The sequence below is a fragment of the Myotis daubentonii genome, chromosome 12, assembly GCF_963259705.1.
Source record: "Myotis daubentonii chromosome 12, mMyoDau2.1, whole genome shotgun sequence".
NCBI lineage: Eukaryota > Metazoa > Chordata > Mammalia > Chiroptera > Vespertilionidae > Myotis > Myotis daubentonii.
The window spans coordinates 69,769,461-69,912,084 of NC_081851.1; the positions used below are offsets into that span (position 1 = coordinate 69,769,461).

A 142,624-nucleotide genomic window follows, 5' to 3' on the forward strand; every position below is an offset into this window, starting at 1 on the left:
ACTATAGATGTTTAGTTTGATTTCATTTCATTGCTGCTACAAACAACATTGTATGCATATTCTGGAACAGCATTAGGTATAACTGTGGGAGAACTTCCTCAGGATAATTCCCAGGAGACGCTGGGTTAAAAGGTAAAGGCTTTGGTACAGACAAAAGTCCATCCTCCTCCCTGGCTTCTCCTGGGTCTGTGGCCGCACCCCCCCCTCCTCCTTCACCCCTGCTGTGGCAGAGGGAGGCCCTCCACTGCTGGTATCCGGTTCTCCCCTGGATCCCATCTGGTCCTACTCATGGCTGGGATGATTCGGTTCTCCCTGCTCTCATCTGCAGCATCAGTTTTCTCCCCCTGACTGACTGTTCCCATCAGCATGCAGCCATGCTCTAGGACCTTCCGCTGTCTTTATCCCTGGCCCTATATTACCCTCCATCACTGCCCCACATTCACCACTGGACTTCTAGAAAGAGTTGTTTTTATACCAGGCCCAAAGGAAGAACTAGATAAATCCACAAGAATAATGGGGAGATTAGAAAACATACTTCAATCCGTAACCAATAGACTAGAGAAAAGATCTAGACTATTTGAGCAACCACAGGATACATATTCCTTTGAAGTGCACATGAAGCCTTAATCAGAACGGACCACCTGTTCACCCAGGAAGCAGCCCCCTGACCCCGGGTTTCAAAGGACTGAAACCCACCAGAGCATGCTCTCTGGCCCCAGGAGACGCAGGCTAAACATTAGCTTCAAAGCACAACTAGAAACCCCCAGCGTTTGGAAGTTAAACAACACATCTCAGTAACCCACAGGGCGGTCAAGACATCTCAAGGAAAATAAGAAGGTATTTTAAACTCAATGGTAATAAAAGTATGACCTATCAAAATCAGTGGATGCAACTAAAGCCGTAATTAGAAAAGTATAGCCATAAATACGTGTGTGTGTGTGTGTGGGGGGGCAGTGCAACTCACTTTCACAGCCCAGGAAGGCAGCCTGTCCTGGACCTCAGGTGAGGGACCCCGGACCTCCTCTGTTCCCGCACCCCCACCCCCACCTGGAACAGGGAGAGTGTGATTTTGTGATTCCGGTGACATCTTCAAATCCGTTTCCAAATGCTGGGGAAAGCGGAGGCAGTCCTGACGTCCGCTCTTTGCGGTGATATTTACCTGCAAATGCGACAGAGGCAGATGCCAGTCTAAGCGCACACAACCAGCAACTTCACCCGCTTCTCCACGGCCTCAGCGGCGCCCCCGGCGCACCCACACCGGGGTGCTAAGCCGCCTGCCGGTCCCACCTGGAGACCCAACACCGTCCTTAATTAAGTTCTTTTCCGACGGACGCCAGGTGCGTCCTTCCGCGGGACCGTGTTAATCCCAGCCTCCGGGGCGGAGATCCAGCCCCCTTTCCGGACACGCCTGCCCTCGCGCTCAGCTCCTACCTGGAAACGCCCCTCCCGCGTCCCCCGGCCCCCCTTCCCAGGGCCGGGGGAGTTGCTTGTTACGCTGCCCTGCCGGGAAATTCACCTCCAGCGCCCACTCTATAAACCCCTATAAAAGGACCAGGAGAGCGACTGGGACCAGGCGGGGAGGAGGAGAAAGGAAGGGAGAGAAGCGACCCCTCCGGAGAGCATCCTCGCTCGGGCGCAGCCTCCCCGCGACAGGTAAGGGCGCGGCGGCGCGGAGCCTCACTCTTCCCCCGGGACTCAGACCCCGGCAACTCGGGATGCTCTCGCCCGCGGTCCCGGTCCCGAGTTCTTCGAAAAGTTTCTGTACTGGGTGCGGCGCGGGAAGCCTCGGGCAGCGAGCAGCCTCGGAGCGGCGAGGACCGGCCTCCGGGCTGTGGGCGAACCGTGCGCCGCTGAGCCGTGCCTCGGCGGAGCTGGCGGCCGCCGCGTCTCTCCCCCACCCCCTCCCGGGGAGTGGGGCTGCCAGGACCCCCGAGACTCCTACCGCCTTCTGGGGAGATCTCGGGAGAGCCAGTGTTAGGGCACCTCTTCCTCCTGAGTTTCTGGGTAGATGTCACTTCAAAGATACCATATATTCCGGCGCAAATTAACGTTGCAAAAAAGGGCTGGAGAGCAAAGGCTAAAAGTCGCCAAAACTCCCTGTATCTCAGTCTTTTTTGGATGCGGACCCCTGAACGCTCGTCTTTCTGCCCATCTTAGCGCACCCGACGGGGCTCGGTCTCCTCTGCAAGACCCGGCAGCTGGGTTTAAAGAGGTGGCCCCGGAGCTGTCCGAGGTGCTGAACAACCCTGTCTGCGAGCGCAATGGGACCGCAGAGTGGAGGACCTCTGTCCCCCAGACCCTAGACTGCAGGGCCGAAGCGGCCGTTTGAGCTGGGCCAAGGCTCAGGCAAGGGCGACTTCCAGCGAAGGAGGGAGAGTCTACAGGGCACCTGGATCCCCCATGTTCTTGGTGTCTAAACGGGGAGGCAGTGATGCTCACAGACTGGCTGGAAAGAGCCAAGGAAGGTAAAAGTGTGTATTTATCAATGGTTGAGATATGTGCAGATTAAGGCTTATTTAGTGACAATAATCCATTGACACTTCTGTTTTAGGACTTGTCGCATATGTATCTTGGTGCAAGGACAAAACTCTGCACCTCTAACGTTTACAGAAAGGCATGGCCAACGTGCAGCTTTACAGGAACACGGCGTCTTGTTTAGCTCACAGAGAACTCGCCTGCACATGTGAGCTTCTAACAGGTGTAACTCTATTATAAAGCTAATGTTAAGATGAACAAAACACAGACTTCTATTTATTTTTTCCCAAGGCTTTCAAAAATCTCTCCCTACTTACAGAAAGCACAATACTTGACACCTCCCCATTACTATATTGATTTTTAAAAAATGGCATAAGGCAATATTGATTCACTGTAGAAAAATTAAGACTACATACAAGCAAAAAGAAAAAAATCTAGCGTTTTAGCAGCGGAATGGAGCTTGGAGAGGGTGGGAAGTGACCATGTGTGCAACGCCGCGGGTGGGGCAGAAGGTAAGAAAATGCTCTCAGAAGCCTGCAATCATGAGGCAGGTTTTTAGAAAATGGAAATCGCTCTAGAATGGCCAGTTTTGAGGAGAATTACAATAAAGTTGAGGGACCTGTCAGACCTATCTGATTTTACTTCTTTCTCTACGCATATGATATTTTACACTCGACACAGTGATTATATGATTATCATTTTTCTGCTTTTCTTGTAAATCTGAGCATTTACAAGTGTGTTGTGTGGTCTCAGAGCTTTAGTGTAAATTGTCTTGTCCGCCAAGTTTAGACTTCATACTTGAACTAGAGCATCAGAAGGCTGTAACAGGAGCAGCCTGTCCCTGCTCACCAGTGGACATCAAGGTTGACCAATGCTCTCCCAGTTGCCTGGGATGCTGACGGGCCAGCTCGCTGACTGCCAGCGCCATCTAATGGCTGCTCTGAGAACGTTCAGGCAGTACCTGGCCACCCTGAGCTGGCTCTGCTTTTGGGAAAATAAGTAGGGGTGGGGCAGGGAGAAGGCAGTGGCTTTCTGAAGTAGACAATGAGAGCCAGGGAGAACTTTCACTTCCAAAGCCTTCCCTGTAAAAAGATCTGGCCCAGGCCTCCACAAATGAGAGTTTCCTTTCAGGCAAACGTTTTAAAATGCACATGTCCATTAGGGGAGACAAACAATTAGTCATCCTTGCCTTAATGTAAATTACGTTTCTCATCTAATTAGGTTTCTTCCTAACAGCTGGGTGAGAAGATCTTCTGAAATACAAAATGATTGTGGGGTTGGTGGTGAGCTGATGACAGAACTTAGGGCCACTTCAAGGGGCCAACCTGGGTGAGGAGGGACTTGGCAGCTTGAGACCTACAGGGTCGGGGAAAGCATTGGGCACAAGGGGCCAAAGGCAGCATCAGGCAGCATCCTATACCCTGACCTCTTGACCTCAGCATCTGCAGAGAGATACTTGGAAGTATCTTTTGTAGGTTCTCACAATGGCAGGCCATTCCCTTCGCTCTGTGTGTCCGTCTCGTTCCCTTCTACACCTACAGCATGTTCAACTCCAGCTATTTCAGATGACATCTGAGGGAATCGGAGGTCAAGAGGTCTGACTTGTAATGTGTTCAGAAGATGACTCACTTTTAAAAGAATGGGGGTTGCTTTAAAAATCTCTCCAAAGGTTGCAGGGAGCTGGGAAACAGTGATGACGTGTGTGATTTGTGTACAGGGCAACAAACTGGGTTGGCTGAGGTTTTGGCTAAATTGGCCAGCGGTTTTATTTGCCTTTATGCAAACCTACTATTCACAGAAAATAGAGTTCCTGGGGAATGGTAGGATGTTGGTGGGCGAGAGGGGGAAGAGACCGCCTTGAGCAGGAGTTTCTGAGCCCTTGTCTTTCCCAAGTTACTCCTTGGATCTGGAGTGTTAGAACAGTAGCTGCATGAAGGTGGTGGCATAGGAAGGCTCTGTGCTATAAACAGAACGTAGCCTTACCTTGTCATGCAAACCCAAGTTATTGTCTCCCCGGGCTTCACATAAGAGGCTAAGTATATGAGATTATTTTAAAAGGAATAAGCTGGGAGCTAAAAGATTGAAAATGTAGGCTCAGTTGAGGAGCAATTGTTATTACTATTATTAGTATTATTCTAGTGGCGATATCTCTAAATAGCTTAAATGGAGTGAGCTTCCATACAAGAAGACAGGAAGTAAAAATAATCCTCCAAGGAGGGGAGGGAGCACTTCCGGGAAATGGATCTGGTCCACAATTTCTGCTTGCTTATCTTTGCTTCCTGTCTTCTTGTATGGAGACCTCACTCCATGTAAGCTATTTAGAGATACTGCCATTAAAATAATACTCAAATAAGAGGCTAAACCAAATGACCCCTAAAATAGCTTCCAGTGCTAACCTTCTTTGGGGTCTGATTTTTCAAATAAGAGATAAAGGGGAAATTGCACATGTTTTTCCGAGGTCCTATTCCCCTCATCTCTAACACAACTCATACCACCTCCCCGCACGCACACCAACCTTCTCCTTGAACTGCTCCTGTCCTTAAAAAGCCTTGAGGTTCACAAGTGATTGTGTTAATGTTGGCTCCAGGTCCTTCCTGGTGAGCGGCCAACATTGTTCTGCTCCTTGCAGGGTCCCGCGGATCTTGTTTGCCGCTGCAGAGCCTCCGCCTGCCGGGAAAATGCCTAGATCATGCTGCAGCCGCTCGGGGGCCCTACTGCTTGCCCTGCTGCTTCAGGCCTTCATGGAAGTGCGTGGCTGGTGTCTGGAGAGCAGCCAGTGTCAGGACCTCACCTCGGAAAGTAACCTGCTGGTACGTGGTCCACAGCTGTCATCTTGGTTTGGGCATCAGATGGTGGAACTGGGGCCGGGGCGGGGGCTGGGACAGCACAAAAGAAAGCGCGATGGGCAAGGGGAACTTCATTCCCAGAGGTAACTGGGTACCTCAGCCCCGGCCAGGGGCAGACCCCAGGGCGACGTCAGCACTGGACCAAGAAGGGGAGGAAGCGCTTCAGGGAGATGGGTCTGGTCCACCATTTCTGTTCAGTTACCTCCGCTTCTTGTATGGGGACCTCACTCGATGTAAGCTATTTAGAGGTACTGCCATTAAAATAATATGAATACTAATAATAGTGATTACAATAATCGCTCCTCGATTGAGCCTGTATTTTCAATCTTTTAGCTCCCAAGTTATTCCTTTTAAAATAACCTCCTCATATACTTTGCCATTCCATTCCATTCCATTCCATTCCATTCCATTTTTCTTCCCTTTCTATCTACTACCAGTTACAAAGCCAGCTAGGCAGTTCCTCAAATCATCTCTAGAGGGAGGAAAACCCAGGTGCCATTTTCCTCTAACGGGTGCCAGTGTCTCATACTTCTTCTGGGAGACACAGGCTTTCCAGAAGCATGAAAAGGTCCTTTGTGCCAGGTTGGAATTCCCTCCAGGTCAACACTGTGTGTGTGTGTGTGTGTGTGTGTGTGTGTGTGCGCGCGCGCACGCGCGCGCCTGTGCACACTTGCGTGTTTTGGGAAGCACAAGTGAGAAATGATAGCAAGTCAAAGACTAAAAGACACACTGCTGGTGTCAGTGACTGAGTTCCGTCCTGCTGCAGCACCTGCCGGGTGAAGGCGGAATGCATATCACTACATTCAGGGTGTTTTGCCAATGGAAACACTAAGTTAAGATAAGAGAGAGACTTTCTCAAAAGCACAAACGAAGCTGCATGTGGCACATAAAATAGAAAAAAGAGCCCAGGGAAGTCTGAGAGTTCCAGTTCAGAGGGACCCAAGAGACTCGGGGTTGGAGATACCCACTGCACAGCCTCTCCCATTGACAGCTCATGAGGGAAGGGGCACTGGTCATGGTCAGACCCATGGGTTCTAGTCCCAGTTCTGTCACCAGTGAGCTGTGGAACCTTGCCAAGGACTTTCCACCTCTCTGAGCCTCCTGTTTCATGTGTCCAGAGGAGTATGCGGTCATTTTTACTTTCCCATTAATATTCTGCTGTGTTATTCTAAACCATGGAGCATAAAATTCCCAACTCAACAGAGTGGGTGGGAGCCCTCTGTTTCCTCCTTTGCAGTTCTGAGTAACTGAAAGCTCAAGGCCGCACGCTATAGGCCATTGCCCTAAGTAAACGTGTACCACAGTCCACTTGTCTAGTTTCAAAGAGCAGAGACAGGGGCTCCATGGCCCCTGCAACAGAAATGATCCCGGCTTCCCCCCTCCGCCCCCACCAGTCAGAATGAGGTGGCAGGGAAATGAAGCACCCCTTCCAAAGCTCGCCGATTGGAGAAAGCACAGGGTCAGCCCAGGAGACTTGAAGGAACCAGAGAAAGTGCCAGATGGGCGAGGGTAGGAGGAGATGGCTGGGGGAGGTAGGGCATGAGGTAGGTGTGCAGATCACTGGGGTAAGGTTGTGGCATTGCTGAAAACACAGGCCCTGGAAGTCAGATTTCTACTTTTGACACCTGGGGAGATTCTCCTTCTCATTTCAGCCCAATGCCCCATCCAGATTCATACTGAGCCATATTTATTTATTCAATGTTTATTAAGTGCCAACAACTACCACCTGCCTGCCATTGATTGATTAATGCCTATATATGAGGCATATAACAGTAAGACCCTGCTCATGGGGTGTGCGTTGTAGTTACGGGGCAGAAATACTAAGGTGTCCGGGGGACAAAAGAGACGATGCCCAGCTGTGTCTTAGATGCCCGTGGATGCCCAGAGGACGGGATGGGCAGGTGCCCTGGGCAGGGAGACCATCCCGCAGGGCGGCGGCCACGTGGGGAGGGCGCGGGCGCAGCACTGGAAGCCGAGGGCGCAGGCGCAGTGCAGGGCGGGCCATCGGGCGCTCAGTGACTCACGCGCTCGCTCTCCCGCAGGCCTGCATTCGGGCCTGCAGGTCCGACCTCTCGGCGGAGACGCCCGTGTTTCCCGGGAACGGCGAGGAACAGCTGCTGGCCGAGAACCCCCGGAAGTACGTCATGGGCCACTTCCGCTGGGACCGCTTCGGCCGCAGCGGCAACGACAGCAGCGGGGCCGGCGCGGGCCCCGAACGCACGGAGGAGGCGGCGGCCGCGGGCGACGGCGGCCTCGGGCCCCGCGGCGATGGCGCCGGGCCGGGCCCGCGCGAGGGCAAGCGCTCCTACTCCATGGAGCACTTCCGCTGGGGCAAGCCGGTGGGCAAGAAGCGGCGCCCGGTGAAGGTGTACCCCAACGGCGCCGAGGACGAGTCGGCCGAGGCCTTCCCCGTCGAGTTCAAGCGGGAGCGGCCCGAGCCGGCGCTCCGCCCCGAGGGCGCGGCCCAGGGCGAGGCGGCCTCCGCCGACCTGGAGTACAGCCTGGGGGCGGCGGCCGAGGCCCCGCCGGCGCTGAAGAAGGACGAGGGGCCCTACAAGATGGAGCACTTCCGCTGGGGCAGCCCGCCCAAGGACAAGCGCTACGGCGGCTTCATGACCTCGGAGAAGAGCCAGACGCCCCTGGTGACGCTGTTCAAAAACGCCATCATCAAGAACGCCCACCGGAAGGGCCAGTGAGGGCGCCGGGGGCCGGGCCTCTCCCCGGAAGGTGGCCCCCCGAGCCCCCTCTCGGGCCTCCCAGCCTGGCCGGGCTCCCGGCTACCGGCTCCCGGCTCCGGCGGTGGGCGCGGCACCCGGCCTGTTAGAGATGCCTGTAGTTAGGAAATAAAGCCTTGCAAGTTGCACGTCTGCCTCTGCCTGTGAATGGTGACCCAGTGAATGAAATAACACATCCAGCCCTGGCGGGTGCCCACTGAAGGGCCCAGGGTTCGATTCCCGTCGGGGGCACATGCCCGGGTTTGCGGGCTCCGTCCCCGTAGGGGACGCGCAGGAGGCAGCTGATCAGTGATTCTCTCTCATCATTGATGTTTCTCTCTCTCTCTTCCTCTCTGAAATCAATAAAAATGTTTAAGATTATATATATAATCACATATCCATCAAGTAAAGAGGAGCACACAGTGGAGGAGAGGCGGGATGGTTTCCATGTAACCCAGCGGCAGTGTACTCACAGGCAGAGCTGCGATGGAAATGTACTTTCCTGTCCCCTCAGTAAATGCGTCCACAAGGGACCAGGTAGTTGGACGGCTCAGGGTGGCTACATTTGCCACCCTTCGTTGGGTGGGAAAACTGCTCAGCTAGAAGGTGCACCCAAAGGCAGGATTCCGACAGAAGTGCCCTACAGGAGTAACGCTGGCACCTGTCCAAGGGCCAGGCGGACACTGAACCTCAAGGCCAGGGGAAGGGCGCTCTGGGCTGTCAGGTGGGAGGGAGGCTGTGGTAATGTCCCCTGGATCCAGCTACCTGTGCGACCGTAGGCAAGTCTCCGAACGCCAAGATTGAGTTCCTCTTCCCCTCCCTCCCTAGTGTGAGGGCTATTGTGCAGATTAAGAAATGAATGTGATTATCTTTTTATCACTGAGAAGCTAAGTGTGAGTGCTGATGGCTGGTATCAGTTAAAATGTGCACACGGAGATACAAACATTCTCACACACATGGTCTCACCCACCCCGGCACGCACCCACGGAGACACATCTGTATAAATACAAGGCAATATACACGGATACTTATTCCAGGCCCACGGGCTCAAGCCTTGGGATCTCTCTTTTCCCCAGCTATGTCCACATTCTCTCCCCATGATGTTGCCCAACCCAAACCCTTCTCACCACTCTGTGCTCCGGCCTACACTACTGTAACAGCTTCCAACCAACTTCTTGTCTCCTGTTGCTCTCCTCCCAACCCATCAGATACAAATTCTTCATAGCAATGTATACAAAACCCTCATTCATTGGCTCAAGAGCTAAAAAGAAAGTTGTCCCACCCCAATTTTCCATCAATTCCAAACTACAGGGCATGGCATGCTGGGCCCTTGTCAATGAAATTCACACTCCTTACTGAACCCTACTTCCCATGTTCCCACCTACTGATCTCTCTCTCCTCCCATCCTCCTTCAGCCTCTACTTGAAATTCCCCATCTTCTCCCACCACTTTGAGTGTTACCCCGTTTTCAACATGAACCCAGGCTCAAGTCCACTTCCACTAGGAAAGCTGTGATCTCTTCCAGCCACACCTGCTTATTTTCAGTGTTTCTGCATTCAGCCCTCTTCAGTGGAGGGCATGCAGTCTGGCTTGGATGGCAATTTTCTTGCTGTAGGTATGTCTTGTGCTCTCCTCAGGGAAACCCAACCTCCACTAGCGCAGAGGTCATGGGCTGGGTTTCTTTTCTATGTCCCCATGCTGTCTGCACAATGCTGGGGCCAAACACATTTCCAATTCCCAAGAGACTCACAGATACTGACACACACACACACACACACACACACACACACACACGTATGCATACATGTCAACTGCATTAGACATACCAATGGGTGGTATAGATCAAAGTGGCTGGGAAACATTTGTGTATGGCACTTACACATATTATGTTGATGATCTAGGCGTTCACAATGAAAGCAAACCGGAATGCCCTGATGTAAGAGGAATCAGAAAGCCAGATTGCCAAGATAAAGTCTCGCCCACTGTAATGAAGAAATGGCTCACACCTTCCCATCAGGGGATGCTCCCATGCTGGGAATCCTCATGTTTACATCTTGGTAGCATCCTTCTCCCCTCCGCTCTTTCCTTTTCAAGCAAGGGAAGTAATGGCAGGTGGTGGTGGCTAAATGTTAGTGGTTAATGTTGGTATTTTCAGATCCTGTTTGCATTTCAAAAAACCATTTACTTTAAAGAAATCAAAGAGACGACCATGTGGTGACAACATTAACATTTATTTGAAAAGGGCATCATAAGGCTCATTGGGAAATCACAACTAAGAGTCCTAAAGAAGGATCTTGCTAAGAGTCCTTCTTCCTACACTCCCCGCCCCCCCCCCCCTCTTTTCCCTTCCTTAAAACTAATTTGACTCAATGAGTTTAAAATACAGAAAACTGCCACTGGCACTAATTCTGCACTTCCATATAAATACATCAGCTATTATATACATATATCGTCTACTAGGAACTACATTACACACACATGCACACAGACAGGCACACACACTTTCAGCTGGGTCATGAAGTTCTAAATGGACACAGACATGTTATAATGTGTGGGCTGCAGCATTTGTGGAGTTACAGCTCTGTACCCCACAGGCCAGAATCAACAGTCATGGAGGAAGAGCTCAAAAGGGGAAGATGATGAGGCCCTAAGGTCTCCAGGAGGGGAGTGCTGGTCAACCTGGCTGGTGCTAAAAGAGAGCCTGGAAATCTGCCTTCTGACCCCAACAGCCCCCAGGGGCCCAGTCACTGCCCCTGTGTCTTTTCCCCACTTCCCCAGCTGGCCAGGCCCATATTGACCATCCTCTCCAGTCTTCAGATGTGGTTAGCTTTCTAAGTGAATAGGACGAAGAAGCCACACACTGCCCCAGACGTGAGGATGGTGTTTTGTTTCAGCACAACCTGCTGCCAGGCCTATGGGTGAGCGAAGTGGGCGTGGCCTGCCCAAATGAGCTGATCTCCTTGTCTACCTTCAATCTTTTTTAAAAAATTATATATATATATATATATATATATATATATATATATATATATATATATATATTGACTTCAGAGAGGAAGGGAGAGGGAGTTAGAAACATCAATGATGAGAGAGAATCATTGATCGGCTGCCTCCTGCAAGCCTGCTACTGGGGATAGAGCCTGCAACCTGGACATGTGTCCTTGACCAGAATCAAACCTGGGACCCTTCAGTCCACAGTCCCATGCTCTATCTACTGAGCCGAACCGGCTAGGGCTACCTTCAATCTTAATATTCAGGTAACAGCTCAGGTCTTGTCCTTCCCCACAGGCGCTCAGCCAGTGTAATGCCATGTCATGGTTATGAAGATGAATTGAGGAAACAGCCTCACTTCTCAATGACACGCCCTGTGCCCAGGTCGGAAGGACTGGGGACAATGAAATAGCAACTGGAAGGTATCATGATCCAGAGGCCCCCAGGGAAGCCCAGCGGTCTGGCCTTTGAGCCACTTAAAGGTACCCCAAGGCTGTTCTAGTTCTTAAGCCAGTTGAAACATGTTCTCTGGGACCCAGAACATCGAGGGCAAAGGGCAGCGCATATGTGACGTCACGCTTCTTCAAGCACTTTAGTCGGTCCCCGCCCCACCTTTTCTCTGCTCGTCTGTTTATACTTGTGTCTGAGATGGAGGGCTGCAGAGAGGAGTATCTGGGGACGTTCCTAATGCTGCTTCTTCCCTCCTTGGGTTCCTTCTCGGGAGAGGAGGCATTTAGGAGTCAAGAAACCACTTATTTCTTCTTTCTGGGGGAGGAAGATGAAGACAGGCACTGGGGACCCCACTGCAAGGAAGACAGGAGGAGCCTCCAGGATCACATGGGTGCTTCCTGCTGACCTGCTGCTTATGCCTGGACATGACTCAACTAAACGAACAGAACTTTCAAATGTCAAATATGTTCCCGCCCATTCAGTTATGTCTGCAGGGTGCTAACCAAACCGACCCCTTGCCCAGGAGGCAAGAGTCCTCAGTGGCTTTGGGGAGCAGCTGGCTCAAAATCACAATAGACAAGGGTGGCAGAAAGGGTTGGTCACCAGACACAGTGCTGCCAGACGCTATGGGGCTCGGAAGGCAGGAAGCAGTGATGGCTGCTAGGCCCAGGGCCTGGGCGCCCACCAAACTGCTTGGCATCCATTCCCAGGGTTTGTGGAGGGGCACATGGGTAGGGGTGAAGGAGGACTGCTTAATTTATCGTTGCATGGTCTGTCTGAGTCAACACTCACCTTAAACTTTCTGATTCCGAGGCATACCAGTACTTGGCCAGAACCCAGGTTCTACCTCCTGGCAGCAGGCAGCCTAATATCCTACTGGGTGTAAGTTGAAATTGAATCTGGGAAGATAGCACTCAAAAACATGGCAGTTCTCTAAAAGAATCACGCCTTTGCTATGCAGCTGTGATGGAAAGAAAAGGCTGCTTCGGACAGAGAAGAGGAAGGAGCAGCTGAGTGTGTGAAGAATGGGAACCTTGCACCTTCTTCTGCACCCTGTTCCCGGGGAGGGCTGGAGAGGGACAGGGCGACGTCTGAGGGGACCTGCAGGTCTCTGGTCCTAGTGCTAGCTCTAGAAAGAGGCTCCAGGGCCCTGCCTCCCACATCCCAGAACCAGGGACCAAGGGCAGTGCTCAGGGTGCAGTTGCTCTGGGGGTGGACCCTAAAGTCAAGGAGGCACAAGAAAGAAAGAGAGTTCCTCATCAAAGCCGAGCAGGGGATACAGATGGGAAGACAGGTTTGTGGCTCCAGATTTAGATTTCCCGCCCGGCCGATGCGGCTCAGCGGTGGAGCATCAACCCAGGAGGTCACGCGTTTGATTCCCAGTCAGGGCACATGCTGGGTGGCAGGCTCAACCCTCTAGTGGGGTGTATGCAGGAGGCAGCTGACCAATGATTCTCCCTCATCACTGATGTTTCTATCTCTCCCTCCCTCTTCCTTCTTCTCTGAAATCAATAAAAATATATACTGAAAACAAAGATTTGGATTTCCTGTGAAGTTTCTCCCCAAAGTTATTTGCCTTCAGGTTTGGTTCAAGTTACTTGAAACGTGGTTTCTTAATCAGGAGATATTAGAGTGAGGAGGAATCTCAGTTCATGCTTGTAAAGTTGGGTTGAGCATTTGCCAGAAGCCACGTGGCCAGAAGTGGCTGGCTGGGGCCCTGTAATCATGCAGGCCACCTGGAAGCTGCAGGCCCAAGGGGGAAACGACAAGAACAGGGTCAGAAAGCCCCCTCCCAGAGAGAGCTGCACACGGAATGGGCAGTGCATTTGTTACGTTTCTCCCGATTTGAGGAAATACACCCGTCTGGGCTGGTCATCAGGCTCTCACTGCACAGGGTCATGCAGAGGTGTGACCCCAGGGTGTCTGCCTCCGCCCCCGCCCCCCACTGCCTAAAATTGTACCCTGAAAGGGATCCCTTTGGGTAGAGGAATCTATTTACGCTCTCTCTCTAAAAGAAAAAAAAAATTCTCAGGGAAGAATCATTGGGCCATTCACACCTTACTGTGAGTTACATCAGCTCAGAACAGTTATGGGACGTTCCACTGGAAGAGAAGAACTATCTGGGGCCCTAGGGCGCTGGCACGGGGAGACCCAGGCGGAGGCCCAGGGGAGGGCCTGCCAGAGGCTTGGGTGGGGGTGCGGGATGAGAAAGGGGAAGGGAATGCACAGCAAACAGACTCCTCCTCTGCACAGACAGGCTGACAGGACTCAGGGGAAATGCAGAACCCAAAGGGGTCTCCACCGCTCTCCCCAAGCCTCAAGCTTGGCCAGGTGGAACTGAGGTCCAGACTTTGTCCAAAGAGTGAAAAAAGTCGTTCCAGTATCAGGTGCCGGATCCTTCTTTCCTCCAACGAAACATCCACAACGTTCGTTGACTTCTGACATCTTTGAGTCCCAAAGTGCTCCCCCCACTGACCATCCCTTCCCAGTGTCGGCCCCCCCACCTCCACCCCGCCCCCCAGCCCAGCCAGGCCAGGCCAGGAACCTCTTCCCCAGGAGGTGCTGTGGGCAGGCCTGGCCCTGCAGTTGCTCCTCTCTCAAGTCACCTAGAACCAGATTATCTGGTCCTGCCCTCCCTCAACCCAGAAGCTGTAGAAACACACGGGGCTCCACAGGAAGAAAGGTGTTAAGAGAGAGAGCTCAACTTGGAGAAACATCCAGAAGGGAGAGAACCATGGGAGGGCCAAGCAAGCTCCCTCTGAACCAAGGAGGTGAGAATAGGGACGTGCCCACTTCTGCCTGCTGCGCCTGGGCGGGGCTGAGGGAGGGGGGGGCGGGAAGGCAGGCCCAGCCTGGGGAGAGCTGCCCCTCCACCAGCAGCCACCTGCCTTCATGTCATCCTTTGCTGCCCCCCTCCCATGTGTCTCTACCCAGCTCCTGTTAGAAGGGCTCAGCGTCCATTAATAATAGAAAGAATCACTAAGAGAAGCTGGCAGGTGAGAGGGGGAGTGGAAGAGACACAGGAGACCCGAGGGCCTCGGGACGGAGCGGGGGTGCTCTGAGGAGAACGGTCCCCCAGTGTCCAGCTCTCCCCTGGCTTTCTCTAGATTGCTGTCCACAGCGTCCTTGGACCAACCGGTGTCTCCATCCAGTCCCCGCCTCAGGGGACGGCAGCTGTGCCCCCTCCCACCCCCACCATAGAAGCCTTTCACCTGCTGCACCACCACACCACGGGGAGCTGCGGGAGCTGAGACCCCCGATTCTTGGCCCCTCGCTGACACAAAGGAGACTAAAGGGAACAGCTGAGAGGCTTATTGGTCCTAGCGGGGCAGGTAGCCAATCCCTCAGGGGAGACACAGGGGAAGCGGGAGGGTCTGGGGCTCTGCCTTGTTTAGGCGGGAGGGCGACCTTTTCTGAGATCCCTGTTAGACTTGCACGCAGTAGGGGTGGGGTGTGAGGGTGAGCCCCTCCCTCAGGCCCACCCCTCCAAGCAGCTCCACCTCTTGGAATTCAGTATACACACAGGTCTGGAAACTTCATCTCGTAGACGGGGATGGAGTGGTTCTGAGGCTGGCCGTAGGCTGCGGTGATGGTTCCTGATGGGCTGGGCGGGGGCCTGGGCAGGGGCACATGGAGGAGGAAGGGATGAGGAGCGGGTCCCACCCCATGCAGCCAAATAGAGCAGCTGATTTGTGTTTCTCTTTGAACAGGGACCAGAGCCTTTGTCACTCTGTGGGTTCCCAGGTTTCAAGTTGTTCTAGAATCTACAGCTCCATGGCAGGCTCTACAGTGACAATGTTGCTTCAGAAAGTCAAGTCTCAGCCTGGGAAACAAGGACCCTGACTCTTTTCCAGGGTTCACTGAGCCATCTCTTGTCCTCTCTAGTCTCAACTTCCTTTTTGGGGAGAGTTGGTGGCTGACTCCAGCCCTGGAGACAGAGCCTGGGGAGAGGAGGACTGAAGACAGTGAGAGGAAGCCTGGGGAGGAGGGCGCCCGCTGGGCCACGGAGGCAGGGGTCTCCGGGCCAGGACTGCCACTTACCGGATGGTGATCTCAAAGATCTGATTGAGTTTGCTCTGCAGCAGTGATGCCTAGACACAAACAGAGGGGGAGTCAGCTGGGGTTCCCGCACCGCTGCGGGTGGTCATGAGCCCACCTGTCCAGAGCGCGCACTGGAGGTCTGGACAGTGCAGCCTCAGGAAGGGAATGGTGGGAGCTCGATCCCAGCACTTGTCTGTGGACCCTGGCTGTGGGTTCAGGTCAGGCAGAGCCGTCCGGCCATGGCCTGCTGGGGCAGCACAGAGACCAGGAGCACCAGGAGGACTTCAGCAGGCGGTTCTTGAAGGACCCTTAGCTCCTCCAAGTGGGACGGTAGCACCTTCTGGGCATGAGTCAGGAGGCTGAGAGCTGGTGCCAGCTCTGAACTCCAAAGAAGCAGTTGTGCAAAACTGGTGGTTTAGGGAAGATGCGCCCTCTGGTCCCTTCTGGCTCCGATTGCGTGAGGGAGCTGTGCACGTGTTCTGTACCTGGGCCTCAACTCCGAGCTCATGAAATGAGCAGCATCTACCTCTTGAGATGGGACAAGAGGTCAGGATAATATAGGCCCCCCCAATCGACATTATACTTACATGTATTTATATGTTCTTATATATAGCTATCATAATTGGAAATATATATGTATATTAGGAATATATATTGTATTATAAAAAGACGTGTTTTTATTGAGAGGAAAAAGTACAATTAAGTAAGAGTTATTTGTAACTTTTGGATGTTTACAAGTATATTTCTTTGTGACTAAGAGGAACATGTGACTAGCAAATCCTGGCATAGAAAATCAATCTCAAGAAATGTTTGTGCCCCTCCCTTAAGTATAGACACGAGCCCCTCTTTCCCCTTGTCCAGGGCCCCCTCTCTCAGATCTTTCCCAGGCCCGCTGTTCACCCCCTGCCTGCAGGTCCTGCTGCAAACACTGGCCATCTTTCCTTCCCCATGGGCTCCTTCCCCATCACTCCGGAATGTGACTGGCACCAACCACGCAAAGTAGTCATGGGAACGAAATAAACAGATGTAAGGTGTCTGGCGCACCTCACAGGTAAAGCGCTAGGCACACACTTGCCATGATAATAATTATTATAGTCTGTCTGTCTGATGCAGGATCTCCTGAGGTCAGGACTTCTTTCTTACATGAAAAGTGTGAGGCCTGGAGGCCTGGGTGGCCAGTAGCCAAGTCTTTGGTTCATGGGGAAACGACGTAGGGCCAGGGTGCTGCTGGCATCTCAACCCTAATCTCTGGGTGACTAAAGTGCCAAGATATAGCAACCCCGTCCGGCCCCGGACCCTCTGCCCCCGAGGGCTCGCCCTGTGTGCCTCACTCACCCGGGCCCCGCAGTGAGCTGCGATCTCCTCGAAGGGCGCCTTCTGGAACTTCTCCACCACCTGCCGCCGCCGTTCGCGCTCCTGCTCCTCCACCGCCACACTGTCCACTGCAGCACAGAGTGCGGTCAGCCCGCAGGGCCTGCCCACTGACATGGAGCTGAGTGGACTCCTCCCGGAGCTCTGTCTGTGACCGCAGCTCCGGCTCCCCCTGCTGATGGGCCAGGTGTGGTGGCCTGGAGGGTGTGGTGCCATCACGTGGCCCCAGCAGGTCTAGAGCTTTCCTGAGGGCCCAGCGACCTTCCTTGTGTAAGGGTTTGAGAACCAGTTGAGCAGACCCTGAAGCTGGGCTTTTAAAGCCCATGTAACTGCGCTGCCACTAGGACTCTTACTGGAAGTTCCTGGAATAGGAAGTACTCTAGGGGGATTTGAAAAGCGACATCAACAATGGAAAGGCCAGACAGACCACAAAAGCCAGCCCAGAACCCCTATGGCAGAGCGGTATGAAGCTGTGTACATATCCCTCTTGGTATCCAAAATGAGTTAGAGAAAAAAGGGGAGGGGTCTCAAATATGTCCATCATTCGCTGTTTAAGAAGGCCGAGTGTGTACGTTCAGGAGTACCATCAATGACAACAAAAATAAAAAAGGTCTGGCATGTGAAGACAAAATTTGTCATCAGTATTCAGAAAAATTCTCTCATTTGAAGTACTTCAGACAGAAGACATAATACTACATTTTAAAATCTATTGCCGCCCGCTGGTGTCGCTCAGTGGCTGAGTGTGGACCCATGAACTAGGAAGTCACAGTTCGATTCCCGGTCAGGGCACATGCCCGGGTTGCAGGCTCGATCCCCAGTAGGGGGCATGCAAGAGGCAGCCAATCAATTATTCTCTCTCATAACTGATGTTTCTCTTTCTCTCTCTCTCTCTTCCTCTCCTTTCCTCTCTGAAATCAATAAAAATATTTTAGAAATCTGTTGCCATTATTAAATAAATATTAATATGGTTTGTTCTTAATATATTTCATTGGTCAACTTGTTCTTCTGTATCACATTCTAACAAAAAACAGTCAAAGTCTTTATACACAACTGCTTTTTACCTGACTGGCTGTAACCCTCAGTGGATTACCTTAAAGGCAGCAGTCAGTAGAAAAAGGGTTGTCTGACCTAAGAGACACAGGGCAACACTGATCCCTCACGAGAGCAGGACTTCCCACTGCAGCTTTGGGAGTTGGGATGAGTTCAGAGGAAGCCACAATGTCTGCCCTCAAGTCTGTGCTGAATCATCCTCGGGAAGACAGCAGATGGGGCTGCACACACCCACTCGCTTGCAACCAAGACCCAGCTCTGCCCTCCCCTCCAACCAACTCCCTGGGGGCCTCCCACTTACCGATGGCCTTCTTTAGCGTCTCATAGGTGATCTCCTCTGCTGGTACTCGCTGAGGGAGAGGGGACAAGTGTGACAAAGGTGGAGCGGGGGAGGAATCAGAGGACGCAGCCTTGGCTTCCTTAGTTACCTGGCAGCCCCTTCACTTCTCCAAGAATGTCCCAATGGGCAGAAACTCCCCCAGGACACCCACCTTCTCACCAGGGTCTCCGGAAGCTCTCCAAGAGTCATGACATGGGGGTGGGGAGGCTAATCCCTCATTAAAGCCTCAACTAATAGAACCCACTATCCCCTCCCCCTGGGCTGTCCCATTAAGCCCAGTGGGAGGAAAACACTGTGTAATTAAAAAAATAAAATCTTCAGATACCTAACAGAAAATATTGGAAGCAAGAAGAGATTATATTTGCAGATGGCCATATAATCTCAAATGTCAATTTCAAGAACTGAATAACATTCTTGAGGACTTAAGGGATGTGGGTGCGGGAGGAGCATCCAACTCGTGCTGCGGTTCTAACATTTTTGAGATCCCCAGTCTTGTAGAGCTGGAAGGGCCTGGTTCAACCTCATGTCACTTCTCCAATTAGCCTCCTTCCTTCCATGGGAAGGTTCCAGATAAGCTCTGAAAAGCCCAGGACTGGAGGTCTCCCCCAGTAAGTGAAGGTTGAGGGCATGGCGACAGGGAGGCTTGATCTCGAGCCCAATGGGTTCTCCTCGCTCCTTGGGGAAAGACTAGGTCTCCGTGGCCACCCCAGCCCTAGTGGGTAGAAACTGTCCCTGCTCCAAACTCCACACGTCTTCTTGTCCAAGTCCTCACTTCTTTCTCCCTCCTCCAAGTCCCCTCCCCATTTCTTTCCCACTTGAGAAGTACATTTGGAGTTGCCACTGCGATTCCTTATTCTCCTTTCTCGTGGGTGCACCTGCTTTATTTTCTGAGGGAGAAGAAGTAATGGCAGGGGAGCTAGCACATACTCAGTTGTACAGAGACGAGATAGTCACAGCCCTCAAGAACAGATGGGAGAGAGATGTGTGAGCTGCAGCCTTCTCTTTAAAAGAGCACCTTTATGGGTGTGCCTCGCCCTCATCTCTCCTATTAACCTCCCGATTTCCAATATGGAGCATGCTTGTCCCCACCGTGAATGGAGAATGGCAACCAACAAGTCTTTCAAGAGCGATTTTTGTGACATTCTCATGGGAGTACAGTAGGGAGGAAGGTGGATACAGATCACTTCTTCCAGATGGAAATGTCTGTGGTCTACGGGATGACAGTAGGAAAACTGGACTTCCCTGAGAAATTTACTTTCTGTGCAACCTTACCTGTGTTGTGCAGTTAGGGGGGCCTGGAACATGGGGTGTTTGACTGCCTACAAGGCAGGAGCAGGTGCCCTCCCCCGGGGATGCTGGGCTTCACCAGGGCAGTGTCTGGGGGAGACACTCACCTCCTCCCTCTCAGGGCTGTTCCTAGATTCCACCTCCACCTGCAGGGAAATGGTTTCTCCAATGCTCTTCCTCTTGGACAAGCGATCCTCATCTGGGAAAGGAGAAGCCAGAAGCGAGATTCCTAGCTGTCAGGGAGCGAGCCAGGATCTTGCCCCTGGCACCATCTCCCATGCCCTCTGCCTTTGCCTGGTCCAGTGGTCGGCAAACTCATTAGTCAACAGAGCCAAATATCAACAGTACTTCTTCAAAATGGACTCGCCCAGGCCGAAAACCGACTTTTGCGCATGGGCCACGAAGTTTCAATCGCACTGTACGTGCGCCCGCACGTGGTATTTTGTGGAAGAGCCACACTCAAGGGGCCAAAAGGCCGCATGTGGCTTGCGAGCCACAGTTTGCTGACCAAGGGCCTGGTCCACGTCCTCTGAGGGCTCAGGGCACGTGAAGTCTACAGCTGGATTTTTAAAAATATATATTTCATTGATTTTTTACAGGGAGGAAGGGAGAGAGATAGAGAGTTAGAAACATTGATGAGAGAGAAACATCGATCAGCTGCATCCTGCACATCCCCTACTGGGGATGTGCCCGCAACCAAGATACATGCTTTATCCACTGAGCCAAACCAGTTAGGGCTACAGCTGGATTTTATGGCTGGGCCTTCTCTGCCCATTTTAGGATGGTGGGTTCTGCTCTTTAGGGCTAAGATTTTGAAATCCTTGATGAGCACAAAGAAGCTGCTTATGGCCAGAAAGCCTATCTCAACTTGTGCAAGCGTCATCTTGCTCAGAGCACTAATGACTGTCATTTGTGTAGCATTTACTACACGCATTTGCCTTCATTATTTTATGTACTTTTCTCAGAGGTGCCGGAAGACATCTTGGGAGTCAGTGACAGAGAACTGGGTCTCTGTAGCCCATGTGTGGCACAGCGGGGCCTCTCCCATCCACAAGCCAGGCTATCTTGTGGGCCAGTTACTTCTAAGGACCCTGCACTGAGGAGGAGAGGTGGGGAAATCCAGAGGATCTCACCATAGATCTCCACTGTGCCTTTCAGCTCTTGTGTGACATCCAAGGGGCCATGGAAGGTGGCTGAGGCCCCTTCCACTCAGGCCCTGACCTGGCCATGACAAGCCAGAGGCAGGCCTGGGAGTCCTTGAGCAGGTCTCATACCTGTCAGCTGAGGGATGTAGGGCAGGGAGAGCCTGTCTGAATTGTAGCCACTGCCCCCCAGGACTTCACTGATCTTGCTCTGGCGGAAGAGGAACTCAATCACCACTCCATCAAGATCCTGAGACAGCCTGGACGACAAGGGAGTGAAGAGGCAAGCGAGAGCCGTGGGTAACGAGGATGATTTCCTAATAACTTATTATAAAGGCAACATTCATTATACCAAATGACGGAGATGCAAATGGGGGAAAAATCACCCATTGTCCCATTTCCAGAGATAACCTTCAGTGAGCAGAATCCTTCAGTCACATACATTTATACACACACAACCACCGCCCCTTTCCTGTTCTAAGATCTATTTCATGTACCTCTTCTATAGTGAATATATCACATTAATATCACATTAACTATTCTTTGAAACCATTGTAAACGGGCTAGCAGTCGACTGCTGTGTGGATGGCCATAATTGATAAAGCCATCCCCTGGTGGTGGACATTTCCCCCAGAATATCTTTCCCTCGCGTTCCTGTGATGCTGAAGTGACATCAGTCTGGCAATGCCCCTTGGGTTGATGGCAGTGTCCTGTCTGGAACAACTGCTCCAGGATTGCTCCCCATGGGCTTGGTCACAGCGCCCAGAGGGAGCGTCACATAACCTATATGGTACAACACATCCAGATGGCTCAAGGTGTGGCTACAGTCACGATGCCTGTTGAACTTGACCCAGGACCTATGGGCCACGGGCAGGTTCCACTTTCAGCCCTAGAGGCCTTAGAAGCCTAAGCCCCTGCCTCCGACCGCCCACCTTCTTACTCGGCTGCCTCTGATTTCCCGGGCCATGTGCCAGGCGCGCCCCTCACCTGGGCTTCTCCACAAACACGTCCTCAGGGAGCATGTACGGGGCCTCTTTCTTCCTGGTCTCTATCACCTGGAGTTTGGGAGGAATCGCAAGGTAAGAGCTGGGTGCAGCAGAGAGAGGGAGCTCCGAACAAGCGGATGAAAGAGCTCCCGCCCACTCAGTGTTTCCTCCCTCCTGCAAATCGGCGGCAGAGCGCCCTCCCCCTGGCTTCTGAGGGGGAAACTCAGACCACAGTGACCCTCAGAGCAGCCGGACGGTCTGCTCAAGCATATGGGCCACTGACACATATGCACTAAGTGTCCTCCGAGTGCAGGGGACTTAGCTCCCAAGAGGCTGTTCTTTCTTGCTTCTGTGACCTGTTCCTGGTTTCTCTTTGAACCTGGAAAATGGAGCATAGGTCACGCCGTTCCCAAGCCCTGGTGCGTTGCAAACACACCCGGATGGACAGTGACATGCTGAGTTTCCCTCGGTATCCTTCGCAAATTTTTGACAAGGAAGGTGAAAGCTATTAAGATGGCGAGAAGTGGGAGGATAGCTGGCAGGCAAGTGTACGGGGGAGGCGAGAAAGCAACGATGCTACTATTTTTAATGAAGAGGATGACTAAGCACAGGGCTTGTGCAATTAAGGAAAAGTTCTGGGGAAACCCCAAGTGAGGGCTTCCTGCGTTCGCACAGTCCTAAGGACATCTCAGGGTCACGAGGACACCAACCTCATGGATGTGCTGGCAGAAGGCCGGCACTGTCGTGAGCTGGCTGATGAGGTTCAGGTAGGCCGCGCCCAGCGCGTAGAGGGCACAGCGGTTGTATACAGGCAAGTTCTCTTCATTGACCTGGGCCAAGTCCTGTGGCAACACAGAGGGGCGTTTGCAGTTTTTAATTGACCAACTATACTGGTGTCCCACCTTCTGCCTAACCCCCCCACAACCGTAGGGAGATGGCCCACTGCTCTAGATTAAGCTTCATCAGCATTTGCCTCATCATTTCCTGGAAGTCAGAAGCCATCCTTATTAAAGCTGAAGTGAATGGTCCCTAGAACAATCCATGAGAGGCGATGACCTCAACCCCCACTTTGCAGTTCCAGCTTTAGTGACTTTGACTATCCAAACCCTCATCATGAAACCCACCGCTGGGATGCTGTTTCCTTCGCTACAGACCTTGCATGGTGCTTGGAGGACAGGATTGGCTTGCTACCTTGGGTTCACATGTTAGGTTGAGAAAGTTGTGGGAGTTATTAGGGTAAGCATGTCAAACTCAAAAGCTAACACGGGCCAAATAAATGAGGCATGTGGCCCGCAGGCCGAGAGTTTGACATGCTTTTACTAGGGGGTTGGGATAAAAGGAATCTCAAATTCCAGAATGAAGACCATCAGGCAATCATAGCATCTAGGTTGGCCGTGCAGGATTTAGCACCATCAAGCAGGTGGCCTAAGACTGGCCACCACTGAATTTCCAGGCTTGCCACAATCCAGGATGCAATGCCCGCCTAGCTTCAGGCCCCTGGAGACCCTTATCTTTGAGATCGGAAGGCCATACCCCAGTGCCTAGAGCAGCCGTGGGCAAACTACGGCCCGCGGGCCGGATCCGGCCCGTTTGAAATGAATAAAACTAAAAAAAAAAAGACCATACCCTTTTATGTAATGATGTTTACTTTGAATTTATATTAGTTCACACAAACACTCCATCCATGCTTTTGTTCCGGCCCTCCGGTCCAGTTTAAGAACCCATTGTGGCCCTCGAGTCAAAAAGTTTGTCCACCCCTGGCCTAGAGTGTACTTCCGCCCAGGCAGACCTTGGAAGTCTAAAGCCTTACGTAGTGTCACACTGCCTGCCCAAGAGTCACAAGGGAGGCCTGTTGAATCTACTGGCCCCCAGGCTCAGGACAGAACTGGAAACACGTTATTTTTAATAAATGCTTGAGGCGATTCAGAAGCAAATTTGGGAACCAGATGATTTGCTTTGGAATCACTCCAGGCTTATAAGTGCCCTCTTGGCAATTCTTGAAGTCCCATTCAGACTCTTCAAGAGGCTTGAACTACTGAGGTCTAACGACCCTGTTCCCTGGGTCTCCTTTAGCCTGAGACTGGGCCGAAGCCATGGGGTACGCATTCTTCATGGTTCACCTACAGGGCTACGGCTGGTGGTCTTCACGGAGGAATGGCCAACCAAGGGCACAGTATTCCCAGCTCCAAAACAATTGTTAAGCAGTTGCTACCCAGCACTCCAATTAGTGTTCGGTCACAACAGGACCTCCCCCCCCCACCCCCGATCCCAACCCCCATGTCCCACCTGAATAGCCAGCACCAGGCGGATGAGGTCTACCACCACCTCCTCGTTGGCCAGCTCGATGCTGATGAGCGCCAGCAAGCCGTAGAGGGCCTCGTAGTGCTTCTGTGTGTTCGTTTCCTCCTTACAGCACAGGTAGATGTGTCTGTAGAGCTGCTGGGAGTGCTGGAGATGGGGATAGGGGTGTGGGCAAGGCCACCGTGGCAGGGTGGGGACAGGAGGAGCAAGAATAGAAAAACTAATCTGAAGAAAGTGGGAAAACTGTGTATACCCCACTTCCACCCCCAGGGAGAGGATGCCCAGTGGGCGTGAACACGTGCAGGAGCGCATATGTAGAGAAGGCTGGGTCCAGTCAAACCAGCAGCAAAAGCCGCTGCCCAAATTGTTGCAGGAGCAGAACACAGTCACTGGCCCTGGTCCTCATTCTGGCCTTGGTGATGAGTATGACCCTGGGGGCTTGACCCCAGAGGGCTGGCTACTCATCCTGCCTACACAAAGAGGGAGGAGGCCGGCTCCGGGGGCAGTGGTCAGCAGTGACTGGCGGGCTGGAAGGTCAGGGTCCCAGGGCCTGGCCTGCTGGGGAGTCACTGTATCTTGAAGTAACATTTGCTAACCTTCTTCATGAAGACGGTGTCCTGTCGGGAGCACTTGTCCACTTTCAGCTTCAGGACAGAGATGTCACTGAGGGTACTGGAAGGGGACATGAGGGGCCACCTTAGCCCATGTGTGAGGCCAGTCAGAGCTCATGTGGTGTCACTGGGCTTCATCCCGATGTCACTGGTTGTACCAAGGCCTCCCAGTGCTCCTCCAGCCCTGGTTCCTAACCCACTCTCCACTTTCTCCCAAGCTCTCTAGTTCCTGTCCCCTTTTCTTAAATATTGATCTAGATTATTCTTTTCCTCCCCATCTGAAAACTCCCTTTAGTAGGTGCTATTTATCTCCCAAATCTCCAACCCACTCCCTATCTCCCCCAAGTCAGGTGCTCTTTCAGTCGCTCTTCCCCTCATGGGGCCCCAGGGTCAATGTCTGTGATCAGTTCTCTGGTGGGTCTCACTGAGTCTCTGAGCTGTCTTCCCATCTGCATGTGTGGCCCTATCGGAGTCTCCTCCCATCACATATCAACAGGGGAGGAGGCCCCAAGTTCACCTGATGGAAGAGAACTTGTGGCGGTTGCCATGACGATCAATGAAACTGATGAGAATCTCTAGAACGAAGAGACGGATCTCTGGGTCATCCATGAGGGCGGTGGACAGAAGGCGGTCCAGGAAGTTGCTGGGCAGGGCTGACATCATATTGCTGCACTGGAAACCTAGGGACACCTGCAAGGGAGCCCAGGATGGCCATGCTTAGGAACGCTGGCCCTCTCAGGTGCAGTGAGGAGATGGAGGAGCAGCCAGCAGAGGTCGGGTCTGAAGCATTCACCCTCTCTGGGCACCTCCCAGTCCAGATCCCCCAGTCCAGACCCACCCTGGACCCTGGATGCCTGAGGCCACTTTTTTGAACACACCAACATCCGAGACAACCTCCTCAGCTCAGCTCAGTAGACATGTGGTTGGATGGGGACCGTGTGCAGGAACTTTAAATGGTTAAAAGCAAGCAAGGAATGAGCACTGAGGGGAGCAGGAGACAGGGAGCCTCTGAACTTATGTTCTAGGCCATCGGCACAACTGATGAAGACTCACCATGAATACAAGGCTTACTAGGCGGGTGGACAGACAGCAGAAGAACCTACAGCTGGGCTGCGGAATCAGAACCTACGCGCATCGCAACCAAAAGCACACACAGCGATTGGTTGTGGCCACGAAAGGGGTCTTCTGATCAAAGCCAATTGGCATAGACACATCCCACGTGATGTCAGAGCAGTCAAAAGCAGAGAAACATATTTACTGTTAAGTCCCTATGTTCTAAAACAATGCCTTGGACGATTCAGCAGGCCCTGGAGGAGCTAGCAAAACCTGGCGCCATCAAAGGCAAACACCAGTGTTCCCTGAAAGGGGATGTACCCAAGCGCGTCCCAAAATGTCACCTTACTAAGATGCCAGGTACAAATCAGTGAGGGATGTGAAGAAATGGCAGGAGTCCATACAGGAGGAGGGAACCAGATGTGGGCAGCATTAGCATGCAAAGCCTCTATACACATAGAGTGGCATGAAAGGCGTGGGCTGGGGGAGGGGAGGGAAGGCCTGAGTGGGAGTGAGGGCTGTGCAGGCTGCCATGGCTGGAACAGAGAAGGCTGAGGGATGCGATGGGGAGTCGAGGGAGGGAAAGGGCATTGGAGACCTTCCACCTTCAGTCTGAGGACAGGCATGCCCCTTGTGCTTCGCAGATATTGCATTGTTTGGCAAACTGAAGGTAAGACCCTCCACCAGCACAAAGGCTCTGACGCTGAAGCCTCTGATGATGATTAGCACTTTTAGCAATAAATTACTTTAAAAATAAGATATGTACATTAGTTTTAGACATAGTGCTACTGCACACTTAAAAGACTACAGTATGCACGGTGTAAACATAACTTTTATGTGCACTAGGAGACCAAAAAGTCCGTGTGTCTTGCTTTATTGCCGTGGTCTGGAACCAAACCTGCAATATCTCCAAGGTATGCGTGTATGAAATCTAGATGTACCTCAACTGGAAACTGAGACCTACACTTTAACAAGAGGCAACATGTGGGGAACAGCATTTCCAGAAAATTCTTGTGGTTGTATTTATGGTAGGTGAGGAGAGATGGAGATAAAAGCAACTGGGAGAATCGTGTAGCTGTGAGACGTCCGGAGTTTAGGCCAAGGCTGTGCACAAGGATAACTGGGGAGCCTGTTACAGACACAGAGTCAGGACCCCACGCAGTCTGATGGCTCAGAATCTCTAGGGAATCTCTACAGCTCAACAAGTTGGTCATGGGAATGACCTTTGAGAACAATGAATCTCTAGACGTGATGGCTGAAAGATGCAAAAAGAGGAATATGAAACACTGACGAAGGGAAAGCTTGTGGCTGGGAGACTGAGGTGAAACCAGGAGGGAACAGTGGGGAAGGATCTGCGCAGGTCATTGGAGGGGGAAGGGGCGGGAACCAGCAGATTCCATCTCAGTACAGAGAGGATGTCGAGTGACAATGCTATCAGTAGCTGATAAGGATCCTGTGTGTGCCCGGCCAGGCAAGTGAGAGGGACACAGGCTTGTGTCAGTCCCACCTCGGCCCTTTGCACAGACATATCTGTGCACGTGCAAGCTGCAAGCTGTTTCTGGAGCCGACCCTGGACCTGGGAAGGAGCTTCCTCCCGCAGAGGCAGAGCGGGAAGGGGCGGGGGCTCACCTGAAGGAGGGATTTCAGCAGCATAATCTGGGTCAGCCGGTTCCTGTTCTCCCTGCGGACCAGAGATACACACTCTCACCAGGATGTGACTTGGGTGGAGACCCCACACTTGCCTGCGTAGTTCTCCCTCGTGACTAGATTCCCCACGAGGCTTATGTGTTGAGTTACCCAGGACGGTGACCTCAGAGCCAGGAATTAATGGCTCCCCGCAAGGCGGGAGGTGGTTATTGGGGAGGGAGGGTGGCAGCCTGAGGAACTGCTGTGGGATCCAAGGGCCCCCCAAAGGCTCGGGAGGGGTTTGAGAGCAGAATGAGAGAAGTGAGGGCAGAACCGGGAAGGAGAGCGGGAGGAAGGCGTGGCGCACCTACCCGGTCCTCCCCGTCTCCACGGGGTGATGCAGAGAGGGCAGTGGGACCTTGCTCATGATGAAGAGGATCACCTCCGAGCGCTGATACGTGGGCAACGTGCTGGCAAAGGAGCCTGCGGGAGAAAGATGGTGGAGAGGGTCGGCCCCCTGAGGCCATCGGCCCTGTGAGGCCAACGGCTGCCGGAGTCGCTCAGCTCAGGCTTTCTGCTGCTTCTCTGGGGAGACGATTAAGACCCAGAGGAGGAACCTAGATAATTCCAGACGACTCACTCGCCCAGGCTCCAGTTCCTCCGCTTAGCCCAGAGCCGGAGGCTAAGGTCTCTGGGATGGAGACCTGGACCCTGGGCCAGGCAGCAGCCCCCGGTGCCCACCGAGGCTCTGCCACCAGCTGCTCTGCTGGGTGCCGCGGGACACCGGCTCTGACACCTCCGGGAGGTGCCTGGCCCTTTCTGGAAGGGAGGCAGCCCCGCAATCTCAGCGGCTCGCTGTGAGCTGGGGTGATTCCTGCCCTGCCTGCTTCTCAGAGCTGGGGGACGCTCCAATGGCTCCGGGCAGGAAGGCTCCGGAAGTGATGAGCCTGACACGTGAGGTGGCTGTACAGTTCCTCCCTCGCCCCAGCGCATGCACATGTGCTCCACGGCTCGCTCCCGTTCCTCTTCCTTCCTTTCCTTTCCCTCCCTCCCCATCGCCTCTCCGACCCCTCACACTTGGGAGCAGCAGGCAGGCCTAGGGGGACTGGGCGCGGGAAGAGTTTGCCTCTTTAGCCTGTGGCCTCAAATCCAGGCGCCCTCTCAGCCTGACTGGGACAGTCTGTGCGCTGCATGCACCATGGACGGACTCCACTTCCCTCCCGTGTTGGTGAGCAGCATGCACAGAGGACAATCCTGCAATGCCCCGACCTAAGTCCCCGGGGGTGCCACGCCCCCCTGGACCACGCCCCTCCGGGGCCACGCCCACCCACGGACCACGCCCCTCGCGGGGACCCGCACCTATGGTCTTGATGACGGCCTCCTGGAACATGCGCTCTTCGTGCTCCTTGATGATCTTGGTGCCCAGGCTGACGCCCGTCCCGTCGTAGCTCCCGTCGTAGCTCCCGGTCAGGGCGTAGTCGATGCTGAGCCGCAGCTGCCGCAGCAGCGTGTTGAACATCTCCAGCACCGTGGGCCCTGCGCGGCGGGGTGGGGACCCAGCATTCAGGGCTGGCGCCCTCCATTCTTCCCTGCCCTGCACCCCACCAGGGCGTCCTCTCCCCAGGTTCCCTGCCCTGACCCCTCCCTAAGGCGCCTCGCCCTTTTCTGGAAGGGAGGGTGCGGGGGGGGGGGGGGGAGCCTCCAGCCAAGGGCAGTTCTTCATCCTCGAGGGGTCCCAGCCCCCACGCCTCCCAGGGCCGCCTTACCCACAGAACCGGTGGCGGCGATGACAGCGGCCTCCGACAGCACCTCCACGATGCCCGCGCGCACGGTGGCCGCACTGCGGCTGTTGGCATCCAGGTGGCCCAGGAGCTGCTGGATAACCAGGTGGGAGTGCTGCGGCTGGGGGGAGGAAGACGTGCTGGTCCCCAATAGCACCCCCATGTGGCCTCTGAGCCGGGCAGCCCCGGCCTGGGACCCAAAGGCGGGGTGGACGACGGGTCCTTTCCCTGAGCCCCTCCCCCTCGGTCCAACAAGGAACAAAGCCCAACGAGTGAAGACCTGGATGTCCCTGCTTTCCCTGGGCCCTCTCACCCCAAATGGTCCACTTTAGACTATGGTCTTCCTTTCCGTCCCCATGTCTCATTGGTAAGGGCCGCAGGAGGCCACGGCTTAGCCTAGTGCTGCTCAAAGCGTGGCCGAGGCCTGGCGACAGTTCCAGGTCTGCCTGGTGCCCGTTTATTCTGAGTAAGTACAGAACTGGAGCGTCGGCGTTTCATAGGCCACTTGACAATGCGTGGCAGCCAAGCATGGCCCATGGGCTTGAACTTTTCACGAAGTTTTCACTTACACTCTCCATGGATTTTTAAAAACTGTACTTTGTGAAGTATTGGTCTGTGATGGGTTAGAAATAAAGCCAAACTGGCCACGCTCCACAGTGAGGTCCAGCAGAACCGGTTTGGGAGCGGCTTTGTCTACAAGCGCACTTCCTGCCCCAGAAGCCCCCGGCCGGGGACAAGCCGTACCTGAATTGAATACATGATGATTTTAAAGCAACGGACGGCGAACACCTTGGGTTCCCACAGAGAATGGTTATCCAGGTGGCTGTGAGGAAGAGAAATAGGGGGGACAGCTATGACATGCAGAGTAATGTTAAGGAGGAGAGAGACGCTGGGGGGAGTGAGCACCGCCCAGAGACCCAGGCCTCACAGAGCCCCAGGTGAGAGAAGGGAAGACCCAGGGCAGTCCCAGCCCCAGGGCTAGAAGGAGGTCAAGGAAGCCGTGGCTTTAGGAGTTAACCGGGCACCTTCCTTCAGCTTCGGGCCCCTCCTACTAACTCCTCTCCCCAAAGCTGCACTTGGCCGCTGTGTGGTAGCTTTCGTTGTCCCAGTGCAGCAAACACAGGCACAGAGAAGGGACTGACCTTATCACCTCCTTAGATGCCAGGACCCGAAACTCCGAAACTGTTCGCTTGGGGACGGGGGGGTTTGGGGGTGAAAGGGGTGGTGTAGGACTCACATGAGAACAGGCTTGATAGCGTTTTTGATGTTGCCAAAGGCAGCCCGGCCCAGCAGTTCCCGAAGGCACCTCTCAGCCAGCTCTGCCGGGTTCTCCTTCTCCTTCTCCGGCGCTTGGAGGGGCGAGGGGGACCGGCTGTGGGGACACACAGCCGCGTGGGTGAAGGGTGGGAGGCCAAGCCGGGACCCGGCTCTGTGTGTGCCCGGGCGGCTGTGCTGCACCCAGGAAAGTGGTGACAGTAGAGGAGATGTCACGGCTCAGAAACTATATGGGGTAGACTCCCAGAGTGGAGGAAGATGGTGGGAGAAGGGAGAGGCTTTTTCCTGGAGATCCTTAGGGATAGGCCTGATGTGCCTCTGTCAGGAGGACAGGGACCCTGAGCACCAGGGGCAGGGGAGGCACGGCCACGAGTATCTCCATGCCCCTGAGGCTTCAGAAGGCAAAGAAGATGTGTGATATGAAGACAGGTGGGCAGAAGAGCGGAAAGCAAAGCAAAGTGGGAGAGAGGAGAAGGGAGAGGAAAAGGGGAAGGGAGAAAGGCACAGTGGTTGGCTCAGGTTACTGAGCCACAGAGGGTGGGCCCAACCTGGACAGAAGGATCCCCAGGACTCGGGGCCCTGAGACCCCAGGCCAATCTTGTCAATGGAGGTGCAATTCCAGACACAGCCACCAGAGGGCACACTTCCTCTGCCTGCCTGACTAGCAGCACAGGCTCAACTGACAGAAAGCGAGGGACCCATACCCTCAGCCAGCCCCATGCACAGCCAAGGTGGACAGGGACCTGAACCTTCCCCTGCACCCCACTTCACAGAGAGGAAGCGCAAGGGGTGGGACAGGATGAGTGCCAGGTCTGGGGGCTGTCTGGTCAAGCAGGCCTGTTTTCAGGGCCTGAAATACCATTAGGATGTGAGGGAGGAAGGAAGGTCAGGGAGGAAAAGTCCTCAGGAAGTGGAGCCACGCAAGGCCTTTTAAAACCTCCTTGGCCTGCTGCTTCCAGAGAGAAGAGGTCCCTGAGTCTTGGTTCTTACCAAACAATGAGCCCGGCATCCCAGGGAGCCCAGCACCATTACCATCCTGCCTCCATGAACGCAGACCTGAGGGGCACAACAGGCTGCAGAAAGCTGGCCCTGGACTCACTGCGGAACAGGCCACAAAGCCAAGATCCCCGGCCTCAGAGCTCGGTTTTAGCAAAGCCCACGCCCTGCGGTTCCCCGGCAGGCAGCTGGGACGGGCAGCCTGCGAGGGCTCATGGCCTGCTGTCCGACCTCCTGCCTCGCCTGCTTACCTCTCGGCCTCTTCGACGTGCTGCAAGTTGAAGAGCAGCGATGGGACAATCTTGTCCATGTGCTGTGGGTCCCAGATATTGGCCTGCAGCTCATCATTCACCGTCTTCCTCACCACCCCTTGCAGCCCTTTGATGCCCGACATTCGGATCCTGGAAGGAAAAGGGTGAGACGGGGCCATGAAGCCCTCGAACCTGAGAAGTCCAGCTCCTGTGGCAAGTGCGGGGTGAGGGGTACATGCATCCATCAAAAGGCAGGTGGGGCCTTCGACGCCTCCTGGGACTCGGGCTCCTGGCTGGCGACCAGCCCAGGAGGCCATGCCCTCGGGCTGCCTTTGCCCGGGTACCACCCAGCTTCATCCCTGAGGTGGCAGTGGCTTCCGGTGCCCTCTCTTTCGTTCTCAGCGGGGTTTGCTCCAGCTTGAGCCCAAGATAGAGGAGCTGACAGTGCTGCCAAGAACTACGAGGCCAAATGCAGGGCTCTGAGCAACTTAGGAGTGAGGAGGGGGGACCAGAGGGAGACGCACCCGGCTACCAGGCTCTCTTGGCTTACCTGCTAGCGGGGGAGACAGACAATGAATAGGGAACATAGTGAGTAAATTAAGAAACATGTCCGAAGAGGATGAGGACCATGGGAGAATAAAACAGAGCAGGGTGAGGGAGAAGGGGAAGGGGTGGGGGGAAGGTGTCATTGACAAGGGCACGTTTGAGCCCAGGCTTGAACGTGGTGGAGGGAGCTGTGCGGACCCACAGGGGAAGCATTCGGGACAGGGACAGACTGTGCCAAGCCCCGGGCCAGCGGGAGGCCTCCTGGCCGGAGGGGAGTGAGTGGGGGAGGGTGAGGAAGTCAGGGGGCAGGGCATCGGTCAGTGGGAGGACTTGGCCTTGGCTTGGTGGGTGGATATTTGGATGGATAATGGTGAGGGGATGTTCCTGGGTGTATAAACGGAGGTACAAGAGCGCATGGGGGTGTGCATGTGTGTGCATGTCTGTCACTGGCTCCCAAACTGGCCTCCCAGGCCCATTATCTCACATCCACCCAGCTTCCTGCCCTAGAGGCTGTTCCTTTAGAAAGCGCGCGGGGAGCCCGGCACTGCCTGCTTGCCCACCCATGTCCACCAGGTGCTCGCTCCTCCCCGCAACGTCTGAGAGAGGCAACCCCCAGAGCAGTGGTTCTCAACCTGTGGGTCGCGACCCCTTTGGGGTCGAATGACCCTTTCACAGGGGCCGCCTAAAGCCATCGGAAAACACATAGATAATTACATGTTGTCTTTGTGATTAATCACCATGCTTTCATTATGTTCCGTTTGTAACATGTTGGGGGCCACCACACCATGAGGAACTGCATTAGAGGGTCGCGGCGTTAGGAAGGTTGAGAACCACTGCCCCAGAGGCATCAGACACACCCGGGCTGGGATCCCTGTAAGACCCCTCCACGCTTCCATCATCAACTGCGCACGCCCCCCGCCCTCGCTGCTCACTTGGTCTTGATTTCCAGGTCGTCGTGGCTGGAGTGGCACATTTCACTGAAGCGAGACACAAAGAAGTCGTAGCTGCGATGGTAGGACGGGGTGTCCTCCTCGATGTTGGCGAACTTCACAAACTGCCGGGAGGAGAGCATGCACGGGAGGGGTGACCACTGGGCTCCCCGCCTTTGAGCTCTGGGACTTGGTGGCCCCAGGGCCCTGCTGTATGCAAGCCAGGGGACATCCACACCCCGGGAACCACGCATCCCAGACCCGGCTCGGGTCCCCTCCCACAGCACACCGAGTTCCAAATCCTGCTCACAGCTCCTGACTACACAGCAGGCCTGGGTGAGCGGGGATGGGAGCGAAGACAAAGTGAAGGGGACCCTGGCTTCCTGTGACCCCCAGAACTGCACTGGGCGCACCCACAGGCTGAGAGGCTGCGAGGGCCAACACTGACACTGGGAAGCCCTCATCGGAGCACGTAGCTCTCCCTAGAACGCACCCCGGAAACAAGAACATCTGAAACTTGATTAAAAAGTGTAATCGCATTTGATTGTTGAAAACCGGAGAACATCTTTAAGCTCTGCATCCTCCGCTGCCAGGTGCCTTCTGCCGTCACCAAGCTGCACATTTGCAAGTCTAAACAGGGACTTGATTTCCACTGAGTCCCATAGAGAAGCCAGAATCACCGACTAAGTGGAGTTAAATTATTAAAAAATTAAATATAAGTCTCATAGGTTATTTTATGTGTTGCTATCAATTCAGTAGTGCAAACTACTCTAAAAAGCTTAGATGAAATATACCCTCCATTATTCTGACCTGCATTATTTAATTGCTACCATGTTTTTGTGGGTTCAGAAAGGATAAACAATTGAGATCATTCTAGTACCAGCTCCAGTGTGGGGGGTGTGTGTGGTTTCCACGGCGCTGACAAGCCTTGCTCCAGAACCAGCTGGTGTCTTAGGCTTCAGCTCAGTTCTGACACGACTGACCCAGAGAGCGCATCAGACCCCACGGCTGAGGGTTCAGTCCTATAAGACTGCCCCCCTCGGACCCAGGGCAGGTCCAGGCTCTCACCTGTGCTTCTGACTGACCAGCTAGAGATGGGAGATTCCCTCAACCCCCCTCGGGTTTGATTCACTTGCTATAGTGGCCCAGTGCTCAGGGAAGCATTGTATTAGATTACCAATCCTATATAATAAAAGAGAAAAATGGTAATTGGCGTACAAGCTACCCTTTTCATTGGCTAATCAGGGCTATATGCAAATTAACTGCCAACTAAGATTGGCAGTTAACTGCCAACAAGATGGCGGTTAATTTGCATATGTAGGCACAATGCAGGGAGGTGAAAGGGAAAGCAGGAAGAAGCCCCCTGCCACTGACAGTGACCGGAAAACCAGGGGGGAGCTAAGAGCTGGGGGGCAGGGCCCTGCCCCCCAGCCATGATCGGAGAATCAGGTGCCTTTTCCGCCCTGGCCAGTGATAGCAGGAAGTAGGGGTGGAGCCAGCGATGGGAGCTGGGCACGGTCGAAGCTGGCAGTCCCAGGAGCTAGGCGTCCCTTGCCTGGGCCTAAAGCGAAGCCCACGATTGCGGGGCCACTGCAGCTGCGGGTCCCCGCTGCCCGGGCCGGACGCCTCAGCCAGGCCTGGGCAAGGGGCCGATCCTGCGATTGGAGGGTGAAGGGGGTCAACGCCTGAGGGCTCCCAGTATGTGAGAGGGGGCAGGCTGGGCTGAGGGACACTCCCCCCGACACACACACACCCAGTGCACGAATTTTGTGCACTGGGCCCCTAGTTTAGTATAAAAAGATATAACTCAAGAACAGCCAGATGGAAGAGACGGGGGCGGGAGGTGGGGGGGAGAGCAGGTGTGTGGGAAGGGGCGGAGCTTCCCTACTGATATCTCTACATTCCCCATGAGTTCAACCCAGAGCTTCTCCAAACCCTGACCTCTGGGGTTTACGGAGGCTTCATTATGTAACACAACTGATTAAATCATTGGCTACTGGTGACTGAGCTCAATCTTCAGCCCCTTTTCTCCCTGGGGGTTGTGGGGTGGGGGTGGGGGGGACTGAAATTTCCAACCCTCTAATCACTATTATCCTAGACTTAACTTGCTGCTGTGCTCTCACAATATTCAGTATTGTCCATCTATTTTCCTATTTAACTACTTAAAAGTTGTTAAGTGTTTTCTGGATGAAATTAGCAATTGCCACAAACATTAACTATTGTAGTTTTTGTTCTTGCAATAATAAATATACATTTATTTTCTGCTGACATTCAATCGCAACATGCAAAGCTGCTAAGGTGATCTTTTCTTCCAAGTTACATCTAAAATATAGACATATATTTGCAAGCAACTATACTGATATTAGCAGTCAATCTGAAAGGCACGGCTTGCATGGTGTGTGGCTATGGGGAAGAGGCGTGGTGGTCGTCCGTGTGATCACAAGACCACTGATTAGACACGAGTTCAGGAGTTCGAGAAACAGCAATACAGCCAGCCCTGGCTCCCTGACCTTCAGAAGCCCCCTAAGGCTAGAGCACAGACTCAGGCTGATACAGAGGCTGAGGCTAAGTTTGTCTGAAGCTAAATTTGGGTGCGTCGCTGCTCTTAACCATGAACAGGATGTTCCCAGGCCGCTCTCCCACCGCCTAAGCCTGGCTTGGGCAGCGGGTCTGCCCACTCGCAGGGGACGAGCCGCTGTAGGGTTCCAGCTGCAGATCTCTGCTCCCAGGCGGGGGCCTGTGGATGGGACTTTGGCCCCCCCCACCCCCGTGTGAGATGAGCAGCCCACTCTTCATTCACTGAGGTCCTGACTGTTTTCACTTGTATTTCCTTCTCACATGACGAGGCAGCTTAAAATAAGACCGACTACTAGTGTGTACGCAAAAGTGCACGCACTTGAGAATAATTAAAAGGAGGCTGAAACAGAGGAGGCCACTAATCACGAGGGAGAAACAGTCCAACCAAGACTTTGTCCCTAACGTGTAGTGACAGCGTGGACTCAGATGCAGTCAGGGGACTGAATGACCAAGCTTCACGGGCCAATAGCAATGAAAGCTTAGAAGCGTATACAGAGCAGGTACTGCCCTAAGCCTTTTACGTACACCATCTCTTTTATTTCTTAAAATGACTCTAAATGAGAGCTAGGATTATTATGCTCATTTTACAAAGGGATCGAGACCCGCAAACATGAAGTAACCTGCTCAGGGCCTCTGAGGAGTCACCCAGGCCTCAGCCCCCTGCAGCCTCCGTGCAGCTCGGCCCTGCAAACCTGGCTTTGGTTCCCTCTCTGCTTCCGCTAGTGCCTCAGGCCTGACCGTGGGGGTGGGGGGGGGAGGGGTGGGGGGGGAAGGGTGGGGGTGGGGGGGTTCTGTCAGGGAAGAACAAGCAGCAGATGAAGAAGAGGCTGGGGATGACCTTAGTTTGGTCCAAAGGGGTGAGGGTGTTCGTTTCCAAACCCTACGGTACAACAGTGTGTGTGTGTGTGTGGGGGGGGGGGGGGTGCTTGGTAAGCACCCACATTCTAGCCACCAGACACGCTGTCAGTCTTGGACAAGGCCCGGGGGGTTACCTTTTCGCAAAGTCCCAGGAAACCGGTGGACGGTCTGATGGTCCGAGGCCCACATTTGAGACACGGCAGGGTCACCCGCAGGCAACCCGGCCTCCTCTTCCCCTCCAGCCCCCTCCCTGCCGCTTCTCTGGATCCGTCCCTGTCTCTATGGAATGTGCCATCAAGTCCCGCTTCCCTGCCAACACTGACTGTCCTCCTCCCCAAAGTGCCGTGAGGAGCGTGGCCCATCGGGCGGCGGGTTCCTGCTGGTGTCTGTTCTGATGCGCTGTCATCTGTGCCGTCCAGGCTGCTCAATATTTTGACTATGACCCCCCTGGCTGCAAGGTTAGAATTGAGATTACAGCCCATGTTTAAAAATGGAAAATTCAGCGACAGCCACGAAGTTCACGAGGGTGGAAAACCCGCAGGGGGTGCCTTCTCCAAGTCATTGGGGGCCTTTTTCTAGACGGGGCCACCCACAGCTGCTCGCCTCCCTGGAAAAGACCCTCATCCTTCTCTTCTCTGACCCTCTGCGTCCCTGGGTCTGCACTCTCCTGTGCTCTTTCCCCCGGAACCTTCATTCTGAGCCTTCTTCTCACATTTTGGTTTTGATGGAACCGTTCTTCTACTTAAACAGTTGTGCTCCCGCTCCGGCTGCTGGGCCTGTGACCAGACACCACTCTGCATCTTGTCATCTGTGCGACCGTGGGCACGCTGTGTACCTTCTGAGCCTCTGTTCCCTCATCTGTAACATGGGGACGCTAGGACTGATGCCAGGGTGGATGCCAGGGTGGATGCCAGGGTTAAACAAGGGGTTAAAAGGCCAGCACTGGCACTGCCTGGCACGGCGGATGCCCAGGGACTGTGCTGCGGTGGACAGGGGGACAGTGGTTGTTTGTGGCCGCTCCAGCAGCTCCGGGCAGCGTGACCTTTGTCCTTTCCATGCCACCAACACAGACCCAGACAGGCCGTCACAGGGGAGGAGCCCAGGTGGGCAGTGTGGACCATGCGGGCAGCACACTCAGAGAGAAGGAGTCCCAGCCACCCCTCAATGGACTGGCTCCGGAGAGTGGGAGCGGGGAGGTGAGGCCATGCCCCTGACGTACCATTCGGGGACTGAGGGTCACTTGGTGAACAGGGTGGGGCAGCACCCTTCCTCGTTACAGTCTAGTGCTGAGACTGCACTTGATGCTATAAGAGGGTGCGTGCCCCATTTATTGTGCTATGGGGGCACCAGGGCCAGCTAATACAATAGGCACCGTGTTGGTACCAGGATCTCCGAGCATCCTTAGAAACCCTTGGTGTGATAGGCTGACAGGAGGAGCATCCCTTCTCCGAGCCTGAGGCACCAGCAGGACAGACACACCAGCCCAGGTGACCTGCGGTGTCCCCGTGGGGGCCGCTGCTAAAGGGCCCACCCCACGCTGTTCCCGAGTCTCCCACGCCGACAGCAGGCGGCCACATAGAAACTTTGGTGCTCGTGGTTCAGAGGGTGAAATCGGGGTGCTTCATGGGGGCTCTGGTCACGGGACCCCACTGTGGAAGTCCACTTGGGCAATGTGCCCAGACCTGGCTGCCAGGGGGCTGAGTCTCTAAGGTTCCGCAGTGAGGAGGGCCTTCGTCCCTCTCATAACAGGCAGTGTAGTGCCAGGGTGTGAGAAGGCCTCTGGAGCCAAACTTCATTTCTGGACCCCAACTCCTCCACTGACTAGGAAGCCGATCTGGGCCAAGCTCCCTGCGCCTCAGTCCCCGATCTGTGAAACGGGGTTAACAAGAGCAGCTGCCTCACAGGCTTGGTACGACCAGCCCATCACAGTAACCGGTCCAGCCTCCTCCCTTCCCCCACCCCAGCGCATTTTTGGCTTGCTGTCAACACCCGTGAGTTTTCACTGGGCCCACTCACCTAGGCCACTGGTCACTATTTTCTTTACAAGCAGGAATTTTCTGCCTGTTTCCCCTTACTATTATTTTTTAAATCTATGTTTATTGATTTCAGAGAAGAAGGGAGAGGGAAAGAGAGACAGAAACATCAATGATAAGAGAGAATCATTGATTGGCTGCCTCCTGCACGCCCCCCTACTGGGGATCGAGCCCGCAACCCAGGCACGTGCCCCTGACCGAGCAATCCTGGTCGGGCTCACCCTTACCATTGTTAATTCATACCTTACAAATGGCTTTTGTGGAAATGCCACTTACCTAATGCATGAGATTGTGAAATAATAACTGGTTTCTTTTTTTTTTTTAATATTACAATGATGAGAAAGGTCTCCATAGCAACGAACTGAAAATCCTGAACATGTGACACTTCAAAGGCCATGGGTACTGCTGGGGCCACCCTTTCAAGATCAAAGTGTCAGCTCTCTATACACTCCCAAGGGCGCCAAGCTTGCTGGGACACATCTCCAACGCTCTGGGACAGACAGGAAGGAGCCGCAACTGTGTGAAAGCTGAGTGTTACGAAGGGCCTGGGTCAATAAAGAAAGAGAATCTCCAAATATTGACATTGCAAAACCAGCTCTCCCCTGGTCTGGAAAACAGCAGCTGAGCTGGCTGGCCTCCCTTCGGCGCTCGCCCAGCCTCTCCAGGCGGAAGTTAGCCTTCCCTTCTACTGATGGCGCTCTGAGAACCCCAGCTCTCCCCTGATCCAGGGTCGCAGGCCTTTCTGCTGGTTGCCTACCTAAGGAGAATCGGGCACTGCCTCTTTGCTTCCCGAAGGGGATCCCAGCGGAGAAGCAGAGCTTGTAAACCACGTGGTTTTGACCTTAACACCCGGGCCCAGTCCTCCCAACCGCTGTAACAACAGCGACTCCCGGAAACAGGAGAAACAGCCCAGGCTGATGTGATCTCCTCCAGCAAATCCCCTGGCTACCAGGAAGGGCATTTTGAGACTGAAGACATCCTCCCCTTCTACCCCTACCACGTCTTCCCTCTTTCAAGATTTCTTTGCATAACTGGTTTTAAGCTCTGGGAAAGCCCAGTCCTTGCTGCCCGAGAAGGCGAACCCCCTGGCCCCGCGCAGCCCCAGGGGCGGGCCCCCAAGGCCCCAGCCCGGGAGGCACAGAGCTGGGGAGGCCCCGGCTGTCTCTGCTCTATGACTCTGCCATTTGCTGGGGCCGCCCGGTGACCTGCTGTTTCAGTTCTATCCGCCCTGCCCCGGAGAAACCCACTCCAGCCCGCTGCTCGCCCGCCCGCAGGGTTGATTTCCGCACTGGCTGGAGACGGCAGCTTTCTAGACGACAGTTTAAAACATGAGAAATGATGAAATTGCCGAGGGGTGGCACAGAGAGTGAGAGGAGGATGGAGGGCCAGCCCTGGAGGCCACAGACATTTCAGGGGCACATGGAGGAAGAGAATCATTGAGAAAAACCGTGTTGTTTCCTATTGCTGCTATAATACATCCCCACAACTTAGTGGCCTCAAACAATGCAAATTGGTCCTCTGACAGTTCCGGAGGCCACACACATCCTTTAGCTCATGGTCGCCTTCCCCCACCTTCAAGGCCAGCAGAGTAGCATCTTCCATCTCTTTCTCTCTATCCCTCCGCTTCCGTCATCACGCCACCATCTGTCTGACCCCGATCCTCTGGCCTCCCTCTTATAACGACCCTGTGATCACTTCGGCCCGCCTGGAGAATCCAGGGTAATCTCCCATCGCAAGGTCCTGAACTTGATCATCTCGGCAAAATCCCTTTTATGATATAAGGTAATTTTCACAGGTTCCAGGGATGAGAACACGTACATCCTTGGGGGACCATTCCTCAGCCCAGCTCGGAAACGAAGAAGGATGTGCCAGGCGGGGAGAGCCAGAGTGACAAGCAGGAAGTCAGGGGAGTAGGAAGAAGCTGCAGGCACCAGGAGAAACGCCACCAAAGATCAAACCTCAGCTGAAAGATGAGTGGGGAATGGTTATGTGCATGCTTTCACCAATGGCTAGCTGCACGGACATGTGCTTTTCCACAGAGTGACCGCAAGTCACCACCCTAACCTGGGATTGCACTCAGCATCCATGAAAGGGGGACCCAGACACCGCCACAGGGTCACCCCCAGCACCCCCACAAAGTAACACGGCCGGCGGCTTTAACTGCATCCAATCAAACCGTCAGATCTAATTCCAGTTCGAAGGTCGTAAAGCAGCCAGAAGAGCAGCATGAATGACACCCCAAGGAAGTAAGAGACACATCAGAATGTGGGGCGTCCCACAAAGCACCTGGCCGGGTCTCTTCAAAGGGTCAATGAGAAACAAAGAGGGGCAGGAGGGGCTGGGACTGACTGAGAGAGACGAGCGACAGAGAACAAAGTAAATGCACGATCTTTATTGAATCCTGAACGGAAAGACAGCGAGACAAGACAATTTTGGGACTATTAGGAAAATTTGAATTGGGACTACATTTCTTTTAAAATCAGGAATGATCGTTTTTCAGGTGAGCTAAAGGTATTTTGTGGCTATGTAGAAAACATTGTGGGTTTTTTTTTTCTTGTTTGTTTACATATTTTTATACTGGAAGAGACTTGAACTTATGTTTGGACACAGGGAAGGAACCAGAGAAAGCAAAATAGTGGAGACATGGAGAGAGAAATAATGACTATAGGAAGAAAGGAAGAAAGGAGGAGGGGAGGGAAGCCTGCGCAGGTTTAAGACTGCAGTGGGTCAGTGGTCCCCCAAACTGCTGCTAGTGCCACAAGAGAAACTAAAACATAGGCTCCCAGATACCCCCTCCACAGCACTGAGGCGTAGGTGTGGCTGAGCCCCAGGAATCGGTAGGTTTCCCAAGCTGTGCAGGGGCCTCTGTCATTGGCCAGGTGTGACCCTGAAGGGGCGGGACTCTGAGGACCGGCTCTGCAGAAGGATTCAGGCAGCAAAACCAGGTCTGAGGGAGGAGCGGGAGCAGAGGTGACTCCGGGTGAGCCTGACCACAGGGAGGCCGGGCTCCAGGGAGAAGACCCCACGCTGAGTGGGGCCCGGCGAGAAGAGAACACACGCCACAAGGCTGAATAAATCACCATCTAAATCCAGTGCCCCAGCTGTGCGAGCACAGATGAGCTCTTTGACTGCTTTGGGCCTCTGTTTCCGGGCAGAAATCCCAGCAAAATGCTGGTGGCAGATGAGCTCAGGTTTTTCTTTTCTCTCTCTTTCTCCCCGCCCGCCTCCTCCCCCTTCTTTGTCTTTCTTTCAACTTTCGGGCAGCAAAACCCTTTACCCGAGTGAAAAGTTACAAGCTCCCGTAGAGTCCCAGACCTGCTCCTGCAGCCCCCTCCCCCCACAAAGCCTCGAATCCCCGTGAACACCAGTTGAAACGCAGGCTCGACTCTAAGATTATATCAGGCACTAGCATGCCGGCAGCTCTAACATGATGGGGAGAAAAAGAATGCTCTCCTTGGGAAGGTCCGAGAAGCCTCCGACTTAGAGAACTGGAAAGAGCATCTGAGGAGAGACAGCAGCAAAGGCTGCCTCCAAAGCTGGACTCTGAGTCTATCGTAATTATGGACTTAACTTACTTAGAGCTGCTTGTCCCTACATCATCCCCACTGTCTGCAGTACAGTGACCATCAGTTGACTCGCTGTCTTGCTGATGAAATGATTCACTGTGATGGAGAATCGAGGAATTTGCAGGGCCCTGAATTCTCAGGCTGTAGCCTACAAAACGCCCACCCAGGGCTAGGATTCGCTGTGGGGGCAGCAAGAGCTGCTGGCCACCTGCTTCTGTGTCCCCCAGGGGGACACGCCCTCTGGATGACTAGTTTATTTCCATTCAGATGTTCTCTTCTCGACTATAGTTATCTGAAACAGGACCAGGGAAACCGTATCTGAAGCTGTTGCCAGGGCAACCTGACAAAAGACTTCACCCTCGGCTACTGTCCATGTCATCTGTCAAAGGCGGCTGGCTCACAGAGCGAAGAGAAGGGCACAGGTTGTGACTTTTGGTAAAAAAAGGAAAACTGGAAGATTATTTTCTGGTTAAATCAACTTACATAGAACAGGAAAGCAGCTGTTCTATGTGCAATAAAAATTCAGAAAAGGCAGGATGGGAGTGCTAAGAAGGCAATCCTTATACATTTCTGTGTGAAATCTGTAAAATCGTTGCATTATCAGAGCTTTTAACACCAGGCTGCCTGAAGACCTGGAGCTGGGAGTTTACCCTGAAGAGGGAAGAGGAGAGAGGGCAAGACGTTGAAGAAAGCAACCGGAATATTCCCGTAGGGACAGACACACATACGAAGCTGGCGGTTCTCGACACACCTAACGGCTCGTCTCTCCCTGAGCCATAACTGCTCACGACAGCAGTCACTGTGCGGAGGCCAGTCTTGCAGAGCCTGGACCATTCAGCCTGCTCAATCGTATCTGTGAAAATACCGAGGTGCACAGATAACTCTCTCCAGGTCGCCCAGCCAGGTAAGGGCAGAACTAAGCCAGAAGCCCTGATTCCTGCTTCCCCGTGAGGTCTCCCCAAATCTGGCACCTCTGTCCCGTGGATATCAGTTTATTCTAGTTTTGAAAGAGGCATGACCTGGACTAGATTTCAAAGCATGTCCCATGATGCCAAGGGCTGGGCTGTGAGGGTGCCAGGCACCCCTCCCATCCCTTTCCATCTATTTTTATATTTCTGAGGGCCCCACTTAAAGTTCTTTAAGGGGAAAATCTATTGCTAAAAAAAGTTCGAAGATCATCAGTCTAAAGATAAATACATTAGATAATGGTGATGGTTGCACAGCCTTGTGACTATACTAAAACCACTGAATCATATGCTTTAATGTGGTGAATTTTATTTTTTAAAACTTATTGTATCTATGACATAGTTATATAAATTATAATATAAATCTTGTATTTTTAGTCAAATAAAAAACAAAACATGCCTGTATTCACACAAAGGGGAACGTTAAGACAAGCACTGAGCGGTACTTAGGGTCAGAGAGCAAATAGGGATGGATCCTGACGCTGACCCAGCGGCCCCACCCCCGCCACCCCCACTCCCCCCTCCAGAGCCCCTGGGGCAGCTCCTTACCGAGTTGGTGCCCAGGATCTGCAAGTTGGGCTTCTCTGACTCCAGCAGCTTGGCCACCATCTTGAGGAAACTCTCCACAAAGAGGTTGATGCTCTGGCAGTGGCAGGCCATGAGCAGCTGGTCCAGCGCCTCCATGGCGATGCACACGTACCTGGGGAAAACAGCACCGATGCCATCCCCCCGCCCCACGTCCATTCCACCCGCACTGCCTGACGGGGGGCAAGCTAGATGGCCGCGCTGTGACTTCCTGGGCAGCATCGGGCTAATCAGGCTCTTCTCCAAGTTGTCAATGCCTGATGCCATTCCACCAAGTGCCCACTCCAGCCTGAGAATCAGAGCTGGAGGGAGGCCTGAAGGCCAACCTCTCAGCCCCTCATCTTACGGTTGAAGAACATGGGGGCAGATGAAGTGTACCATTTCATGGGTAAACACACGCAAAAAAGGACAGGTGCCCAGAAGAGCAAATTCTGAACCAAGATCCAGTGAGATCAGAGAATTATGTGATCCAAGTCCAGGAGTGTCTGCTGAGCAGCCACTGAGGAAAAGCTCTGGCCTACTCGCTGCAGGGGCATAAGGATGAAGAAGTCCTTCAAGTGAAAGAGCCTAGAGTCCGACGATGAGATAAGGACCCAGAAATCTCCTCTAAAGGGAAAATACGAAATGCTACAAGAAAATCGTGTAAGGCATCCCATGGGGTTCCAAATGAGAAAAGAGATGGCGCTGAGGAGGGAGGCAGTGAAGAGCTTTTATGAAGACAGTTTATGAAGAATCTGAGATGGGCCCGGGACCGTCGAGGAATATAAAATTAGCAAGTTTTGTGTTAGAAGATCTCCGTTCTATGATGATCTACACAAACAACATGGTTGATGACACCACCATATTTGAGTGGCACCCTACCTCGGGGACATTTTGACCTCATGGAGGATGAGACAGTTACAGAATTAAAATTATTTCCACCTTAGGAAGAATATGGGTTGTGTCAGTTCCAACTCCCTCACTGGCTCAATTCTAAAGTCTAAAACCTGAGTGAATGCCTTCAGAGCTAGGACTAGACAGCATCCAATGGTGAAGAGCTTACCAGTTCAATCAGCCCAGCCTGTGTTTTGACAACCAGAGAAAAACTTCTTTATGTTTCAAGCAAATCCTAATAATTTCTATCCTTTACTCACAAGTCTACATTTAGGAGCAGCAAGAAGAGGACTGAACCGTTTCCTACCTGCCAGTCCTTCAACTGCTTGAAAACAACAGTCTCATTTTTCTTATTCTTCTCTTCTCTGTGCTAAAAATACGCAATCCTTCCAAAACCAGCCTTCACCGGACAACCCCCCCGTCATCCCGGTGGCCTTGGTCTTCCTCAACGCCTCTCTTAAATCCCAAGAAAAATGCCATGAGCCAAATTCTTCCTGAGAATGAGGAGTGCATGTCTACGCTCACTCCAACATGTGTTCCATGATAGTGGCAAAACAAGCATATGGTCCGATAAAGTGAATGTTGGAAAGATACTTTTCCCACTTACAAGCCATTTGCATTCTAAAGGAAACAAGGTAGATGTTCACTTTTTTAAAAAGGCGATCTTTTAACTCCTAATGAGGAGGATGCTGCAAGTGTGTCAGGAATTATGTTGTCTTAAACCTTTATAATTTTTTTTTAAGAAGTTAAATTTCTGGGGCAGAATGCTAGATGTCACCCCTGGAATCTCTTTCCCCTTTTTCCATAGGAATTTAGAATTTTAGCTGAGTTTGTGGCTGCTCACTGGGAACACTTCCCAGCCTCTCTTGCTGCTAGGTGAGGCCACATGACTAAAGCGTTGCCATGAAAATGAGGAGAAGTGAGGTGAGCGATGTCAGCATGACTTGCTTAAAGGACAGGATTGTCCTTCATGTCCTCTCTTTTCCTCCTTCTGCTGGTCCCACGTGGCAACAGTTGGGCACCCAGAGGCAAAGGTCCCTGGATGACCTCACTGGGCACAGAGCCCACAGACCCCGCCTGGATTGTGACTGGAGAGAAAGGACAACCACTTCCATGTTGCTGGGGCCACTGTATTTTTGAGTCTCTCTGTTCCCTAAATAACATCAGCATCTGGTAATCACGTTGGGGAGGGCTTCAGAACCCGATGAGGCAATTAAGTGTGAGTCCTGAGCAATCCGAAGCAAACCAAGTGACTGCCTTCACAGGAAAGAGAAATAGGAGCTGAAACGATTCTATCCTTCCAGAGGGGAGGTCTTCACAAGCATCCATGGGCTCGGAGTGTGGGCCTTCTACCTGTAGAGCCAAACCACGTGGAATTGGAAAGTACTCCCCCTACAGAGAAAATGCAGGGAAGGCAAGGTGAACGGAGAACCCCCAAACCTAACTGGGGTGCCCAAGAGTCAAGTGAATGCCTCTCAGTCAAAAGCAAGTAGCACAAGACCCATCTCAAAGATTGTGGGAAAGCTGTCACCACGGGCTTTTACTGTGTTAAAGCTGCCTGACACTCTCAAGTCAGGCTCATGTGCTCTATCTATAATAATAAAAGCATAATATGCTAATTAGACCAGCGTCCTTCTGGACGTCCCTTCCGGACAAAGCCGGGGCTGCAAGGGAAACCCAGGTCCCGGGTGCCAGAGGGAAGCCGGTGCCGGCAGCCGGGGAAAGGAAGGCCTACTCTTGCATGAATTTTGTGCATCAGGCCTCAAGTATATATAATAAAGGATGATTTCAAAGATCTGTTCTTTATGTGGCAAGCCAAATCATATCCATGTTTTAATGTTAGGCAAGTATTTAAAAATCCTTTGTTAGCGAATCTTTGTCTTCTTTTTATTTCTTTTCTTTTTTTCTTTTTGGTCAGTTGACTTTTAAACAATTTATTAAACTTATTTTTTTAATTTAAGTATAGTTAGTATATAATCTCATATTGGTTATATTAGGTCCAGGTGTACAATATAGTGATTCAACATTTTTATACCTTACAATGTGATCGATCACCCAGCTAATTCTAGTAATCTTCTGTCATCGTGTAAACTTATCACAATATTATTGACTATATTCCCCTTCTCCTTTTTACACATCCATACATCCCTCTCTTCTGGTAACCATCCCTCTAAAATTTTTAGTTATTGATTTGAGAGAGAGAGAGAAACATTGATTTGTTCCACTTATTTATGCATTCATTGGTTGATTCTTGTATGTATATCACTTGATGAGGGATCAAATCCGCAACTTTGGCATGTCAGGACAATATTCTAACTAACTGCGCTACCTGGCCAGGCCTGTTTTGTTTTGTTTTTAGATTCCACATATAAGTGAAGCCACATGATATTTATCTTTCACTGCCTGACTTATTTCACTTAGACCCATCCATGTTGTCACAAAGGGCAAGATTTCATTCTTTTTATTGCTGCATAATATTCCTGTGTGTGTGTGTGTGGGGGGGTGGGTGTTATCACATTTTCTTCGTCCACTCACCTATCGATGGCCGCCTAGGTTGCTTCCATATGTTGACTATTGTAGATAATGCTGCAATGAACAAAGGGGGTGCATATATCTTTTTGAATTAGTGTTCTCATTTGCATACTCAGAATTGGGATTGCTGGGTTGAATGGTAGTTCTATTTTCAGTCTTTTGAGGAAACGCCATATGGTACTGTTTTCCGTAGGGGCTACACCAATTGCAGTCCCACCAACAATGCCTAAGGGTTCCCTTTTCTCCACATCTTTGCGAACACATTATTTGTTGATTTTTTTTGATTAACAGCCTTTCTGGCCGGGGTGAGGCGACGATATCTCATTATGGTTTTGATTTGCATTTTCCTGATGATTAGTGTCTTTAAACATCTTTATATGTCTGTTGGCTATCTGTATTTCTTCTTTGGAGTAGTGTCTTTTCATGTCTTCTGCCCATTTTTTTCGATTGGATTGTTCATTTTTTGTTGTTGAGTCATATGAGTTTCTTATATATTTTGGGTATCAACCCCTATATACCATTTGCAAATATACTGTCCCATTCAGTAGGTTGCCTTTTTGTTTTGTTGAAGGTTTCCTTTGCTATGCAGAAGGTTATTAGTTTGATGTGGTCCCACTTGTTTATTTTTTCTTTTGTTTCCCTGCTCGAGGGGCTATTACCAAAAAGATTTTACTCAGACTGGTGTCAGATAAAGTTTACTTCCTATGTTTTCTTCTAGGAGTTTTGTGGTTCCAGGGCTTACAATTAAATCTTTGAGCCATTTTGAGTTTATTTTTATATGTGATATAAGAGAGTGGTCCAGTTTCATTTCTCTGCATGTATCTGCCCAATTTCCCTAACACTACTTGTTGAAGAGATTGTCATTGCTCTAGTGTATATCTTTACCTCCTTTGTCATAGATTAGTTGACTATGTAAGCAGGGGTTTATTTCTGAGTTCTCTATTCTAGTCCATTGATCTGTGTCTGTTTTTGTGCTAGTACCATACTGTTTTGATTATTACAGCTTTGGAGTATAGTTTGAGATCAGGGAGTGTGATACCTCCAACTGTGTTCTTCTTTCTCAAGATTGCTTTGGCTCCTGGGGGTCCTCTGTGGTTCCATATAAATTTTAGGATTATTTCCAGCTCTGAGAAAAATAACATTAGCATTTTGATGGGAAAGGCACTGACCAAAACGCAAAGCTCCATAATATGTCTTGTGGCAGCCACTTAATTTCATCTCTTGTGCGTCAAAACTGTCTTGCACATGAGTCAGCTTTGCAAACCCAAGCATATAAAGTAACAGCAGTCATGGCATCTTCTAAATGTTTTCTGTTGTTTTTTTGAGACATTAGAAACCATTTCTTAGGTATCCTTGAGCTAACTCTTACACTGAGCAGCCATAAGAAACACTGCCTCCCTACTCTGAAAATTTTCCTGTCCACGCTTATAAAATGTTTATTTCTTTTATCTCTGTGAACAGTCAACTATTATTAAATTGCATTTACTATTATTAGAATAAAATAGTCTTAAATATTCCGAAATAGTCATCCCTGGGCACACTCACAAATGGATCAGGTCATGCTCTTATCTACAGAGTGTCTTTGAAATACAGAGGCAGCACTGGGTCTTTGAGCTCCTTCAGTGAACAAAGTCACCATTCTTCCCTGCTCTGAGGACTGGCCATTCCTGGCTCACTATAGCCTTGCCCTTGTCATTATAGCCTTGACCTTCAGAGGCCATCACAGTCACAGCCCAGGAAACCTGCTGTGCCTTGCGGGCCCGGTTCCAGCATGTTTCAGGTCCGCTGTGCGGGCCAGTGAAGCAGACTGAATCTTGCAGGGCTGGGGCCCTTCCAAAGCGGACAGACTCTCCCTGCAGACAAACCTGGGCACCTTCTGCTAATCAAACGCGGCAGGTGGGAAATGGGGCGGGCGGCGTGGAATTCTCTGCTCTGATGAATCATCCCGGCGGCCTTCTGTATGAAGGGTTTCACCATAATTTTATAGAGTTTACATGAGGGGAAAGGAAGGGGTGGGGTGGGGTTTGGCAAGAGAAGAAACTAGAAGGCCTTCCAAACTCCAGAGCTTAGATTGTTGCTTTTCTGTTTCCTGTAAAAAAATTCCCCGAAAAGTCCTGATAAGAAAAAACCATCCTTTGCTATAAAAAAAAGAAAAATTGGCTACTGACCAGGAGTGGAAGCTCTGAGGGAAAGTCCACATTATGGTAGAAGTGAAACTGAAAGTAACGAAGAACAGAGATTAAGGCCTACATCTGTGAACACACTTCTTCATTCCCCATCTTTGATCCCGATAGTAAGGATGGCAGGATTGTGACTATGAACTTGAACTTTGCAAAGAATCTTAGATGAGAAGTCAATGGGACCCTGGAACCCCCCAGTCCAATGCTGGCTGCCTTGGTCCTTTCTTACCATAACCTACCAGAGTAAGTCCTACACTCTCAAATGGGAGCAGAGTACTGGCTTCTCAGGGTGATACCTGCTCAGCAGGACTAGGGTCAGACAGGCCGGTCCAAGCAGAGATTTGATCAGGGGTTGGTATCCTGGAAGGTGTCCAGTGTAGCAACTGGTCTGGGAACCTGGGCTGGCCTGACCGGATCCTTGGAGCAGAATGGGGCAGGAAGGAGGTGCTGAGGGAGGTGCAGGGGCCCAAGGGAGAAGGCAAGAACAGGTGACAGACCTCAGCAGCAGGTGCTGCAATAGCTGGGCTTCCCAGCGGGTGAGGCGGGCAGGACCCAAGGACTCTGGGATGCACTGGGGTTCACGGGCAGCAACCAAGTCTTGGAGAGGACACAGGTTGGCAACAAGAGGAACTCAGGGTCAAGGGTCAAGGCGGAAGATGAGTTACAACAGCTGAGGAAAGTACATAGAGGCTCTGGTGTGCAGGAGTGAGGCAGGCAGTCCCTTGCTTTGAATTCCAGAAGAGGCAGCTGGTGCTGCTTGAACGCCGTGTGCTCAGGGAGGAGTGGCCCCAGGAGCCAGGGAGGCGCGGAGCCTCCAGGAAAGGAGAAGCAGGCCATGCAGAACCTGGAAACCAGACTTAGTCAGAGAGAAAACACAGATCCAGGGGTGGAGATGAAGCCCCGCAGGCAGGAGAGAGGGGCAGCTGTCGCAAGGCCAGTCATTGCCTAAGAATCACTCAAAGAGCCATGGCCTTGACAATGTCTCCCTGGTTCCCGTCCTTTCTGTTCTGGTTCTTCCATTAACACGGCCAGCTGTGATCCTCAAACCACGGACCCGAAGCTGCGCTTTCCTAGCTCCTTTAGAATAAAATCCAACCTCCTCAATTTGACCTCTAGAGTCTTCCACAACCTGCTCCTGACTCACCATTCCACCCAGCAAGGCCCACCACACCTGCCACGCCTGCCATGCCTGCTCTCGACCCACTCCAGACGGACTGGCTGTCCATCACCCTGGCTCTCTGCCCTCCCCTTGACGCCTCCATGGGCTCCCACCGCCGCCCACAGCACCACCTCCCTCCAAGGCCCCTTCCTCCTGCTGAGAGAGATGGAGAACCAGAGTGGAAAGGTTTGCATTGCGCCGACGGCATGAGGAGGGCCTCGCCTCCGCAGGACCCACCAGCCAATCTGACCTGGCATAAAAGCAAGACCAAAACCTCTTCATTTCTATGACCATTTTAAAGAATAAAATTAGGTCGCACACTCAAGAAAAAGGGCATGAATATAGTGTCCATGCGGATTATATAAGTCGCCTCGACATACAGCAAAGCAGGTGTACACAAGCAAAAGTGACTTTATCCTAGATTGAACCTGAAGCCAATATGCAAGCAATAACATTAAACATTAATACAAATTTTGCCTGCCCTCTCTGCAGGTCTCTCAGTGAAAATATTCTGTGGTCAGCAGAGCCACTTAGAACTCTCCACTGCCCTCTGATCTGCCATTCAAAACTGGCATCGTCCTGTTAAAAGCAGCCATTGCAGCATCTACGTATTTAAAGTCTTGAAAGCCTCCCTGGGGGCTCTAATCGTAACCATTTAGAGAAGAAAACGCCGTTAGAGCTGATCTCTCTCCTCGCCCTCCCGGTCTTCCCCTACCCAGTGCCTCCCTCAACATCACCATCACCTTCCTCGTCAAGGAGGGTTGGAAGAGCAGAATATTTGCACACAGAAGGGCTGAGGGGGTGTCTCCCTGCCATCGTGCAGGTGCCTGGATTTATGGTTTGACCATATGGGCATGAAGCTTGGATGTTGGACCCAGTGGCAAATGCACCCTTCTCTGCCCACTGCCTCCCCACCCAGCCCTCCTGCCTGTGAACTTAGTGCTCGGGTGTGTGTAGCATCAGGGATGGTACCCAGATGTGGGCAGGCGGAGCATAAGCTGTGAATTTCAAGGTGTTTTTCATCAGCATGGACTGCGATGGGCAGGGAATACGCAGAATGGCAAAAAGCAATCATCCAGCCCACTATCAATTTCTTAAAGGTTTACCCTAACCCTATAACATGGTTTCTGAAAATACCCTTTTCACTTTCCCATCCTACTCACCCATATCGATGACGCCCCACATCCCGGATGAGCCTCTCGGAGAGGTAGGCGCCGATCCGGTCTAGCTTTTCTGGAGCCGAGAGGGCGTAGAAGGTCAACTTCTCCATGTTGGTCTTCACCAGGCCGTCCTGGAAAAGACAGACCGTTCCTGCTCTCGGCGGCCCTACCGTGGCCGGCAGAGTTCAAGTCTCAAGGTAAAATTCGTTCTGTTCCATCAACATTAGGCAGAGTGCCACTAAGCATGTGACAGGCAGCATGCAGATTTCAGGGACAGAGAGAGGATTAAGCTATAGTTCTTGCCCTCCAGGAACTCACAACTTAGCCCAAAGTGTGTTGGCTAGAACTAAAACTAGTGCTATAAATGTGTGTGTGTGTGTGCGTGTGTGTGTGCGCACGCATACTTGTATGTACACAAATGTGTGTATATACATGAAAGCATATATGTGCACGTGTGTATAAGTTATGTGTATACACACATATGGGTGTGTGTGTGTATGAAGGCTTCATTGAAAGTGACTCAGAAATAAAACGTGTTGGATATCCAGCACCAAGATATGAACAGGAAGGAGAAGGCAGCTCTGTAACTCATAGGAGATTCTCCAGGGGGCTCTGGAAATGTGACCCCCGCCCCGCTGCCCATCACGAAGAGGTCACTGAATCCCAGAGAGCAAGTCAAGTACATCCGATTCTGACGTTCCTGAAAGCACACACTGTGGGATGCAGCCTGACGGGGGTAGGAGGGGGCGGGGGGGTGGGGGGCTTGGAAACCAAGAAGCCCGGTGCCCTGTGTGCACACCCAACACCTGGCAGACACCAGGGGGAGCCGGGAGAAGACATGGGCTCCTGAGCCGAAACCCCAGACGGGAAGTGCTCGCACTAAACACAGGAACAGTCCCGGCAAGAGAGTCGGCAGCTCAAGGAACTATCACCCAGAGACATGAGTGCGAACGATGTCTCAGGTCAGCAATGGCCCAAAGCAGGCCAAGCCCACTCCAGAGCCCCGGGCTCAGAGAGACCTAAATCCCTCCGCCTTCAGCCCCTCCCCGCCCCCATGGCTTCTCCGAGGGGCCCAGGAGCAAGGGGCCCTGGAGGCCTGCTCCCCTCCCAGCAGCCCAGAGATGGAGAGAGGCAGCAAGTGCCAGCCGGAGCAGTGACGCACCTCGGGATCCTCAGGGAAGATGTTGTCAACCAGCCTTTTGTACCTGGGGCGCAGGGCGCCACAGCAGCCGCACACACCTGGAGGGGCAGAGAGCAACTCGTGAGCACAGCCTCCGGGTCAGGCCCAGGGGACCGGGACCGGGCCAGGGTGGCCTGTGAGGAACCAAACCCAAGATGGACACAGAGAGGTCCCTCCCCTAGAGCGCAGGGCCTCATCCTTCCGGGGCGGGCATCGCCCACTACTCCCCCACCTGCCCTTTGCCTTTCTCGCGCCGTGTCCTAGGCGAGGCGATGGCAGCAGCCCAGCACCTATTCACGGTGCCAGGCCACCGGGGAGCATTTGAGGGGCGAGGCTTTGAGATGGGAGCGTACATATCGGTCAGGTGCTGCCCCCACATACTGCACGGTTATGTACACACACACACACACACACACACACACACACACACACTCACACACACACACACTCACACACACACACACACTCACACACACACACACACACTCACACTCTATAAGGCTGCCTCCTGCAGCTCGGAAATCTTCTCCCATATCAGGAACATGGACAGCTGGGAGACACGGCCGCTCCCCCTCCGCTGCCCCCTTGTTTGCTCCCCACTTCTTTCACCCTCTGCCCCTCAATTTCCTCCCCCACTCTCTCTCCTGAGGCCATTTCCAACATAGACAGTTGTGTGAAACTCTGATACGTTAACACTACCATTCTTTATTAAGATTTAAAAATCCATCTTTCCGGCAGCTTGTCCGTGGTGTTTGAAAACTGGGGTTTGAGAGTAGGGGAGGGCCTCCCGGGCAGCCCGTCGGGGTTCTCGATGCCAGCCCCGCCCCCTCCCCCACCACCCCGCTGTGGCCCAAGGAAAGACGGTGACAGGTTTTAGGAAGCCGAGTCTATTCCATTAGGAGACAGGCTTGTCTTTGGAGCTGTGAAGTGACGGCGTTAGGAAATCAATGACAACAAAGCAAACCTTGGGGAAGCGCTCCATTTTAGGTCCCACCGGGAAGGGGTCTCAGTTGGTGAGGAAAGCGGAGCCTCTGGGAACCAGGGCCCCGTAACCTTCCTCCCCAGCAGGGCCCTCCCAGGGGCGCCTGGCACCCCTCCCACACCCCTCCCCGCGCTGGGGAGGAAAGAGGAGAGCAGGGCCGGGCCTGGGAAAGTCTCCTCCCCAAACAATTGCCCCCCACTTCCACCAATTAACGCTAAATTCTGCTCATACAAACTCTCTGCTTGAAATGCAAATGTGCCCTGGAAGGGTCAGGCCTAAGGGCTTTTCAGAAAAGACTAAAGTGCTTCTGTGGGAATTGCTTTAATCACACAAGGAGCTTTACCCGGGGGAGAACAGGCTCTGGGAGCTGTGACTGGGAGGGGTGGGGGGGTGGGGGCTAGCAGTGCCGGGAGGAGGAAGGAGAGGGGACCGGACCGGGCTGTAGGGGTGATTTGGATATGAGCGGACGGGCTGTCCTGGGGGAAGCTTCGGGGCACCCCCAGAGGGCAGGATATCAGAGAGCTGGTTTGTGGCACCCCTCTCCCTACCACAGGGCTAGCTATGAGCCCCAGCCTCCTGGGGGCCAGGCACAGGGACGGTGGCAAGCCCAGGCTCCCGGGTTCAGTCTTGCCGGGTTCAGCCCCTCATCTCCTGCCGGCCCGGCCCAGAGAAGTTGTGAGGGCTCCCGCTGGCTGGCACCGGGTTATTTCTCGAGATGGGACAGCTCCTGAAGGTCACGTTCCCCCTCTTGTGCCTCAAAGCCCAGGAGTGACACCTGCCTTCCTCCCGAGGGGGGCTGCTGTCAGATGCTTCTAACCCAGACGTCCCAGCAGCCCCCCCCTCCCCCCTCCCCGCCCCTCAGACAGGGACGGTGCCCTCCGCGCTTTTAGGGCGTGAGCAGATAGAGAATGAAGTTAGGAGTTAGAATACCCCTGTCAGTCCCTTCCTCAGACCTTCCGGAAGGGCCCAGGAGCCGGGCTGCCCCGATAGGCCTGGCTCTCGGTTGTCGGAAACCCAGACTTGGAGAGCACAAGCCCACTGTGGGCACCCGGGCAGAAGCCTCCGTGCAGGGAGTCGTGGGGGCGGGGGCGCTCTAGGCTGTCGCCTTGCCATCTGATCTGTCCCACGCAGGAAAGGGACCGTCATATAATGAAAGTGATTTGGGGGCCTCGGCCAGAGGCCAGGCCCGAGTGAGCTGCGCTCCACACGTAGGGCGGTCATCAGAGCCTAACACGGCAGGTAAAGGCCTTTCTCCCATAGGCAACGAGCTGGCAGAGCTGGGACAGGAGCCCCGCCTCTGGGTGCCACCGCAGCTCAGGAGGTGAGGGGAACCCACAGGCACCCCTAGAAGCTTCCATCCCGAAGGTGAATTCAGAGTAGCTACAACCAGGCCATGAGGGGGGTGGGGCGGGGGATGGGGGAGACCAAGAATAGAAGGCATTGAGAAGTAACTGGACACAGTTCATGACCAAATATTAAGGGATACATTTGATATATTGCTTTCATCTTGCTTCTGATGGTATTTATTCTTTAAAACAATTTTTAAATCCTCACCTGAAGGTTTTTTAAAATTGATTTTTTGTTTGTTTGTGAATCCTCATCGAGAATATTTTTCCACTGATTTTTAGAGGGAGTAGAAGGGAGGGGGAGAGACACAGAGAGAGAAACATTGATGTGAGAGCGCATGAGCCCCGAACGGGACCATGGATCGAGCCTGCAACCTAGGTACATGCCCTCGACCGGAATCAAACCGGGGACCCTTCAGTCCGCAGGCCAATGCTCTACCCACTGAGCAAAACTGGCTAGGGCTAAAATTGATTTTTTTAGAGAGAGGGAGAGAGAGGGAGGGAGAAACATCAATCGGTTGCCCCCACCAGGGAGCAAACCTGCAACCACATACAGGACGGCACTCCAACCAACTGAGCCATCCAGCCAGGCTGGTGGTGTTTATTCTTAATGTCAGTACAAAGACGCATGTGGAGCTGTAACTCACAGCCACGTGCCCACAAAAAAAACCCGTTAAATTCTGGGTCCTTTTACTTCTGAGAGAGCGCTCTCTGCCTTCTCTTACTCTCTGGGGGTCACATCTGGCCGATCCGAACACGGGACATCCACGAAAGTCAGTTTACTAAGGATCCCCTTCTGTCACTAACACGTTAATACCTATTTTAAGTTCGGGCGGGAAACGTGATATGGCCGACTTGACTGGTATGTCGCTGCTCTGGTTGCCGAAGAATCACACCAGCAGGGATTCACAGGGTGCCCGATGGCAAGATTCCAGCGCCTTCCTCCAACTTTAAACTCTAATTGTGGCTGGACGTGCCTGCCCGCCCTGCCCTCTCCTGTGGTTCACCCGCCCCAGCCGCACCTGCTCTGGGCCCTTGCACTTAATATTCCCCCTGGAATGTTCTTTCCTCCATCCTCCCGGCTCCCGCTCAGTACCCTGTGGAGCCTGCCCAGATGTCAGCTCACTGTGGAGAACTTCCCGACCTCCTTTAATGTGCTACCCCTCGTCCACTCCTCTTCACAACTTTTCACTGACTGACTCGCTTCATGTCTCCTCCCCTAGAAGGGGTTTCTGAGGCCTCCCAGGAGGACCTGGGGCAACGCTCCTATCGGAGACCGTTGGCTCCAGGGCCTGAGTCCTGCCCAGCGTCTTCCGGGGTGGCCATCACCCTGGGCTCTGGAGGCTGGGCTCACTGGGACCCATCTCTCTCCAGGACTGGCTGGTGGGTAGCATGGGGTCAGGGTTCCTTCTGCCCTGCCCCTGCCACGTGCTGGCTCCCTGCCCAGGCGCTCCAGGTTCGGCCTGTGGTTGCGGCCCTGACCGCTCACCAGAATCACCCTCGCGTCTCTGACAAGGAGCCTGAGGTGCTCCACTGGGATCCTGGTGCGCAGCCAGGGCGAGAAGCACTGGCCCCGCGCTTTGCCTGCCCAGCATGTGACGCCCAGCATGTGACAGCGGATCTCACAGCGGCTGGCGGCTCCATGGGCTCTGGGCCTCTCATCTGGCTGCCAGCAGCATCTGTCTCCCCACGACTCTCAGGCACTGCAGCCCCGTTTCTCTTTTGCTCTGCTTGCTTGATCCTACTACCTCAACTAAGCTCTAGGCTGAGCACTGGACAAATACTTCAGATGACACTCATAAGAACCAGGAAGGTGTTATACTTGTTCTCATGTCACAGATAAAGCAGCAGGATCAGAGAGGTCTAGTGCCCTGACCAAGGTCACACAGCACATACCTCTCCGCCATGATTCTCTCTCCCCGAATTCTCCCACACTTTCCCCAAAATATAACCTCAACAGCTTCTTAGGTCCATCCTGTGCTCTCCTTTTCCACAGTCACCGTCACAAGGCATCTCCTGGACACCTGAGATCCAGTCCTTGCAAATGCCCTTGGCCAGTCTCCGTGCTTCAATTCTTTGTATATGTAGTTTTTTAAAAAAAAATTTAATTTTGTTGATTTTTTACAGAGAGGAAGGGAGAAGGATAGAGAGTTACATCCCCCTACTGGGGATGTCCCGCAACCAAGGTATTTGCCCTTGACCAGAATCGAACCTGGGACCCTTCAGTCCACAGGCCAACGCTCCATCCACTGAGCCAAACCGGTCAGGGCTGTATATGTAGTGTTAAGGCAAATCTTTGCTTGATTCACTTTGCTTCACAGTCAAGCAATGAAGGCGGCTCGCCATTATGTTAAATGTCAGCCCTTCAACTTAGTATTCAACCAGGGATGCCCCGTAAAGGTGGGGGGGTGGGAGGGGGGGCCTTCCTCTGCTGTAACTGGGCCTCTCGCTGTGCGTCTCCTGGAACAGGCCTTGTCCGGCAGCCAGAGGCCACATCAGAGCCCAGTGTGAGGAGGGCTGGGAGGCGGGAGGAGGAGCGGACTGGGGGAGCCCTCCAGCCCTGGAGAGCCAGGCGCTGCGATGACAGGTGTTCCGGTGACAGGGACAGGGCAGAAACTAGAAGTGGTGAGGGAGCAGGGGAGTCAGAGCCATGAGCTGGGGCCTTGCCATCACCACACGCGGGGCCTCCCGCACCCTGGCACCTGCCGATCCTCCTTGGGAGCCCTCCAGCGAATAATCCCCTGACTCTAGCATCACATCCCCGCCCCCCCAGCTGCCCTCTGTATGCACTTCGCACCGTATTATCCTGAACAAGCTTCTGCCACCGCCCTCAGGCTACTTCAGGACTCATATTTCCCCCCTCAATAAACTGTGAATTCTTCGGTCTCGTTTTTTTTTAGACCTCGGTACAGCAGGGCCGGGGAAAGGGGCAGGATCTGTGATGTCTTTGATCAGCGTGAGGCCCAGGGAAGTCACCTCCTCTCCTAGCCCTTGGTTTCCTCCTTATAAACATCAATGCCATTATTCCCATTCACCAAGAAAAATGCCTTTTTGCTCAAAATATTTCATATTTATTTTTTTAACATTACAATCCCTTTGTAAAGGCGCGGGCTGGATTTGATCATCCCTAACAAAGCAAACTGAATTCTTTTTAAACAATCTACAATAAAATTTAACCCAGGGCCAGGGGCAGAGACACCCTTTTGAAAGAATTGGAGGAAGTTCAGAGAGAAAGGGGCAGGCCTTGTGTCCAGCTGATGTTAACTGAACCTCAGTAGTTTGCACAGTACTTGCTGGGTAGGGTAGGATGGGGAAGAGGAGGAATTTAAAAATATATAGGTTCTGCCATAAAAAGGAAAAAAAGAAATACTCTACCGAGGACACAAGACACACACACATTTAAAGTTGATGATGTGTCACAATGAGACTAAGGAGTCCACACAACTGAAGAAATCTCTGGGAGTTCGACAAATCCAGGAAGGCTCCCTGGAAGAGGCAAGACCTGAGCTGGATCTCTATGGGTATAGCGAACTGGTAAGTACTAGCGAATCCATGAAAGGAAAAAATCAACAGCCCTTCAAAGGGGAAAATTTCAAGAAAACTAAAAAGGTTTCCCTTTTTCCTCATTTCTGATTTTTTAAAAGGAATACATGCTCATGCAGAAGTCTGGAAAATAAGTAAATATAAAAACAAACGTAAACATCACTTACACTCACACTATACATGACTATTAAAATGTTAGTGTATTTGCTCTAGTTTTCGTTTCTCTATGTATGCATATTTTTAAAATATATGCATAAAATTGGGATCCTTCAGGATAGTGTAAAAACCTATTTTCTTCTTATATTGTGAGCCTCTGTCTTCTTACTCAATATTTTTCAGAGCCTCATGTCAATGGCCACTTACTATTCCATCTTTTGACCAGACTCTGACTTATTTAATCATTTCCCATTGCTGTTTCCAATTGTTCATTATTCGGAATGATGCGGCAATCTGCCCTCGGTGATTAAAGCCGGGAGTCATGCAGGGGGAGCCTGGTTGGGTTTTATTGGTGATAAAAAAAGTCAAATGGTGCCGCGGGGTTGCGGGGGCTGTCGTGGAGGGGCCGTCCGTCCGTCCGCAAGGGCCAGGACCTGTCTCTCCTCGTCGGGGAAGATTCCGGATTGAAGAGGCCAAGAGGAAATGCTGGGGAAAATGAGTCTGGCTGGAAAGGAGGCAGGGTCCAAGTGTCCAAACAGACTTTCTTGGAAGTGGAATTCAATGGGAGCCGAGTTCTCCCTGGGGAGACAGGTTGGGCCAGTGAATCTACAGACAAACCAGGAGCCTGGCCGCCCGGAGCTCTGCATTTCTAACACGCTCACTGCTTTGCAGCCTGTCCTGGCTGGTCTGATTGCCGCCTTAGTTGAGAATGAGGGTTTAGAAAGAGAGAAATGCGTCCAGTGGATTTAATGTCAGGGCTTCAATCCTTTCCTAGCTGTACGCTTCGCTGGGCTTTGAGATCACTCTTCAAGAGAGTCACAGATAAAAATAAACAGGGCAGTTTTCCATTCTTTGTCTCTCGGAACCACTCACAGCAGGAAAAAAATTATCCCAACTCTTCTCAGGAGCCAGGCAGGCTGGCTTCCCACCCCGGTTCCAGCTCCCACAAGTTGGGCAGATTTAGGCCAGGTATCCAAGTCTCTGTGCCTCCGGCGACGCATCTATAAAACGGGAATAACAGAACCTACTTCCCAGGGTTGTGATGGAGATAAGTTACTACAAGAAAGTTTTTAGAACTGCTCCTGGCTTATAATAAGCACTCAAAGATGATTACCTATTATCATCTCGGATGTTATTATGGTAATTATTATGAAAAGGCAGGATAGAACAAAATGGAATTTCCAAGCAAGAATGGCCCTTGGTTTTATTTTTTTATTCGGTGTGTGAAGCACAAACAGCTATTAAGAAATCAGAGAGAGGTGGGCAGGCGTCACCCCTCAGGTGCCCAAGGACAAAGCTCTCAGCCGAATCACAGCCTAGCGCCGTCCCTGGGACAGCGGCAGCAGCCGCGTGTGTGAGTTTGCCTGCGCCCAGCACTCCGCTCAGTATTTCACCTGCATTCGTCCATTTAATCTTCACAGAGAGTCTCCGAGGTGGAGACAAGTACCCTTGTTTTACAGATGGCACCGAACCTCGGCTTTCAGCCAATCCGTTGACTCGTTGACATGAAAGCACTGAGGTCTCTGCCCTCGAAGACCTTCTGTCGTTGGCGGGTAAAAATAGAAATGAAAATGTATTCAACGGAATGTGGGACGTGTAATCAGGAGCATCCTAATTAAATGTCACGCGCACACAGACAGGACTGCCGAGGCAGCTGGAGATAGCATGGGAGAGCGCCAGAGGTGACTCCTTGTGAGCATTATTTAAAAGAGAAGATTGGGCTGAATGGTGAGGAAAAGAGGGCTGGCGGTGTAGCAAGAAGGTAGGGAGAAAACACTGACACTTCCCCAGCGCCTACTGTATTATGCACGTCAGTAGTTTGCACTTAAAAAGAAATGCCCCGAGGTTAGTATTTTCAGATGAGAAAACCAAAGGTCAGCGCGGTTATGGACTTGCCCCAGATCACACAGGGGCGAGGAACATCATCAGGGACAGGGCAAGAGGGGCCCTGGCTTCAGAGCAATGGCGTCTTAACAGCTGAGGTGAGAGTCAATATGTAGGCAGGGGTGCAGGAAGAAAATGTGCTCGAGTAGAAAAAGGACACTTTCTAAGATGGGGCGTTTTTTAAAACGTGCTATATAACTGATGATACAATCTGAACCAGCTCGGTGGACTGTACCAATGCGAACAACTGTGAACCTACTCTTGCCCACCCTGTATGTGCTGCCAAACCTTATTCCTCCCTCCAGTGGCAGCCAACCTACTATGGGGCTGGCTGTGATTGTTCGTAGTTAAAGTGATTAATTACCCGCCTGGCACTTAGTTGAGGGGTTTTATTCCCTCCCTAACTTCAGGGGAAAATCCCTACCTGGGGATTCAACCTTTCTCGGAGAGGTGACCTTGGTTAAAACACAGCGCCAAGAAGGTGAGCAAACATATTAAGAACCGTATGCTATATATGCCAGGTCCCTTGAAACAGCAAGGATGGACCGGCTCCCGGCAGGCTGGTCGCTCAAAGGGGAGTTACTTGAGGGCTTGCTAAAAAGGAGATGTGAGACAATGGGAAGCGTGTATTAGGAAGACCTACCAAGAGGAATCTGGCCAGCGGAATTGGGTTCCGAGAGAACAGAAGTAGGAGGGCCACTAAGACTGGAGCAGGGACCAAGGCAGGAAAATAAGGCCAGAGCAGGGTGATGGCAAACGAGACAAGAAAGGAAGGGGCGATGGGCACACGTAAGGACAAGCTGCAGGGACAGTGGGGGGCGGGGGGGGGAGTCCAAAGCTTGGAATCAGTGACAAAAGCAATGCCTTACCCCCACCCTCAATGGTACGTCCCGAGTCCCATGTCCCGGAAACTGGATTAGAAACTCACCCCACCGCTGTGGGATGACAGCATCGATAACATCCCATCACCAGAGTGATGTGTGCGATCAGCCATGAGAAAGCGGGGACAGGGGCCAGCGTCTGGAAACTGCCCAGTACAATCACTGCAAAAGCTGATGAACAATCTGGAGGGAAGACAGTGGGGGAGCCTCCAGCCTCAGTGGTTTCTCAGACGTCCCCTGCTTCTCAGATGCCCACTCCCCCTAAGCCCAGGACACCCCCTCACCAAGGCGTCTGCACACAAAGGAGCTCGGAGTGAAACTTCGCCAGCTGGCTGACATGCATCTGAATAAATAATTTAAGTGCAAACCTCACTGGCAAAACTTTGAAGAATAGGTGACATCATGGAAAAATTCCTAGGGTGGAGTGTTTCATGAGAAAGGTCTATACTAAACTCCATCTGCAGTGTGCCCCAAACTCTGGAAATTATGATTAAATTAGGGTGGGGGGTGGGGGGGTGGAGAAAAGAAAACGGCTTGGCCCACTGGCGTACCAAACCTCAGTGAGTTTTCTCTTTTCATTGTCACGGGCGCTGTGTAGATAGTCCCCCCCCAGCCCCCCATTTTACTCGTCTGGAAGCCTGATTGGCAGGTTCTGTTCCCTCTGAGCCTCTCCTCCCCTTGCCTGCTCTCACTTTCCTCCTTTCTCCTTTCCTCAGTTCCTCGTTGGACAACTGCCCGTTCCTGCTCCTGGCTGCGGGGACATTTCTAATGTAAAGGATGCTGGTACCTGCTATTCATCACTTCATCCTCCTCCATTTTTTATCCCAGCTCAGTTACCACTAACTCCTCCAAGGTTGAATGTTAAAATGGAACCTTTAATAATTTTTATTTTGCCATACTTTGAAATTTGGGGGGGAGGGGGGAGGGAGAGCATTGGGTAAGATGAACTGTGGCCACCAGAAGCAGGCACGAGCGTCTCTTCTCACCGTTCCCGAGGCCTGGGCCCCCCGTGGCTCGTTAGAAAGTGACTCCCATACAGATCATATCATGAATCTTGGTTTTACTCACTGTGCAACACCCATTAGCCAATGCTAGCAAATATAGGGGCCTTTAAACCCAGTTTTCTTGCCCGGCCTCTGTGGAGGTCAAGGTTCAATTCCCGGTCAGAGCACATGCCTCGGTTGCGGGCTCAATCCCCAGTGTGGGGCATGCAGGAGGCAGCCAATCAATGGTTCTTTCTCATTATTGATGTTTCTCTCTCTCTCCCGCCCCTCCCCTCCCCCCGAAATCAATAACAAAAATATATTTTAAAAAAAACGTTACCTTATATTTGGGCACAAAGATGGGTAGAATGAACGTGGTCGAGAAATCTAACTTAAGCATGAGGCACAGAACCTCCAGGTTCTCCTCAGCCTGCTCTGAGCTCAGCCTGCAGATGAAGGCTGTCTGTGTCTGTCACCTTAAGTTGTTATTAATGTCTCCACATTTTCAGAGCTTCTCACGGCCTGTGTGATTAAGATCTAGGTTTCGGCTTCTCAGCACGGGAGTGAAAACAAAGATCAGAGCAGAACTTGCCTGCCAGTTTCCTACAAAATGATAATAACGGTTCCTGAGGGTTATTTGAGACATAGGGGCTGGTGTGGCATGTCAGCCCCGCCCCCCCCCCCCCGCCCCGACCCTCACCCACAAACTCCCATACATTGTCGAGGAGAAATGGAGCTGGGGTGGAGGGTATATGGATCCCTTTCCTCCCCTTGGTTCATAGTGTCTGCCATTGCTTACATGCACAGGGAAGTGGGTAAGAATGGACCGGTGGCTTTGTTTGGAAACGACCTAAATGTTCATCCATAGGGAACTGATTAAATAAACGAGGGGACCTCTTGCAATGGACACGCTGCAGCAGCTGAGTAAATAAAGCAGAGCTATGAGCGCTGCCCCGATAGCTCTCCACACACACTGTCCATGAAAAAGAGGCTGCAGCACACGGGCAGCCTGATACCGTTTCTGTGAAACACAGGCCAAACGAACTCGGCGTGCGTGTACATATGTGCACAGAACAAGCTGCAGATGCACGCAGACCCGTGAAGATACCCAGTGCAGGGTCATCAGTGATCACGTCCCATGTGGGATGAGAGGACGAGGTCGCCACTATGGCAGTCTCCAATCCCCTCTGGTTATTTCATTCCATAATATTTAAAATTCCGTTTCTTGGGCACACTAGCCACACTGTGTGTTCAGCAGCCACATGTGGCTAATGGCCACCTTATTGGACACGCAGAGATAGGACATTTGTATCATTGTAGAAAATTCTCCTGGGCACCTCTGACTTAGAGCTTCAGTTTTTATTTTAATTTCCTCCCACAACAAAAATGTTTTACTACTCATTTAATTGGAAAAAAAAATAATTTTGAATGTTTCTCCTATTTTCTCTTCAGGATAAAACACCTCACAAAATCTGATGAGATTCTTTGTTCAAAGATTTGGAATCCAAGAATTTAAAACACACACACACACACACACACACACACATACACACACACACACAGCTTTCTATACTTGCTCAGCTTGGGCCCTGCTGGAGCTGGTTAAAGACCCAGGAGTCATTTCATTCATTCGCGCACACACATGCCTGTAAGACAAACGCGGTGAGTACATTAGACACGGTGGGCGATGAAACATAGTAGAATGCACAGCCCCTGTCCCCTGGGGCATGAGCTCAAGCAGCTCTGACAGAAGGAAGTGCAAGTGTCACTTGAGCCAGAATGCTGGGACTCCCATGGATGGAGGTGTCATTTCAGCTGAGATGCTTCCCAATAGATGTGAGGCATAGGTAATATATTGACCAAGAAAAGAAGGGCGGGAATTCCAGGCAGTGGGAACAGCGTGAGCAAAAGCTCAGAGGAGCCAGTGCAAGGGAGCGTTCGGAAAGAAATCAGTGTGCCGGTCTGTCTAGGGCAGCCACGGGAAAGCTGGAGCACTAGGGAGGGGCCAAGTGGCGAAGTGCCCCCTCACCCCCCTGCCAGGCCAAGAGGGGAGAACTGTCATTACACTGAATGACCGCCATATCACCTTTCCTGTGCCTTAGAATGTATAAGGAACCTACTGCCCGTGGACAGACAGATGGAGAATGGTCTGACCCTCCCAACAGGCCACTAAGAATGGGACTATCCTGGCAGAAGAGCAGGATCAGGCCCTGAACTAGAAGGGTCCACTCGTGGTGTGACCAGCGTGAGCGTGTGACATGGGCAGGCAGGGCCTATGCAGCCTCTCCCCCCGGTGAAGTGCTAGGTCAGTGACACAGGAAAGTCAGAAAGAAAGCAGAGGTTTCTGGTTGGTGTCTCACCTGCCCGAGAGCCACGTGATGACATCTGGGATCAGAGTAGAGAACCAGAGGTGTGGCGTGCGACACCAAGCTAACCCTGGCCCTTCCCCCTCCCTACACACATACACACACACACACACACACACACACACACACACACACACTAACGTCGCCAAGGCGAGGTGACAGCTGAAGGGAGGCGAGTGGAGGGACTTTCTAGGGGAGGCCTTTAGAGACAAGAGGCTGCCAGAACCTCACCGCGTCTGCACAGCGAGGGGCACGTTGAGTTTCAGAAAGTGGAACCGGTCGGGAGAGGAGAAAATGGTGAGAGCCAAGAAGAAGGTGAAATAGGACACGAATCATTTATTTAGCAAGAAAGGTAACGCGTGCGCAGCCTGTCTCTGCATGGATCGCCGTGGACGCACTGCTGTGGCAGGCACAGGCCCTGGGCCGGGGTGAGCTTCTGACGTGGCCCTGACGTCTTCGGCTTCAAGTGTGGTTGGTCTTAGGACCCTAGGATGTATCTTGTCGCTTCGAGGATAGAATTACCATTAACAGAGCACGGTTGGTATCTTATTGTATAATTTTATCAGCGCTCACTTTTAAACACTGTTCATCAGCTTGAGTCGTGTATTGCTTACATGGATGGAAGGAAGTACTTTGTAGGCCTTTTAAGCCCAGGGGATCTCAACAAATGAGAGCGAGACGGGAGCTTAAAGCTTCTATGTGTGTCTCTGGAGGTGTTCTGAGCGCAGGGTGGGGCCGGGTGGTGGATAGAGGGTGGGAATCCACTCATCTGAAATTCATCCATCCGAATACCTACTTCTCAGCGTCAAGGCACTCGGTTTTTATTGTAAGTGCATATGGACGATGGGGATACGAAACCTGCTAATGGATACTTCCTGCCCTCAAAGAGCTTGAAGCACAGAGAGCAGAATCTATCACATGGGAACCGTCTTAGAGATTCCACCGGCGATTTGGTTTAAGTTGGGAGTGAAGAACTAGAAATCAGGACTCGGGATTTACCACGCATTTATGCTTTCTCCATCCCGCACAACGCTTTCCGTTTCCCATTGTGGTCCCCAGGCAGCCTGCGAAAAGCTGGGCTCGTCACCTCCAGGTTTCCAAGTGAACACATGGCATCCAATATAGAAGCCAGAAGAAACCTCATTGTAATGGAGCCAAACTGCTGGAGAGCGAGTGCAAGAGCTTTAAATACACAGACAAACAAACAGATTTAAACCGCAGACTCTGAAAGGCTAGGAGTCCAAGATCAATCATTCAAACGTCCAAGTCTGTAATCAGAGAGTCTGTCACAGCAAGAGCCGTGGTGCCAGAGCACAGAGCAGGCACCGGGCCCAGAGCTGCTGAGACTCGCGGCCAGGACCAGGGTGGTCGCGGTGCCAGAGGAGGTTTCGGAAGCAACACTCTTGAAGCTCAAAACAGAAGCAAGAGGGAGCAGAATCAAGAGCGAACAGACTCAAGAGCAAGCCCTGGAATTCAGCAAAAATGCAAAAGAGGCACTGGGTTGAGCCAAATGAAACATGCCAAGTAAGCAGCAGGCCAGGCATCGCAAAGACCCATTTTGAATGAAGCCGTGCAAGTGCGCATGGGCATCCTGGATGTACCTGCCCGAGAAAGGACGTCCCCCCAGCAGAGTCTGCCCACTGCAAGGAGCGAGAGCAGGCAGGTGGGGAGAGCGGCTTCGCTGAGCAGGCCTCCCAGAGCAGAAACCCCGCTGGCAGGGACATGGAGCTCTCTTTACACAGCAGGAGCCCTTAAGAGGTTGGAAGGCATTATTTTGTTTAATCCTTCCAACAGTATCGAGGTGGGGTCTAGTGTTCCATTTCACAGGAAAATGAGGCTGAGTTCGGCTAAGTAACACCCAAAGTCACACAGCGGTGACACGGCAGAGCTGGGATTCTCACCCGTGTCGGTCAGAGTCCAAGATTTTCACACTTAATCCCTGGGCTGCAAAGGAGACACAGATTTATTCACTTCTATGTGCCATTAGAAAAAAAAAATCAATTTTTAGCCAGGGAAGTACAGGTCTTTGTGCAGAGATGTCAAGCCAGCACATTATTAAGAAACAGGTCGCCGAAACCGGTTTGGCTCAGTGGATAGAGCGTCGGCCTGCGGACTGAAAGGTCCCAGGTTCGATTCCGGTCAGGGGCACGTGCCTGGGTTGCGGGCATATCCCCAGTGGGAGATGTGCAGGAGGCAGCTGATCAATGTTTCTCTCTTATCGATGTTTCTAACTCTCTATTTCTCTCCCTTCCTCTCTGTAAAAAAATCAATAAAATATATTAAAAAAAAAAAAAAACAGGTGAATCATCAGGCCATTAAAGGCTGTGCATTCTCAGGAGAATGGCACCCCTGTGGGCTGCGAGGTCACGGAAGCCCCGGGAGGAAGTGGGAAAATCAATCTTGCACGCACGCCTGGCCCTGCTCAGCCCTCGGCCCTGCCTGTGCTGAGGCCGCAGGCCTGCTCACGCTGGCCTTTGTCCCGTCACTTAAGGTCCATTAGAGCCACCCATGCCTCCGAGGCCTTACACCAGATGGCCCTCTATATGAGCCCTGTCCTGGCTGCCAACAGCGGGCTGGACTTCCCAGGCCAGCTTCCTCCGCTCTCTGCTCGGCACACACGTTGTCCGGCAGCATGTGCCCCTGACCGCAGCTCTGAATGAGCGCTGTCACTGGGGGCCGTCCTGGGCAGGAGCCCTGGTGCTGGCTGGCACAGGCCCTGGCTGCCTTTTAGCCCTCTGCCTGCCAGTGGTGCCAGACAGACCGGCAATTGTTTACAGGCGTGTTTTCTTCTCTTGCTGGCGTTCCTGCTGTCCTGCTGCAATAGAGTTCACACGCAGTCCGTGCAGACCTTCGGCGTCAGTGCCGTGAGTTTTGACCACTGTTTATATACTGTGTAACACCCACCCAAACAAGACAGAGGCCTTTTTTTTAAATCCTCACCCCAGGATATTTTTCCATTGATTTTTAGAGAGAGGGAAAGACAGAGAGAAATATCAATGTGAGAGAAACAGATCGATTGGTTGCTTCCTGCATGCACCCCAACCAGGGCCTGGGCCAGGGAGGACCCTGCAACCGAGGTACATGCCCTTGACTGGAATTGAACCCGGGACCCTTCAGTCCACAGGCTGACACTCAATCCACTGAGCCAAACCTAGGCTAAGGTTGAACAAGGAGAGGACATTCTGATCCCCTCAGAAAGTTCCCCTTTCCAGTCAACCCCCTCACCCAGACACGATGTGGTCTCTAATTTCCATCGTAGATTTGTTTTTGCATGTCTCTTGAATAAGCGCTTCTAAAACATAATTAGAAGATTCCAGATAACTATCCACAGGTCTTGGATGGTGAAAAACACTTTTAATTATATTTATTTATAGTCTGCCATTATAATGCATGCTCACTATACAAAAAACAAAAACAAAATATTTTTTAAAAGACACTTCAAAAGTCATCTGTGATCCTATCATCCAGAAATAATCACTGTTTGCGTTTGGGCTAATAGACGTGCATTGATTCTAGACCGGCTCCTGGGTGTGGCATTATTAGCTTCTTATAAATAAATAAAACTTGTGGCTGCTGTGTGGGAGGCAGCTCCCTCCAAAGCCACCCTGCAATGTTAGGGCCCAACCCCTGTGGTTCAGTTGGGGCCGACATCCGAACTCACTGTTCCTGTCCTTTGTGGACTGTGTCCTGCAGGCCCCTGCCCACGGGCAGCCCCAGGGACGCTCATGGCACCGGCATCACTGCTCTGAAGGATAAGGACCAGCTCCCTGAGGTGCACCCTCCAAGGTGAATACACATTTAGCATTAATTCAGACCATCCGTCCATCACTGTTCCTCCAGCCACTTTCACAAAATGTAACAGACATGCCCTTAATGTTACTGACATAAATTTTCCTTCTTTACAAAAAACGACGCTTGAATGACATTCTTAATTTGAGCTGGAGTTTTGCAGAGCTCCAAAGAATATAATGATGTCGGCTTCTGGGTCTCCTTTTATTTACACCCCTGAGTGAGGAGGTGACGAATGCCCAGCCTGATTTATGGCATCGATGCAGGGCACCATCGATTCTGATCATGGTGTGTGTGTGTGGGTGAAAGCTTCTAAAAGACTGAGGTAAAATATAGTCTGACATTTCCCCCGGCCCCCTTCCCCGTCTCCTCTGTCTGCATATACCCCTCAGCAAAGGTCAGCATCCCTGCTTTCTCTCCCCCAACTCCTGCCCCATCCCACCGTGCCCCCACACTCCATCCAGCTCCCAGACGGAAGGTGCACCAGCCTGAGCAGCGGCTGATCCAGGAACATCTGGCCAGGTGCGTCCACACAATGAGAAACACACATCTCATTGCTTTGGCCTCCGGGGCCTTTTCATCTACCTTGTTTGGTGAAAGAATAATGCACGAACTGTATGAAGGGAAATCCAAACACAGACCTGCCAATAAATTATACCACTAAGGAACTTTCTCTTTTTTGGGGGGGGGAGGGGGAGATTGTGGTGTTTATTCCGAGCTCCACAAGGAGGAAAACGTGAGAGTAATTCTCTACCTGCCTTCACCATCTCCGAGGGTAGGCCCAGCGGCCATTTCTCACGGCTAACACCATCAAAGTCTAGAGGAAACGTCAAATGGTTCTATTTTGTCAGGTCCTTTATTCTGTACAGAATTGTAGTCAACGTGGGAAGGCGTACTGTACTAAGATGGTGAGCTATGACAGCTGTCACTACAGGTTTCGTTAGGAAATCTCAGCCCGCTACCATTGGTACCTTGGAAACAGGGGCTGCTAGGCTTGTAAGTATAGCATATGACTGACGCGTAATTATTTTATAGTTCAACGCACACAGTTGAGCCCTTGCTGCATTCCCAAGATCTCTGCTGGACGCTAGGAAAACAAAGATGATTAAGACAGAGGTCCCCAGGGGGTTCACAGAGCTGGTGTATACGGAAATAAATGACATTCTGTGTGGCAAATAAACGGCAAAAATAACATCAAAGAACAAGACACAGTGGGGATGCAGAGGAGGCTGGGCAGGAGGCTGCGCAGTGCGGGCTTTTCCGGCACCCACCCTGCAGGACGCTGCTCGGGAAGCAAAGGTCCTGAGAAGCGGCAGGGCTGGAAACGCATCACCCTGCTGCAAGTAGCGCCTTCCCAAGGGACCTTACTGTAACTGAGGGATGCTTCTTCCCACCGCTGATAAATGTCATTTCACGTACTGTCCATCTAAAAAGAAAGTTGGGACATGGAGAGAAGTCTTTCTGAATAGTTGTGATGAAGCTTGGAGCTTGGCCACGCTAAGAACCTAAGACTCCTGGCTCCTGGAGGCTTGAATTTATCTGGGTCCTTCTGGGGGGTAAGGAGAACGTTGCCCTTGGCACCCAGAAATCCTCCTTCTCAGATGCCTAGTCAGACCACAGGATGTGCCCGGGGGCACCCGTACTCTTGGACGCAAAGCCACAGCTGAACTATGTCAAATCTACTAAAATGTTCCCTTTGGAATTCTCCTGCAGTGAAACTTGCTGTTTGGCATAAGACACATGGGCTGGCCATCAGGTACCAACGCAGGGCTTTACTCTCGCACGGTGCTCTGTGCGCCCAGGCTCAGGGGGCACAGGAGAGGGCGGACGTCAACCAGCTGCAAGACCTTGGGCAAGTGACTGAACCTCTTAACTCTGCGTCCTCAGCTTAACCACAGAAACAACGACTTCCACGCCAAAGGTTGGTTCTGAGTTGAGGTAGTGAATTGAGCGGCACGGAATAAACAGCGCTACGTTTTAGTAATGCTTAAGGATTTAGAGAAAGATGGCAGGTCTGTCTTCTTTCTGGAGCAGGGATGAGAGGCGCAGCCACGGCGTCCCCCTCTGGGGGACGAGAAACTGTGAGCCCTGTCAGCACAGCGGACGTCCCCCCTCAGGGGCCCCGTCTAGCGGGCGACTTCACAGAGGCAGGTGCCCAGCTCACCAACACTGCAGCAGCTCTCTGCTCTTACACCCTTATCGCCAGACCCGGTGTCTGCGGAGTTTAACAAACGCAATCTAACTAGGGCCTGCCCATCCTTGTACGCAGGGATTGTCACTGTGTCTGGGGAGGGCACGGCCATGCCCCAAGAGCATCCACAAAAATTGCTGGGATGGCGACGGTATCACCGTTCCTAGGCTCAGTGTCCTGTAATTTAAATACATCGATACAGACATCTCATGTGACCCCTCACCATCAAAGGGGAGAGAATGGGCTCAGAGAAAGACGAACTAGCTATCTAGGATCCTCTGGCCAGAGAGTGGCCATCTGGGACTCGGACCACGGTCCCTCTCTCACACCCACAGCCCAGTCCTACCCCCACCCGCCAGAGGCCGCGATCGCCACGTGCAAACAGGCTGGACCTGAGGGGGTAGGAAGAAGGCTTAATTCACACCAAACTACCCGAGAAGCAGGCGCTCCTCCTGCGAGAGAGGGTCCCAGTGCCTGCTCGCCTCCGGGCCTGGCCCTGACCATGGAGCACACCGGTAAGAGCACCGCCAGCCCAGGCACGGGTCACTGTGGTTGTGACCGCGCATGCCGCTTGCCTGCCTGTCGGAATTCCCCTCTCTCTGAGACGGATGCTCACGCTTCCTTGTTTCCCATGCCGTCACTGGCTCTTGCTGCCCTCCACCCTTGCCCACCTGCTGTCCTGGCTCCTCTCCTATGACTAGCCTCATGGAGGACCCCACAGGCTCTTCCTGGAGCCCTTTGTCTCCCTGACAAAGCAAAAACAATGACAGAGGAGGAGGGAAGGGTGGCAAGAGGCAGAGGCTCCAACCAGAAGTGACAGCCACCAGCTTCCCCGTTGACTGGCCTGGGACCACAGAGAAGGCGTGCGGCCCTCAGCTCAACCACGTCTTCTACACCCTCCTGCTCTTCTCACGTTCATGTGCAGGTCCGCGAGGTACAGTCCGCGCTCTGCCAACGAAAGGCCTGTACCCTCTGGAGCAGCGGTCGCCAACCTTTCGGACCTCACGGACCACCCGTGTCCCTAGACCACCGTTTGGCGACCGCTGCTCTGGAACATTTAGAATATTCTAAGCACAGTGGTGTGAGAAGGAGGGCGAGTCCACACTCTGCAGCTGGAATGCCGAGATTCAAATCCCAGCTCTATCACAAAGCTGTGCCGCCACGGGCAGGTTGCTAAACCTCTCAGTGCCTCAGTGTTCTCATTTCTATGATGAGAACAATGATCCCCAACTCACAGAATCTGAGGAAGATTAAATCCGTTAATACATAAAAAGTGCTTAGCATACTGCTTATCGCACAGTAGTGCCCAAGGAGTGGAAGCTAAGATAATAGCATTATCTTATTCATGACATGGACTGTTACTCATGTCACGTTCATGGATCGTTGTTCACGACCCATGTATGGCCAGAATACGGAGAGGGTCAGAAGTTACAAAGAGGTAAATTTTTTAAATGACAGCCAGCTCAGCATTCATGCGCTCTTGGAGGTTTCCGAGCACCTCTCTGTCCCAGGCAGCGTCCCAGGCCCTAAAGGTGCAGTGGGGAACCAGAGAAATGAGTTCCCTGCTTTCACGGGGCTGCCGGTCTAGTGGGAATAAGGACAAGAGAAAGATGAGATTGTGATAAGTGGCTGTGAGTGAATGAGGCACGTGAACGAGAGGGAGCAGGGCCGCCCTGGATTAGGAAGGCAGCAGCGGCTTCTCCAGCAAACTCCCCGAAGACACATTCATCCAGGCCGGAGGAATGACAGCCGCAGCTGCGAAGAGGCGGGAGCCTGGGAGTCCTGGCTCCCGGCAAACCAGGCAGGAAGCCACGAGCAGGGAGGGGGGCAGGGGGACGATTTCAACGTGAGGAGTCAGAACCCACAAACGTGCATTTGGACCAGTCTTCATACTCTACAGAAATAGAGCAGATGAAGGGAACTGTATTTTTAAAAGAAAAATCTAATTTAGATCAACATTTATAAAATATGCCTCTTTTAGAAGGAACTCGGGGAGGAATTTCTGTCAGCTCTTAGCATCTCGAAAAGCTGTATTTGTCCTTGGCAATTACATTCTTAAAAAAGTTTTTTATAGATGCTATGAGACGTGCAAATGACTCGCTCCCCCTTTTTTGGCCTACAAAGAGCTCGAAACTGAATTTTCAACAGCGCCTGCAGGTGGGCAATTTTCCCTGAAATAACTTTATTCTTGGCTTTATTTTTTTCTGTTCTACTCGTAGATTTCCTTTGATTTGTCTCCTTTACTTATTGCAGCACAGGTGTGCATGTAAAATATATGCCCCACAATCCTCTTTAGAACAAGTTAGAGTATAATAAGTTTACAGCTCTAGGTAATCCAGCACCCATTTCAGAATATACCATTTTCTATATCTGCCTCTATAACCCACATTTAATGTGCGCTGGGTATGCTTTTTAAAGTTTCAATTCACCTTATCCCACACCCCATCTTTCCCACCCACCCGGTCCCAGTGTTTCTTTTAAAGGGCCACACATCTGCCACAGCACATGCACGACGGTAACTGGCCCACAGCTTCCTCACTCCGTGGCCTACCACCTGTAGCTGGTATCTTTCTGCTTTTCTTCACTTTCACATCATCCCCATCCCATCCCATCCCCATTCTGCACAGTGCCCCAGCTTCATTTCCCTAAAACAGTGGTCGGCAAACTGCGGCTCGCGAGCCACATGCGGCTCTTTGGCCCCTGGAGTGTGGCTCTTCCACAAAATACCGACTTCTGCGCATGGGCCACGAAGTTTCCATCGCACTGTCCGTGCGCACCCGCACGTGGTATTTTGTGGTATTTTGTGGAAGAGCCACACTCCAGGGGCCAAAGAGCCGCATGTGGCTCGCGAGCCGCAGTTTGCCGACCACGGCCCTAAAACATCAATTGACCAAATCAGCCCTTGGACAGTTACAAATCTTCAGCGGCTCCTCCCGCTCACAGGGAAAGGGGAAACGCCTTGTCCTGACACTTCTCCTTCTCCATCACATAATTCTCCACCTAAACTCTGCCACAGCCAGGTAGCTCCCCCTCCTAACTGCCCCTGGGCAGGTCCTCTCTTTCCCCACCTCGGTGCGCTTACTGTGCCCCCACCTGGCACGACCTCTCTCCCTTCCCCACCCAGCTCAGACCCCTGCACAGGCGCCTGCTCTCCCCCGAAGCCCTTCCCAAGAGGCCCACCTTCCACCACAAGATCGCGGGCTGACCCTCATCGGATGGGTTACTCCATCTCGCCCTGCCCAGCTGTGCCATTTGACTGAACCTATCTTTGTGTCATTTAATTTTGTGCGCATTCTACAACCTGCTTGCCCACTGAAATTGCAATCCTCTTGGTGGAAAGGACTTCTGTTCGTTTCTGTGTCTCCCACGATGCCCTCTGTAGTACCATATAAGCTGGCACTCCACAAATACTTAATGCTGAGTAAATAAAGCAGAGCTATGGCAGTTTATGGCTACTTCCCTTCAAAACATACAATATAAAGCAAATGACAGGCAACTGGTTAATATCCTGAAAAAAATAAAACACTCATGACAATTCACTAAAACGCAAACGGCTAAAAAACACAGGAGGTGTTTAACTTCACTAGTACTAAAGAATACAAGTTAAAATGATCCAACTTTTATATCGAATCAGCAAACATTAAGGAAAAAAATCTCAGTGTTTCATGCTTTGGAGAGTATAGGGCCATGGATACTCTCCTAAGTGCTGGGTGGGAGTGGAATCGATACAAATTGAAAACAATGTGACAACATATAACAAATCTTTAAAATGTTTATATACCTTGATCAACTGATTTGGAGAGCTACAGGCTAAGGAATTATTCTAAAATTTAGAGAAATCTTTTGGCACCAGATACCCTTCCCAGGGTATCTTTATGTATAACCTAAATGTACAGTCAGGAAACTATACATTCATTCGGTGGACTGTTGCACAGCCATTAAAAATGGCAGTCAGCAAGTTCTTATTAACTTAGAGGGGATGTTTATATTCTAGTGTTAAATAGAAAACATAGAATACACAATTATGTAAAATGATAATTCCAACTACAAAAACAAATGCATGGAAGGAAAGATATCAAGACAGTAAAAGCAGTTTTACTTGCTTATAGTTTACTGTGTTTTCCAGATTTTCTGGAAGGATTGGATAACTACCAGGGGGGAAAGATGCTTTGTAAATTAGATTTTCCTTTTGTTTGATACAAGAAACAGTTTCACAAGCACTGTTTATTAAGCTGATGGGACATATGTTTATTTTTCTTGTTGCCCTCTTTTAAAAAATATGAAGAAACAGAGAGGAAAGAGAGAGTTGAAGAAAGGGAAGGGGAGAGGGGAGCAGCTCTCCCCTCCTGACCAATCTGTGCTGGGAGGCGGGCGCTGTCGCCTCTGTAGAGCCAGGGAAGCGGCTCAGGGAGGGCCGGGCCCAGGTTACCCACGGGCAGAGCCTGTCTACGGGCTCCCTGCTGCTCCTTTATCACCGTGCCTGGGTTAGCACAGACGGGACCCCTAAAGAGAGAGAAAGGAAAGGGCAAAAGCAGGCGAGCACAAAATCCTAGTGGAAATTTATATAATCATATAAAAGGTTGGCTTTAGTGGGTAGAATTGTGGATAGTCCCCCCCCCCCGGCTCCCCCACCCCCACCCCCCCACTCTCCTTCCCAGATTTTCTCTAAGGTGATAGTAACTTTTTCTTGATGTGCAGGAAGAAAAATGCAACTGAGTTCATTGAACTGTGAGCAGCAAGAGAGAGAAGACAGGCTCTACTTACCCAGCCCCCTCCTAAGAATAAAGGAGTTGGGGGCAGGGTGACTGTTCAGGGAAGGCGAGGAGATTGGAGCGTGCGTGTATGTGTACATGGGAGGGGGAGGGGCTTCATAGGGGGAGTGTGCAGGGAGGCAAGGAGGTTGGAGCATGTGTTTTGTGCGTGGGGGGTGAGTAGTTGTGTGTAGGGAGTGTGCACAGAGGTGAGGAGGGTGGAGTGTGTGTGTGTGTGTGTGTGTGCGTGCGCGCGCGCGCATGCGCCCACCTGTGTGTGGTATGTGGGCGTCCCCTGTGATCAGCAGCAGCAGGACCTATAGAAATCTCTGCAAAGATGAGCCCTGCACCTCGGGCAGTCAGCCCCACCCTGCAGTTTCTCCCAGGCCGCCCGCGACCATCGCAGCACACACACGTGGTCTGTGGAGCACATGTACAGAGAGTTAGCCACGGCCACCTTCCCTACATCAGCACCCTCGGCCACAGAGCAGGGCGACAGGCACTGCGGGGCTGGCGGCAGCACCTACAGGTGAGGGGGACTGTCAGAGCAGCTTCGTTTGAGTGGGACCCGGCCACACAGACTGTGGTTCTGGGGAACGCCTTTCCTTTCCTCACTATGCATGGCCGGCAGGACCGATCCCGGAGGGTGGCATTTCTCAGGCAGCTCTGCCGCACCTCAGCGGTGGGTGGGCTGCTCCCAGGCAGGACCAGCCCGGCTCCATCCCGGGAGAGGGGCGCAGGGCACCTTCTAGGTATACAATTCCAACACAAAGAAACACAAACGGGAACCCATATTTGCACAGGATGTGCCCCCGATCTTCCTCCCCCAGTGCTTCTAGTGTTCCAGTCCCTGGTCAATCTGTGTTCATAGGTATACGCCAGACCGCGAAGTCACCGGGGCCTTTGGACAGCCATTTCCAGAAAGGGCCTGGGGTTTGGAAATGAGTGCGTGCTGAGGAGGCTGTTTGGTGGCTGGAATGGCCAGCTAGGTCAAGGTGATGGGTGAGCTTAAGGTGGGGTGGGAGGTGACACACACAGGCGTGCGTCTTCAGGAGCTGGCAGAGAGGAGGAGAGCCGGGTAAAGGCCCAAGACCAGCCGGAGGGGCCAGGCTCTTCAGCAATCGACTTGTGAGCGCACAACCTCCTCGGCTGCACGGCCACGGCCAGTGCCAGACTCAGAGCCTCCTCACCATTTTACTGAGATTTGATTCCAAGAGATGATGCCACTTGCCTAAGGTCACATACCCGGAACCTGGCTCTTATATTGAGATGGGCGGCCCCCAGGTCTAGGATCCTTTCTGTCCCCAATAGCACTGTGTCCTCCAGCAAAGACACGGGACCCTAGTTCTCCCACAGACAGAAGGAAACAGACAGAGAAGACGGAGGGAGACTGAGTTGTGGGTGGGGGTGGGAGAGCAGAGGTAAAGTGAGGAAGGATGAAGAGGGGAGAGAGAGCAAGATCTGTCCAGGATCACCGAGCAGCGGAGAGCTGGGGACCGGAGTTAGGGCTCATGAATTCATAATAGATCAAGTCACCAAGGTGGGTAGTCAAGGGTCATCATTACCTAAAGCTCTTAGGTGACTTTTGGCTCTACATTGGGGGGGGGGGGGGCGGGGGGCGCCTCACTGCTCAACAAATAAAATCCATAGTGGCCATTTCCTAATGAGACTTTACCCAAGTCATGGGGGTAGGGGGGCGCACTGGCCAGGAAGCCCCAGTCTGCATTTTGCACTATTCCATTTAACGGTGTTACCTTGGACAACTCACTGGGAAAATATATATGTCCCATATAAATGTCATATCGTATGATTTTAAAAGATGGGGAGACAATTACATGAAAAGAATAGCATGTTTAGAGAACAAACTTTCATTTCTTTGACATTATACATTTTAATATTTCATCACAAAAGAAAAGGATTTTAACTAACAGAAATAACATAAGAACTAAATGTAAGAAGTCTGTGACTCTATGCCTTTCCGACCTTCCTATCCACATCTTCTTTCATCAGGCGATTGACTGCTGAGGAGAGAATTATTACAAGTATCACATGGAACCTTTCTTTTCATGAAAGTCAAGGAAATACTAAAACCCAGGCGGATGAGGCCCCCCCTCCCCCCGCCCCCTCTGTCCCCCCCCCCCCCCCCGCCTTGGACAGTGGGCTCCCTCTCACACCTCCCAGGACCAGGCTTTGCACTGAGCGAGACACAACCATCACCTCCCACCAGCTCGGTGTGACTTCCCTTTGCGGCAGGCAACTGCCCAGCTCACTTGCTCTATCATCTTTCTATGAATCACTCAGCGGTAAGTGCCGCCTCTACTTGCATAGGAATACAAACATATCATAAAAGAAACAGAAAAATCTATGGGCATCAGAAAACAACAGCCAGATAGGTTCGCTTCCCAGTTCACCTTGCTGTCCTAGCCAACTCTTCCTTCATACAGTAGAGCAGACCGGGACCCCAGTGCTCAGGTGTCAGACTGACTCAGCCTAAATGCCACAGGGCAGCCCAGCAGAACGAGGCTTCCTAATTCTCACCCATTCTGATGGGCCTTGTCCTAACTCCTTCCCCACTGCAGGTCCCCCTGCAGTCACATGCTTTTGTCAAGTGATCTGCAGCTTCAGGCTGCTCAGTCTGCAGAAAAGGAGACGGGAGAACACAGAGAGTCAGAAAGTAGCTCTCTCCTGGGCACCTCACAGCCTCCTGGCTTCTAAAGCACATCTGCCTCATTACCTGTCCCCAGAGGCAACACGCCAGCAGAAGAGGCTCTGAGGTCAACCTCGCCTGCCACCCACTGCCCCCTTGGATCCATCCAAGAGAAATAACACTTGCTGATGTCGACCTGGTTCAGAAATGAAGACGTATTACCAACTGGGCAGTTAAAAGGCTCCCCCCCCCCCCCTCTCTCTGCCCACTGATTGCTGAGTCTATGTACCAAGCTCTCAGCTTCCTCTGCCACCAACAAACTTTGTGACTCACAGTCTGTTTGCAGAGTGAGCAGGAGCAGCCTCAGTGATGGGTTAAATTGGGAATGCGCTCTTCTCCCAAACTCACCCCTCAGGTGTCCCCTGAGCCAGACCTGGCAGTGGAGGTGGGAGGTGAGAACAATTTCCCTTCTTTTGCTAGACCTAGAAGAGCTGTCAGAATCTGGGTTCTGATGGTCTTGCGTCCATCTGGATCCTCTCTCTCTCTCTCTCTCTCTCTCTCTCTCTCTCTCTCTCTCTCACACACACACACACACACAGCCGTTCAGAGAGCCTGGATGCTGGTAATGCAGTTGATTTCTAGACTGGTCTGGGTCCCCAGTGCTGCAATGTGGGAACCAACGTGCTCCCTTTCCTTCACCCACAGGGCCTCCCAAACCGAGGAATTCCGGCCGGTGCTGAAGCAGACCAGGGCACCCTGAGGGTCTGCCTAACTGTTGCACATCAGTTCAGGGGGTGGTGGTGGGAGAAGGGAAGAGAGGCCAAGGGACAGCGAGAAGGTGGCTACCCAGAGCTGCGCTGCGCCCCCAGCAAGGTCTCCTCCTCGATCACTGCAGAGCGCCGATCTGGAAGTTAGGGGACCTGGGCCCCGGGGCAGGCAGAGGCCACATCCATCCAGGAGACCCGAGACGAGACTCCAGGACCCGCTGACTCCCCAGCCCTCGGCACCGCGGGCGCCGCCTCCCACCTCCCTGCAGCCGGACGGAAGGCGGGCAGCTAGCGTCCCCTCCGCCCCCGTCCCCGCCCCCGCCCCTCCGCAATCCGGACCGGCTTCCGCAGAAAACTCAGCGCCACCCGCTTTTGTCAATTCTGCAAACGCTGTCACACAGGACCACCTTCACCCAGACTCCAGGGACCCGCTTCCCCAGAGCCCAGCGCTCCGCATCACGCAGCCCCCGACTCCCGACGGACCACCGCCCACCGCCTGCAACCACCCGCCCCCAGGACCCCGGGGACCAGGTCCCCAGCGCGGGCATCTTTGTCCTTTCAGCACCCGCGCGCGCGCACAGAGCGACCGACCGACAGAGGCAGCCGGGCTCGGAGCCCGCGCCCCGCGGCCTCGCCGGGGCCCCGCGGGGGACAATGGTCCACGTTTGGCAAGTTTGCGAGCCGCGGGGAGAGCCCTCCTTACCGTACATCTCCGCGGGGCTGGCGCCTCCCGCGGGGCCGCGTCACCGCGGCGCCTGCAGCCAGCCCCCGGCGGCGCCCGCCTTTCATTCACGCTCGGCGGCGGCGGAGGAGCCTGCGAGGCCGGCGGCCGGAGCGGGAGGCGGGAAGCGGGGGCCGGACCGGGAGGCCCCGAGCCGGGAGCCGCGCGCCCAGGCTGCTTGCAGGCGGAGCGCCGCCGGCCTCTGCTCCGGTTTCTGGGCAGGGCGGGGCCGAGGGGCGGGGCGGGGCCGAGGGGCGGGGATATGCTAATGATCCTCCCTCCTCCCCGGCTCGGCCACTGCCAGGCCGCGACCCCCGCCCCGCCCCGCCCCGCCGCAGGCAGGTTCCCGCCCCCCGCCGGCCTCGCCCCGACAGCCTCCTGCAAACCCAGATCCCAAGGCGCGCCTTATCCCAAACCGGGAACGCTCCCTGCTCCTGCTGAAATGTCCGTGCGCCCCAGGACCAGCAGGGGTGTTGGAGGCGGCAGGTGTACCCCTCTCCCAGGTGAGCCAGGGGCGCAAGGAGGACGCATCCGGGAATATCTTTCCACCCTCCCCTGGCCCCTGAGCTAAGCCCCGTCCTCTAATGAGGCCCTCAGCTGCGTCCCTCCCAGCCACTCGCTGACCATGTGATTGCTATCAGACAGCGTCCATCCTCGGCCAGGGACGCAGGAAACGCACTCCATCCCACCCCCCAGGTGCTGCGGGAAGTCAGTTCGCTTTTTCTCTCCCAGATTTTGCGTTATTCGCAAGCTTGGCGGTCAGGATCCTCTCTACCTGTGCCCCCGGGGCCCGCTGCTCCATCCTCTGGGGCCGTGTTGAGAAGCAGACCCGGAGGGCTCAGGACCCACCCCCTGAAAACATCTCCTAGGCCAGCGCCGGGCTTTCCCGCGGCTTCTCACCCAGCCTCCTCTCCACTTCCAATATTTACTTCTTAGTTTCTCCCCTTGCGCCCATGGTTGAGGTTTCTACTATATATTAGGGAGGGGAGGCGTGATGTTTTCCGTTCCACAGAAGAGGAAACGGAGGCTGTGAGAGGCTGGTTGGTGTTCTTTTTTCTAGATCCACGGAGCTGTGTGTCTGCAGGCCAGTCACCTACCCTCTCTGAACCTCAGCTTCCTGCAGGACTGTTGGGGAATGGATGGAAAACCCTCATGACCGTACACAGTGGGCACTCTCATATTTATTTATTTTTTTCCTTCCTCACCCAAGGCAGGGAGAGAGCCAGAGAGAGAGAGAGAATCCGGATTGCGGGATTCTTGGAACAGTGCTCTCTCTGTTGTACCCCAAGCCCGTGTTTTCTGTTTCTCTCTGTCCTCACCATCCCCTCCCACTTCCTTGCTACTTCCAGGTTTTGTTCCTGTGCTTTTACCTCTTTCCCTCTCTTAGAGTACCTGGGAGTCCTGGAGCCCCCCGGAAATCCTGGGAGGGTTCCTGGCGCTCACATTTAGCCTAGAGCCCTTGGATGGCTCTCAAAGCAGCACTGTCTCTATTCTCAGGTCTAGGACCAGGTCAGGTGACTGCAAGATCTGCTGACAGTCACAGCTGAGCCAGGCAGAAAGGAAAATTTGGAGATTGCTTGGTCCGGACATCGAAGATACTCCCACCCCACCGTCTGTTCCACACAAAATATACTCATCATTCCCCGGTGGCTGCAGCGCTGTGGCAATGCAGTGTCTGTCTGCAGGAGGGAAATGTCTGGCAGGGAGGACAAGATAAATACTGATAAGAATTTTACATGACAAAAGAGAATGTAGCAAATTGTGCATGAGAGTTACAGACCTCTTTTTATTTTATTTTTTAATCTTCACCTGAGGATATATTTTTCCATTGATTTTTAGAGCGAGTGGAAGGGAGGGAGGGGGGAAGAGAGAAAGGGAGAGAGAGAGATTGATGTAAGACAGACATATCCATTGGTTGCCTCCCACACCCGCCCCGACTGGGGCCAGGGATCGAACCTGCAACCCAGGTACGTGCCCTTGACTGGGGATGGAACCCGAGATCCTTCGACTTGAGGGCTGACACTCTAACCACAACACCAGCCAAGGCCAGACCTGTATTTTAGACACTCTGATGGTTGGTAGGTTAATTCATTCCTTTTATGAAACATTTAGGGATTACTCCCAATTATGTGCTAGACACTGTGAAAGGTACTCAGGAGACATGCAAAAACGATATAAAACCTAGGAAGTTCTACGGTGGAGGCTCATAGAAGGAACTGGGTAGAGTTTCAGGAAAAAAATATTCAGGAGAGGCTCTGAAGAATGAACAGGGTTTCCCGATGTGGAGATATCATGTAAATAGTTCCAGCCAGGAGGAACTACCGTTTGCAAAGGTCAGGACGGTGGAGGGGAGAGAGTAGGTGAGGCGCAGCCTAGGATCCGCCTGGCTGGGTGGGGCTGAGCCCGGGCGGGAGCAGACGCAGAAAGGGAGGCTGGCAAGGTCTCCCGGGCCATGTTGGGAGGGCCTGGAGGGCCCACCCCAAAGGCTTGCATGTTGGATGTAGGGTTGCCAGATTTAGCATATAAATATGCAGGGTGCCCAATTAGATTTAAATTTCAAGACAAAAAGCCTGCAGTTTGTTAGGTCTGTCTCATGCAATATTTGGGACATCATTATACTAAAACGTTTTGCCATTTACCTGAAATTCGGCTTCAGCCTAGGTTTCATCTGCCTGTTTCATCAGTGCCGTCCTCTGAAGGGTGCTCCTGGATCCTCATGACGGGCCCAGGCCTGGGTAGGCCTTCTCTCTCCGCCCAGCCTGTGTTCCCAAGTAGACCCCACTGCTGGGGGCTCCCAAAGGCACAGGAATGGGGCCATCCGGGTGGCCTGTCAGATTGGGCATGGGGCTTTGGCTAGAGGGCTGAGGTCCCTCTGGACTCTGGGTGTCAGTGGTGAAGGACTCCGCTCATGCCCAGCTTCTCTGAGGTGGAGTCAAGATGTTTAGATAACATCGGTGCAGGAAATGGTGCAGCTGTCCAAGTCTCAGGTGGGGGTGCTACTCCCCGATGAGGAAGCTGAGACTTGGCGGGGGGTGGAGTACAATCTTTTCAAAATTTAAAGCAAAAAAGCAGACCCCAAGTGTCCCACTACCCAAGAAAACACACCAAGCAGGTGATCAGTTATTTAGGTCAACCTTGGGGAGAAGAGAAGTCAGAATTGGGACCCCATCTTAAATAGGTTCTTCCTTAGCTGCCCGAACCCAAACACAGTGATGGCTACGACAAGAAGGAGAGTGGGAGAAGGAGTGGCATTTGCTGCGTGCCCGCTGTGCCACAGGTTCTGTGCCAGGCACTCGACACGGATGATCTTATGTCACAGCTCAGTAACCTTGCAAGGTTAGCGCTATTATTCTCGTTTTACAGCTGGGAAACTGAGGCCCAGAGGGGTTGAGCAGGGACTCAAGCCCCAGTCACTGTGCCAAGCCCCGTTTTCTTTCCACCACAGCACGATGCCCTGCAGTCCACACCGACACCCACGTGAACTTTCAATCACGTCCTTCCTCACAGTCTAACGCCGCAGGCCCCTTCCCTCCCTTTACCTGCATTTGCTCTCCTTCCTCATGTGTATTTCACTCCCCGATTGCCTGGAGGGTAGAGATTAACGCGGGTCTCAGGCTTTCCAGGCCCATGCAGGCTAATGTCCACCCGCCTCCTAGGCCCTCAGCGGCGGACCCCTGTGGCATTAGCCAAATCCGGAGCCCAGAGCTCTCCAGGGACTGGAGGGTCAGGGCAGAGAGCTAAGCTTCAGAAAAGGTTTTTATTCTTTGGCCAAAGTACACCCTCCTTAACACAGCCACTATAAACAAAGTCTTCTGCTGGGATCATGAGCAAGCACCACAATTTCCAGTTTGCTTATGAGCCAGAGGCCGAATCTCCCTGCATTACAGAGAAAGGGAGGCTTGGAGGTAGGAGGCCATCTACAACCATCTCATAAAACCCAGGATCCTCACCTGCATCCCTGGCTCCGGCGTCCGGGGCACAACACCAGGCCTGTCCTGTAGCCCAGGAGGCTGGCCCCCTGACTCTCCAGCCTCACAAGGCCCCACCCCCTGCACCGTGTCTGCGCAAAAGCCTCTCATGGCACCAGCCTTGAGCACCCGGCAACTTTAAAGGACCTTTTGGAGGGAACAAGGAGGGAAGAAGAGGACAGCCCCAGGAGATACAGTTTCAGAGAAAAATAAGTCATGAGACTTAGAGAAGGGCCCCGGGAGAACCAGAGGGGAGCGTGTGCCCCGCAGACTGCCCCGTAGCTGACTAGCTGTGAAGCCTGAAATAGAACTCAGGATTCCTGACTCCAGGCCGGGTGACTTGAACTCCTGGCACCTCTCCCTTAAAGCAGGTGCCTTGACCTACTTCTCAGAAGCCGCAGGGAAAGAACAGCCTATAAAACAATAACCGAGTATAGGAGCAGCTGGGTAACCAAAGGCTGAAGAATGCATCTCCACAACACAGACAACAGCTCCGAGCCAGGTCAGTGGGACGTGCTCTTGGCACAGTTCCTGGAAGCTGCCTTGGGCGCAGGAGGGACGCGGTGGGGACAGAGCCGCCGTGAGATCAGGGCAGGAGTACCTGGAGTGGAAAAGGCGCTGAAGACAGATTTTACCTCCGCTAAACCAGATGTTATCAGAGAGGGAGTGAAGTTTGAGATCGTGATTAATAACGCGTTGAGTTTTAGAAGCACGAAGCAAATTCCCCTAGCCACCATCCTCTTCTGCCCGTGGTTTATCCTGTGTTCACCCCCCAGAGCAGGGTCAGACTCCCTCCACTGTCTATGGCTCCCTATGGTCCCTGGAGAAGAGGCTCCTTTCCCTCATGAAGCTCAAGTCCACGGTAAAAGCTCAGGCATTACTATGCCTTCAGCCCCCACCACTCCATCCCCTCACTCTCTCCTGGCTCCTTGCTGTTGGGAGGCACCTATTCTCCACCCATTACCTCCCACCTTCAGCCTGTGTGACACCTGCCCTACTGAGAGACCCAAGCCCGTCCTCACGCTGAAGGACCTAAAGGCCCACGGCATCGATTGTGCAACTATTGATAGGCACGACTTGAAAGAGAAAAGAGGACATGGACAGTGAATAGCTGGTCAGAGAGATGAGCTCAGGAGGTCAGATCTGGCTTTCCAGGCCGTGGCTAAGGAGACCTGCATTCCACCACAGCCAGAAGCAACAGGCTTGTCCAGAGGCGGGCCAGCCTGGTCGAAGAATAGTTTAAACGAAATTGGATGACAGGGAGAAAAACACCTCCAGAAAACTGTAAGCCCGGCTACTAGAGAAAGAGCTTTGGAGAGGCTGAACTCTAAGACCTGAAAATCGGTGCCGATGGAGGAAGAGCTCTAGGGCTTCAGTGGGGCCAGATGCCAGCTCACCAAGGAAGTTACTCTGGCCAAACCCCGCCTCTCCAGCCTTGTCTATTCAGAACCTCGTATTAGCTTTGGACCCTGAAATCACCCCTCCGGCTCCCCTAAAGAATGCTGACTGCTACACCCACCTGCTCAGCCTTTGGCAGCCCTATCTATGCCCATTTCCCCCTCCCTGGACTCTGCCAGCCACAAGAATCCTCTCTGATACGCAGCCCCACTTCTCAGCTTCTAGATCTCTAGCCCAGTTCTCTATTTTCTGGCTCAGAGATGATAGCTCATTTCAGTCTCACGACAGGATGCTCAGCAATTCTCGGGTGGAAATTTTTTTTATTTTTATTTTATTAACACTTTATTGTTCAGATTATTACATTTGTTCCTCTTTTTTTCCCCCCATAGCTCCCCTCCACCCAGTTCCCACCCCACCCTCTGCCCTTACCCCCCCACTGTCCTCATCCATAGGTGCACAATTTTTGTCCAGTCTCTTCCTGCATCTCCCACACCCCTTTCCCCCCCAAGAATAGTGAGTCCTTTCCCTTTCTATGTCCCTGATTCTATTACAATCACCAGTTCATTCTGTTCATCAGATTATTTATTCACTTGATTCTTAGATTCACTTGTTGATAGATGCATATTTGTTGTTCATAATTAGTATCTTTACCTTTTTCTTCTTCTTCCTCTTCTTAAAGGATACCCTTCAGCGTTTCATATAATACTGGTTTGGTGGTGATGAACTCCTTTAGCTTTTCTTTATCTGTGAAGCTCTTTATCTGACCTTCAATTCTGAATGATAGCTTTCCTGGATAAAGGTTGTAGGTTCTTGGCATTCATCATTTTGAATATTTCTTGCCACTCCCTTCTGGCCTGCAAAGTTTCTGTTGAGAAATCAGCTGACAGTCGTATGGGTACTCCCTTGTAGGTAACTGAGTTTCTTTCTCTTGCTGCTTTTAAGATTCTCTCTTTGTCTTTTGCTCTTGGCATTTTAATTATGATGTGTCTTGGTGTGGTCCTCTTTGGATTCCTTTTGTTTGGGGTTCTCTGCGCTTCCTGGACTTGTAAGTCTATTTCTTTCACCAGGTAGGGGAAGTTTTCTGTCATTATTTCTTCAAATAGGTTTTCAATATCTTGCTGTCTCTCATCTTCTGGCACCCCTATAATTCTGATGTTGGTACGCTTGAAGCTGTCCCAGAGGCTCCTTACACTATCTTCATATTTTCGGGTTCTTTTTTCATTTTGCTTTTCTGGTTGGGTGTTTTTTGCTTCTTCATATTTCAAATCTTTGCCTTGATTCTTGCGCTCCTCTGGTCTGCTGTTGGGAGTCTGTATAATATTCGTTATTTCAGTCCGTGTATGCTTAATTTCTAGTTGGTTCTTTATCATAACATCGAGGGTCTCATTAGATTTCTTGAGGATCTCATTAAGTTTATCAGCGGCTTCTAGACAGTTCTTGAGAGACCTTAAAAGTGTGGTTCTGAACTCAATATCCTCCATTGACAGTTTTGTCCTGTTTCTTTGTCTCCGCATTTTTTATGCTTTCTTGGTGCACCCCCTAATAGTCTTTGTGTGCAGTCTTGTTGTAGTTAAGCCTTGATTGTTGTAGTTAATACTAGGGGGATTTGACCTCCAGGCCAACTGGCTGTGAGAATCAGCTGTGTCTGCAGTGGGAAAACTTCTGTCCTCTAGGGAGGTGCTAATCTAGCCTTTGCCTGAGGCTATCTGGCAAATGGCTCTGTGCAGGGCTTGGGCAGGGCGGGTCACAAGGGATCAAACAGGGCGGGCGGAGGGAGCAGTTATGGCTGCTCTCAGTCCCGTCCCCAGAGGCTCTGCCTCTCAGAGTCCCAGCAACCGCTGCAAACCTCGGAGAGAAAGCTGCCCTCGCGTTCCGACCGATGCCAGACAGTCCCGCTTCTCCCGTTTGAGTCTGGGTCCCTAGAGACTCGCCCAGGACTGGAGCTCAGAATCTGAGACTCCCTCCTGATTGAAAACGACAACCGCACCCTCAGCTACCAGCCCGCTCCGCGCGTACCTCCGCACCTTTGTATTTTCTGCACTGCCCCTCCTCTGAGTCTCGTATGCTGTTCTCTTTCCTTCTAGTTGAAGAATTTCCCCTCAGCCAGCCTTCCTGTGGTTCTGGGTGATGTCCGTTACGTTTTTTAGTTGTCTCGGGTGGAAATATTAAAGGTTAGACGTCTATATACCAACATGCGTACAATGAAGAAAGTCAATTTGATTTTGAAGCTCATTAGTATCTGATGTCTTATAGGTCAGGACTAACTCATGCTCGAATTGATGGAACATGCATTTATTGAGAGCCTACTGCATGCAAAGACTATGTTAGATAGAGTGGAGACAGAGAGATAGAAACATCTTTGCCATTCAGAAAACTCACATTCAAGTGAGAAGGGCAGTTAGGACAATGAAGTGTCAGAAGAAAGATACAAATAGAGTCCTAGAAACTGGACTCTAAAAACTACAAAATATTGCTGAAAGAGATTAAAGGAAACCCAAATAAATGGAAAGACATTCTACATGCATGGACTGGAAGACTTAATATTGGGATGATGTCCATGGAATCCAAAACAATCTTCAGACTCAATACAATCCCTACCAAAATTATAATGGCATATTTCTCAGGATGATAATAAACAATCTTAAAATTCATATGGAACCATAAAAGACTGAGTAGTTAAGGCAATCTTGAGAAAGAACAAACTGGAAGCTTCACGCTATTTCAAACTATATTACAAAGTAATGGTAATCAAAATGCTGTGGTATCTATCTGAAAACAGACATATAGACTAGTAAATAGTTCAGAAATAAACCTTCACATTTTTGCTCTACCATTTTTCTACTAGGCTACTAGAGAAAGCAACCTTTTTCTGATGTTCTCTTGTTACTGAGACAAAGGGTATTAGAGCATTAGAGATTAACTGGGATCTTCTAGGTCCCAGAGGATATATTGATCTATTAGGAAACCCCACCTGGAACAGCAGATACAATTGAAGGCATCATCTTGTTAAGCTTATAATAATCCAAGGGTACTGAGAACCCATGTTGTTTTCTAGGGTTCAGTCCTCTTCCTTTTTAAAAATATATTTTTATTAATTTTAAAGAGGAAGGGAGAAGGAGAGGAAGAGAGAGATAGAAACATCAATGATGAGAGAGAATCATTGGTTGGCTGCCTCCTGCACGATCAGGGATCGAGCCCACAACCCGGGCATGTGCCCTGACTGGGAATCGAACTGTGACCTCCTGGTTCATAGGTCGACACTCAACCACTGAGCCACCGCGGCCAGGAAAGCCATCTTCTTCTTTAGCCAATTAAATAGTTAACGGAAATATGATCGAATTCTGCATCTTGGGACTAACAAGAATATTATAGTGGTGACTGTATTAATGATTTCCTTGGATATCTAGTATTGCTTTCAACTATTTTTTTGATAGATAGGAGGGATTTGAGCGTACATCCACATAGTCCTGTTTACTAATTGGTCTTATTTTATAGGTGAGGAATCTATTTCTTTAATGATGCCAATCTCTGAAAATGCATAGTTCAGTTCTATACTCAAGAACTGAGGAAATAACTAGGGAATGGATTCGGGGTCATAGAGCCCACTGTGAAGTAGATTCTGGCCAAAATTCCGTTTATGACTTGACTCTCATAAACCGCACCCCCCCCCCCCTCACTTCCACTGTGACCAGTGGGCAATAGCAGCAGTAAGCAATTCTGAAGAATTTGTGTTTTCTCTAAGTCAATGTCCAATAACCCCCGAGGGATCTCCTCTCCACCCCAACCAATTACCTTGTAATTGGTCACAATTCCCTTTGGAAAAGAGGCTGTCCTTGTGGTGGTACTGCAGTGTTGTTCCTCAAAAGTACCCAGGCCTTCCCTATTCCTGGAGTGCTGAGTCTAGTAATTGGATGTGGGGCTGTCACTCTATTGTCATGACTTGAGCCAGATGGTAGTTTTTCAGCAGACCTGGAGTTTGGTTTTTTAATTTTTGAATTATTTGTTTTTAAATATATTTCAAATAAAATGGGATCTTAGAAGCTAATGGTTTGTTCTGCTACTGAGGACCCATGACCCAAAAACCTTGAAGGTTTTAATAATTGTGCTAGCCTGGCATGTCTCCACACCACTGGCAGTTGGGTGTCATCATTTGGCTTCTGCTGAGCCAGGATCTGTCCATTGTGATTGAAATAGAGGGGTCATCCCAATGGTAGCCAATCGCAGGCATTCCCGGCCTATTTAGAATAGCCACTCAAGCACTCTCAAAGATTGTCTATGCCACCTTTGAGACATGGAAAGAGGACATGATAAGTGCCCTTCAATATTTCTCACTTTCATCATCTTTGAATTCCTTCCTCAACATTGAACTGCATTGTATCTCAGCCTCCCGTAGCACTCTTCTCTACTGTGACTAGGTTTGAGGCAACCAACCAAGAAAACACTCAGAAACACTTCCAACTATTCAAATCCAAATTTCTAAAAAATATACCCATGTAGATAAATTCACCCTGAATCTGAAATTTTGTTGTTTCCTCCTTAGGAGATCTGTTCCCTGTGTGTGTGTTTTCCCCGTGTTCATGTAAATTAGCAAATCTTGGTGTGTGTGTGTGTGTGTGTGTGCGCTCACCTCATCCTCAGTGTGTGCTAATCAGTAACTCCTAGGTTATACTTTATAATTGGTCCCCCCGGGCATGCTGGTGCCTAATTCCAGGTACATGTTTGGAGACAATGAAGAGTGAAGGAGTAGAGCATACAGATAATTGGCTTCCTCTGGCAAGGCTACATCTTCAAGTTCAGCAATAATGGCCTCATGAGACATAGGAACAGGTTCTGTTTCGGCTGGTGATAGAGGCTCGGTGAGGCTTAGGGGTTCAGGGCTCCCTGAGTTCTTCAGATATTTAAATATATTCCCACTCCAGTTCTTGAGGTACAACACCTTCCTGATCACCGCCCCGACTTTCTCGTAAGAGACCTGGTGAGGCTGTGAATTCAACCGACTTTGTCATTTGGCAACTCATGGAGTTTGGCTCTCAGTTTCTTCTGTTCCCGAAATTTCTTTTCTTGTGCAGTTTTAGAAAATATTTCAATTTCGCCTTATGACATAAAATTTTTAAGATCTGAGCTCATCATTTATTTTTGTTTAAGCAAACTAAAGCCAACAGAAGTTACACCATCCTGACTTTTCCTGTAGTTTGGCAGGAGCAAATAGTTGCTTCTAATGAGCCATGATCAGAGACAATGTTTATCTTTTAATTTTTTTCTACTGTTATATGTTATGGGCATATCATCCCTATATAATAACAGACTTTTTACTGCTCTGTCCTAAATGACTAGGTAGCATATTCCGTTTCCCACCCATTTCCCCAAGGTTCTGTTGCCTGCAACCATCTCTCAGCACCAGTTTGTTTGGACTAGTCAAGGTTATTGGTCCAGATAACATAACCTAATTCTGGCTAATTTAAGCAGGGGGGAAATTCACCAGAATGGTATACGATCATAGAGCCAGTGGGAAGCCCAAGATCAGAACCCAGCCAGGAACCAAGAGAAGCTGGGAGTCCAAATACCACCAAGATCATGCCACCAGAATAAAGCCATCATCACTGGCACCACCACCACTGGCTGCTTGCTGCTGCCCCCTTGGTGTCATTGATAAAGGACACTCATTCCCCACATCCTGACTCCCAACTCCTCTACCACTGCAACAGAAAAAAACTCCCACCCTCTGTGTCTTCGCATTATACCCTCAATACAGTCACTAATGAGATTTTGGTCAGGAACAAACCATACATACAAAATGGTATGCCATAAAGCCTGGGCGTGTAGTAGGGTTTACCATTTAGGTTTGTATAAGTACATTCTATGACATTTGCATAATGATAAAACCACCTGAGGATATGTTCTAAGTAACACATCGGATGCATTCCTTCGAACATATCCCTGCCATTAAGCAGCACATAACTGTATTTAAAACCCTGTAGAGTAGCTGCTGTTCCCAGCCTGGATCACACACTAACACCTTTGGTCAAGAAGGAGGAAAGCTGTCCCCCTCGGTTTCCATATGGGAGGTGAAGGCCAGTCTCCCACATATATATAATAAAAGCATAATATGCAAATCGACTGAATGGCCGAACAGCAGAACTGACTGTCAGGATGAACTTCCGGACGAAGCCAGGGCTGCAAAGGCCTACTCTTGCGTGAATTTCATGCATCGGGCTTCTAGTTATTTTAATAAATAAAAACTTGCATTATCTAGACAAATTTCTTCCTAAGATGTTAAGAAGACTTGGAAAGGGAGTTGCAAGGTAACTATCAATAAACTTTAAAAATTCATGAGGAACTAGAGAGGAATTGAGTTGACTTTGTATGCAGGAAAATGGTTTTAATAATTACCAGCTTGGTGGTAAATATTGACAATTAATAGAATCACCTGGTGAAACAGGGTTGCTTGCTGTGAACACCTAAAAAATAATTAAGTGCACAGTATGAACTTATTAAGGACAAACCACAGTAACCACCTTTATTTCCTTTTTGAATCACTTAATGTATTTGTAGACATTAGTAGACAACATGAGAATGACATAGGTACTGTGTCTTTATAAAGTTAAAAATACCTTTATTTGCTTTTAGTGTAAATAAAATATGGTAATGATAGAAAAGGCAGATAAAGTTTTCTAGTGAAATGACCCCCAATTATTATCTCTGCATCCTTCCCACTAAAAAGCACTAAACTTATATTAAAGGAATATGACCTATGAAAATCCATAAGGATAGAGAAAGTAAGAGGAGATAACAAGACCAGCAATGACAACAAATTTTTGAAAGGGGGAAAAACATGTGAATGACTGGTAACTGAATTACTGAATTGGCAGAATAAAGAAAGCTGGACGTAAGTGCCTATAGATGTTAATGAAATCAAGACTTTTTTTACAAGGGGGTAAAATTGAGTCACGGGAAGCGAAATAACTTGCCCAAAGTCACGCAGGAGTAAGTAAGAAAGCTGAGACTGGAATCCAGTGGTCCAATCCTGGAGACTGCCACCAGCCATCACACACACCGCTTCTCTATTCTGTGAAGCAAAACAGGTGACCCCACCACGTAAGTGTGATGTGGGGGACGCTGAGCAGATCTTCGGCAGCGACGTATCTCGCTGCTAGCTGGACCACACACACAGGACAGTTATGCATTTGGCTTCATAGTTCTTTCCTATCTAAATCTAGATACTTGAATATGTTTCAAGTGGGAAGTTATCTGAGAAAAGATTTTGATGAAAGGGAGAACTGCCCAAGAGTGCTAGATGGTGGAATTCATTGATTCCATGACGATCTACTGAGTGCTGCAATGTACTTGGCAATGAGGTCGGCCCTGACACTATAGTCATGAAAAAGACTGTTTCTTTTCCCTGGCAGAGTTCACTCTAATGGAAGGTTGAAAATAATGAAATAAGTGATAGCAGCAAGTAGTCGGTGAATAAGGAGAGAGGCGGAACAATGGAATGATACGGTAGGAAAACCTTCCCAAGTCTAGTAGGGTAGGAGTTTGGGGGTGAGGGTACATTTCTTTGGGAGGTGAAGGCCACGTTGAAACTCGAAGAGTGAGTTGGACTTTGCCCAGAGAAGGAGATAGAGAGGAGAGAGTGTGTTTTCTGGGAAAGGGGAGCTATTTAAATAATTTTAGGAAAAGATGGTGATGGCTAAAGTAAGGACTTCACAGAGTTCTAGAGAGGATGAACGCCTGCACAGAAATGGAACAGGTGATGGATTTTCCAGAGAATGGCCTGCACACCACCAGTTAGTGCCTGAGGCTACTGTAGGTGCCTCACCGATACATACTATGTCCTTGTGCTGTTGTGTTCATTTTCACGTTAGAAAAATTGCATATCAAGCCTGTGATTGCGCAGATTTTATTGTTTGAGATCAAATTAGATACTTGAGTTTTAAGAAGAAAATCAATTAAAAATATTAAGCAAATAATGGTACTTGTGGCATCGCATTCAAAGGGCTATTACTGCCCTAACAGGTTTGGCTCAGTGGATGGAGCTTCCGCCTGCGGACCGAAGGGTCCCAGGTTTGATTCCGGCCAAGGGCATGTACCTTGGTTGCAGGCACATCCCCAGCAGGGGGCGTGCAGGAGCCAGCTGATCAATGTTTCTCTCTCATTGATGTTTCTAACTATCCCTTTCCCTTCTTCTCTGTAGAAAATCAATAAAATATATTTTTTAAAAAACAAAGGGCTATTACTGGTGGGGAACTAGACCGCAAAATGCTGGTGCACCACATGGCCTACGGTCATCCCTGCCCCTCCCCACCCTTGGTTACAGCCATGCCCTGCCATGCCCTTCCCCCACACTCGTGGACTTTCTTTACATAGTATTTCCCCCAAGTCGTATCCTCCTTCGTCTTGTTCTTGAAATGTCTGCCTGCGTGTGAACAGCTTTCTCTCACCATCTCCTCAGTACTGGCTTTTGCAGCCTCCCTCCCCACCGCTGCCCAGGCACCACAACTCCTGGCTGTAACTGAACAAAGGGGCTGCTCCACAGGATGACACACAATGGAGGATACAGAGAGACACGACACACACACACACACACACACACACACACACACACACACACACACAGAGTGCCACTTGAAACTACCATAAAGATAACTTTCTGTTAGGAGCCAGGATCTGTCTCATACCTCAGGCCTCAAGACAGCAATGCGTGCAATGCCTGGTCCAGGCCCAGGATAACGGAGGGAGACAGCTGTGTCATCACAGTGGCCTGCAGCAATGATGCTGGAGTCCAGGAAACATGCTGTCCCGCCTTGCTTCTTTCTCCCGCTGTGACCCATAGGCAGCTCTGGGAATAATTATTTCTGGTCCCTAACCACGTGGTTCAAGGGACAGGCGGAGATTTAATTCTGAGCCACCACGATGACCATTTTGGAACAAATAGTGAAGTGGAAAGGAAGAGCGCTGATAGCAATATCCCTGGGGACTGACAGCCCGGCTTCTGCCACGCTCCCCACGGAAGAAGCCACATGCCTAGGACACCCCAGATCACACCTCAGCCTTGAGTCAAAGGTATTTTATCCTCTTGCTCTGAGACCGAGGATTCAGGTTTTTGGAATTGCAGGGGTGACAGGGAGGTTTCCAAGGGCAACAGAAATCATTGGAAAAGAGCCCATGAGTAAATCCTGTTACATCCCTTCTCAACATCTAAAAATACATCACATAAAGTAATGAACCAAACAAAGTTTAAAAAAAGGAAGACAGAATGTGAAAATGATTCATGACAAGTATAACTCATAAAATCTTACATTTCTAAAAAAATCTCGACCTAATAAAAATTAATATGGCTAATCCTTAGCTTCTACTTGGCAACTGGTCAGAGTATAAAAGGACAAGAATAGACAATTTTACACCCAGGAAATAGATAGAAACCATGGCCTAAACCATCCATAGAAATGAAATAACTACAAATCAAACAGCTCAGAGGTTCTATTACATACCCACACGTCTAGCAAAAGTGAAATAATGAATGCCAGCATCAATGAGACTCAAGTAAAAGATCCAAAAGGAAAAAATTATTCACACCATGATGCATTTATAGTATTACTTAGTATGCTTAAAAATTATTTAGATATACCCTAAAGCTCTAACAATAAAAATATGATTGAATAAACTATGACATACCAATAAAATAGAATACTATATAGCCTTCAAAAATAATAGGTATGATAGTCATTGAAATGTGTATATTTGGAAAAAATTCAGAAAGACAAGGAGTATGCACAGGGACTGCATACATTCTAATGAGGGTTAGAAGTGATTTCAGAAAAATGTACTTGGTTTATGGGATTTCTTTTTCTGTAGAGATAAATGCATAATAATAATGTAAGCAGAGCTAAACATATATCATATAAAAGAGAGAGTAATTTCTTCTCTCTCCTTGCTTCCCAGGGGAGCCATGAGGATGAATTAAGTGATTTGAATTTCTTGGATCAAAATATGAGATGCTTGGATGAGTGAATGGTTCGGATTCTTCCTTGGAGACGTTAAAGAATATCCATCTGGCAACTGTTATGATGTTTTTGAATTTAATGACATTAGAAAATGCTAATGATTGGTGCTGTTTTTGATTTTTTAAAAAATAGATTCTAGAATGCATTTTCCCTCACATAGTTCCCCAGGGCTCTCTCTCACATACACACGTACCTACATGTAAATACACAGTATATTGAAATTAGACTTTATTATTTGGCATTAGTAAGAATGGCCGAGAAGAATCTCCAAAGTAGTTGCCATATGTACCCCGACACCTATCATCTGTAATTCATTTTCTTACTCCCCCACTTGGCTCTTCCCTACTTCCCACTCACCATACACACCCCATGCAAACCCCATCATCACCAACCAGAAGGGGTTCTATGGACCCAGCATTAACAATATAATATCATAAACTGAGAAATTCTAAACCTAGTTCTTCCCCTTGCCCCTTCTCTACCCTCATATTTCCTCAGTAGCCCTGATGATGTAATAGGCAAGCCTTCCATCGGAACAAGAAGAAATGGGCAGAGTTGCCAAATCATTTGGAAAATATCTTCTATGACAATGACGAATCTTTTCAATATATATAGAGATACAAGATAAAGGAACGTGTTTAAATGTTTAATTTTAACATAGTTCATCTTAACATATTTAATATTTCACCTATTTTATTACATATCCTGGGTATTTAATGTACCTCATTATATCAAGAGCTGTTAAAAATGACGTTCCCAAATACTAGTAACATTCCAAGCTTATAAAATTCTGAAAAAGGAATTACAGAACGGTGATCTGTCCCATCCCCCCACAAGAGAGTGCTCAAGATATGCTATTAAGTATTTAAAAATCAGAGAAAACTCTAACAGTTTTCCAATATTTCACATTTCTCCCGTAAGTGTCTGTTAGCTCTCTAACAGAGAGAAAATCAAAAGAGTTATTAATAGAGAGCAACATCCGAGAGTCTGGGAAAAAAAGCCCTGCTGTTAAGTCAAGGGGCAGACAGTGTCAGGAGAGCAATCCAGCAGCCCCACTGAAGGAGCAGTGTTCAGCGAGGCTATTCTCTCGCTGAGGGCAGGCCCGAGAGAGGTGGCCGAAACGGGGGAATAAATCAAAACAGAATGGAAAGGCAGACGTGGCAAAATCTCATTAGTGCTTAGGTCAGGCGGCTCTGAGGAGCGTCAATAGGAAGGGGAACAAGAACTATGCACTTTAGCAGGTTAAGCAGGACCTCAGAGGAGGTCTGGTCCGATGTCATTTTCAAAGAAAAGCCCCCGAAAAGCTGAGCTCATTCGCTCACAGCTGCTTAGTGGTGGAGCCGGGATTAGAACTCCAGCACCCTGAGTCCCAACCGGTGCTCTTGACTCTCTGCTTCCCAGGGTGTAAGTGACAAGCTCTTGTTCTTGTGATTGTCGCCACTGTTTGGGCTGAGGATACACATGATATAACCTTTGCCCAGGACTGGAAATCCTGACTGGGTCTGCTTCCCTAACTTCACTCCAGGTGGATCCTCTAACGCTATTCCAGGTTCAATAAATTCCCTCTATTTCTGTATTTCTCTTGATTCCAACCTTCCTCCCCAAACCTACTGCCCCTGTCTTGGGTAAACCTCCAACAAATTGAAATAGAGCAAGAACTCTAATGTATCCTTCTCCTAAACAAAAATTAACATTTTGCAACCTTTCTCTCTCTCACTCACCATAAATAGCATATATATGTAAGAGCATCTATACATGTCATACACATATCACACATATGTGAAAACATTCACCTATATCACATATGTACAGACATATACATTACACATTTTTTGAACCATGTGAAAATTGGTGGAAGACATCAAGACTCTTGACTCTTCAATGCTTCAATGCTCCAGCATCACCTGAGAATAAAGACAGTCTTCTACACAGATGTACCATTATTGCACCCAGAACACTAGTATTTAGTCCCTATTCAAATTTCCCCAAGTGTCTTCTATAGTTGTTTCAAGATTTTGATCAAGAATTTCGCAAGGGTTGGAGAACCAAGATGGCGGCATAGGTTAACGCTGGAGTTTGCTGCTTTGAACAACTACTTCAAAAGTGAAACTAAAACACGGAACGGACATCACGCAGAACCACAGGGGCGCTGGCTGAGTGGAAGTCCTACAACTAGGAGGAAAGAGAAACGCATACGGACACTCAGAGGAGGCGCAGTGCTGAAGTCAAATTCTGAGGTGCGGAGTGCGCGGAGCGGGCTGGCGGCGGAGGGCGCGGTTGTTGTTTTCAATCGGGAGGGAGTCGCAGACTCTGAGCTCCAGATCCGGGCGAGTCTTTAGGGACCCAGACTCAGGCGGGAGAAGCGGGACTGTCTGGCTTCGCTCAGAGCGAGTGCAGCTTTCTCTCCCAGCTTCGCAGCGGGTGCTGGAACTCAGAGAGGCAGAGCCCCTGGGGACAGGACTGAGAGCCGCCATAACTGCTCTCTCCGGCCCACCCTGTTGATCCTGTGCGACCCGCCCCGCCCAAGCCCTGCACAGAGGCATTTGCCGGATAGCCTCAGGCAAAGGCTAGATTAGCACCTCCCTAGAGGACAGAAGTTCTCTCACTGCTGACAGCTGATTCTCATAGCCACTTGGCCTGGAGGTCAAACCCTCCCTGGAATTAGCTACAACAATCAAGATTTATCTATAAGACTTCGAACAAAGACCACTAGGGGGTGCACCAAGGAAGCATAACAAAATGCGGAGACAAAGAAACAGGACAAAATTGTCAATGGAAGAAATAGAGTTCAGAACCACACTTTTAAGGTCTCTCAAGAACTGTTTAGAAGCTGCCGATAAACTTAATGAGATCTACACGAAAACTAATAAGACCCTCGATCTTATATTGGGGAACCAACTAGAAATTAAGCACACACGGTCTGAAATAACGAATATTAAACAGACGCCCGACAGCAGACCAGAGGAGCGCAAGAATCAAGTCAATGATTTGAATTGCGAGGAAGCAAAAAACATCCAACGGGAAAAGCAAAATGAAAAAAGAATCCAAAAATGCGAGGATAGTGTAAGGAGCCTCTGGGACAGCTTCAAGCGTACCAACATCAGAATTATAGGGGTGCCAGAAGATGAGAGAGAGCAAGATATTGAAAACCTATTTGAAGAAATAATGACAGAAAACTTCCCCCACCTGGTGAAAGAAATGGACTTACAGGTCCAAGAAGCGCAGAGAACCCCAAACAAAAGGAATCCAAAGAGGACCACACCAAGACACATCATAATTAAAATGCCAAGAGCAAAAGATAAAGAGAGAATCTTAAAAACAGCAAGAGAAAGTAACTCAGTTACCTACAAGGGAATACCCATACGACTGTCAGCTGATTTCTCAACAGAAACTTTGCAGGCCAGAAGGGAGTGGCAAAAAATATTCAAAGTGATGAATACCAAGAACCTACAACCAAGATTACTTTATCCAGCAAAGCTATCATTCAGAATTGAAGGTCAGATAAAGAGCTTCACAGATAAGGAAAAGCTAAAGGAGTTCATCACCACCAAACCAGGATTATATGAAATGCTGAAAGGTATCCTTTAAGAAGAGGAAGAGGAAGAAAAAGGTAAAGATACAAATTATGAACAACAAACATGCATCTATCAACAAGTGAATCTAAGAATCAAGTGAATAAATAATCTGATGAACAGAATGAACTGTTGACTATAATAGAATCAGGGACATAGAAAGGGAATGGACTGACTATTCTTGGGGGGGAAAGGGGTGTGGGAGATGTGGGAAGAGACTGGACAAAAATCGTGCACCTATGGATGAGGACTGTGGGTGGGGAGTGAGGGCGGAGGGTGGGGCGGGAACTGGGAGGAGGGGAGTTATGGGGGGGAAAAAAAAGGAACAAATGTAATAATCTGAACAATAAAGATTTAATTAAAAAAAAAAAAGAATTTTGCAAGGGTTACATATTTTATGGGGTTGTTGGGTGTCCTTAATTTCTTCTGATTTAGAACAGTTCCTTCACATTTTGTTTTTATTTGCTTTTCATGACACCGAACTTCTGAAAAGTTCCAGCCGGTTTTCTTAGATAATCTCCCACATCCTGGATTTGTCTCATGATTGGATTCACATTAAACATCTTTGGAAAGAATACTTGTCTCCTATGGCATCGCCTCAGCAGGCACAAGACATTAGCTGGTGCCCTGTGCTAAGTTTGACCTCTAGGTTAAGGTGATGGCCACCAGATCTTTCGTTGCAAAGGCACAGTCTCCCCTTCTTTGTAATTTGTGAAGTGAACCTTTGAGACCATATGAATGGCTCAGCCTCTGTTGACCATCATCGTCCTTGCCTGAATTGGGGTTGCAAAATGGTGAGTTTGCTAATTCTCCTGTTTTATTGGCTGGCATTCTTTGTAAAGGAGTCCTCATCACACCTTGTGTTCTTTCCAGCCGTCTTCTGACTACTCTTCCTGCCTCCAGCCTGGCTCACTCCACTCCACTTTCTGCCAAAAGAAGTATGGTCCATTGTAAATCTGGACACATCCGTGCCCTATTTAAAATCCTTCAGGGACAAGCTCAAATCTATGAGCTTGGCACAGAGCTCATTGTAAGCTGACTCTTTTGGGTTCAGCTCTCTCTGGACCCCCTCATGCACCCCAATCTACAGTTCTCCAACCACAGCACTCTCCTTCACAACCCCATACCTCTGCACATACCAGTCCCTCTGCCCGTGAGGCCTTTCCCTGCCGGGGTCCTGCCCCAGCGGGTCCAGGGGTTCCCAAAGGCGTAGACGGAGTCGGCAAAGAAGGAATGACACGGAGACAGTGTTCAGTTGATCAGCAGCCTAGCCAGGATCTCCAGCCAAGTTCTGGTCTCGATCTCCAGAAAGGTTCTGCTTAGGATCTCCAGCCAAGTTCTGTCCAGGTCCTCCAGGCAGGTCCAGTCACCAGGTTCTAGTCAGGCGCTCCTGCCAATCTCCGCAGTCAGGTTCAGTCCAGGATCCCCTGCCATGCTCTCTCGCCAGGCTCCGCCTCCAGGCTCCGAGGCCAGTCCCTGTCCAGGATCCTCCGGCATGCTCTCGCCAGCGAAGTTCTTCTGTCTCTAGAGAACGTTCTGTGTAGGTTCTGTGCCTAGGCTCTGTCTCTCTTGGTCCTGTCTTCCAAGCCCTGTGTCCTAAGTTCTGTGTTCTGAGTTCTGTCTCTCTGTCTGGTTGCATCTGTATTTATACCAGTTGATTCAATCCTATCAATCTCTATTACAAAGGTTAGGGCGTTTCTTATCTCCATTCCAGGGAGTAAAGATTATGTAGCTTAAGCATGATTGTTTGTAGTGATTAACTACCCGCCTGGCACTTAGTTAAGGAGTTTCATCCCCTCCCTGACTTCAGGGAAAAATTCCTACCTGGGGAAACAACCTTTCTAGGAGAGGCATCCCCTCCCTGACTTCAGGGAAAAATTCCTACGTGGGGAAACAACCTTTCTCGGAGAGGTGACCTTGGTTAAAACACAGCGCCAAGAAGGTGAGCAAACATATTAAGAACTGTATGCCATATATGCCAGGTCCCTTGAAACAGCAAGGATGGACCGGCTCCCGGCAAATTCCCCCTTTTTTATTTTCTAAAAGCGGGCATTAAAAAGAAAAACCTAAAAGAGAACGTTCTGTGAGCAAACATATTAAGAACCGTATGCCATATATGCCAGGTCCCTTGAAACAGCAAGGATGGACTGGCTCCCGGCATTTCCCCACCCTCCAGCTGACCCCCGGCTTGTATCTCAAGCTTTGGTTCATACATCAGTTCCTCTGACCCTAAGGTGCCTTTGGGGGGCTCTCATGCTTGTGGCCCCGCATTGAAAATGTTTGCTGATTTGCATCTTTTTTTTCTGCCGAGGTCAACAACATCCTACTCTGCTGCTGAAAGCTCTTCTTCTGGGGATAGGCGAGTCAGAGAGGTGGGGTAGGATCGGGGCCACCTCCCAAGGCTGAGTTGTAGACATCCACTCAATGACCCATCCAGTTAAAAATGCCGATTGCATTTCAAGGAATCGTTACTGGGGATATTTTCTAGCTCTCACCTCAAATTTCTGGGAAACTTCTCAGTGAAGCATGAGAGGAGGGAAGAGAGAATGGCCTTCCCTAAAGTTGCCCACAGAGCTTGTAGACCATAAAAAGGGAAGGAGGAGAGTCTGGGTTTAAAGAAGAGTCTCTCAAGTCCAATTTCTCTGTTGGGCATTCTCTGTGGCTATTTTTAGGAGTAAGCAGAACTAGGCAAGCTCTTTAAGAGAAGTTTTTTCCTGACTTTACTTTGAAGTAGTTTAATTAGATGCTTTTCTCCTAACTACTATCTAAGATACACCACCCAAGGGAACCAGAGTCGTGATGAAGTCTGGAAGAAGAAAGGAAAAGTCATTGCATAGTAGGCACTCCTGCCCCAGGAGGTCTGGCTGGGACACTTCTGGACAAGGCAGTGTGGGGGACATAATCCCTTGTATGACAGTAAATGGATTGAAAAGAAGAAAGGGATCAGAGAGAGGCACCGAAAAGAAAAGAGGACACCCCAAAATAAACTATAATTTCTTCACAATTTCACTGAAGGCTAGAGCTACTGGTCTACCCCTAATTTGTCCTTTCTAGAGATGCAAGGGTGAAAAATGCTAATGTCCATTTATGTCTCTGCTGCTTGCTACCAAATTTCCTCCCCAAGAAAGAGGCTCCGAACAATGAAGAGACATGGAGGACAGAGTTTCTCTCTTCAAAGCTTTTCCTGGTCCACTCCGTGCCCCCGGAGGACCATCTCTGTCGAACCCCTATCGGAAGCCACACCCTCCCAGCCATTTTCAGCGTTTGTGTCCCCCTTTACTCAGCAAAGCAGGGGACTCGGTTCTGCCCTGGGCTCTGAGTAGAAGAAGACACGAAAAGGTGATGATCCTACATGTTTCATCTCATCAGTTTCTATTTTAGTGACTGCAGAGGCCGCAAAGAACATTTTTGAATCTAGAGCAGCCGTGGGCAAACTACGGCCCGCGGGCCGGACCCGGCCCGTTTGAAATGAATAAAACTAAAAAAAAAACAAGACCGTACCCTTTTATGTCATGATATTTACTTTGAATTTATATTAGTTCACACAAACCCTCCATCCATGCTTTTGTTCCGGCCCTCCGGTCCCGTTTAAGAACCCATTGTGGCCCTCGAGTCAGAAAGTTTGCCCACCCCTGGTCTAGAGCATCAGGCTCCATTCCATCTTGAAGGGATCCCATCTCTAAAGAGCAGCATGGCGACCTTAGGGAACGCAACTGCACAGCCTCCGTCAGCTTCCAGCACCGATCCTCCTGCTGTCACGGCGGTCCCTTGGGCTCAGCCACATCTCCAGAGGTCCCGGGGCTGTGAGAAGCTGCTGGAGCTGTTCCTGCTGTCTCCCCAGCTGCACAGGGCTCTCCACAGCCAGGGAGAGTCAGGGGAGGCTGGGCCTGCATCCCTGACTAATGATCATGCCTTCAAGATGGGATGGAGCCTGTGACTCAAACTGTGGAGGCACAGCCAAGAGAGGAACGAGTGGGAGGGAGGAGAAGAGCAGAGAGGAAAACACAGGTGGGGGGTGGGGGGGCGCAGAGAGGAAGGGAGAAAAAACAAAGGAACAGAGGCCTCTGAGCTTTGGATCCAGATGCTCTAGATTCAAAGATGTGCTCCATGGCCGCTGCAGCCACTGAAATAGAAACCGATGAGATGAAATACGTTCCAGCGACAGTCCGACCGTCCAGCTTGATGTTACTTTGGAGGAAGAGGAAACTAAAGTTATAAAAGGATCTTACTATAATTACAACTGTGATAACTTGCAATGCAATATAACGTACACTGCATATGCAAATTGAGTGTTACACAGACTGTGACATCTTATGGACAAGAACCATGGTTCCTTTTAGGCTAGAAAAGTAATAATATCCACCCATATTGTTTTAGTTTGGTCCTGTTCCAAGAATGTAAGTCTGGCCAGGAAGGATATTCAGTTTTTCCGAAGGAAGTTGTGTTCTGGGTTATAGTATTATATCTGATTGTTTGTAATAACAAGCTGTTATAAGAGTGGATTTGCTTTGTAGGTACAGTATGTATGGACACATAGATATGTGTGTGTAAACTATAGGTCTATAACTATATTTAAAAGTTCATTAAATATTCTAAGATAGTTGCTCCAATCCTAATATTAGCTTTTTATTTAAAAGCTGTAACATACCAACATGAATTTCATAAGCAATACAGCCTACATCATCACACAATTTCCTAAAATGGATCTATATCTGTCATGTAAAGGAGAAATAAAGGAAAATAATTTATAATGAAATAATTCATATTTTCATACATAAATGCTCAGGCACAGTTAAACTAGAAGATACAGTAAAACAGGCAGATGCTTGTACCTACTTGGAATGAATAAGATTGGATTTAAGAACACGAAGACAACATTCACCTGAATAGTGTCGACCTTTTATCTCTGTGGTTAACATTTAGGAATAAAGGTTAAACATGCTTCTCCCTACCCATAAAGTCACGGCGAATTGAATAGACACAAATGCAGGTTGACGCAGATGTGTTGACTCAAATACCATTGGCAACATTGCCATCCGTGAAACCATTTTCTGAAACTTTGAGCAACTCCTGGTCAAGTTCCCAACAAAACAAAATGTAATCTTGCAATTTAACTAGCAGTTGCATTAGTGAAAAATATACTATACACTAAAACTATGTACATTTATTGTGTATGTGGATGCAAAAGGGAGTTCACGTCCAGGCTTGGGTGAGTATAAAAGGGTTCCTTCCTACGTGACTTTCTGGCGGGCACTGGTAGCCTTCTCTCTGGCCTCTGCATAAAGCCAGTCCTGTTCTGTACTCCTAGGCGTAGCTTTTCTGAGCCACACAAGCACTCCTGTTTTCCGTTTCAATCCTCTTCCAGTTTCTCATCCTCCAAGAACAATGACCCACCCTGTCCATTTATTGCTCTAACTCCTCTCCTTCCATACACTGCCTGTTCCTCTTAGGTTTTCAACGCTTCTCTTTGCTATCTTCAATTTTTTGTTCATTAATTCATATCTTCATTCAATAACCAATAGCTACGAAGCATGAAACATGGTCTGTTAGTTACAGTCACCACTGCTTCTGAGAAGAGTGGAGGCTGGTGTAACCCACAGGTAAGCCTGAGCTCCATGGCCCCCCGTCTCTGCATGGGGTCACAGAGTCCAGCAACAAGAACATTGAAAAGGAATTGCCATCTCTATTTACCTCCTCCGAAGACCTTTTCATAACTTACAGTAATTCTTCATAAATATCCCCTCCTCCATTTCTCTTGATCTTCATGTCTCTCTCCCTACTCTCAGCTCTTTTCCTTTCTCCCTGGTCAAACATTTGAGGCTCATGTCAATTTAGGCCAGTGGTTCTCAACCTTCCTAAGGCCGGGACCCTTTAATACAGCTCCTCATGTTGTGGTGACCCCCAACCATAAAATTATTTTCGTTGCTACTTCATAACTGTCATTTTGCTACAGTTATGAATCATAATGTAAACATCTGATAGGCAGGATGTATTTTCATTGTTACAAATTGAACATAATGAAAGCATAGTGGTTAATCATGAAAACAATATGTAATTATATATGTGTTTTCCGATGGTCTTAGGCGACCCCTGTGAAAGGGTCGTTCGACCCCCAAAGGAGTCACGACCCACAGGTTGAGAACTGCTGATTTAGGCTATCCCTGTGCTTTTGTATTTACACTCCAGCCCCGTACTGGGGAGGTGCAGTTCTTTATGGGGGCCTCTAGAGCTGCTGCCAGATGCTTAGTTATTCATCCTTTCTGCTTGAAATCCATAAGGTTGAGGAATAGGAGGTTTCTCTAGGAGAAGTTGCATATGCTTATATATACAAGAAAAGACCTGTTCACTGGGCAGAAATGCTCAATCCCGCAGGCTCCCACTAGCTGTTTCTCTTTGCCCTGGCTGAAGCTAACAGGGAGCCATCCCCCATCTGCTCAAGTTCCAACTGTGCCCAAGGATGGACGACCAGGTGCTCACAGTGATACTGCTGGTGACACACCCTACCGCCCCGAAAGCAAGTCAGGCTGTGAAGTCTCCAGGCGGAGCCCAGTCGGCGCACAGAGCTCCTAGCTGGGGTTGGAGGACAACCACCCCCATGTGCTGAGACTCACTGGCCAGAGGCCTGGCTTAAGGGCAGAGGCCAGCTACTCCACTCCCTTCGCTGCTCCAGGCCTTCATTCCTCCATCTATTCTTTTCTGAGAGCCACCCTGACTTCTCTTTCTCTTCTTCAGCGCTGAACAATACACCACTACTGAGGATTCAAGGGACCCGTGAGGCTGTGAAATGTCTTGATTACATACTTTTAGTCTACAATCATTCTTATATTATTCTTATTCCAGTGTCGCTGATCCTCCAGGTCTTGTTCCCCGCGAACAGCCCACTGTAGCACGAACACGTCAGAAGACCTGCTCTCCTCTCCTTGCGGACACATGGTTCTGAATGGATATTTAACCCCCCAAAGTAGCCATCCATCCCGTTGTACCTTCTGTAGAGAGTAAAGGAGCTCCACACTCAACAGTGTTTCTGTCTGAAGTCCGCGAGCACCTGCTTAGGAGGGGACTCCGCGGACTGTCCCTTGGTTGGTGGTGTTTCTCGGTCTCCGAGGCTTTCGCTCCTAGACCAGTGCATGGGCATGTGTTGACCATGACTCGGGTGCTTTGCTCAGATCCTCGACCTTGCCCTTTCTGGAAATTTCTTGGCCCCCTGGCAGCCATTAGTCTGAAGCAGCAGTTCCGAGGCCTGCGTGATAGCGATGCCACAATCGCTGTGGGTCCAGGGATCTGGTCTCCACGGGTGAAGCTGAGCCTTGAACGGCCACAGGCCTCCCTTCTCCTCCAGCAGAAGGCGGATTAGAAGTTAGTGTCTGGTTTGTGGCTACACGGGGGGACTTTTTTTGCTTCCTCCATTTCGTGTGATTATTAATGTAATTCTCTCTCCGGAACCAATAGCCAGTGCTAAGCAACCCGTGGCCTCCCAGTGGTAGTTCTGACGCGAGTATCTTTGGGGGTATTTAATGTTGCAGCTGTAGCTTGGCTCTGGGCCTCCTTTGCTTTAGCTTTTAGTGGAAAGTCTTTTGGGCCAGGTGAGAGGGTCTGCCCTGAAACATTCATCTTGGTCATGAGGAGGAGCATGCTGACCCTTGCTTGCATTCCTTTGGGCTTCATGAGACGTTGCCAAATTCTGTTCTTTGGCACCATCTAAGTTCGTGTTTGTTTCCAATAACGTTGCTTCTTATTATTTCCTTTTAGACATTTATATTTTCAAATGCTCAATAGCTGCACATGGTACAAAAGGCAAAAGGTACAAAAGGGTTTCAGTGAAAAGTCTCCCAACCTCAGACCCCCTCCTCGGGCGCCCACAATCACAGCGTCTCCGCATGTTCAAACCACGAGATGCACACTGACTAACAAGAACCCCACATGTGGTGACGTTGGTCCGCACCTGGCTTTCTTTCCTTATCTTTATCCCATCGCCATATTGAGCTGCCTCACTCTTCTTACTCGCTGTTGTGCCATCATAGAACCAAGACTCCTCCTGGTGGATATATAGGTTGTTCCTGCACGTTGAGTGTTTGTTTTCATGTCAGAACTGTGTCCCAGATGAAGAAGGTGCACACAGCTCCTGTGTACCAACAGCAGCTTCAAGGTTGCCACCGATCTTGCAGGGTTTGATCAGACTATGGGACATTTCCCACCCGACTCTGCCTGTGCGTGTTTAATGCCTCTTGGAGGCTTTCTGGCGGATCTCAGACACGTGCTCAAGGAGACTGTATGCCTCCTGATGAGGCAGAGCAGGCCTACATAGAGCCAATTCTGAATGCCCAGCTCTGGGTACCTTTCTTCTTTTTCTCCTCTTTTCCCCCTGATTTTTTAAAAAGTCTTTATTATTTTTAGAACATTTTAGGTTTACAACAAAATAGGAAGGTACAGAGATTTCCCATAAACCCCTTAGACCTCACACATGCATAGCCTCCCCCATTATAAACATCATTCATTGGAGTGGTACATTCTCCTCTCTTTTTTGATGCTATTGATGATAAAAATACCAAAATAGATGGCAGAAACAATAAAGGGGCGTGAGAGTTTGGAGGAAAGAAATTATATGAGCTGCATAAGAACATACATAAGCTGCATAAGATTTTGGAGGTAGTATTTGAGCAGGGCCAAATCTGACAAGTGTCATCAGTTGAAGCCCACAGCAGAGGAAAACGGAGGGGCAGGTGAGTACAGAACAGGTTGTGGAGAAGGCATCCCAGAGTAAAGAACTTTTCATCTCACTTCTCACTATTGCCCTATTGCAGCTTTCTGTTGCATTAGTCATTCCTTCTATATCTTGTTCAAGATCCATGTTAAATTTCTTCCCCGGTCCCACACTCACAGTGCCTATCTCCGGCTTGGCTCAGAGTAATACAGTGCGGCACAGAAGCTATGCTAGCTTGAATTTATGTATGTATGTATGTATGTATGTATACACATTATATGCATATGCACATTAGGCTGAATCATACAGACATCACTGAACATTAAACCATTTTAACCCCCAAAATGGCAATTCCATATGGTCTGACCATATGAGTTGAAAACTTTGCCTAGGGCTGTTCCTACAAAAGCCCATTATACAAACTCACAGTGTAGCTCAAAGATACAAATGCATAAGCAACCCCACAAATGCTCCTTAAACATTCTACAGATTCCCATAAGTGTAAATTCTGATTTACATATTTGACATCTGACTATAAGTATGTATATAAACACAGGAAATGACAAACTCACTCACAAATGTCCTCACATACCACACACCCAATAGACACACACAAACCGACATATGCACAAAATGCCAATCTACACATGGGTTCTCTTACACAGGCATCGTAACCAACACACTGCTATACACGTAATTTCCACACATATCAGTACACTTACACTCGCACACACACACACACACACACACACACACATATCCAGATATATCCAGAATAATTCTCAGACTTTACAAAGCCAGACACGTGTACCCTTAGGGGAAAATTTCACCCACCCTCCTCTGTCTCTCTGGAGACCTAGAAAGTCAGATAACAAGGGGATGGGGCTATATTTAAAATAAGAATTAATGAGCTCTGAGTGAGGATCGAAGAACTCTGCTGTGAGTGAAGTGCTCACGCAGGATCTTCAGCACCCCTCTCACCACCCCAAAGCTTTTGGGGCTTGTACCCTCAGTAAGGCCCCCCTTCAGAGCTCAGGTGTCCTGCTAGGTGACCCCTCCTAGGTGACCCCTGAGTGGCCAGGTGGTAGTCTGCCTCATCCACAGGTAGCCTTTTCTACTGCAAGTCCCCAGCAGGCCAATTTCCCTGCTGGGTTGAGGAAAATGGAAACCAGTCACGGAGAGGGTGAGCTGCAACTCATTATGGGTGGATTCCCGGTAAAGTTACGACAAGCAATCGTCACCGTGATCATTGGCAGAAAACTGGCTGTAGCTTGAGTGGGACCTGAAAGTACAGAGGGGAGACGATGCCTACCGAATGTCTGTCCCTTTGTCGCACGTGCTGCGTCCCTGGGCGCCAGTCCCTTCTTCCTGGCTTCCCCGCTCGTCCTCTGTCTTGTTTCCATGGACACGGAAATCTGTCACCGGAACAGCAGGAGAAAGTCTGAGCAGAGAAAAACATCAGACCCAGTCTGTTTCTCTGGCTCTTAGGCCGTTGCATAAACATGGGGGAGGAATTGTTTTTGCAAACTTTTTTATATTGAAGTGTAATATCCTACAGAAAAAGGCACAAATCGCTAGTGTGCAGCCCAGTGCGTTTTCACAGCTGAAGAAGGGAGTTATAGATATGGGAAGGGAGAGCCAAACAAATCCTGTTGTGCTAAAATAAATTGGGGATATCAGTATGAACTATATTTTAATATATGAGTTTAGTTGCATGTATGTATGTAAATGTATTTTTTTTTTTTGGCTCAGTCAACCAAGAGGGCCCAAAGCAAAGACACCCTAGTATCAATGAGCACACATAACATCCAGATCTTGGTGTCTAAATACCATTCTCCACTAAAAGGACTTAGGGAACCAGGGCTCCTACTTATGTCAAAAAACGGTGGAGACATGTTAAAAAGACATAAGAGCCAGCTTGAGCATCAAAATAAATAATAACATGTTTATTGATTTGTGAATATCAATAAACCTTGCATTCCTGGAATAAATCCCACTTAGTCATCCAGCACCCATTTATGATAAAAAACTGTCAGCAATGTTGTAATTGAGGAAACAAACCTCAACCTAATGAAGGCCATGTATGACAGAGCTACAGCCAATATCATTAGTCAAGAGCAAGAACTAAAAATATTGCCCTTAAGATCAGGAACAAGACAGGGATGTCCGGTTTCACCACTCTTATTCAACATAGTACTGGAAGTCCTAGTCACAGCAATCAGACAAGAAGAAGAAATAAAAGGCATCCAAATTGGAAAGGAAGAAGTAAAACCGTCATTATTTGCACATGACATGATACTTTAGAGAACCCTTAAAGATTCTACCAAAAAACTACCAACACTGATAAACGAATTCAATAACAGATAGTTATTAGCAAACTCAGCAGGACTTTCTATCCCTACGTACCTGTGAATAATGAGTGATTACTTATTAGACAATGTGATAAATTATGTACTACGTACTGAAGTTATAGACCACTTTCCACTTCTGCCCCAGTCCTAGCATGACAATTCTTCATGAAACTGTGTCTTTAATAGAAAGGGCTTTAATGAAGACAAGATTGGATTGCAGATCTCAGAAATGGGGCTTGTGAAGCGACAAGGTAGAGATATTCCGGAACCCTTCAAATAACAGTGAGAGCAAAAAGTCAACCTTGACCAACCAAGAGGACCCCAAACAAGAGACAGTTATACCATATTGTCGCAATGTGCTTCAACAAGACACAAAATTGCCCTATGAAGTATTACCTACAATCCCCAATATATTTGCTGCCATTCATGAGACAAAACTTAATGAAATGCCCATAGATTATGTTGTTATCCAAAATCCCAACAAAAACTGAAGTTTTCTTCACCTCCCTGAAAATGTTTACTCCTCTTTTATCCATTGCCCAGGACACAATTCAGCAGAGAAAATGTAAGCACAGAAAATACATAGATATTTTGAGAAGTATATGTGAATTAAGTTTCAGCTACAACTTCTTTGATGCTCTCTATCACTCACATGAGTGAACTGGCCCAAAAATAAATCACTTGGTAAGAGATTTTTCAGCCCTAAGATGTTCCACATGCTAATTAAAGGCTCTGTTAGGAGCCATGACCTTCAATGACGGGTTGCTTATTAAACCCCTTTGGTTTCTACCTCTGACTGTGACAGAATTAGATAAAAATCTTACTTCAGTGTTACTAAAAATTATTTTAGCTCAGAACTTTGATGTTGCATGTATACTATGGATATGAAATTCTAAGTTGATGCGTAAGGTGTTGTCGCCCTCCCTGCCCCAAAAAGCAGATTTTAATAAAATTTTTCCATCTTGGCCTTAAAATAAATAAATAAATAAATAAATAAATAAATAATAACAACAAAACAATATTCATGAAGTAAAATCCTATATCGTAAAAGCCTAATATGCTGGGTGTCTGACCATTCGACCAGTCGCTATGATGCGCACTGACCACCAGGGGGCAGATGCTCCGACTGGTAGGTCAGCTTGCTGCTGGGGTCCAGCCAATTGGGCCTGGGCGAGATGGGCCGGACATGCCCTGAGGCCGTCTTGCAGTCCTTCCTCTGCCCCAGTTGTGCACCAGTGGGGTCCCTCGGCCTAGCCTGCACCCTCTCGCAATCCGGGACCCCTCAGAAGATGTCAGAGAGACAGTTTCAATCTAATCCCCGCAGGCCAGGCCGAGGGACCCCACTGGTGCACAAATGCGTGCACCGGGCCTCTAGTAAGCATATATGAGTCCAGACTGATATAAATTAATAAATTAACGAATGAGAAAGAAAATCTCTCTCTTAAGGTAAGATACCAAGTAATAAATGTAGGAGGAATGATGGAGTTAGGCAATCATGATTTTTGCATCCATCATGGGAATAATATTTTCAGCTGTGAATCATCACTGGATTCTAAAAATTTGTGGGTGAAAATCCAATGGAGAAAGGATATCTATATAACCTCAAAATATCCCCTTACAAATTACTTATTACAAAGGGGAAAATTCACATTAGTGAACACTCGCTTAATCAACTAACTAAAGTTAACCTCATTAGTAAATGGAATACATTGAATCACAGACTTTCTGATATTGATGCCCTTAAAGGGACAGTACGTCCTTTCTGTGACATTCGTAACTGAATTTAATGACAAGAAGAACCCAACACAAAATAGGAAGGTTCTAAAAATAACTGTCATATTGGAAGGTAAAGAAAAGCTGAGGACATAGTAGATACAAGAAGAATGAAGATATATGACAACTAATGATACTGGATTAGACTCCAGACCAGGGGGTGAGGATGGGGAACATAGTTATAAAAGGTATTTTGGGACAGATGGTGAAATTTGAATATGAACTATCTGTGGGTTAGAACAGTTTCCCAAATATTCTTAGTTCAAGGTACCCTCAGTATCTCAATAATTTTTTTCATGGTCTTTTTTGGCAAAAAGAAATATCTAGGTCCAAACAACTTATTAAGTATTTATGACCTAACAATTTAGTTGCTATTTCGAAAAAAATAATACATGCAAATTGAACAAAAATATGTTTTATTTCCATCTTAACCACAATTACTTACTAGTGCGATGTGTGCACCTTTTGGGCACTGCACAACTTCTCAAATCTTGGGATCAGGTTGGACAAGACCACCCTAATTTCCTGTTCCACACCGATTTTTGCACTGTACTTGGGTTTTTATCAGTCCCGGAGAAAGTTTCCCCTATGACGTGTTTAAGGAATATGGCGCCATCTATTGTAGAAATTGCAAACCGCCTCGGGCAAGTAGTTTGCATAGCCTTAGATGTCATTTTGCCGTGAGAACTTAGAATGTAAGATCTCCTACAGATAGCCCCGGTGAGCTGAATTCACTGTGGGTCTGTGGGGCACTTCAGTACACAGTATGAGAACCACAGGATTAGATAGTAGAGCTGTATCGGTGTTCCATGTCCTGATTTTGGTAAATAAACTTTTGCTATGTAAGAGAAGTCCTTGTCTTGGAAAACACACATGGAAGTGTTTACGGGTAAAGACAGAGACCTGCTATTTACTCTCAAATGATTCAGGAAAAAAACATGTGGCTAGATAAATGGATAGACAAATAGAACACTGGCTATAGCAAACGGGGCAACATGTTAATCGATGAATCTGGATAAAGGGTTGATATAAGATTTCGTTCTATTCTTGAAACCTTTCTGAATAAATTATTTCAAAATAAACATTTCTAAAAGATATGTCACAGTACTACACTTCATGTGTATCACACATATAGTAAGTACAATTTTTAAATGTGTGCAAATTCAAAGTACCAATTCAGAGAGTTGCAGCCTTTTGTAGGGACGGGGTAGGGATGTACTCGGGAAGAGTACACACAGCATCCCTGATGTTTTATTCTTAAGCAACGTGGCAGATACACCGATATTCATTATGATGTTCTGTATACCTTTAAGAATGCCCAATGTATTTCCCAATTTACTTTTAAAATACAGTTTTAACATATGTAGAATCTTTCTTAATACATAAATATAAAAAACATAAGGCTACTGTTTATTGGGGCTACTGTACTTCCTGGGCATTCTTATAAAGGAGCTCTTGGAATCAATTTTAAAGCATATAATATTTTTAAATTAAAGTTTTCAATTGAGGTATCTGAAAATCGAACCTAAAATAACTATTACGAAAAGTTGAGTCTTTATTCATGGGCATTCTCTCTCGCAATCCTCCCCAGCACCTCATGCCCGTGTGGCACCAGCATAAATGTAACAGAGCTGGCTCCCCGCCACCCACTCCTGCTCCTAACCCATATCCGCTTCATCCAGCTCCACACCACACACAGCCCATCCATGCTCCTCTTTCTTCTTTCTATATTCAAGACTGGAAAAGAAAAGCTACTTTCTTGCTTTTTCAATTCCAAACTAACTTCACACAGCCAGTAGAAAATATGGATATTCATACTCAAACCTTGAAAACATCAATATGCAAAAATGATAATATATTTTAAACCTCGACATGTTTTATTGGCCTTCTACTCAAGACCATCATACCTAATCAGCCTTGAATAGTTAGACTTGGCATTTTGCAATTATTCTATCACAATACCAGTTCTGTTACAGGGTGAAAGGTGAACTGTCAAAGAAACAGATGTTTCTTGACTTTATTAAATCATACTGAGAGATCAGTATCTGGAGAATAAGTTTAAATCCGATTATTTTAAGCTTAAAACGATCAATATTCTAACCATGGCTTATAGTTCATATTTGTAAAGAATTTTAGAAGCTTCATTGAACTAAGTTATATCATTTATTCATAATGAAAACCCAGAATAGGCTTTCTTCTTGAAAAGCATATAATGTTTTAAAATTAAAATTTTAAATAGAAATATTTGAAAATCTAACTTAAATAACTAGTATACATACTTGAGCCTTTATTCACTGTCTTCCTGCAATACATTTAAGATGTTTACAGCTATGGGGGACACAAGCAATACTACCGCTGTCCTTGTAGTTTACTGGGAAATGGCAGCCATTTTTTTCAGGGCACTAAAAAATCATTTATCAAGTTCTGTTTATCTTCTGTAACTGAAGATATGGATTCAAAAAATTACAGTTCCTTTTAGACTGATTTTTATCAAGAAGATGCTTTTCTTATCCCTTGGAATGAGAGAGTATAAAAGCGGCTACATTAGAATTCATTTGTCATATTGTCAGCTAAAGGCAAAGTGAGGACAGAAGATGGGGCTAAGTTTGGATGTGAGTGGCATGAAGGCGCTGACAGCTATAATCACAGGCACACACACCTTGATAGAGCTGGACGAGTGTAAGAAAAGTCTAGTCTGAACTTCCCTCCTACAAATTAGAACTACATAATAGAAGAGTAAGGACTAAACTTAAACCCATGTTGACTCCAAATAGCCTATTTTTAAAAAAAAAAATTTTTTTTTAATGATAGGAATAGGATTCAGATCTTGCCTGAGGCCTATTGAACCCAAGAAGGAATGTACCTGCTGAAAAGGACTCCTTGTGGGTAACTGGGTCCAAATTCATAATCCAGAGTCTAGCAGCCATTATTCAGAGGGGCCCCTCTTCACAGAGGGATCTGCCAAATCTCCTGCACTGTGTTCCTGCCCAACCAGAACCTGACAAGGGAGTTCTTAGAATCATGTTTTGACCAATGGCCTGAGACCTGCCCATTCAATCGGAGCTGACATGCATCCTCATTTACATCTTTACTGACCAATCAGAGCAATTCCATAACCACCAATCAGAATGCGCAATTCCAACCAATCAGGACAGTGCTATTGGGACCAATTAAACTGTGAACATTTGGATTCCTTATTTGCATAAAAAAGGACCAATCAGGGTCGAGGGCAACCACTTTCCCTATGTAAGTGGGTTTTTGATTTTTGCCCATCTTGTTGTTTACCTGGATAAAGTCCTTCCTTTTTCTGACTCCTGTTGGCATTGGGTTAGGGGCAGAGAATTTTGGTGGACCGGCCCCTCCTCCAGAACCAGGGCCTGAACTTCCCCACTTCCCTGGCTCCTGGCTTTGGCTCTTTGGAGCCAGAGCTGGGGGAACAAAATATTGGAGGGGTGAGTGGACCGCCAGTATAGACAGAAGAATCCAGAAAACAATCCCAAATAGACCATGGTCTGCGTAGAATTTTGGCTGGCTGAGCCTTGCACTAGCTAATCCGTAATTCCAGATGCTTCCAAGGGGAGGATCTGCCCAAAAAGCCACTCGGCGGCGAACGTAGCAAATGCCTAAGTCCTAGAGCAGCTGTTCTCAACCTGTGGGTCGCGACCCCTTTGGGGGTCGAACGACCCTTTCACAGGGGTCGCCTAAGACCATCGGAAAACACATATATAATTACATATTGTTTTTGTGATCAATCACTGTGCTTTAATTATGTTCAATTTGTAACAATGAAAATACATCCTGCATATCAGATATCTACATGACGATTCATAACAGCAGCAAAATTACAGTTATGAAGTAGCAACAAAAATAATTTTATGGCCGAAACCGGTTTGGCTCAGTGGATAGAGCGTCGGCCTGCGGACTGAAGGGTCCCAGGTTCGATTCCAGTCAAAGGCATGTACCTGGGTTGTGGGCACATCCCCAGTGGGAGATGTGCAGGAGGCAGCTGATCGATGTTTCTCTCTGATGTTTCTCTCTCATCGATGTTTCCAGCTCTCTATCTCTCTCCCTTCTTCTCTGTAAAAAATCAATAAAATATATTTAAAAAAAAATAATTTTATGGTTGGGGGGTCACCACAACATGAGGAACGGTATTAAAGGGCCGCGGCATTAGGAAGGTTAAGAACCACCGTCCTGGAGCCTCTGGGCGCAAAGCCGCCCCTGCAGCCTCCTGCCCGCCCACCGGACCTCCTCGCTTGACCCGGGGATCAGGGAACCGCAACTTCATTTCCAGGCCTGGCGATGACGTCACGCCTCCCCTTTCTAGCATCGCGAGACTTTCCCCCACCCCGCCCCCCCCCCCCCCCGCCCCCAGTTCCCTGCGCTCCCAACCGCCTGCGCCCGCTGCTGTGCGGCGGCGGGGATGGCGAGCCGCGGAGCCCGGGCGGCGCCGGTGGCAGCGGGTCCGCCATTGGACGAGGAGGCCTGAGGGACGGGCCCGCGCGGGGAGCGAGGCGAGGCCGAGCGTGTGGCCCCGGGAGAGCGAGGGCGATGGACGCCAACGTGCCGAAGCGGAAGGAGCCTGGCAAGTCCCTGCGCATCAAAGTCATCTCCATGGGCAACGCCGAAGTGGGGAAAGTGAGTACCGGGCTCGGGGGGCGGGACCTCGGCGCAGCGGAGCGACGTGCCGATTGGCTGGGAGGGCGGCCACTCAACAGCCTGGGGCTCAGCCTCCTCCCCGCCCCTGGGCAGGCCGGGGTCTCCTCGGGGGGACGGGGCGCCGGGAGGAAAGCTCTCCTGACCTTTCTGACCTCTGGGTGTCCCCTCCCCCTCCGACGTCGCTCGTCCCAAGAAGGTCTCTTCTGTGGCCCTTACCCCTTGAGGGTATGTACCCCAAAGAGTCAGGAGGCCTGGACCCTGACGTCACTCCGACTGCGCAGAGACCATCTCTGTGCTCCAGGGGACCCCCCCCCCCAGGACTTGGAGGTGGAGAGGGAAAGTTTAGTGACCCAAGCAGAGCTGGGAAGCCGCAGGGAGTTTGCTGGGTGCGCGTGAGGCCTGGGCGCTTGCAAAGGGCTCTCTGCAGACCTGGAGCCCAGAGTCGAGCCTTTCAGTCCTAAGAAAGCATCGCTGATGTGACATGTTTCACTGGGAGCTGCAGGGTTCTCCAGGAGCCTGTTGCCTTTTTTTTTTTTTTTTTTTTTTTGCAGGTTTGTTTGTTTTTGGGTGGTGTCGCCACATCAGTTCTCTCAAGGAAGCCTTAGTTCCACTGTCTTTCTCCCATTGTAGGGCGCGGGGGGGGGGGCGGGGGGGGGGGCGGGGGGGCAGATGGAGGGCGAGAGGCGACCCAGGTCTTTCCCCAAACGAGTCCTAAGACTGCCTCCTCTTCGCCCAAATTGTCTCTCCTTCTGGGTCAGTGGAAGCTGCTTAGTGAGAAGCTCTCAGAGCCGCCACATTAGTGACAGAGGCAGGATTAGAACCCAGGTCCTCACACGCTCACCGCAGAGCTCTCACCATGATGGCGCGCTGTCAAAATCAGCTGGGAGCCGGATGTCCCAGCCAGAAGAGCTGTTCACGAGATGCTTAAGCCTGTGCCTTGCACATGCCATTAATGCTCATTCAATGTTTTTCCGTGTCTTTCCTTTCTATTTAGCAGCTTTTTACTATTTATGTATCTGTGTGTATAAATGTAAGTACTAACATAGCATTCACTGAAAGTCAACATTTACTGAACATCAGCTATGTGCCAGGCATTGAAAAGAAAATAATAAAGTGCCTTTTGAAGGTTATGTACTAAATTGGCAAAGTGAGCATGCATCACTTTTGTAATTTTACTATGTCTAAATGGTGCAACATTAGAAATAGCCCAAAATTCCCAGTGTCACTACATTCATTTATTAGCCAGTGCAATTAGGTAAGAGAAAGAAAGAATACATGAAGTACTGGAAAGAAGGCAATATTATCATTATTCGCTAATGATATGATTGTTTATCTAGAAACCCAAAGAGAATTAACTGAAAAGCTATTAGAAGAAATAAGAAAATGCAATAAGGAAAAACTAATATACAAAAATTAATAGCTTTACTATATAAAATTATAAATGTTTGGAATATATAACTGAAAACTATTTTAATTTACAATAAAAAAACAAAATAAAGTGCCTAGGTTTAAAATTGAGAAGAACTAGGTAGGACCTGTATGAAGAAATATTTCATATTCTGCAGAGGGACATAAAATTACCTAGCCAAATGAAAAGATATTTCTTCTTAATTAGCATCACTCAGTATTGTAGAAATGTTAATTCTTTAAATTAATACATAGATATCATTCAATTCCAATTATATTTCCAGTAAGATTTTCCTTCAGAACATAATAAAAGGTACTAAAGTCCTTCTGAAAAATGAAACATGAAAATAACCAAGAAAATTGTGAAAAAAGAAATGAGAGGAGACTAACACTACTAGCTATTAAAATACCTTTTAAAGTTACCAAGATTTCCTATTGATACTGGAAAGGAAATACAGAGACATCAGTGGAACAGAATGGAGTCCAGAAATAAACCCAAACAGATGAGGAAATTCAGTTTATAACAAATGTAATGAAATCATGGGAACATAGAGACCATTTAATAAGTACTATTGGAGTAAGTACCTACTATTTGGGAGTAGATTCCTATTGCATTCCTTTCTCAAAAATAAATTTTAGGTGAATAAAAGATTTAAATGAACACATTTTCCCCCTTAATTATAAAAGTAGTACATACTCATTTTAAAGAATTTGGAAAATGTAGAAAGATATACAAATAAATAATTATAAGTTAAACATAAGGAATGCTCTAGTAAATAATCCTTGGATCAAAAAGCAAATCAGAACAAATAACAAAATAATTATAAAGCAATAAAAAAATGAATAGAATCTATACCATAACCTTCAAAATTAAAGCTGTCATCAAAGGAAAATGCATTATTTTATTTCTACAAAAGAGAGATAAAAACTAAAGGAATTTAATGGTTGCTCAATTTTGTGAGTATACTAAAAACCATGGAAGTGTACACTTTAAAATGTGAATTTTATGGTATGGTATATCTCAATTTTTAAAAAGCTAAAGGAATTTATTTATTGATACATTAGGAAAAGAACACAACATAAACCAAAAGAGAGAGGGAATTTTCTGGAATGACTAATAACAAAGTGCCTAAAATCTGTTTAAGAAAAAATAGAGAAAGCAAAAAATTACAAGATTTGTTTTGAAAAGGAGATAGTCACATACTGGAAGAGATTAAAATAATGATTAGAGAATACTACCTACAATTCTATGGGAACACATTTGAAAATGTAAAGGAAGTGGGGGATTTCCTAGCAAAATATAAATTACCAAAATTGACTCAAAAAGAAGTAGAGAGTCCAACTGACCAGTTACTCCAGAAGAAATTAAAAAGAATTTAAGAGATTTATCATTGCCCAGGTGGCGTGGCTCAGTGGTTGAACATTGACTTATGAACCACAAGGTCACAGTTTGACTCCCAGTCGGGTCACATGCTGGGTTTCGGGTCACATGCTGGGTTTCGGGCTCAATCCCCAGTGTAGAGCATGCAGGAGGTAGCCAATCAATGATTTTCTCTCCTCATTGATGTTTCTGTCTCTCTCTTCCTCTCCCTTCCTCTCTGAAACCAATAAAAATATATTTTAAAAATTGAAATCAATAACATAAAGAGATTTGCCATTTAAAAAGGTATCAGGCTCATGAATAAGCCTTATTTAAGCTTTAAATAACACAATTTCAATTTCTTTAGTTATTCCAAGGCAAAGAAAAATATGAATAGGACTCAAATTTATTATATGAAGTCATGGAAACTTAAGTAGCAAAAATTGATATAGTATAAAAAATTATATACTGCCCTAACCGGTTTGGCTCAGTGGATAGAGCGGGTCACAGGTTTGATTCCCGTCAAGGGCATGTACCTTGGTTGCAGGCACATCCCCAGTAGGGGGTGTGCAGGAGGCAGCTGGTCGATGTTTCTTTCTCATTGATGTTTCTAATTCTCTATCCCTCTCCCTTCCTCTCTGTAAAAAGATCAATAAAATATATATATTTTTAAAAATTATATACCAATTTTACATAGACATAGAGATGCATAATTTTTAAATATCAACAGAATTCAACAATAAAAAAATAATTCACTGTTAGTAAGGGTTTATTATATGAATGCAAACATGGCTCAATATCAAGATGTCAACTCCATAATTTGTTATGTCAACTGATTACTGGAGAAAATATTTCCAGTACTATAAAGATATTTGATGTAACTAGTCACTTCTAATGAACACTTTATGATAAAACAATATTTATTATCAATCACCAGAAAACATACCAAATGGTAAAATGTTAAGGCAACTTCCATTAAAAATAGGTACATGCCGAAACCGGTTTGGCTCAGTGGATAGAGCGTCGGCCTGCAGACTGAAAGGTCCCAGGTTCGATTCCGGTTAAGGGCATGTACCTGGGTTGCGGGCATATCCCCAGTAGGAGATGTGCAGGAGGCAGCTGATCGATGTTTCTCTCTCATCGATGTTTCTAACTCTCTATTTCTCTCCCTTCCTCTCTGTAAAAAATCAATAAAGTATATTTAAAAAAAATTTTTTTAAAAATAGGTACAAAAAGGATACTTACTATTTTCCTTTATTACTCAGCATTGTTTTTTAGAGATTTTAGAGATAAAATAAGAAAAAGGAGTTTCCGTGCCCGGAATCCATGCTCCTATCTCTCCCTCTCCCTCTCCCTTCCTCTCTGAAATCAGTAAAGATATATTAATTTTTTAAAAAGAGGACCCTTACTAGGGTTTTACTAATTAATTCCTTACTAGGATGCTGTTCTCAGAAAGTCCATGAGAGGGCACTATTGCACCTAATTCATTACAAGGGTGCTGTTCTCAGAATGTCCACGAGAGGGCACTCTTGCAATTCCTCTCTTACTAGGGTGAGTTTATTAAGTCCTTTTTATAGGAACTGTCCTATTTAATTTAGATTGAGGTTCATCAGGAAAGGACAAACTCCATTATTAGCACTTCAAGTAAATTATAAGTTTTATAAGTGCTAAGGATTATTATTAATATACAAGTCATTTTAAATTGGCTTTTCATTGGCACTGATCTAATTCTGCAGAAGATATAAAGAAGTAAAATACTGGTGCCTGCCCTCACATAGTTTACTGTTTAGCTGAAGAGATAAAGTAAATATACACATGTGAAAAGGTAATTAACAATACGAGGGAGTGTATGACTAATGGCAGTGCATAGGGTTTGTGTGTGTGTGTGTATGTGATAGTGTGTATGTAAAGTGCTAGGGGAGTTCAGATGCAGACAAGACTGCTTATAACCTGAGTGCTGAGTTTGAGCTGGACCTTTATTTATTTATTTTTTAAATATATTTTATTGATTTTTTACAGAGAGGAAGGGAGAGAGAGAGTTAGAAACATCGATGAAAGAGAAACATCGATCAACTGCCTCCTGCACATCTCCTACTGGGGATGTGCCCGCAACCCAGGTACATGCCCTTGACCGGAATCAAACCCGGGACCCTTCAGTCCGCAGGCCGATGCTCCATCCATTGAGCCAAACCAGTTTCAGCTGAGCTGGACCTTTAAGGATAACTAAGATTTGAAAAGACAAGGGAAAGGTTATTCCAAGTAGAAGGAAGAGTAATGACAAAGGCCAGGAAGTCAGGTCCTGGGAGTTTTGCTGAAATGGAGAGTTTATATAGAAGGGTTTAGAGCAGCGGTTCTCAACCTGTGGGTCGCAACCCCTTTGGGGGTCAAACGACCCTTTCACAGGGGTTGCCTAAGACCATCGGAAAACACATAGATAATTACATATTGTTTTTGTGATTAATCACTATGCTTTTAATTGTGTTCAGTTTGTAACAATGAAATTGGGGGCCACCCAACCATAAAATTATTTTCGTTGCTACTTCATAACTGTAATTTGGCTACTGTTATGAATCGTAACGTAAATATCTGATATGCATGATGTATTTTCATTGTTCGCGACCCACAGGTTGAGAACCGCTGGAGAAGACAGATTAGGGTCAGATTACAGAGGACCTTGAATAACAGACAAAGGAATTTGGATTTTGAGGTCTTGGCAATGAGAAGCCACTGAAGATTTCTGAGCTGAAATAATGTTAGTGGTGTGCAGTGTTGGCTAAAGTTGGGAGGAAAAGGAGCCAGAAAGACGAATGAAGACGTTCCTACGGTTGTCTAGTACACGATGACCTAAACCAGAGTGGGATCGATGGCCCTTGGAATGAAGAGAGAAGGAGATTTAGAAAGGCTCAGAATCAAACACGACTTTTACCTTTTGATCCTCTGTGATTGGGAAAATGGTAGCAATATCAGTAGAAGTAGGTTGTCAGCAGGATGTGCTATTTTACGTATAAGATTAGTTTATTTTCAGACATGTTGAATTTGAGGTAACAACAGGACATCTGAGTAGAAGCTAGTCTAGCAGATATTTGGAGATGGGATCTGGTCTTGGGAGGAGGTCAAGGCTAGACTTAGGCATTTTGCTGTTACTGTTGAAAGTGGAGGAGGTCTTGCCTGGCTGGCATGGCTCGGTGGTTGAGTGTCAACCTGTGAGCCAGGAGGCCATGGTTTGATTCCTGGTCAGCGCACAGGCCGGGTTGCGGGCTCAATCCCCAGTGTGGGCTGTGCAGAAGGCAGCCAAGCAGTGATTTTCGGTCATCACTGATGTTTCTATTTCTCTCTTCCTCTCTGAAATTAAAAAAAAAATTAAAAATAAAAAGAAAGGAGAAGATATCTTCAAAGAAAAGAGCACAAGGATTGAGAACTAAACTAAATCCATACCCATATTCGATATTAAGGGGAGAATTACAAAATAATTTTTCTTGAAAATCTTCACTTTTAGCATTTGTTTCAGTTATTTTATACTTTTGCCTTTAAAAAATGCTTTCTCATAGTGAGGAATGAAGACACCAACCATGTGAAGAAATGTGTTTATTTTGTATATGTTCATGGAAGCTATTTACTAAAAGCATGTATTTTCACCTTTTTAGAGCTGTATTATAAAGCGATACTGTGAGAAAAGATTTGTGTCGAAATACCTTGCAACAATTGGAATTGACTATGGAGTCACAAAGTGAGTATGTTGTAACTTACATAGAAATTCAGAACCTTTCTAAAACGCTGTCTGCAAACAGAGTCTGAGATAAATTGGGGAAGAATAGGAGTGAGACCTTACAGATGCGTGGAGATCACACCAGTCAGCACCAGCCGTCACGCACTCCTCACTGAGCGCGTCCTAGTCGGCAGGCCTCGCCATGGGCATAGGTCTGCCTGTGGAGCAGGCGTCACTTTTCAGGAAACGTGTTTCTGTAGAACAGAGGTCCTCAAACTTTTTAAACGGGGGCCAGTTCACTGTCCCTCAGACCGTTGGAGGGCCTGACTATAGTTTAAAAAAAAACTATGAACAAATTCCTATGCCCACTGCACATATCTTATTTTGAAGTAAAAAAACAAAACGGGAACAAATACAATATTTGTATTTGCATGTGGCCCGCGGGCCGTAGTTTGAGGACCCCTGCTGTAAAAGAACCCCTATTAGCAGATGTGTTTAGAGCATTTTGAAATATCCTCTCTGAGAAGTCTAAATATTATGTGGAACATTTTCTATCAGAGAACTTGGTTGATTTGTGATCTTCAGAACCTATTGGACTTGAGGAGAGAAATGACCCAGGAAGAGTGAAATTGGGAATAATTGAGGGTGTATTTAGAGATGAATCGAGAGTGGATTGAGTTGGGGAGGAAGCATTACATTATAGGAAATAATACTGCCAACGAGTAGAATTGAGGTAGACAGCACTCCCTGAAGGTGGAGTCTCAGGCACTTGCTATTCTGGCCCCAATTTCCCTTCTACACCCCCTTCCCTCCGTCTCTCTTATTACATTCCTTTACACCTTCGCTCTCCATCCACACTGAACTGCCATCATGCTGTCCTATCAGGTGCCAGCGTTCACTCTGCACCTGAAACGGCCCTTCCCCTCCTCTCTCTACCTGCCTTCCCTGCAAGGTGTGAAATACTCCTGTGCCCATAGGCCTTCTCAACACCTGCTTCGTCAGTCAGGACTCGTTTTGGTTGCAAATGACAGAAATACTAAAATTCTCTGCTGTTTATGGTACTTACCCTAAATTACTTTGTGTTATTATTATGATTTGTATATGTTTAATGTCTCCCGCTAGATTGTAAGCCTGTGAATAAGGGGCAATTAGTGTAAATTATCTCCCAGTGCCTGGCTCAGTGCTTGTATGTAGTAGATGCTCAATAAATATTTATTGTTAGGTAAGATGGATATATCCGAATAGGAAGTTTGCAAGATTAGAATATTAACAACATTCAGAAAGGTAGATAAAGCGGGGGGGGGGGGTATCTATAGTTCAGGGGACAGGATTTCGCCAGTGATGTGGGGGAGGATCCTGTTGAAGGCAGTTTTGTTTTGAATCATGTAAGTATCTAGTTGATTCATCTAAGAAATGAGAATCGCCATAGTACGCCACAGAAGGTGGTTTATTCAACAGACTCTTCTGTTTCTGGCTGAAATTTTTTTGGAGAAGGTGGTTATCCCTGGTAAGTCAGGAGGATATAATTGACAGAAACCCAACTCAGATCAACTCCAGCAACAAAAAATAAAAAGGACGTCAATTCACAGAATCCAATTACACAGATGTAGCTGGGCCTCAGAGATGACTGGAACCACATATAGCCAAATCATTTCCCTCTCTCTCTTTCTCTCTCTACCTCTCTCTCTCTCCCCCTCTCCCCGTTTTGGCTTTCTCCACACAGCTGCCAGCAGCTCTCAGCCTCACCCTATAAATTTTACTTCCAGCGAGAGAGCGAAACTAATATTCCAAGTGTAAAAATCCCAGGGAAGGTTTTGGTTGTCAGGTAGGACAGACGCCTTTCCCTAACTCAGTCAGCCGTGGGATCACTGAGAACATTGGCACTACCAGGTACATGGGGAGAAGGGGTGGAGGGGCACTCCTTGGCCATTCCATCTGTCCTGTTTTCGATATGGTGAACCTCAAATTGCAGTATTCTGAAGAATTGCTTGTAGAGTTTGTCAAAATGCAGATTCCTAGGCTGAGATTCTGATTCCCGGGTCTGCGTTCTCACAGCCCCCCCTCCTCCCCCGTCAGGATGGCGGGTCTTCAGGCCGCAGCTAGGGAAGCACCCCCCTGAGGTAACGAATTGCCATTTTCTTGAGGCAGTTTCTCTGGCTTCGAAAGGAAATTGACCTCTTTGGAGTTCAGTGTGCGAGCACTGTGTTCCTGACTGTGTCCTTCAGTGCCATCCCTTCTCACATGCTATCTCCTAAGGTGAACTTTTCTAATTTAAATTACTGTGCCAGGCCTTTGTAGATGCTCCCACACTCTTATTTTGTTTTGTCTGCTGTTCGCACGTTCTCTTTTGTTAGATGGATTCTGATGTCCAAATGTGCTTCTTACGTTTGGTGAGACCTGGTAGAGAGCTCAGCAGAGGGAATCACGACAAGACGATGAGTGGTGGTTAGTTGGACTTAAATGTACAGATACTAGAAAACAGCTGTAGAAAGGAGGGTTTCAGAACTGAAAGTAGATGTTATCCTTTGGACAGAGAATAGTAATAAACACACCAGGAGACAGCGGGGGACAAGGGAGCAGGTGGCGATGTCCTGGCCCCCCCCCCCCGCTCCCCCCCCCCCCGGGTGGGAGTTGTACCAACGCTAAGACTGAAATGCTTAAAAAAGACGCTCGTTGGTTAATTTATTGTTATAATCTCTATTCTTTAACCTTAGTGGAACCTTTTGGGAAATAATATTTCTGTGGTGAGGACACATTTACATTGAAAGCTCAATAATTCCTCCCAGTTCAATTTTTTGTCTTTTTACTTTTTGTTAAATTCAATAAAAAGTAAAACTTATACTTTTTATTTCAAAATAGTATAAACCCATATTTATTAAAATGTCTATTAGTCTTATCTATGCATTGAAAGAAGTCTGTGGTGATTTTCATCTGTGTTAGTGATGGTTTTTTCTGGGTGATATGATTTGGGTTTACTTTTAAGCTTTCACCTTTGTATTTTCGTTTGGTGTTCGAATTATTTATCACGTTTTATTCATTCATTTTCCAGTAGTGATTTTTCTTTTTTAAAAAAAAGACTTGAAGCAAAAATGCTATAATGTTAACAGTAGTTAATTCTAACTTTAATGGTTGTTATTTCCCTTTTTGTTCTGTTCTCTATTTTCAAATTTCTGAAAGAAAATTGACTATTGCTATTGCTCAAATGAAGCTAACAAGAAAATTAAACAGATATTGTTAATAATATAATTTGTTACAGTTCTGCATCGTAACCGAGTATAACCAGTAGTAATTAAGATGTCTTACTAAGGGAAACAAAATATTTTGTTTTCCTTCATCTCGCTCTACTTGTCAGTTTTCCTTAGTCCCACAGCACGAGCCGCCCTTGGTGAGTGAAGGGGGCGGACGGGCGTGTCTGAGGGCAGTTGGAGGTGAGTGAGGGCCTGTGCCAGGCGGGCTCAGTGTGTTAGGATCAGGAGGCAGGCTGCCTGCCAAGGTGCGGCTCTTGTTGCAGAGATGATGCGGGATCGGAAGAGGCACTGAGAAGCTCTTTAAAGGTTCATACACACACGCCTTTAAAACGTGTAAGTGACAGATATTTCTAAGTGACAAATAATATTAATGTGAATGCAGAAGCCATGACCTTTGGGATTTTTTTTTTCATGTGAACATTCCAGGGTACAAGTCAGAGACAGAGAGATCAAAGTTAACATCTTTGATATGGCTGGACACCCCTTCTTCTACGAGGTAAGAAAGCCTTTTTGAGAAAACCTGCATCCAGTATTGTCAGTGGTTTAGCCAAAGATCCTGAATTACCTGAAACAACCCATATTCAAATCATGTGTAAAAATAAGTGTGTGTAGCTGGTGTAAGACATTTTCACTGTGAAAGGACTGCTCTTTTCACTGCATACCTGAGCCCAGAACGTGAGTGCGTTCGTGGCAGGGCACGAGTGATCGGGGTCTGCTCAGCCACACCGGCCTGGCCTGGGTTGGCATGCCTTCCAGCCCTTGGAAAATCCTCTGGTCTCGATTTCTGATGAGAAATCTGCTGTCATTTGAAATGTTTTTTCCCAGAGGAGAGGTCTCACTTTTCTCGGCTGCTTTCCTGATTTTCCCTTGGTCTTTAGTTTTAGGGGGTTGAATTGTGATGAGTTGGCCTGGATGTCTTTGCTTTTTCTGTTTGGGGTTTCCTCAGCTTCTTGAATCTGTGGGTGTATGTCTCTGGCCACATCTGAGGCGTTTTAGCCATTATCTCTTTGAGCGCTTCCAGTCCCCCCCATTTCTCCTCTCGGACTCCCGTCTTGTAGTCCCACGGTCCCTGAGGCGCTGTTCTGTTTGCTTGTTTGTTTCTCTCTCTATTGTGCCCAGTGTTATTGTCTGCCTTCTAGTTCCCTGAGTCTTTCCACTGTCCCCTCCATTTGTTGTTGAGCTCAATTTCTAAGCTTTTCATTTTGGTTATTGTGTTTCTCAGTCATTTATTTTTCTGAAGTCTCCACGCAGCCTTTGCCTGAGTGGGTGGGTGGAGAGGCAGAATTTTTTGAGGCGTCTGGCGGAAGTGAGTGGTTATTGTCTAGTTTCTTTGTCTTGTGAGGCTTCCCCTTTCCTGGTCTTCTGTCTGAAGAGAGCCGGCTCTGGGGGCGTCTGTCTGTCTGCACCCTGCGGCGTTTCCAGGGGGACCCCAGCTCCGTCTTGCATGTGTGAGGCAGAGAAAGCCCAGGGAGCGCACCGTTGTCCGTTCCCCAGCTCCCAGGCTGGTCCGCCTTCTCCCCACCTTCCCGAGACTTGTTCTGTCTGTTTTCTACGTGCTGCCCAGCGTCTTCCTGGTACTCACAGGAAGAACAGGGGAAAGCGCATCTCCGTCCTCCTGGAGGGAGGGAGGGAGGCTCACGCCCTTGGTGGTGCTTCGCCTCCATCACTCGTTTCCTCGTCGTAAAAGCCCTGGGCAGTGAGGAGTGTCCCGTTTTGCCGATGAGGAAACTGAGACACCGAGAGGCTCAGGGCCTGCCCCGGTCACACCAGAGTGAGTGAGCGTGAGCCAGGTGTGCCCGGCTCCAGAGCCAAGTTCCCGTCCACTGTGGCGCAGTGTGCAGTCTGAGGCCGCTGCTCAGCTCCAGGCGCAGAGAGACCTGCCTGCCCCCGGGAAAGCCGGCTGCGGGATGGGTGTCTCATGGCTGTACCTGTTGCTAATATCTGTGTCATTTTTGCCTTAAGTTCTTTTTAATTGTTCACTCAGCTTCCATGTTCTTCCTGAGCAGAACTTGACGTCATGGTGTTATTTTAAGGTCTGCTAATGGCACTTAATGACTGATCGCTCTGGGGGCGGAGCTGGAGGTGGGGAAGGTCAGGGCAGAGGCTGCTGTTTCCGTTCCAAGCCCTTCTGCGCCGACAGATTTGGTGAATCATGTCACTTTGACTTTGTGAAGCGTCCCCCGATGTGAAGGCCAGCAGATACTGAGATACAACAGCAAATGCTGTGGACACACAAGAGCATACGCACTTTGCGAAGTTAATGATTCTCTTCTTTTGAAACAGACCCATGTGGGTTTGTACCTTTTCTTATAAAACCACAAAACCCCTCCAGCGTGCTGTTTCAGATTCTGTGCGTCTGTTCTTTTATGTGAAGGTCCGTAACGAGTTCTACCAGGACACGCAGGGGGCGGTGCTGGTCTACGACGTTGGGCGGAAAGACTCCTTCGGCGCCCTGGACGCGTGGCTGGCGGAAATGGAGCAAGGCCTCGGGCCCCGCGGGGACGTGGAGGGCGTCGTCTTCGTAGTGTGTGCCAACAAGGTAACCATAGTGTGCGCCAACAAGGTAACCGTAGTGTGCGCCAACAAGGTAACCATAGTGTGCGCCAACAAGGTAACCATAGTGTGCGCCAACAAGGTAACGCTCTGGGAGTGGCCCGCCCAGCTTTCTAGATGCATTACGGAGGAGCGCGGCTCTGAGTGTGGGCGAACATAAAAAGGAAAGTTCCTTTTTCGGTAATATAGGAATCAACAACTTTTTAAAACATAGGTCCCTAACACAGGAACAACAAACCAACAGCTGGGTGTCAGGCTTTGATCCATTTTTGCGTCTGGTGGGTACTTGGGGAGGCGGATGCTAATCACACTCCGATCTGATCTGACGGAGGAGGGCAGTGGGAGGTGCAGAGCGGTCTGGGCAAAGGCGTGAAAGCAGACCCGCCCCCCTCGGTGCGGCAGGTTCTCCAGGCCCTTGCTCTGCCACAGAAAATCAGCCCCATCCAACATGACTCCTCGTCTTGTCCCGTTGGGTCCTGCATTTGCTGTGCGAGCACCGGGCTTTATTGAGAATAGTATCCGCCTATAAAGACTGACAGACCTCACTGGGCCGTCTCTGGCCCTCACGTTGCTGTTTCAGATTGACTGCACCAAGCACCGCTGTGTGGATGAAAGTGAAGGGCGTCTTTGGGCCGAAAGCAGAGGGTTCCTGTACTTTGAAACTTCAGCACAAACCGGAGAAGGAATTAATGAGATGTTCCAGGTAGCCCGGCATTTTGTGGTTCTAAAATCTGTGTTGAGACTGCCCGTGCCAAATTCTAGTTTAAATTGTGAGAAGCAAAAAGGGAATTTCTCATTTGAATGAGCTCTTTCTTTTCAGACGCTGGTGAGAAAAAGAGAAAGAATATGAATATGATAGGTGTGTGTGATACCTGTCTGCTGTCTATTTCAGACCAGACCTAGCTGATATCAGAGTTACTTGAGGAAATTCTTCAAAATACAGGTTGCTGGGTTCCGGGCCCATTGGAAGCGTAATGTTGTGATGGAGCCAGGAATCTATATTTTGAAAAAGCTTTCTAGGTGATTCCGATGATTATGTTTAACAGCAGCTATTTTACACTTAACTTCAGTGGACAGAGAATTTCTTCCAAACTACCTTTGGTTACATTTCTATGCAGATCGGCTTGCCGTAGCTAAGATAATCCTATATCGTGGCCATATGAGGCGGTTACAAATCCAGCCAGTCACACACAAAAACAGGTCTCGCCAATCAAGGATGCATTCACAGTGCAAGCTGAATAGATGGCCACTTTTTAAAAATTTACTAATCTTGGATAATTTTAAGGGGAGGAGGCTGTTTAAACACTAAGTTCTAAAATCAAGTCAACTCTTAATGACAGACCCATTTGGAAGTAAGTGGTGGCATGAATAATGGATTTTTTTCTTACGACTACGTGTGATATTTTGGGCATTTTTAGCATTTTGAATACTGTAGCTATACTATAAAGAGTTGTTCTTAATTATTGAGTGGGATCTTACTTAATCTTTTATGCGAAATTTCTCCTCACAAGCTGTCACCCCTCCTGTTGGAAGACAGGTCCCATCCTCGCTGACGGGCTAAATTGGGCATCATAGCTTCTATTTCAAGACCAAATAAGGCTGGTGTTGACTTGCCACGATTCTCTTCTTGTGAAACAAACCTATGTGGGTTTGTCCCTATATATGTGCAATAATAATACTTAGCCATTTGGATAGTGTTTTACAATCCTGAGGGGTTTGCATATTGCATCGCCTTTCAGACGCAGCATGCGGCAGTTACCGCTCTCATTTCCGATGGGAGAGCACCTGGGAGGAGCGGAGGTTTGGTGGCGGCACAGATAGTAGCCGCAGAGGTTAAAGCAGCACTTTCGCTCTGTTCGCTCATTCTCTTCTGGTCTCTGTGTGTCTCCTGAGCTGTTAGCGCCCATTCTTACTCTTACTCCGTTGTGTGTAATGTCTTTCCCCCTCCAGTTACTTTCTTTAAAAAAATTTTTTTTAAATTGATTTCAGAGAGGGAGAAAGAGAGATAGAAACATCAATGATGAGGGAGAATCACTGATCGGCTGCCTCCTGCACGCCCCACACTGGGGATTGAGCCCACAACCCAGGCATGTGCCCCGACCGGGAATCGAACTGTGACCTCCTGGTTCATAGGTCGACACTCAACCACTGAGCCATGCTGGCTAGGCTCCCCTCCAGTTCCTTTCAAGATCTTCTCTTTCCCAGTGATTTTCAGTAGTTGTGCCATGTGTCTGGGTGTGGTTCTCTTTACTCTTATCCTACGTGGGGCTTGTTGAGTTTCTCGGATTGATGTGCAGGTGTTTTTCATGAAATTTGGGGAGATTTTTTAAAAAATATATTTTTATTGATTTCAGAGAGTAAGGGAGAGGGAGGGAGAGAGAGAAAGAAACATCAATGATGGTGAGAGAGAATCATTGATCAGATGCCTCCCTCACACCCCCTACTGGGGATCAAGCTCACAACCGAGGCATGTGCCCTTGACCAGAATCAAACCTGGGACCCTTCTGTCCCCAGGCCGACGCTCTATCCACTGAGCCAAACCGGCTAGGGCTGGGGAGATTTTTTTAAACCTTTATATTATGCCTTATTCTCATTCTCTCTCTCTCTCTCTCTCTCTGGGACTCCAGCTACATAGTAGATCATGTGATTTTTGTCCCACAATTCTTGAGGCTATGTTTATCTTTATCCCATTTTTTTCTCTATTTTTTAGATTGCATAGTCTCTGTTGCTCTGACTTCAATCTGCTGTTGAATCCACTGAGGGAATTTTTCAGTTCAACACTGTTCAGTTCTGGAGTTTGCATTGCATGCTTTTGGGTGGCTCCCAATTCTCTGCTGAGATTCTCTCTCCACTCACCAACAGTATATTTTCCTTCACTTCTTTGATCGTATTTCCCTCTGAAATACTTGCTTTAGTATGAATTTTAAGAGTTACTGAAATATATTAAAGTCCTTTAGTTGATGCTTACAAGGAATCCCCATTTTCGCCAAGTCAGTTCCACTGTGAGATGTGTTTTTTTTGCAGACCTTCTATGCAGCCATAGTTGACTTATGTGAAAACGGCGGGAAACGTCCGATCCCAAATAGCAGTGTTAGTTTCACCAAAGAACAAGCAGACACCATTCGCAGAATTCGAAATAGTAAAGACAGCTGGGACATGTTGGGAGTCAAACCTGGAGCGTCAAGGTAAGCAGTGTTCTGTGATGTTAGTGCTGAGCTCTACTAGAATTATAGAGCACGGCTCCATTGTCAAAATCACAGGCACGAAATATCTTCTCACAGTTGTCTGGAAATACAGGGGTGTGTGGACATACATTAGATGACTTGCTAACACTCTTTCACTGAATCAGAAGCAGCTTTGTGTCTTCACTATTCAGGTGATAGCAGCTGCCTGATGTGATAAGTATGTAGAGCAGTGATGGCGAACCTTTTGAGCTCGGCGTGTCAGCATTTTGGAAAACCCTAACTTAACTCTGGTGCCGTGTCACATATAGAAATTTTTTGATCTTTGCCACCATAGTAAAACAAAGACTTATATTTTTGATATTTATTTTATATATTTAAATGCCATTTAACAAAGAAAAATCAACCAAAAAAATGAGTTCGCATGTCACCTCTGACACGCGTGTCATAGGTTCGCCATCACTGATAGTGTGTATGCAGAAATGCTTTTCGAAATGGTATGCTCTGCTCTTGTTGAATTAAGAGCCTTGAAGCTAATGAACCTTAAAAAAAAAATACCTTACAAAAGAGAATTCTTAAATTACAGAATTTTAGAAGAGGAAAAAATGTTAGCAATCAACGTGTTCAAACATTTCATTTTATAACTGGGAAAACTGGGACTTAGTGAGACTAAATACATTCAGTAACCCCAGGGGTTAGTGGTAGAATTGGTTCTTGACCCTGAACACGCCATGTGTGTGTTTGTGTGAGTGAGTCTCTCTCTCTCTCTCTCTCTTCCTCTCTCTCTCTCTCTCTCTCTCTGTCTCTCTCTCTCTCTCTCTCTCTCTCTCTCTCTGTCTCTCTCTCTCTCTCTCTCTCTCTCTCTCTCTCTCTCAAAATTCCTACTAGATTCTCATCTGTGTGTATTTATGTTCCTTTATTTTAGCCAAAAGAATTATTTGGAAGAAAAAGAAATATAATCACTACTCTTTGTTGCTGTGCAAGAGTAAATCATTGTTCAGTATGGTCATAGAACTTTTTTCCCCAGTTTTAATGAAATATAATTCACATGCAGGATTGTATCGTTTAAGGCGTACAGCCCAATGATTCACTCACAGATACTGTGAAACAGTGACCACAAGTTTAGTTACTATTCATCATCTCATAGAGAAAAGAAAAGGTTTTTCATTGTAATGAGAACTCTTGGGATCTACACTCTTAAGAACTTCCAAAGTTTGCATAACGTTTTACTACGGAACACTGTTCCTGTGCAGATTATAATTATATGAGTCCTCAGACCTTTTGCTTTTTTGCACCATAGCTTTTCTCTCCATGGTTCTTCCTTTCTACTTATTCACCTTGACCCCACCCCGCCCACCCACCCACACAAGCCCACCTTAAAATTGCCTTGTCAGCATCCATAGTGTTAGTATCTCTTCTCCATTCTGGTCTCAGAGCATATCTTTAGTCCAGAAGCAAAGAGGGGAGGGGAGAGGAAGACAGTTATTGGTCACCTCGACTTGCCAGGTGCTTTAAACACAGATGACTCGGGTACATAGCACAGAGTTCATTGGTATCTTTTAAATGTATTTTTAGGTTTCCATGGTCTCATTCTAAATTCTCCCATTTCATCCTCAAGGGATATTGGCTCTAAAACTAAGAAACGGTTACTTATTAACTTAGAACAATATTTATTACAGAAAAGTAAACTTTGGTTTCTTATTTATTCACTCTGGTTAATTGGAATCTACTAAAATTTACAGGCTCTCCATAAGTTCCATGCCCTTAACCAATAGAAAATGTACTGTTCTTACCTTTGCTCTTCTGGAGATATCAAACTAATTTTGTATGGTCTTGAGCACTTTGAGGCAAAACCTACAAACATTTTTTTAAGTTATAGATAGTTTTAATGTTTGTTCAGTGCTAATTGTTTACTATTCTTGACCTTTGAGAAAATCTTAATCTTCAATAGAATTAATATATTTCTTACACACTTGACTCAGTCCTGTTTCTCCAGAATTTTCCTTGAAAGCCTCCCCTGCTACCCAGAATTCTTTTTTTTCTTTTTAAAAAATTCTTTATTGTTGAAAATTACATGTTTCCTTTTCCCCCCATTGACCTCTCCCAGCCCGCTCCCGCACCCCAGCACAGGCCCTCACCCCCCTACTGCCTGTGTCCATCGGTTACCCAGACTTCTTAAAGGGCACTCTTGGTGCAGCAGGCCAGGCCTCATACCAACCCCGGTGGACATGTTTCTTCAGGAAGCAGAGCAGGGAGGGGGCTACCCAGGACGTGCTCACGGGGAAGAGAGAGGATGCGGAACCTGCTTACAGATGGAGAGTCCTTTGGGGAAGATGGGATTCTTGGTAGCTGATATTAAAATTATGTAGAAGATCATTAAAAATCAAAAAAATATATCAAAAAAAATTATGTAGAAGAGCTACATGAAAGATTAAAACGAGAATGCAGGACTCCCCTAAGAGCAGAAAATAGGAAAAGCCATCGAATGTATGCTCAGGACACGGAGAACGTAGCATGGCCCTGTGACCTGTCTCTCCAAGCTACACAAGACCCTCCGTCACATCAAGACATCAAAGACCAACTCCCTAATTTGCAGAGCCAAACTAGACGTCCTTCGGATAAAAAGTAAAGGAGGGAAGCTAGGGCAGTAATCAGCAAACTGCGGCCCCTTGAGTGTGGCTCTTCCACAAAATACCACGTGCGGGCGTGCACGTACAGTGTGATTGAAACTTCGTGGCCACACTCAAGGGGCCAAAGAGCTGCATGTGGCTCACGAGCCACAGTTTGCCGACCACTGAACTAGGGCATTCAGAAAGCGCCCTACCCAGCCTCAGGAGACAGCGGGAACCTGGATCACAAAAGGAAGGTGGGAAATAAAGCCACCCGGTGGAGACAAAGCAGACTCCTTGCAGGCGATGACTGGGCACTAGAAGCCTCTCAGAGGCCTGGCACCTGAGCATAATGAAGAACAGGGAGCCCAGCCAGTGTGGCTAAGTGGTTGAGCATCGACCTATGAACCAGGAGGTCATGGTTCGATTCCCAGTCAGGGCACATGCCCAGTTGTGGGCTCAATCCCCAGTGTGGGGCGTGCAGGAGACAGCCGATCAATGATGCTCTCTCATCATTGCTGTTTCTATCTCTCTTTTTCCCTTTCCCTTCTTCTCTGAAATCAATAAAAAGTATATTTAACACATTGTTTGCGGGTAGTTTTTATCACGCACTGACAGGTGGCGCGGGCCATTTTTGCTAATTTTTTGCACAAATGGCAACGTTCAGTAAAATTACGATAACTTTAGTTTACGTATTTATACGTTACCCGTATTCTACCGCTAGTCTATAAAAAACGTATTAATACGTGTCCCGCGCTCTACTACACTGGTAGAACGTATAAATACGTAAAACGTGTAAACACGTTTCCCACATACAATGTGTTAAATAAAAAAAAGCAGGGAAGGTTACAGGACCAGATGGTCTCCAGGCCCCTCCCCGATGAGTTCCTGCTCATTGGGGAGCTCGGAAGCCTGAGATCTCTGGCTGTGCGGGTCTTACCGCTCCTCTCTCTGGGTATGTGATCTCTCTCGTTTCTTCTTTATCTCCGGGAGCTCGTGTACCTCTCAGGTACCCCTTTCCACGCCCCTACCCTGGGCCTCAGACTCCCCAGGAAACTGGACTCATTTCAGCCCTTTTTCTTGTAGCTTATCCACCTGTGTATCTGGCTCCTCATCTGCTTCCGCCCCCTCTTGCTCTGCATTATCCCTTTCTCTTCCTGCCACAGACATCGTAGCTACGATGTGCTCTCACTTGGGTTATGGTAACACCCCCACCTGACCCCTGACTTGAAGAACGGCACTCCCGGCACCGTTTGTCATGGAGCACCTACTCTTGTCGTTGGTCAAACCCCGTTTCCTGTTTGGCCTCCGTGGCCTGTCACTTACTGACCCTGCTCCCTGGCTACTTGGTTGCGTGTCCCTCCCAGCAGTTTGCTCAGGGGACTGCACGCCGGACCCACAGTCTGTGCCCAGCCTCGCCAGTTCTCTGCCAGCTGCTCGGTACTTCCCCTCCCGTGCTAGTCCCCAAGCCCCACTTTCAGAGCTAGTGCGGGGCCTGCCCTGCCCGCCCCGGGCCCTCCCTGCTGCCAGCTCTCACTCAGTGCCGCCAGGTGCCAAGTGCTGTCTGTTCTCATCTGATCACTCCTTTACCAAGCGCTTTCTCAGCGTTTATATACTCAGGTCCCACTGTATTTTTTTTCTACTTGTATGTTACATATTATTTGTTGTTTGTTGTTTCCTAGTTTCACCTTTAAAAAGGGTAGGAGTTATGTGGGGTGTGCTTACTGCAGGAGTTATTACGTTATTCAAACAGCCAAATGCAGCCCCTGGGGCGGGCCTGTCCCTAACACGGGCTTGGCTGCTTTCCGCAGGGACGAAGTCAACAAAGCCTATCGGAGGCTCGCGGTGCTGCTCCACCCTGACAAATGCGTGGCGCCTGGGAGCGAGGATGCCTTCAAAGCGGTGGTGAACGCCCGCACGGCCGTCCTGAAGAACATCAAGTAGGAAGGAGAGGAAAGGACGCGCGGGGCTCAGTACGGACAGGCTTTCCCTGGAGGTAAAACAGCCAACGTGGGCTTCCCTCCACAGAACCTCGCTGCTCGTTTCCCGTGTGTGTTGTCAGCCCTGAATCAGTAATCCAGGCGCCCGCTGCCATGTCACGGAGGGGGCGAAGGGACCACACGCCTGCGTCGCTCATCGCACATTTCCAGGTTGACAGCAAGTCCCCCCGTAGGCCCCTTCTCAGGAGAGTCCAAAGGTTCTGGAGGGAAGGACAGGAAGACCCTTTCACCTCTTTCTTTTTTATTAATTCATCATCAGAATTAAAACAGAAGCAGACAATACCGAAACCCCTGGAAGTTTGGTGTGACCTCACAAGCAAGTTGCTCCTTTTAGGATGAGTCCTTAGGTGGTGGTGTAACCATCAATCTAAAATTAATAAGCTCTTAGAGCCCTTTGGAAGTTTGTGAAACAGAGTGATGCGATTCTGAATTAAGCAGCCCTTTTTTGACATTTAGTCTGTTCCCTTCTCTGACCACCAGGGGGAGAGACGAGCCAGTCCTGAGGGTAAAAGCGATGGCAGCCACCCTTCTGGGTAAACTGGCTGCTGCTAGTTGGGCCCCTGGATCTGAGGTCTCTCCCTGGCTGTGGAAATGGGTGCTGGAACGAGGAACCAGACCCAAGACAAGGGCTTGAGGGCACGTGGATGGTGCACACCTGGCCAGGGGCCGGCAGCCTGGCTCAGGCACATTTGATGCCTTAGCGGAGCCCCCGTATGAGGTTTATGCCTTTTATTGCTTCTGTATTATTTGCTGCAGACAAATAATGGTGGGAAAGGCAGGGGTGCTGCCCAACAAGCCAGGTCTCCTCATCAGTGTCAGCTCCTCTCCTCTAGCCTCCTTATTCCCTATACTACATCCGCCATCAGTTCTCCCCTTCAGGCCCTGGCTTCCACCCACTGCCTCCCTACGAGCCTGGGCCTGGGCCTGGATGACCAGAGGCAAGTGTGGGTCCTTTGGTGGGGCCGGTGGAGGGAGAGATCCTTAAGCCTGTGTGGGAGGAATCGCCATCATTTTGCTTGGGTCCCAAATTTCTGAATAGTGATATTTTACGCTACAGATTATAAAGATTCCTTCACATAGAGAAATCCATTTCGCCGTCGTCTCCGGCTCAGTCTCCCAGGATGGGTGAAGATCAGGCCTGGCCTTTCTCTCAAGCGTCTACCCCTCTCAGGGGTGGCTCATCGCCTGTCACTCTCATGAGGATGCTCATGCTTTTAGCTGTGACCACGCTGCATGATGGGGGCTTTAAGGGTCATAGGACACTACTTTCTGTGAATTTTACCAGCTGTCCCATACAGATCGCCCGTTGGCATGCCTACACCTCAGGAGAAAGGCACTTCCATTCATTCACGCCCACTGCGTCTGGGATTCTTGCCCTCCCAAAGCAGCTGCATTCGGTGGCTGCCCTCGGGCTGCAGGGAGCTAGTCAGAAACCAGAGCATTGATTTCTAGTAGGTTCTCATCTCCGTGAGACCGAAATGTTCTTTTTTATGAAATGAGGTCTGAGATCTGATTTCTGGTGGGGTTTTCCTCTGGCCATTTAATGTTAACTAGCTCTGAGACTGCGGAACTCCAACCCAAGGTTCTCTGGACCTGATGTTGCTTAAGGCTTTCATCATGCTTACAGTAATGAACATCGCTCTGTTCTGGCTACAGAATTGAGGAGTCGTGTGAATGAGGGATCACACATGGCCGTGTCAGCCCAAGTTGACCTGACAGCTCGCTGAGTGTGTGGCCCTGTATAAAGAGCTGGGGCCAGTTTTCAGCACTGTCCTTAAACCCTGGTCAGTCACCTCATTCACCTACAGTGAGAGCGTGCGGCTGGGCAGTTACAGGGGGAGTTCTTTCGGCTTCCATTTGCATCCCTGTGTAGCGACTGACTTGTTGGAATTTAGCCTGATCCTGTCCTCAGGTGCTGGGACTCAGTTCCCAGGACCTTCATTGGGAGTCAAGGCGGCCATGTACTGCCTCACTTACGGAAAAGAGAGGAAGCCAGGATTTTCTGACTTCCATAATTCTTGAGTAGAATATTAAAAGATAATGAAGCATGAACAGCAATGAGAAGTTTTTTTAGTACTAACATCATACAAACTTACAGACCTCTGTGCATTAATTTAACTTCTTGGTGCAAATACGCCCTTTCTGGTTCAATCTTAAAATTATTCAGCCAGTTAGGATTTCAGAATACATCAGTGAGAGTAACAACTAGCAGAATAATTTTAATGGCTAAAAAAATTTTAGAGAGAATCTTGTTTTTCAAAAAGGAATAAAAAGTTTGAACAGCTATTATTAAAGAAAAGCCATTCCTTCCACATCTGAGTCACCAAGAATTAACTTTTAAAACTTGTCAGAAAAAACCCTGGAGGCATTTCAAGCTAATGGTCCAACCTACCCAAGCGCTTTAACATCCACCCGCCTTCTGTTCCACTGTCCTCTCCTGCCTCCATTTGAATCGATGTTCTCGCCTGTCAGCATTTCTGTTATTCCACGTGTCATTTCTTCTTCACATTAATGTGTCCTTGGCATTGTCGTCAGTCTGTTAAGGGACTGTAGACGCGGGGTGTCATGCTGCTGCCCCCCATAAACTGCTCTGATGCTGTAGCTCACACACTATTCTTTAAGGCTCACATTTACCTCAGGAAACGTAGGTTAGTATGTTCTCAGCATTGAATTCTCAACTGGTCAATATTTTTTATGCCCATAACCTAGTACCTACTTCACTGTTAGTCCCATGAGCCATAGACGAGGCAGCTGACTTTCTGAAAGAAAGCCGAGCGAGTGCAGCACCGGAGTGAGGTCGCCCCTCGCAGCACAGGGACAGCCTGGAGGGGCGAGGGGTCCCAATGTCGCCTTGGAAGGGGTGGAGCTGGTGCACATTGTGTGTCACGGCGGCAGCGCCTTCTCCCAGGAACTTCGGTCGGCGCCGGGATTCACTCCCTTCACTGCATGCTGTCCAGCTCACGGAGTCTGCCGATGATGTGGTGAAACTTTTGAAAATGAGTTTAGCTGCAAAATATAGCTAACCACCTTCCATCGCAAGTTTTGGAAAGTGGAAAGAGGTTCAGACTTGGGATTGGGATTGAGCACAATTGTAAGATACACTTGATACCATTTGTACATTGGTTTTCCCATGAACCATCTCTAGAGAAGACAGCATTTAATCTGGGATGTGGGTGCATCAGCTGGTGTGGAACCAGCAGGGCAGGACCGCTGTGCAGTGAAGGCCGGGGGGGATGACCTGTTGGAAATGGGACGGTTTGGGTTGGCTTCCTGCATCGGTTGCCCTTTGACTGTGAATGCAGAGTCTCTAAGCAAACCTTTTGCTCTTACGAGGTAATTTACATATTTGCTTTCTGTTGAAATAACTGAAAATGTTAAATCCAACAGTTGTTTATGTCTTGTATAGAGAGTGTCATATGTATTTAAGTTGTGTATTTTTATAAAGTAAAGCCAAATATCAAACACCGCTCTGTGGGCCGCACTGATTTGTTGAAACATTGGTCTTTAACTAAAACACGTGCGTCCAGAAGCCAGTCCACTTCCTCGTGCACTGAGACCTCAGATAAGGCATCTGGCTGTAGTTTCCAGTTGGTCAAATGGAAGAAATTTTTATTCATCAGTGCATCAGGCTGGTCTAACCTTATTTAGTTGTGATGAGAGTGTTTTGATCTCTTAGAGAAAGATACTAATGTTATGTTTGCCTTTTTAATTCAGATAAAACTTACCTCATTTTAATAATGAAGATCATAATAATTCAGTTAACTGCTCTCTGGACAGCAAGAACCCTGAAGTAACAGACTGGTGCGAACCCTGACTCTGAAAGTGGGGAGCCTCGCAGGCCGACCCGCAGAAGGCGGTCTGTCTGTGAAGGCTTCCTTCCGACAGGGGCTTTCGTTGTCGTTTCGTTGTCGTTTCGAAGGACATTCGCTCTCGTCTGGGACTGTCCGTCTCTCTTTAGGGAACTGCGCCACCTTCATAGCTCGCACGTCCTTAGGGGAGCTGCCAGGCCCTCCTGTGCCCCACCCTTCCCCCTGCCCACGGAGATCGGTCCCTGAGACGGAAAATGTCATCCAAGCTCAACCAATTGGCATCCCTCCCTGGATCCTTCTAGTGCAGCGGTTCTCAACCTTCTGGCCCTTTAAACGCAGTTCCTCATGTTGTGACCCAACCATAAAATTATTTTCGTTGCTGCTTCATAACTGTCATGTTGCTACTGTTATGAATCGTCATGTAAATATCTGATATGCAGGATGGTCTTAGGCGACCCCTGTGAAAGGGTCGTTCGACCGCCAAGGGGGTCGCGACCCACAGGTTGAGAACCGCTGTTCTAATGGGATCTGTGAAAACACACTTCCTCTCAGGAGAGGAAGACAGACAGTCTGCTGGTGTTGGCACCTTGATTCTAAGCTCATGGAAAAAACTTGAGAGAATGAAGCAGACGTTCAGAAAGAGACAGTCCTGGCGGCTAAGACTTTCCTTCCAGCCCACGAGGCCTTCTGAGCTGGTGGCTCTTCCCTCCCATCAGCCACCCAGAGCCTCCCATAAAGCCCACCCCTCCCGTTTTCTGCTTTAGCTCATGGGCGTTTAAGACGCCCAGGACGCAGCAGGGACGAGAGCTGTGGACTGTGGACTGACAGGATATTTGACAGGTATAGTGTGAGACTTCGTGTACTAAATATGTCCAAATACTCGGTGCTTCTTGGCTGGTCTTTGGCTAGTTTTTAAACCAATAATAACCAGCTGTAAACTGAAAAGAACTATTAGTTTAATTCATTTTGTTTCAGGGTCATTTTAAAATGCCACATTTTATCTAGCTTTTTACTTTCTGTGTGAGCCATTGCCTGTTGGGGCACTTCTAATTTCTTCCGTTTCTAATCAGATTTCATTGTCCGCACAGTCATTCGCCATGTATTTATTGACACCTCCTGTGTGTCCACCCTGTTCTAGGCACTTGGGCTGTAGCAGAGCACAGACCAAACAGAACCCTGCCCTGTGGAGCTTATATTATAGTTCCATTAATATTTTCTTTTATTTGTGGGGTTTTGAGGAAATGTTCTTTTTTCCTGTAGGTTTCTTTCTGAAGAGGCACAGTTTGCATTTTTTACTATTCAAAATACGCAATTTTATGATTAATCCTGGTTGCTGCTACATACAGATCATGTAGGTTGTTAAAATGCTGTGTTAAACTTTTTGAGAACTTAACCGTTTTCATTATAAAAAGCTGTTTTTCATGTTGGCCTGGAGGGTGTCGTTCTAAACTTTAGACATTTCTGTGAGAACAGGATGAATCCCCACGGGACGCCTCGTCCACGCGGATGCTGGTGAGGAAAGCACCTCGGCCGGGAAAGGGATCAGGTGCAAGGACAGGTCAGGCTCCGCCAGGCACTGGTTCCCGTGGCCGTTCATGAGCGGCCTAATGTAACGTCAGCTATGGGGCAAGTATTGCGGTTTTGTGTGGCGAGGCAAAGAGCTGAGCTTCTCCTAAGAAATGAACAAGACTTGCAGGGGTAGGAGCTGCCTAAAGGAAGGAAGAAGATGGGGCAGGAAGCTGGGGTACTGAGAAGGATAATTGGAAAGATATTAGACACTACAAATTACTAGATGTTACACAATGTTAGAAAGAAAGCCAAAGAGAAGCTCCCAGTGACAGAACCAAAGGACTTTTATGAACATGGATGTGTTTGATGTTACTGCCATTTTACAAATGAGAAAACCGAGGCTCAGAGAGGGTGAGTGGTTTGCTGAAGGCCACATAGGAAGCTATTCAAACCCAAACTTGCCCAACTTCAGAACCCAGGCTCCCAGCCTACACTATCAGCCTCAGGATCCACATTTTAAAATATTCTGCCCTGGCCGGTGTGGCTCAGTGGATAGAGCGTCGGCCTGGGGACTGAAGGGTCCCAGGTTCAATTCAGTCCAGGGCATGTACCTTGGTTGCGGGCATATCCCCAGTAGGAGATGTGCAGGAGCGAGCGGATCGATGTTTCTCTCTCATCGATGTTTCTAACTCTCTATCCCTCTCCCTTCCTCTCTGTAAAAAACCAATAAAATATATTTAAAAAATAAATAAAATAAAATATTCTGCTTCACACTCATAAGTAACGTTGTACCTGCTTGTACCATGTTACTCACATGATCATATACTAGTATAGGCTTGTATTTTTTAAGACCACAGAGGTCCAATTTTCCTCGTCAATGACACAAGTTCAAATCCTACATGTGCCCTGAAAAAGCTCTTTCTGGGATGTGCCCAAGCCAAGAGGGACTTAAAATGACAACTGAAGTTAGCAGTGTTAAAATATGGAATATAAGACAATTTGCACGTATTTAACAAGCTCTTACTGAACTTTTGTATCCAGCTCAAAATGCCTTCTCCTCTGAGATTTGTCGACCCAG

The 142,624-nt window shown here is 49.1% G+C and overlaps 3 protein-coding genes across 6 annotated transcripts; 2 read left to right on the plus strand and 1 right to left on the minus strand.

Annotated features, from left to right (window-relative positions):
* Positions 1-1,715: 1,715 nt before the first annotated feature.
* On the plus strand, positions 1,716-8,058 carry POMC (proopiomelanocortin). The gene is made up of 4 exons (XM_059660773.1): positions 1,716-1,768; positions 2,158-2,274; positions 5,105-5,285; positions 7,364-8,058. Exons 1-4 carry the CDS (start codon positions 1,716-1,718, stop codon positions 8,015-8,017), a joined length of 1,005 nt encoding a protein of 334 aa, XP_059516756.1. The 3' UTR covers positions 8,018-8,058.
* A 2,187-nt stretch (positions 8,059-10,245) lies between these two features.
* Positions 10,246-79,958, minus strand: EFR3B (EFR3 homolog B). Of its 2 annotated transcripts, none has more exons than XM_059660392.1 (23): positions 79,720-79,958; positions 52,713-52,789; positions 51,554-51,681; positions 43,611-43,761; positions 33,066-33,187; positions 31,588-31,737; positions 30,303-30,437; positions 29,810-29,888; positions 29,051-29,159; positions 28,644-28,820; positions 27,656-27,767; positions 27,288-27,339; positions 25,123-25,295; positions 24,591-24,666; positions 23,980-24,141; positions 22,404-22,535; positions 21,695-21,762; positions 20,840-20,967; positions 19,673-19,764; positions 18,240-18,288; positions 16,853-16,959; positions 15,518-15,567; positions 10,246-15,092 (listed from the first exon to the last, which is right to left on the minus strand). In XM_059660392.1, the coding sequence occupies exons 1-23, from the start codon at positions 79,724-79,726 to the stop codon at positions 14,987-14,989; spliced, it is 2,442 nt and encodes an 813-aa protein (XP_059516375.1). In that variant the 5' UTR covers positions 79,727-79,958; the 3' UTR covers positions 10,246-14,986. The 2 variants fall into 2 exon arrangements, with proteins under 2 accessions (XP_059516375.1, XP_059516374.1); XM_059660391.1 differs by having other exon boundaries at positions 29,051-29,186.
* Positions 79,959-115,871: 35,913 nt separating this feature from the next.
* Positions 115,872-139,693, plus strand: DNAJC27 (DnaJ heat shock protein family (Hsp40) member C27). Of its 3 annotated transcripts, XM_059660393.1 has the most exons (8): positions 115,872-116,142; positions 122,575-122,657; positions 126,311-126,380; positions 128,259-128,423; positions 129,018-129,140; positions 131,462-131,622; positions 136,040-136,168; positions 136,257-139,693. In XM_059660393.1, the coding sequence occupies exons 1-8, from the start codon at positions 116,056-116,058 to the stop codon at positions 136,294-136,296; spliced, it is 858 nt and encodes a 285-aa protein (XP_059516376.1). In that variant the 5' UTR covers positions 115,872-116,055; the 3' UTR covers positions 136,297-139,693. The 3 variants fall into 3 exon arrangements, 2 of the variants coding, with proteins under 2 accessions (XP_059516376.1, XP_059516377.1); XR_009448031.1 differs by lacking the exon at positions 131,462-131,622; XM_059660394.1 differs by lacking the exon at positions 131,462-131,622 and having other exon boundaries at positions 136,040-139,693.
* The last annotated feature ends 2,931 nt before the right edge of the window (positions 139,694-142,624 follow it).

Excerpts from the sequence above, each read along its gene's own strand:
- POMC (XM_059660773.1), top strand. The coding sequence starts at position 1,716 with ATGCTCTCGCCCGCGGTCCCGGTCCCGAGTTCTTCGAAAAGTTTCTGT. Across the intron at positions 2,275-5,104 it reads GAGCGCAATGGGACCGCAGA|GGTCCCGCGGATCTTGTTTG; the intron begins GTGGAGGACCTC and ends TGCTCCTTGCAG. Across the intron at positions 5,286-7,363 it reads CCTCGGAAAGTAACCTGCTG|GCCTGCATTCGGGCCTGCAG; the intron begins GTACGTGGTCCA and ends GCTCTCCCGCAG.
- EFR3B (XM_059660391.1), bottom strand. Across the intron at positions 31,738-33,065 it reads GACCTGGAAATCAAGACCAA|GATCCGAATGTCGGGCATCA; the intron begins GTGAGCAGCGAG and ends TTTTCCTTCCAG. Across the intron at positions 18,289-19,672 it reads ACAGCCCTGAGAGGGAGGAG|CGAGTACCAGCAGAGGAGAT; the intron begins GTGAGTGTCTCC and ends CCTCTCCCTCAG.
- DNAJC27 (XM_059660393.1), top strand. The coding sequence starts at position 116,056 with ATGGACGCCAACGTGCCGAAGCGGAAGGAGCCTGGCAAGTCCCTGCGC. Across the intron at positions 116,143-122,574 it reads GCAACGCCGAAGTGGGGAAA|AGCTGTATTATAAAGCGATA; the intron begins GTGAGTACCGGG and ends TCACCTTTTTAG. Across the intron at positions 128,424-129,017 it reads TCGTAGTGTGTGCCAACAAG|ATTGACTGCACCAAGCACCG; the intron begins GTAACCATAGTG and ends TTGCTGTTTCAG.